This window comes from Stegostoma tigrinum, chromosome 4, assembly GCF_030684315.1.
Source record: "Stegostoma tigrinum isolate sSteTig4 chromosome 4, sSteTig4.hap1, whole genome shotgun sequence".
Classification (NCBI taxonomy): domain Eukaryota; kingdom Metazoa; phylum Chordata; class Chondrichthyes; order Orectolobiformes; family Stegostomatidae; genus Stegostoma; species Stegostoma tigrinum.
Window position 1 is genome coordinate 99,993,113 of NC_081357.1, and position 144,179 is coordinate 100,137,291.

The following is a 144,179-nucleotide window of genomic DNA, read 5'->3' on the forward strand; positions in this document are numbered from 1 at the left end:
CCTAACCGGTTCTTCCTCTCACCCATCCCTTACTCCCACCCCAAGCCGCACCCCCATTTACCTACTAACCTCATCCCACCTCCTTGACCTGTCCGTCTTCCCTGGACTGACCTATCCCCTCCCTACCTCCCCACATATACTCTCCTCTCCACCTATCTTCTTTTCTCTCTATCTTTGTTCCGCCTCCCCCTCTCTCCCTATTTATTCCAGTTCCCTCTCCCCATCCCCCTCTCTGATGAGGGGTCTAGGCCCGAAACGTCAGCTTTTGTGCTCCTGAGATGCTGCTTGGCCTGCTGTGTTCATCCAGCCTCACATTTCGTTGTCTCAGATATGAGAGGCAACAACTTTAGGATTTTCAGGGGGAGAGGGAGGTAGAACGTGGGAGATTAATTTAGGCAAACACAGAATAATGAAAAAAAGTACAGTGGAGAAATGTCATTCTCTACCAGTAGGACGTCATTTTAATTATTTTATTTGCAAGTCCAAAAATAGTTACCCATTGCAAGACAAATTGCTTTTGCTCCTAAAGCTTACAGCAGCAACATTTTACGGGAAATAATAAAGGTCAGACCAACATTGAGATGAATGCTGCAAATTTGTCACTGACACCAGACGTTGTTCGCAGTAAAGTTACCGGTCTGTGATGAGGTTACATTTGTAAGTGCTATATGCTCTGATGTTTTGGAAACATTATCAAAGTGGCAGATCTGTGTGGTGAATGACTTGCGGCTTTCTGTGCTCAGCCGGGCTCTATTCAGATGTTCATCATTCCGACGGTCCACCCGGAAACAAGAGAAAGCGGTTTTGAACTCTTCCCGGAATTTGCCTTGGAGAAAAGCAAGAATATTTCAATTGCTTTGGACCTCTGTTGAGCTAGCTGACATTATTGTTGCCAATTGGGCCAGAAGAAAAGATGATCGGATTTGGAATTTCTACAGAGATTTTCAAAAAAGGAGATTAAAAAAGTCCAACTGCTTGAGTGAATAACTAAATAAATTAAGTATGATCCTCATTGAGCACATTCATTTTGCTCTTGTTTCTTGTTATCTGTTAAAATCCCTCCATGCAAATTTGAATGTTGTTTCAATGAGAAAAATTAAGTTTCAAACCAATTAATACCAAAAGAAAAAGAGGTGGAGTTGCTCTAAAACTGCCCATTATTCAATAAAAGAGTTTGAGCTACAGGAAAAGGCTGAACAGCATGGGGCTATATTCCCTGGAGCATCAGAAACTGAGGGGTAACCTTATAGAGGTTTATTAAATCATGAGGGTCATGGATAGTGTGAATAGTTAAGGTATTTTTCCCAGGGTAGGGAATCCAAAACTAGAGGGTGTAGGTTTAAGATGAAAGGAGAAAGATAGAAAAGGGACCGAAGGAGGACTATTTTCATGCAGAAGATGGTGTGTGTATGGAATGAGTTGCCAAAGGAAGTGATGGAGGCTGGTAAAATTATAAAATTTAACAGGCATCTGGATGGGCACATGCGTAGGAAGAGTTTAGAGAAATATGGGCTGATTGCTGGCAATGGGACTGGATTAATGTAGGATATCTGGTCAGGGCAGATGAGTTGGACAGAAGGGTCTGTTTCTGTGTTGTACATCTCTTTAATGTTCTGACTAATAAAATTATTGCTGATAGTCTGCCTTCATTTCACTGCTTACTGTATGCCCAGACCCCTTCATTTCCTCAGAATTTTGAATTATGTTTTGTCCTCAGCTGAAGATCCAACTGGACAAGTCAGATCACAAAATGAGACCTGGCCTGCTGCATCATATTTTTATTTCTTTTTTGTTCAGTTAGTTATCATTATACTTAGTTACTGAAGCATTTTATATGAGGCAAAAGAAGCTTACATCAAGGAAGAATTAAAATAAAGCAAGCCAATCTACGTATAGAAGACGGTGAGCAGATCTATACACACAAAGCAACAACAAAGTTGCAACCTGATACTATCCATTGCAGAGTCTCAAGCCCAAGGTAATTATACCCCTCCCTTTGGGGTTCTAATTAACTGATTCCTTACAGTTTTCTTGCTGTTGACTGTGAAGACAATTCAATGAGTCCTTTCTATGTCTGACTCCATGAGTTTTTCCTGAACCTGAGTACCTAAACTTTCTCAGTTCTACTGACCTTCTGGTTTCTGTCCAAACTCTCCTGCTTGATATTTTCACAAGTTACACCTATCTGCTGAGTTTACTTGTTCCTGGATTGCTTTGTACTCCTTCCAGCAAATAAACTAAACTTATCTTCTGGTCAGTGGTAATTGTCTTCTGAACAGAATTGAAACTTATTCACTCCTGGATTCTTCTGAACTGAAAATAAAGTAAATGATCTTCAAGGGTAGCCATTCATAAACCAAGCATTATAAACAGCTTTCCATTAAAACACAGGGGGTTTGTAGTCATTTGACAATTGCTAGATCTAGTCACTGTGCTGGAACGATTCTCTGAGGCTCTGTTTTTCTTTTTAAAAGAAAACTCTTCATAAAAGTAATCAAAAACTCATATGCCTCTATTTTGAAACCTAAATTCCAAAAATGATATTAAATTATATAAATGATGCATTTTTCATCACAATTAGCGACAGTAATTTCTGCTGTCTGTGTCAGCAGCATTTGTCTATCTACATCAGCAGTTTAAACAACATCCACCACAATGAGGCATTCAGGCAGAATGGATTGGGAGAAGCTATTCCCACGCAGAAAAGGGTCAAGAAGCCATTTCAAGCTGACTTGCCAAAAGATGCAACAGCAACACATGTAGAATCTTTTTAATGCAGTGAGTGGTTTAGATCTGGATTGTGCTTCTTCATAGTGTGCGGAGACAGATTTTCTCATGGCTCTCAAACAGAACTGAATAACTATCTGAAGAGAATATTTTTCAGAACCAAGGGAAAAGGCAATGACTAGGTGAGTTACTCTTGTAGAGAGCTGGTATATGCACAACGGGCCCCAGAGTCTGTGATTCTACAATCATTAATAAAACCGCTGACATAAAAACTGACATTGGCGCTACAGCAACATTAGTGACCAACAAAAGAGTGCAGAAAAGTATATGTTCTCTGCCTGTTGAGCTCTAAGGTGAAACTCTGAAGACCCTTTGCTATTTGCAAGTACAATGAATCCTATTAGTGCTACCATAATTAGTGCTTGACAGGGATGTGGAGATTCAGTTAATCAACATGATACTTTCTGCATGCCTCAAGGTACATTTTAGTTGCTCAAATGAGACAAGCAACACAGCCAAAATGCACACATCATTACAGTTCCTGGAAATTTTTTTCTAATTCACTCGGGGAAATGAGCATCACTGGTTAGTTCAGCATTTATTTATTATCCTTGAGAACGTGGTGGTGAGCTGCTTTCTTAAACCGCTGTATCCAAGTGTTGCGGGTAGATCCACAATGCTGTCTGGGAGGGATTTCTAGGATTTTGTCCGAATAACAGTGAAGGAATAGCAATATACTTCCGAGTCCGGATGGCCAGGAATTTGCAGGTGATGTTCCCATGTTTCTGCCGTCCATGTCCTTCCTCATGGGTTTGTAAGGTGTTGTCCAAGGATCTTTGGTGAATTTCTGCAGTGTATCCATTTACAATACCCACTATTGTTACTGAGCATTGGTGATTAAGGTAATGGAGGTTTGTAGATGTGATATCAATCAGGTTGGTAACTTTGTCTTGGATGGTGTCAAGCTTCTTGTTGGTTGAGCTGCAGTCATCCAGGCAAATGGGGAGTATTCCATCACACTCCTGACTTGTGCCTGGCAAATGATGGACAGGCTTTGGGAAGTCAGGATGTGAGTTACTTCCTGCTGTATTCCTAGTCTCTGATGTGCTCTTATAAGCACTATATACAGCACATCCAGTTCATTTCCTGGTCAATTGTAAACTCCAGAATGTTGAATTGGGGGATTCAGTGATGGTAATACCATTGAACATCAAGGGGCAGTGTTTAAATCTTCTCTTATTGAAGATGGTCATTGCCTGGCAATTGTGTGACATTGAGTATTACTTGCCAATTTCCAGCTGAAGCCTCTGATTTTCTAGATCTTGTCAAATTTGAATATGGCCTGCTTCAGTATCTGAGGAGTTGCGATTGGTACTGAATATTTTGCAATCATTGGCAAACATCCCTACTTCTGACTTTAAGTTCGAGGGAAGATGAGTGATGAAGCAGCTGAAGATGGTTGGGCCAAGGGCACTACTCTGAGGAACTCCTGCAGGGATGTCCTGGAGCTGAGATGACTGATGTCTAATATCCACGACCATCTTCCTATGTGCCTGACATGACTTAGAGAATTGTGGCTAGAAGCTAAATTGTACCAAGCAATGTTCACCAGGGAGCAGAATATACTGTATCTATCTGTTAATGTTATCTTAGGGAGCATGGAGCAATTGTGCTCTGTGGTCATTGTAACAAATGAAGCATGCAGTCACACCACTGCTGTTTGTTGACTATGTGTCTATGTAGGATCTGTGATCCCCTCATAGGCTCCCAGTGTACTTCTTAAAGTGGAAATGCACACTCGGCATTGCAGATAAAGGGAGCCATGTATGGGAACAAATAGATACTAATCCTAAAGTTAGTGCTGAAGTTTCTCTCTTGCCATGGAGATCCCAGACAAGGCAGAGAACAAGAGGAAGGAAATACTCTTCCCTCAAAGGAGACAGAAAACCCTCCACCAACACCAGTGTGAAGGCATTGCAGAGGAGGTGAATGGCTGCCACTACATGGTTGCAATGCTCAAATATATTCAACAATTTCCTCTATTCATGCCTCTGCCATAGTCAGTCTCCCCATTCACGTTGATCCTATCTTGTCTTCCCTTCACTTTTTCATAATTGTTTCATTCCACCTCCTTTTCCCTATGCACTGACTGCCATGCACTCTCACACAGCTCACATCTGGTACAAATGTTTAAGGGATACAGTGATCCTGATAGTCTCAGGCACTGCTGTCCATTGTAAGGTCTGCAACCGAAATTCTGGTGGAGCAGGTGATCTACATCAGAGCCAACTTCATTTGGCAATTGAAGGTTGTTTGTACATTGATCCTCGTTGAAATTCACTGAAGCATAACCTCTCAATATACACAGGGACTATCACCTTCTGAACAGGTCCTCACCCTTCTCCACCTCTGTATCTTTTCCCCCTTATCCTTCAGCCCCAAAAATAATCCTGCTGGATCTCCCATGGCTGCAAACTGCTCGAAAAGCTGTCAAATATGCTTCTCAGTAGTTAGTAGAGGCATTTGTAAAAAAATGTCCAGAAATAGCCAGCAAACTGAAAGATCAAATCGCCCACTAACTTGTAGTTTTAGCTACACTATCCCATGACTTCACGCTGCTAAATGACATGCTGTGTTTATCAGCATGGATTTTGAGACCAGTTCCTCACATGGTAAGTTGGGCCATTTCAATATCACATTACAATCCTTTAACAATCACAAGGGTATAATTTAAATACATGAGCCACCAAATAGCTTTGGTGTTAGTCTACAGAACAACCTGATACAGCACGGCATGGCTGCCAGTCTAGATATTACCCTCCTTTACAGACCTGACAGTAGACTACAAATGAAGCTCAGCTACCTTACTATCTCTTGAGTGCTATGGGGAACAGAACAGAAGGGCAGTGAAGTCATAGGCCATCAATTTGCTGCCCATGCTTGTGTTATCAGGTAGCTAATATTTCCTTCGCAAAACTAAATGATAATATTCATTGCAGATCAGGAACAGCAGTAAGGACGGGGCTGGAAAATGTCAAATATTCTTGAAGCCTGAATAATTACACCCACTTTTGATTAATTGACTCTCTGCTCATATCCCTGCTACATACATAAATGGCAAAAGATTGTACTTTTTCATTGTGCAGCTGATCTGTGATCATTAGTTAAAAGTCAGAGAGGCCAATATTGAGCGAACCTGGCTACATTCACAATAAATAGAACAGAAGGGCTGTATTGAGCTCAGCACACAGTACTGCAGTCATGAACGAAATCTGAGTGCTGATACAAGGAGCTCTGATGCTGACAAACTCAGTAAATTGTATTTGTGTAGCATATTTAATGGACCTAATGTTGCAATATTCTTCATGCAAGTATTATAAAAAAAACTTAGCAAGACACAAAAAGCAAATATTGGGGCAAGTGGCCACGATCAGAGTCAGAGAACAATATGGATGGATGGATAGATAGATAGATAGATAGATAGAGCTGTACAGTATGGAGACAGACCCTTCAGTCCAACTTGTCCATGCTGATCAGATATCCTAAATTTATTTGTCCCATTTGCCAGCATTGGGCCCACATCCCTCTAAACGCTTCTTATTCATGTACCCATCCAGATGTCTTTTAAATGTTGTAACTAAACCAGCCTCCACTTCCTCTGGCAGCTCATTCCATAAATGCACCAACCTCTGCATGAAAAGTTGTCCCTTAGGTCAGTTTTAAATCTTTTCCCCCTCACCTTAAACTTATGCCCTCTGGTTTAAACTCCCCTAATCTAGGCAAAAGGCCTTGGCTATTCACCCTATCCATGTCCCTCATGAGTTTATAACCTCTACAAGGTCACTCGTCAGCCTCAAAATGACCCAGGGCCTCATCACCTCAGGTGACCTCCTACCCACAGCTTCCAACCTCATTGTTCCCCAAACCCGCACTTCCCGCTTCTACCTCCCTCCCAAAATCCACAAACCCACGTGCCCTGGTCAACCTATTTTCTCCGCCTGTTCCTGCCTCACTGAATGCATCTCCAGCTATCTGGACTCCATTTTCTCCCCCTTGGTCCAGGAACTCCCTACCAACGTCCATGACACCACCCATGCCTTCCACCTCCTCGAGAACTTCCAATTCCCTGGTCCCCAACACCTCATTTTCACCATGGACGTCCAGTCCCTATACACCGGCATTCCCCATGCAGATGGCCTAAAGGCCCTCTGCTTCTTCCTGTCCTGCAGGTCCGACCAGTCCCCCTCCACCGACAGCCTCATCCGCCTAGTCGAGCTCGTCCTCACCCTCAACAAATTCTCTTTCGATTCCTCCCACTTCCTACAGACAAAGGGGGTGGCCATGGGTTCCCGCATGGGCCCTAGCTATGCCTGCCTCTTTGTAGGTGATGTGGAGCAGTCCCTCTTCCATAGCTACACTAGCCCTAAACCCCACCTCTTCCTCAGTTACATTGATGGCTATATCGGCACCTCATGCTCCCAAGAGGAGCTCAAACACTTCATCCACTTCACCCACACCTTCCACCCCAACCTCAAGTTCATCTGGACTATCTCTAACACCTCCCTCACCTTCCTGGACCTCTCTGTCTCCATCTCTGGCAACGACCGAGAAACCGATGTCCATTTCAAGCCACTCCCACAGCTACCTAGAATACATCTCCTCCCACCCACCTTCCTGCAAAAATTCCATCCCCTATTCCCAATTCCTGTGCCTCGGCCACATCTGCTCCCAGGATGAAGCATTCCACCCCTGCACATCCCAGATGTCCTCATTCTTCAAGGACCGCAAATTCTCCCTCACAGTAGTCGAGAACGCCCTTGACTGTGTCTCTCGCATTTCCCACACCTCATCCCTCACACCCCACCCCCACAATAACTGCCCTAAGAGAATCCCCCTAGTCCTCACATACCACCCCACCAACCTCCGGATACAACGCATCATCCTCCGACACTTCCGCCATCTACAATCTGACCCCACCACCAAAGACATTTTTCCATCCCCACCTTTGTCTGCCTTTCGGAGAGACCACTCTCTCCAGGATTCCCTTGTCCGCTCCACACTCCCCTCCAACCCCACCACACCCGGCACTTGCCCCTGCAACCGCAGGAAGAGCTACACTTGCCCCCACACCTCCTCCCTCACCCACATCCCAGGCCCCAAGATGACTTTCCTATTCAAGCAGATGTTCACCTGCACATCTGCCAATGTGGTATACTGTATCCACTGTACCCGTTGTGGTTTCCTCTACATTGGGGAAACCAAGTGGAGGCTTGGGGACCGCTTTGCAGAACACCTCCACTCGGTTCGCAACAAACAACTGCACCTCCAAGTTGTGAACCATTTCAACACCCCCTCCCATTCCTTCGGTGACATGTCCACCTGGGCCTCCTGCAGTGCCACAATGATGCCACCTGAAGGTCGCAGGAACAGTAATCATATTCCGCTTGGGATCCCTGCAGCCCAATGGTATCAATGTGGATTTCATAAGCTTCAAAATGTCCCCTCCCCCCACTGCATCCCAAAACCAGCCCAGCTCATCCCCGCCTCCCCAACCTGTTCTTCGTCCCACCTATCCTCTCCTCCCACCTCAATTTCTTACCTACTAACCTCATCCCGCCCCCTTGACTTGTCCGTCCTCCCCGGACTGAGCTATCCCCGGCCTACCTCCCCTTCTACACTCACCTCTACAGGCTCCATCCCCACCCCTTTAACTTGTCTGTCTCCGCTCCACCTATCTTCTCCTCTATTCATCTTCGGTCCGCCTCCCCCTCTCTCCATATTTATTTCAGAACCTTCTCCCCATCCCCCTTTTCTGATGAAGGGTCTAGGCCCGAAACATCAGCTTTTGTGCTCCAAAGATGCTGCTTGGCCTGCTGTGTTCATCCAGCTCCACACTTTGTTGTCTCGGATTTTACAGCATCTGCAGTTCCCATTATCTCTGAAGAAAAGAACCTAATCTATTCAAACTCTCCCTATAGCTCAAACCCTCGAACCATGGCAACATCCTTGTAAATCATTTCTGTACCCTTTCAAGTTTAACATCTTTTGTACAGCAGGGAGACCAGAACTACACACACTATTCCAAAAAATCGACAGATTGACAAAGAAGAGAAGAGTTTTAGGGACGGAATTCCGAACTTAAGGGCTAAGACAGCTGAAGGCCAAAAGGTGCAACAATTAAAAGTCAGGGATGCTTACAAGTCCAGATTAAATTAGTGCATTGCTCAAGGGAATCATCAACTACATTCTCAGTGCAATATGTGCAACAAATGTTTAAATAATTATATATCACATTGTGAGACATTCAAATAGCCCCAGCCAGATTAATTAAAATGTACGCCCTTTAAACTTTGCTGATCAGTTACAATATCTAACCTATTATTTCCTATCTGTCATTCTCTTGTGGTAGAAGTTAATGTTTTCTGTTTCACTGACACTGAGGTTCTCAGCCTCATTAAGCTGTACATTGTATAAATTTCCATGTGGATCCTCTCTGCCTAGGGCTCTCTGAGTTGTCTACCTCCTACATCCTTTTGGGTAAGTGTTTCTATGTGAGAAACAAGATGGCCATTAGTACCACATAATATGAGAGTCCTGTTACTGAATGTTGACAGCGAGCATCAGTTCTTTTAGATTTGATAGCGCAGGAAAGGAGGAAATGTTTCCACTTGCAGAGGAAGAATAAGCAGAAAAGAGAGATTTATAAAATTATCATCTGTAGAACCAGAGCAAAGTTTTTTTTCATTTTCCTTGCTGCCTACCATTATAGTCTGCAATACTGTCTCAAAAGGGGATAGATTCAATAATAATTTTACAGAAGGCATTCAATGTGTACTTGCAAAGGAATCACTTGTGAGAAGTAATTGAATACCTGTTTCAGAAATCTAGCATAGGCTGAATGAATGGCTTTTTTGCTTGACCATTGAACATCTGTAAAGTCCTTTAGACGATGAACTGTGACAATAGCATACAGCTACACAGTTTCAGGATGCTACAAATTGAGGATGCAGGTTTCCTTCTTCAAGATCTTTTTAAATATCAGTTGCTGTGCAAACTAAATGCCATGTGCACTGCTTCATTGTAACTTTAGTATGTTTCCTAAGTGGCCCATACAAACAAAGCCATTCCATGCTTTATGAGTTGAGGTGGAATTGCATCCTGGGATTAACCAATCACTTAACGTCTCCCACGTTTCAAGGTTAAGTTGTTAAGGACGAATTTGTTTGCAATTTATGTTTTTGGCTTGTACTTGGTTGTGTAGATTGTGAAGTTTCAGCACCCTCTTTCTAACACTTTTCCAGCTCTCGTGGTTCTAAGATACTCCATCTCCCTGTAACCCATCTGTTTCCATATCTACTACACACTCCTCCTGGTACTGAAAGGGAAGCGACATTGGGAAGAATTTAAATTCCTCCCTGCCTGGAAAAAACAGGCAGAGTCAGAATTAAAATCAAAGTGACGTGTTACCATTGGTAGTCTATCCTTGTGGTTCAATTGCATTGACCTATGCAGACCAGGTTATGAGGTCTTTTTCTAGCCTCTCTAGAGTATATTCCTTGATTGTGATCATTATAAGAGAAAGACGTGGCTGTACTGAAACACAGAAACCAAGCTTGACAAGGGCCATGTGCAAAGGATGTTTCCTCTTGTGGGAGAATCTAGACTTCGGGATCCCTGTTTAATAACAAGGGACAAAAACCATTTAAGGCAGAGATGAGCAGACTTTGTTTTTCTCATGGAGAGTCATGATTCTTTACAACTTCTTCCTTAGGAGGCAATAGAAGCAGATTCAGTGATTTTTGATAAGCAAAGGATGCAAGGTTATTGGGAATGGGGGAGCAATATAAAATAATCGTGAGCTTATCAAACGGTAGAACCCACTTGAGGGATGAGTGGTTTATTCCTGATCCTAATCCCTAGAACTAGATGTAGTATATGTTCCAGGCAAAGCACAGCAGTGGGTAAGAGATAACAAAGTGTGGAGCTGGATGAACACAGCAGGCCACGCAGCGTCTTAGGAGCACAAAAGCTGATGTTTTGGGCCTAGACCCTTCATCAGAAAAAGATCAGAAGTGGAATCTTATTCTAAGGGAATGGCCAACAAATTATCAGCAATTGAGGGAAAACTAAGACAAATTGTGCAGCTCCATAAGTTGACAAGAATGACTCAGTTCGCGAGGATGGTTGAAATATAGTCCAGCAGACCAATGCTGAAAAGATAGAATGAGCAGAAACAATGCTTGAAAATGGTGGAAGATTTATTGGCGGACAACCATAGAATGGTTATACACCGTCAAAGCTTCAAGAAATCTGACAAACTCTTCGGGGGTCAGTGAGCTGCCATGAAATGCTGAGCAAAAGCACAACAATCAATGTGGTAGCTATACATTTTGAAAAATCATAGAGGATTATGTTTTGTCCATGTCAAAAAAAGTGTTCAAAAAAGACTCACAGCAATGTTGCTAGGGTTAGAACCATAGAACCCTTACGGTGTGGAAACAGGCCCTTCAGTTCAGCAAGTCCACACTAACCCGCACATCATCCCACTCAGACCCATCACCCTGTAACCCAATTAATCTACACATCCCTGGACACTATGGGCAATTTAACACAACCAATCCACCTAACCTGCGCAGCTTTGGGCCGTGAGGAAGCTGCAGCACCCAAAGGAAACCCACTCAGATACAGGGAGAATGTGCAAACTTCACACAGATAATCGTGCGTGGGTGGAATCGAACCTGGGCTGCTGGCACTGAGACAGCAGTGCCAACCACTGAATCACCATGCTGCCCTAAGATAGCAGATTTCCAGGTTGGAGGGCTAGAGAGTGGGAGGCTGAATAGGCAGGGACTACATTCCCTGGAGTTTTAGAGGCTGAGGGGTGACCTTATAGAGGTTTATAAAATCATGAGGGGTATAGATAAGGTGAATACCCAAGGTCCTCTGCCTAGGTTAGGGGAGTCCAAACTAAAGGGCATAGGTTTAGGGTGAGAGGAGAATGATTTAAAATGGACCGAACGGACAACTATTTTACACAGAGGGCGGTGTGTGCATGGAATGGGCTGCCAGAGGAAGTGATGGAGGCTGGTACAATTACAACATTTAAAAGGCGTCTGGAAGGGTAAATGATGGAAAGGTTTAGAAGGATATGGGCCAAATGCTGGCAAATAGGACTAGATTAGTTTAGGATATCTGGTCAGCAAGGACAAGTCTTTTTTTCCTTTATTCATCATGGGGTGAGGGCATCACTGGCTAGGCAGCATTTATTACCCAACGATAATACCACAAGGCCGTCACCTCTCCATTGTTGGACTGTTGGACTGAAGGAGCTGTTGTCATTGCTGTACATCTCTATGACTCTATGTGCCATATGCAAGTCTGTGCCTATAGAGACAATAGTTTCATGGAGATTTCCAGGAAGACAATGGATATGATTATTAACAGATTCATTTAATTTTGAAGAGAAAATGTATTTGGTCCTGGTTGACCAAGATTTGAGGCAGATTGAAGTGGAAAGTCTCCATTCAACCACAGTAGACTCAGGGATCAGAGCACAGAAGAGGGTCCTTGTGATACACAGTGTCCCATGACATTTGGACCTCCATCTGTGAATGAGGGTTGGAGGTTTGGAGGCAGGCACCAAACAGCTGACAAGTTTTCCCCTCCACTGACAGTCAAGCAGAGAGTGGAAAGAGCAGTGAAAACTGTGAAGTCACTCATGCATATGAATCCAGACTGGAAATGCACTTGATATAGTTACAGCAACTGTAAATGGAGAGAAGATTGAAAATGGGCATATAGGTTTTAGAATATAACTTCAAGTCAAATGTAAGTTCTCAATGTTGCAAGAGGGATAAAGAACTGCCATGTTAAGAAGCCAGAAGTCATACAACACCAGGTTATAGTTCAACAGGTTTATTTGAAATCACAAGCTATTGGAGCACTGCTCCTTTATCAAGTGTAACTCCATCTGATGAAGGCTCATGATTTTAAATATACCTGTTGGATTATACCCTGGTGTCATGTGGCTTCTGACCTTGTCCACCCCAGTCCAACACTGGCACCTCCACGTTATGTTAAAATGCAGTAGAGATAGTGCAATTATAGACAGAAGGTAAAAACTCTTGTCTATCTTAAAGCCAGGATGGAAAATCTGGTTAAGGCACAGGATATCTGAAGTTACAGTCACCAGACACAGATCAAACAGGATGGCATACTGTCAGAACTGACAGGGCACTGAGGAGCAACAGCAAGGCATTTAATAGTATTTGAGCCAAGTCTGTGTATGATGATCATAGGTTATAGAAAAGCCATTGCTATACTACAGACATTGTAGAGAGTGATACAACTATTCCCTAGTACAACATCATTACCCTAGTGTTGAACACAAGTAAAATGACATTAGAATGGCCAGTCAAAATTCCAGATTATCTCGTCTCGACCTAGGAGACTCACATTTTGGGGACTGAAGGGAACATGCTGGTAATGGTGATAACATTGATAACAGTAGTAATGATGATAATGGTGCTAATGATTACAAAGGCTATGTAAGTAAGTAAAAATAATTACTGAAATAATGTAGACCAAGCAGAGAGAAATAAAATGTGAGGCTGGATGAACACAGCAGGCCAAGCAGCATCTCAGGAGCACAAAAGCTGACGTTTCAGGCCTAGACCCTTCAGCAGAGTTCCCTCTCTCCATCCCCGTCTCTGATGAAGGGTCTAGGCCCGAAACGTCAGCTTTTGTGCTCCTGAGATGCTGCTTGGCCTGCTGTGTTCATCCAGCCTCACATTTTATTATTTTGGAATTCTCCAGCATCTGCAGTTCCCATTATCTCAAGCAGAGAGAAACCTGGGTGGAGATGTGATACAATGAGATTTATTAATTGATGATATGGCATAGATGACAAGATAATAAAATGTGAGACTGGATGAACACAGCAGGCTCAGCAGCATCTCAGGAGCACAAAAGCTGACGTTTTGGGCCTAGACCCTTCATCAGAGAGCATAGATAATAGTTGGGAGACAGGACAGACAGAGAGAGAAGCTGTAGGCACTACATTAAAGAACTGTTTTTCATATCCTGCAATTTACAGATGTAAATAAGGACTGATGTAGTAGTGTAGTGTAAGAATCTTATGTCGAGATAGAGAGCAAGTTGCCTCTAGTACAATGTGTGTGCAGAATCCCTCAACCTGAGATTCCACAGGCAGATTGAAGTGGAAAGTCTCCATTCAACCACAATAGACTCAGTGATCAGAGTTATCATAATGAACTGGCAGCAGTATTGGTTTAAAGCACAAGATAAAGCAACTAAAATTGATTGTCGAAAAGACCCAGCTCATCCACTCACATCCTCCAGGGGAGGAAATCTGCCATCCTTATCCAGTCTGGCCTACATGACACCTGGCCCATATCGATGTGGTTGACTTTTAATTGAAATAATCAAATAAGTTCAATGGCTAGTAATGACACACATATGGGAGAATTTCAAAAATGTGCTGGGTCATCACTTTTAGCAGAAGATTGGAGGGCTGAAGACATTTTCAAATCGTTATTGTATTATAGGGGGATGGTAGCCCTATGGCTACCAATAGGTAAGCACCATACAGAAATAACATTTGAAAAAATCAATACATTTTTGATGAAATGATGTCTTATATACAAATAGCTAATGCAAGATCACCTGTATTAATGAATAAAATAATATCAGTATGTGGTATATCACAGTTTGACAAACAGCAAAATGAATACAATATATAATATTAAATAACACTGTTTCCTGCACATTTTGCAAAATATTCTACAATATTTATTTCAAAGCATTTAGCAGACGAGAAACGGTAACACCAATAAATTGCACTCGCTTTATTCTATCACCATCAACTGTGTATTCTACTTTATGGTTTGGTGAGTCATGGACAGAACAAAAACATGATCTCCTTTATAATCTAATCACAACTTTCCTGGGGGATGAAACAGCTCCATCTACCAGTGCAATATTAAACTCAGAAGAACACTTGCCAATCAGCCAGCTGAAGAATTGACTTTGTGACCAGTGGAAATTGCTGACTCAAAATTAATAATTTACTGGTACTCTTTTGTTACAGTTACAGGTTGCAAATTAATAAATTTAGAAAAATATTAAAACAGATTTTGCTGTTTCAGGACATACAGTAAAGTTTGCTGTTGCCTAATCTTACTTCTCACCTCAAAAACAATTATGCCTACTTTTGTATGATAGATCCTCACCACTGCCTAGCTTGGTCTAAGATCCATCTACTGGAATTGCTACCACCATCCTCTTTCCTGGTAGGGATCTAAAAACCTGTTTGATGGAGTGTGGTCTAGGAAAACTACTGACAGTCTGATGATAAGGAATTCTTGTCTTAAATAAGATGTATTTTATGACATAATGGCAATTCTTCATTGTGTAGTTAGAAGTCCATTATATATTTGGTTTCAAGACAAACTGGGAAACAAGTCGGCAAAGTCAAGGACAGTCTTCAGGTTTGGACTTCTAAGTAACACTCCCTATTACACCATCATATTAAATACCACAATATATGATAGTCATAGATATACCAGGCTCTGGCTTACAAGTGCATTTGGCAAGGACAAATTTAATATGTCTATGTGCTCTGTATCTCTTCCAAAGAGACTCAATCTAGCAGCACAATTTCTCGACTGATCCTTTAAGTGTGTTCAAACTCCACCCTCACTAATGATCAGGGCTACGTAGCTCTGTGACATATTGTATGGTTTCTCCAGGGTCCTGAAGCCTTTACAAAATTAGGTACAAGTTATATTGGAATAGAATCCAATTTTATTAAGATTACAAAGGAGACTTAAAGGTCAGAGCTTACTTCTTCAAGATCCAAAACTGTTACCCTTTCCTCGTCCATGTGACATCATCAAACTGAGTGATGCTTAATGCAATTCTCAAAAATAACTCAGACCCTCGCAAACTCATGCAATTTTTATTAAGATGTTACAAGTCTGAATTGAAAACAGTGCATCTGAGGCCTCAGGGAACATGGTAAAGAACAGGATCTCAACACCCAATAAGAATTGGAAATTAAACCATGGCAATACAGAGAAGATGGGTGGATTAGCATGACTAAATTGAAATAAAAAGTGTTGGGAGAAATGTAAAACCGAAGAGTCAGAAAGGAGAGAAAGAAAGAAATGAAAAATAAGTTTAACAGTTAAAATTTGATATATTGTATAATTCTCCTTAGAAGTCCTGAGAAATGAAGCTCCACAATTAAAAGTTACTTCTCAGTCCTAGAGAGGTTTTCTGCCGATTGTGAGCATTTATTACATCATGAACAGGGCAATTACCATTATCTTAACCAGATTTAATTATGTGTAACAAGTTTAGTGGGCAACTTATGGGCAAATACAACAAGTTCCATGAAGAAAATGGGCAAACTAAAGGTCACTTGCATTTTCACAGGGCAAAAGGCGGCATGGCGCAGACAGTAACTTTTGGATATTCTCTTTTAAAAGTGTATCTGCTTCTCGCCTGGATTTGCTGTACCATCCAATTATAAATTCTAAAAGAAAAAGTTCCATTCGCCCTGTTATAACTGTGAGAGCCATCTCTGGTTCATTAAGTGATATATTAGTTTTGAAAAGATTGGTGATTCACAGAATATACCTATATGCCTATCAGTTTGTAATTTTATATTTGTATCTGGTTGCACCAACACATTCAATTTAGCAGATCCTGGTAATCAAATCATCAGTTGTATAGGTGATGCTCATTTTGCATAAGGTGCACTTTTGAGAAATGGCAAATGAGAAGCAAGTACAAGATATTAATTAGGTATAAAACCATTAATTTAACTCAATCACTTCTCAATCATCATGGGGACTTTTTGAATGTATTAAATTGGTAATCAATGTAATTTTAAACAACTGTGAAAGGCCTTTCTTGGCATAACATAAGGTAAAATATCAACCGTGTCAATGCATCGATAATTTAATGAGAGTGAATGTTGCAAAGTGGCTGAATGAAAAGCGGCTTGTTGATTGACTCATGGGGTGCTATCAAGTCATGGAAGCCTTTTCTAAAAATTTAAGTGATGCTTGTGAAATGTTTGGTCTATAAGTTGTTGTTGTAAGTAGGTCTGGCTATCCTCTACCTATACTGCACCAGAAGGAAAATGCAGGAATGTATTATGTGATTCAGACTTAGGGTCAGATGTTCTGAGAGTCAGCTTGACTTGGCCATCCTTTCAGGGCTCCTGACCCATTCCTAGAGTTCTTCATTTTCATCACAGTCCTATTAAGGGTACAAACTGGTTCAGGTCATGAGCCCATACTGTAGACTCCCAACCTGGCTGCCTCCATTGTTGAGATAAGCATGACCTACACCTCCATGATTTTCATGAAGTCAGGCAGGTTTTTAAAGGATTGTGGCTCGTGGTACCACAGGAGTGTTGTGAATAATAGTCTGCATAATGAAACCTTTTGAATGATAAATTCAAAAAGTCCTTCTCATGCTCCCCATTGCCAAGGTATCCCCCAAACAGCCTCCAGCGGCCATTATGCCCCCATATCAAGGTTCAACACTACTATGTTCATCCAGCCACTGAACACAATATATGGAAGCAATGAACTGCATGCTGGCACTATAGCTAGAAGTGTTCAAAAAGCTATTGAAAAAAGATTAATTTATAATTTCTCACAGTTAGCATCAGCATGTTTAAAAAGAAACCTCCATTCACTGCTGCCCAATAAAATTGTTAATGATCCAAATCATTTGAAGTTCCAACACCTGAAAGGGCAAGGCATTTAAAATCATTTAAGCTTGTGTTAATGAACATTGTGAAATTTAAACCAGAGATCAGGCATCTAAAGCTGTCAGCCCAGTAAGGTCTGAGGTGCTGCAGCTCTCTAATGGTTACCTGAGTTCTCAGCAAAGTATTCTTGGCTTCAGCTGGCACCCAGCACAATAAAGATCCTGCCTTTGAAGTCTTGCTTCCTAAGGCAGGTGCAGAAATGGGGGAATTTTTCTAACTCCTGCTATCTGCCATTGCGCAGGGGAAATCGTGTCTCACAAACTCAACTGAGTTTTTTGAGGTCATATCCAAAATGACAGATGAGGGCGGAGAGGTAGACATTGTCTACAAGGACATGAGTAAAGCTTTTGACAAGATTCTGCATGATAGGCTAATTAAAAAGTTACATCACATAAAAGTCAGGGAGAGCTTGCCAATTAGATGCAAAATTGGCTTCATGGTTGGAGACAGAGGGTGATGTGGAGGGTTATTTTTCGGACTGGAAGCTACGGCTGGTGGTTTTCCACAGAAATCAGTGCTGAGTCACTTTTGCTTGGAATGATTTGGATGAGAATTTAGGAGGCATGGTTAGTAAGTTTATAGATTACACCGAAAATTGGTGTTATCATTGACAGTGAAGAAGGTTGTCTAAGATTACAAAGGGATCTTGATCAATTGGGACAATGGGCTGATGAGTGGCAGATGGAGCTTATTTTGGATAAATGAGGGGTATTGCATTTTGGTAAAATAAACAAGGGCAGGACTTATAAGGTTAATGGTAGGTCCCTGGATAGTTTGTCGAACAGTGAAATCAACTGTGCAGGTACATAGTTCTTTGAAAATCAGATCATAATACACATTTGCCTTCATCGCTCAGATCATTGTGTACAAGAGTTAGGACATCATGTTGAGGTTGTACGGGACATTTGTGAGACCACTTTTGGAGTACTGTGGACAGTTCTTGTCGCCATGCTATAGAAAGGATATTATTAAACAGGAGAGGTTTCTGAAAAGATTTACCAGGTTGTTGCCAGGACTGAAGATTTTGAGTTATAAGGACAGGCTGGACAGGCTGGCACTTTGTTCACTGGAGCTGAGGGGGGCTGAGGGGTAACCTTATCGAGGTTTGTAAAATAATGGGAGCATAGATAATGTGAATCGCAAAGGCCCTTTCTCTGGAGTAGGATGTTTCAAAACAAGGGGGCATATTTTTAAGGTGAGAGGAGAAATATTTAAAAAGGACCTGAGGGGCAATTTTTCACATAAAGGGTGGTTCATATGTGGAATAATCTGTCGGAGGATGTGGTAGATGCAAGTACAGTTACAATATTTAAAAGAAATTTGGATGGATACATGATTAGGAAAGGCTTAGAGTGATGTGGGCCAAATGCAGGCATGCAGGACTAGTTTATTATGGGAAACTTGGTTGCCATGGACGAGTTGGACCGAGGGGTCTGTTTCTGTGCTGTACATCTCTATGACTCCATCTGGCTCTTGGTCTCAGGATTTTGTTCTGAGGAAGATATTGATTTGGATATATGTAAAATTTCTCCAATTAATACTGCTCCCAACTTCTCTATTACTTAATAAATAAAGCCATGTTTACTTTTGTTATCCAATCCCTTAAGCATTGTTGGTAGTTGGATGTTTATACATAAACAAAAAGGAGAAGAAAAATATTAGTGGTGAGAATTACATATCAGAAGGAATATTTTGTCAGACATTTCAAGGTAGATTTTGCAAATAAAATACTGAGTATAATACACTTGGAAAACAAATTAGGCTATCAGGCATTGTACTCATATTATACTGCAGTCATGCGAATTTAGCATGTAATTTGTGAGAGCACTGTTCTCGTGAATCTGGCTGTTGCAAATCTTTGGCAGCATTACATTCTCCAGCGAGTTTACTGCCTACTCCCCATTGTATGGACTCTTCTCATGAAAAGTTTAAATAATATTGAGACGAAGCATTGACCTGAAGAGTATGACAACTCTAAAATGTGATTTCAAAATGCACAAAAATGTGATGGCCTTTGTTTAGTTGACAGTTCTTCTGTCAACATCCTTTTGTCACCATTGATAGAATCTTAATTGGACAAGCCATATAAAACTTGGGGCTGCAAAAGCAGGTCAGAGGCTGGGAATTCCATGGTAACTCACTCCCTGCCTCTCCAAAGCATATCTACTGTCAACAAGGCAGATTCAGGAATGTGACAGACTACTCTCCAACGTATCTAGATGTTTGCCTCCAACAACAATCTAGAGGCTCAACATCGTTGAGGAAAAATCAGCCCTCATGGTTAGCACACCATCCACAGCCTTAAAAATTGGCTCCTTCTAACGGCAGCCCATGGTGGGAGCAGTGTACACCGCCTACAAGGTGCACTGCAGCATCTTACCAAGGCTCCTTCGACAGCATGTTTCAGATCCACAACCTTTACCATCTTGAGGAATGAGGGTAGCAGATGCAATGGGAATAGCACAATCTGCATGTTTCCTTCCAAGTCCCACACCATCCTGATTTCGGAATATCGTAGAAATCATAGAATCCCCACAGTTTGGAAGCAGGCCACTCAGCCCATCAAGTCCACACTAACGCACTTAGGAGATGATCCCACACAGATCCACACACTAACTTATATCTGTAATCCAGTATTTCCCATGGTAAATCCACCTAATTATGGGCATTATATCACCATCCCTTCAGGAATTTCTTTCTATAGCATGGATGGTGTACCTACAGTAGATAGACTGCAGTAGTTTGTGAAGAGAGCTCACCATCACCCATAGAGGCCAACTGGGGACAGGTAACAAATTCTGGGTCTACTAGCAATGCTAACCTCCCAGTTTACAGATAACTGGCAGCATTTCAGAGAGTCAACTGTCGGCTTCCAATCCAGTGAATGGGCAAAAATAAAACGCAGGACACGTGGTCTACTGCAGCATTTAAGAAATCTGCAGGAGGTGAGCATGATTTATTTAAAATAAAACCAGTGGATATATTGAGCTGGTAAGTAACAGTTCTGTAGCAATGACAGCTTGTCATCCTTTCAGTTATTATAAAGAGGGAGATTGAATGGACTCAAAATGCCACAGGATTTTACTTTTATAAATGCTACCCTACTTCCTCATGTAACAGTGTAAAGTAAAGAAGTTTGTTGATTTGCCACTCCATAATACATGAAATGGCTTATTGATCCATCTCTCAGAAAATTATAGAATGTTCCATGAAACCACATGCAAGATTAAGCCACAAACAGCTTAATTGTTATTGTTACTTGGTTCATGCCTTCACATGAATAGATATTGTAGCCAAGGTGGGCTGCATTCAGGAAAGCCAAATATTGATATTAACTGGTACCAATAACTTGAATTCTATTTAGCTGTAATTTCTTCTCACCTCATCACCCAAATAATGTCGCTTCTCATTCAACTGTACCATCACTCTGGTGACTTGGCTCCTCCATGCTTCCAATTACCCAACTGACTAACCTGGAAGCCAGGCAGCACCAGAGGAGCAGGAATGTTGACATTTTGGGTCGGGACCATTCTTCAGAAATGGGGAAGGGTGAAGGGGAGCTCAGAAATAAATAGAGAAAAGAGGGGTGGGCTTGGGAAGATAGGTGGGATGGTGATAGGTGAGTTCAGGCAGGCAGTAGTGGGGATTGGTCAGTGAGGTGAGAGGAGCAGATAGGTAGGAGAGAAGATGGACAGGTTGTGTCAGGTCAAGGAGGCGGGGATGAGAGACAGGGCTGGTCATGGGATGAGGCTGGGGGTGGGGAGATTGTCCCGAAATGCCAACTTTCCTGGACCTTTGATGCTGCTTGGCCCATGGTATGCCCCCAGCTCCACTCTGTGTTATCTCTGACTCCTGCATTGGCAGTTCTTACTACCTCTTACTAAACTGGAAGCCAGTAGAGTGCCAACAGTTGCCTGACGTTCAGTCAATCCATGTCAGGTATGATGCTCATGCCTTTCACTTGATTAAAATGAGACCCAAAACCCAATATTTGGGGTATCTTCAGCTTCACCAAAGCTTTAGGGATTGCTTCCTACAGCTGGGCCAATGCATGTCCAAGTTAGGTGTTGCTGAATTTCTGCACCTTAACCCCAGCAAACTTACATTGATCAGGCCAATTTTGGAATACTGCATCTAATTCTGGTCTCCCTGCTATGGGAAAGATGTTGTGAAACTTGAACTGGCTCAGAAAACATTTGCAAGGATGTTGCCATGATTGGAAGGCTTGGGCTGTAGGGAGAGGCTGTTGTTATGGACCAGACCAGAACTCCTCAAAATATTTTAAGAAAGTAGCCTAGACCCTAACTTTTTTACTTTAAAGGTAAATGTTAAGTGCATGTTCCAGACGGGATGCAACTGGTCAAACTACTCAACATCTACCAAAACATAATTTATTCAAACACTATAGCTAAAGTACAAACAAAAAAAGAGGAATGTAGAGTATCTTAATTATTGTAAAACCTAACGAATGTCAGATACAGTACCTATTACTAATTAACTGTTCCTATATAGTAACATCCCATAAATACATTCCTTGGCAAAAAGGAAAATTCAGGCAGATTCTTACAGTCAATTTTCCAAAATAAAGGAAACAACATCAAGAGAGATTTCAGAGAATGTAGCAGCTAGGAATCATTTTATTGAATCTCCAACTCCTCTGGGACCCAAACAGCTTCTGACTGCTATAGTCACAAAACAAAACTAGAAAGGCTGGTCTGTGAGAACTGGACACTCCCCTTCCTTTGTACAACTGTTTTAAAGAAAACTGAAAGCCTCACAAGCTATTGACTTAGGCGGTCGACAGCAGCCACTTCAGCGCCTCTGCCTTTACAACCTGTCTTCAAAAAAACTCAGGCAAAACAACCTTTTTAAAGTGACAGCATTGTCACACTGAATAGGCTGGGGCTTTTTTCCCTGGAGCATCAGAGGCCGAGGGGTGACCTTATCGGGCTTTGGACTATTGTGGAGGGCATGGATAGGGCCAATAGCCAAGGTCTTTTCACCAGGATAGGGGATTCAAAACTATAGGGTTTAAGGTGACAGATTTAAAAGGGACCTAAGGGGCAACTTTTTCACCAGAGGGTGGTGCGTGTATGGAATGAGTTGTCAGAGGGGGTAGAGGAAGCTGGTACAACTACAACATTTGAAAGGCGTCTGGATGTGTACATGAATTGGAAGGGTTTAGAGGGATGTGGGCTAAATGCTAACAAATGGGACTAGATTTATTTAAGATATCTGGTCAGCATGGACGGGTTGAACCAAAGAGTCGGTTTCCATGTTTTTCATCTCTATGACTCTATGATTCTATAACTGACCTGTAAGTGACTCTGAAGTTGCTTTCTCTAGGTTTGACAATAAGTAATACATTATGAAAGAGTCAGACAAATGATACAGTACAGAAGGAAGTCATTCAGTCCAACTGTGTCTGCTGCTTTCCAGTTCCTGGTCATTTATGGGGTAGATGCAGGAAGGATATTTCAATTGGCTGAGAAGGGCAGAGTGGTGCATAGTCTCAGAATAAGGGACAGACCATTGAGAACAGAGGTGACATAGAATTTCTTCATTCAGAGAATGGTGAACTTTTGGAATTCTTTGTCACAGAGGGCTTTGGAGATTCAATTATTGAGTACATTCAAGACAGAGATAAATAGTCATTCAAATCATCAAGGGACACAGGAATAGTGCAGGAAATTGTGTTGAAGTAGAAGATTTTATTGAAAAGCAGAGCATGCTCAAGGTGCTGGGAGGTCTATTTATTGTTTTTTTTACATCCATTCTTAATAGAATGTTGAAACATAATTTTATTTCCTTCATTCCCCTCAGGATCTTTGCTTGTATACTGTCAGGTCAAGCATTTTGCAATCGTGAAGCAAAAATAACTCTGGTAACATTTGTCTTTCTGTATCGATTGAAAACAAGGCAACTTACCACTTAGAAAGTTATAAATAATGGGATTTGCAGCACTATTGGCATACACTAACCAATGTGAGAAGGTAAACCACGCATAGAGTGTTGCTCTATTGTTAACATTGTCAAAGATTCCAAACACCCTGAAGAAATGAACAAGAAAAATTATATCAGTCCCTATGGCCATTTTACAGAATTATACCACAACTGTAAATATACTCTTAATCATCTCATAATTGTATTTACAGTGTGACCTGTGTTAAAGGGCAGAATCTATGTTGGGGGATTTTAAATCCTCTGTTGCTTGTTCTGAAAATTCAAGGCTCTGCTTCACTGTAGTGGCTGTTAGAGAGGAAGACATAGCAGAGAGGATCCCATGTGGGAGCCCACACAATTTTGGCATTTGTTGTTAAAGGAACAGGAAAAAAAAATGTCAGGAAGTGTTGCTGCAACTGCACAATGTAATAGTGAGATCACATCTAGAATTTTGGTCTCGTTATTTGAGAAGGGATATAGTTGAATGGAGGCAGCACAGAGGAGATTCACTACATTAATTCTAGAGATGAAGTATTTGTCTTATGAAGAGCGATTGAGCTGTTTAGGCCTATTCTCTCTCGATTTACAAAGAATGAAAGGATATCAATTTGATAATGAAGGTGCTAGATGGGATTGACAAATTGGACACTGAGAGGCTGTTTTCTCTTGTGAGGCAATCTGGAATGAGAGGTCATTGTTTTAGGAAAAGAGGTTGCAGATTAAAACAGAGATGAGGAGAAATTACTTTTCTCAAAGAATCTGTGGAACCTGGGGTACGGCGGGTACCTGAACACTGTATAAATTTAAGGAGAAAACAGACATATTTTTAATTAGAAATGGGTTGAAGGGCTATGAAGAGTGAGCAGGAAAATAAAGTTGAAGCCAAGATGAGATTAGCCATATTTGTAGTGAATGATAGAGTAGGCTCAAGGGATTGATTTGCCTACTCCTGCATCTGGTTCTTTTATTTTTTATGTAAAATGTGATCTTGGTCACTGGTGTGTAATCCTGTTTAACTCATTTTCATCCATGTCATGAGTACCTGGGCAATAACAACTGCACCGATAAGAGAACACTATTCACGTCTGATGCAGTGTGCAATAACATGGTATAACTTTAATAGCATTTTGAATACAAAATTTGGGCAAGTTTAATTCTGAGGTGCCTTTCTGTTTCAGGGATGAATTCTTAGATTTTACACACAGTCACATTGTCTAACCATGATATCACTGGCCCGATAAATCTAAAATGGCGCTCACCTGCAATGTGGATTTTGAGGATACATGGCAAGGAAGAGATAAATAGATTCACTTCAAACCTTGCACAGCCATTTTTTTCAAAACTATGGACACATTATATTGTGGGTATTTTACAATACATAAGAAAAATGGAAAATGATTGAGATACTTAGAATGCAACCCTCAAGACAGAAACAGAATTACAAGCAAGACAATGACCATCCATCATGATTGAAAAAATTTCAAGATGCAACGGGTTTTAAAGTCAGTACAACAGCAGGAAAAAGGAAGAAAGGAAAGATCAGAAGCAGAATTTAAATTAACTGCAAAAAATGAAGGAACACAATAATTTGGGAGTGACTCAGATTCCCTTACTGCAAAAGTTATGATAGATATGTTCATTGTTGCGATTTTGAATTTCTTCAAAAAAACAGTAAAGATTACAACACAGTTGAAAACAACTGGGTTCAAAGACTAAAATGGCTTTTGGAAAGAACTATCCAGTCTCATTCTCATATTGTTCCTTTGGAGCCCCAGAAATGAATTTTAAAATTGTAAACAACTTTGGATACATGGTACTTTCTGGATTTTCTTCAAAAAGATATAAAGATCAATAAATGAATACAAATGGATGGATACAGAAAGGTAACTGAATAAAAAATGTATTCCAATTTCATGAATAGAGAAGTCATAAGATGGCACGCTTACCCCATACCCAATTAGGGAGACAATGCTAACAACTTCTTATTAATGAGGCTTATGAATGTTGCAGATACTGTGTACATTTAACTCAATGACAGTATCTGGAAATAGCTGACTCACCTTTTCAGAATATTCAGAACACTAATTGGAAGGTAGCAAAGTGTGAAAAAAATGAAAACCACCAGAAGCATCCGTGCTGTTTTCCGTCTTGTTTGAATCTGTTTGATTTCTGCAGCGACAGCATTTGTTTGTGACTTGACCTGTCTTCTGCCAGCCTTCTGAGATGAACACTGCAGGGCAAGAGGCTTCCAATTTCTTTGGACTACTGAGGAAGTCCCTGGTATCTGTAATATAAATGTAAAACCAAGTATATGGCAACCTACATGAAGGTAATAATAATCTTTCCATGGAAGGTGTTGGCACACACTTACCTGTTGACACCAAAGTTTCCGAAATATTTGAAAGTAGGCCAAAATCATTAGGCACAAAGGGGCCATATATGTAACAATGAAAAAGCAAATATGATAGATCTTGGGGTAAATGTCATCTGAAATGAACAAAAGGCAATTAGAAATGAAATTGTATGTTGAAATTCAATAAAATTTAAATGATTAATTCCAATCAGGTAATTGTAATTGAACATAATGCTGACCCACTGCTTGGTTTAAATTTCAATGTTACATTCCTCCAGTTGCTATTAATGGGGACTGGAAAGTTGAAGATGGGCCTAGATATTCCAATGGCCAGGTAGTTTTGGAGCAGCTCAGGCTGGAATTGTACATCAGGTCCACGCAGAAACCATGCAGTAGCTGACTCCAAGGGCATTATCAACAAAATTGAAACTTCCAATTGGCAATTTGCCTGCAATTGGAACCGTCTAAAGTAGACTCTCAAGGTTTGAGAATTCAGACAGTTTTGACTCAGTTAGCTTAATAGAAACAAAAACTGGAGGATTAAAAACCTAATCTAGTTCCTGGGTAACTATTAAATAGACGCTCTAACACACTCCCCACCAACACCCCCACTGACCAGGATCCCTTTACTGGATACCAGTATGATGACCTCACATGCATAAACTGCGACAGTTTAAGAAGACAACTTGCCATCACCTTTTTAAAGACAACTAGACATGGGCAAAAATTGCTGCTTAGCCAGTGATGCCAACATTTTCTGAATAAATATCAAAAAAGGTCCTGAAATACTAGAACCTCAGGATTAGATTACTGAGTTTCAAGAGGATCCCGCAGTATTGATCTGGTTATAGTGACAAGTTATAACTAAATGTACAGCCGTGGCTAACAACTGGGGTTGGAATTATTTTAAGTGCGTTGTTTGATGATATTACTTCCTCAGATTCATCCAAACTTGTTCAATCTGCTCGTATGCATTCTGTTGACTGGCTGCTTAGATATTTAAGCATAATAGCCTAGAAAAACGCATCCATAAATGAACAGCCAGAGGGAGCAGAAATGATCCCGGTTTCTCAAAGGATGGTTCAATGCACACTAATATTGAGCCTTCTTCTTTTCGAGGTGTAACATGTGGATGCCTAATTGCCACCTGGGAAGACAGTCGGAGATACAGGGAAATCATGAATACTGCATATCAGCCGTGGCTAATGGAAATGGGTCAAGAATGCAATGATGGGACAAAATTGGCCAGGAGCAGCCTGTGGGATTCGAGTGGGAAGAGCATTCCTCTTTGTCATAGTTCAACAATCAAGAGTCTAGGCCCGAAACGTCAGCTTTTGTGCTCCTGAGATGCTGCTTGGCCTGCTGTGTTCATCCAGCTTCACACTTTATTATTTTGGATTCTCCAGCATCTGCAGTTCCCATTATCACTGTGTTTAGTGGATTCCCTTGAAGAACTGCAGCCGTGTACAGGTCGTTTTTCTTCTCCCCAGCATGCAGTCAACCCATCACTGGCTGTGTTCAAAACAAACCAACCATATTCATTGCTATTGCACAGCGGAAATTAATGATAAGTCCTCAATTATAATCGTAAGAAAATTTCATTTCTCTGGATTATTGAAAATGTCTTGTGCTTTCTAGAGTTGTATCAGGCTTGGCTGAACAATGTTAATAAAGTCACTGCTATGAAAGCAGAGAGGCAGATGTTTATATAAGTTATGTAATTTGTTCTACAAAAAGCAAACCAAAAAAAGCATAGTGCTGTCTAATGACTTGGTTCCATGGAACTTGTAATAAGCATTGGAAGATAAGAAAGATGAGCAGGAGCAGGCCATTCTACCCCTTGAACCTGCTTTGCCATTCAATTAGATCATGGCTGCATTGCTTCAATACTACTTTCCCCATATCCCTGGATGGCTTCAATATATGAAATGTATCAATCTTTGAGTTGAATGTGCTCAATGGCTGGGACTTCACAGCCTCCTGCAGTACAGAGTTCTAAAGATTCATCATGCTCCAGTGAAGAAATTCTTCCCCATCAAGAGTCCCATGGTGGCTCAGTGGTTAGCACTGCTACCTCACAGTGCTAGGCACCCGGGTTCAATTCTCTGTTTGGGTGACTGTCTGTGTGTAGTTTGCACATTTTCCCCATGTCTGTGTGGATTTGTTCCGGTTTCCTCCCAAATTCCAAAGATGTGCAGGGTAGGTGGATTGGCTATGCTAAATTGCCCATAGTGCTCAGGAATGTTTGGGTTATACGTGGGAAATGCAGGGATTGGGGAAATGGGTCTAGGAGGGGTGGTGTGGACTTGTTGGGCCCAATGGCCTGTTTCCACACTGTAGGGATTCTATGATTCATCCTAACTGGCCTACCTCATTCTAAGACTGTGTCCCCTCGTAACAGACCCTCTAGCCTGGGGAAATGTTCTTGTGCATCTCCCCTGTTGAGTCCTTTATAAACTTCATACGTTTCAGCAACATTGCCTCTTATTCTTCTAAACTTCAGAGAGTATAGGTTCAGCCTGCACAGTTTCTATCGGCATGATCATCAGTGCTTAGTAAAGTGCAGGCAGTCTGGATTTTTGTGGTTTCGTTTTTGTTTAAAATTTTAAGATGTTCAAAAATATAAAATTGTCTTTACCTCCCCAATGTTCATCACAGACGGTGAATAAAAGTGTTTTGTTTGCCAAATCAGGCACCATGATGTTGCATTCCATTACAATTGCCTGGGGAATCATTATTACACAGGAGACAATCCATATCATAATTATACTGTTTCGTGCTCGTCTGGCTGTACTTTTGAACATAAGTGGATGGCATATCGCATACCAGCGATCCAGTGCTATGCAGCTCAGTGTCAGTACAGATACAGACACTGCAACAGTCTGAAAGAAAGAGGAAACATTTATTAAACTTCATTTCTAGAACAAAATGTTAGTTAATCATACAAAGAGGACAAACTGATTGGTAGTGAACTTTCTTGGGACAACTCCTGTTGCTCTGCCTAAATCTGTTTCCCTGTTCAGGTTGATCTTGCATTCCAAACAATTTCTGCTGACATGACTGGGCTAAGGAGTGATTTTAATATTTTTGGCTTTGTGAAGTCAGAGCCTAAACCTCTTTTGAAACTGCTTAAGCAAGTTGTGAGCATCAAAACATCTAATCTAAAAGGGCCAATCAATGTGGGAAATTAGGGAAGTGTCATTGCATATTCCCTGTATGGATATGCATTAGGCATTTGTTGAGAAAATGTAAAGTCAATTAGATCCAAGAAATCAGCATATCTTATTAATGGGGAGAGACTTGAAGCTGTGGAGGGCCAAATAGATTTGTGTATCCTTGTACACTCATCATTAAAAATTTTTGCACGTATGCAAAGTAATGGAAAATCATCAAGAAAGAAATAGAGGTGGAATAAAAACATGGAACAAGTCATACTTTATTGTACAGAGCCTTGGTCAAACTGCATGCAGCAAATTCAATTCTCAGCATTGAACCTTGGGAATGATATTATCTTTGGAGGCTATACAAATTTGTTCAACAGAATGATATTGGGCCCAAGATGTTAATTTATGAATTTCAGGTTCTAATGAAAGATCATCAACCTGAAATATAACTCTGCTTCTCTGTTCACTGATGCTTTCTGACCTGCTCAGTCTTTCCAGCATTAGCAGTATTCAGTTTTTGTGTTAAGTTTTGATGTCTGCATTCACTACCTTTTGAGCATAGAAGTTGGAGGGTGGAATGAATCAAGGCCCATAAGGTTCTGAAACAATTTGGTAGAATTCAGAAGTCATTCTCTCTGTGGGTTAGCTATGGCTCAGTAGCAGCAATCTTACCCTCTCAAACTACAAGATCCCAGTTCAAATTCCATTCCAAGACTTGAACAAAAAAGTCAAGGCTGACATTCCATGTCACCCTCAGAGATGCTGTTTTTTTTTGCATTAGACATTAAAACTGAAGCACATGCCGCTATCAAGTTGAACAAACAAGGCACACTATGGCATTATTTCAAACAACAAAAAAGCTGATATCCTGGCTAATATTTCTAATTCAACAGCACCAAAACAGAAATTTGGTCATTATCACCTTGCTGTCTGTAAATTAGTTGCTGCATTTTCCATCCTATATCAACAACTACAATTCAAAGTACTTCATTGGTTGGAAAGCACCATAAGGCATCCAGTGACCATGAAATAACACAGACTTCCTGTCTTTTCAATAGGGATATGCAAATGAGGCTCAAGCAGCTGAATGGCTCACTGTCACCCCCTTGTTTATTGAAGAACCTAAATTTGCATCTTGGCAGGGGCCTCTCGGCTGAAACTGACCATCAATCAGCCAGTAAAAACCAAAAGAACTGCACATGCCATAAACCAGGAACTGAAACAGAGGTTGCTGGTAAAGCTCAGTAGGTCTGGCAGCATCTGTGAAGAAAAAAAATCTGAGTTAATGTTATGGGTCCAGTTCTGCAGAAGGACAACAAAAGTTAACTCTGGCTGTTTTCTTCACAGATGCTGCCAGACCAACTGAGCTTTTCCAGCAATCTCTGTTTCTTATCAATCAGCCAGTGGTAAGCACTATTTAATTATAGTGGAGTGCTCTTGCGGTCCAATGATTGCATAGGATGGGCTGAAGGCTTAAACTTGTGGATGATATTTGACAGTTGCATGACATTGAATGAATCCTGTGAACATTCCTGCACTTGCTGAAGCCAGCACAATCAATGTGTTTCTCCTGTAGTTGCTTTTCTGTGCCTTGCTGTTTCTGAATTTCTGAAGAAGGGTCCTGACCTGAAACGTCAACTTTCCTGCTCCTCTGATGCTGCCTGGCCTGCTGTGCTCCTCCAGCACCACACTGTGATATCTCTGATTCCAGCATCTACAGTTCTTGCTATCTCATATAAGAGAGAGATTTGTTTCAAGTCGCTGGACCGGGATCACAAATGGTACCAAGAACAACCTGAGTCTCCAGACCAGCCATTAATTGAGGGGTCCCTGATGGAAAGGAAGTTGTGAGGCTTGTTGCTTTTCCTTTCTTTTTAAGTCTTTTTATTTACTTAATAAACTTTACTTTTCCGTTTTTTTATTTTCAATAACTGTTCATATTTCAGCAAATTTATGTTGTTGAGTCTTCTCCTAACTGTATTTAACAGAATCTTGCAAGAAATACTTGGATATACCCTGTGATCCAAAACAATTGCATTGTCCCTACCTCTGGACTAGAGAATCCAGGGTCATGCCCAAACTGCTCCAGAGGGTCTATCATAATGTGTCTGTGCAGGTTGATTAAATAATTATTAATTTCAGTGAGGTAATTACCCAATTATTGGATAAATGCAATAACAGAACCCATTTTGATGCAATTACCAATTTCAGTGAATTAAAATGAATATTTGGAGTGGGGCAAGCCATGAGGAAACTTCATTTTGAAATTACACTTCAACTTTGAACACAATGTCACAAGCAATTGCCTTACATGGGCTGTAAAAATATAGGAATGCTAAATTTCTCAGTGGGCTTATGCAAGTTTTAACCTCCACGGGTAAGATTAGTTGCACATCTTAAAAAGCAGTACATTTCCAATTACATGGGTCTGAAATATGGAAACATACATTATTTAACACTGGCATCTCTTAGTCTTAGCACTTGAAGCTTCCTGTTATTAAAAGAGATTATGTCCTTTTTCGGTTTTCTGGGTAGAAAGCCATCCACGGATCGCTGTGTGTGCAGTATAGAAATCTAGGCTTCATTTTCTGGAATTACAAACAAAAATGTGTAATAGATCTATTTTGGACCCTTTGCTAAGTTACATTTAACTTGGACTTTGAAAATAATCCCCGATAAATAGCCTTCTTCAATCATATCCAAACTTATGGAGGCTTCACATGTTGAAATGAAAGTTCTGGTATCAGCAAGTAGCTAAGATAATAAATGAATTCTGAGTGAGAACATTTGAGGAACAAACAATGTAGACAAGAGAAAAATGTTCCTTGCGTTATTGATCCAAATGATTGGTTGAAAATCAGAATGCATTTGATTAGTAGCATAATTAAATATGGACTCAAGGTGACAGCTCTGTTTTTATCCATTTGCCCACCAAATGTAATCTTACCTTGTTCACCACCATCTCCATGTTCAATGATCCACATTAGCTCAGAGTCTCGCAAACCTCAAATTTAAAATTCTAATGCTCGTTTTCAAATTTCCCTGTAGTCACACACCTTCCCCTATCTCTGGAATCTCCTCAAGCCTGAGGACCATCTCAGATCTCCACTTTCCTCCAAATCTGGTGCTTGAGCATTCCTAACTTTAACTGCTTCACTGATAATGGGACCTGCAGATGCTGGAGAATCCAAGATAATGAAATGTGAGGCTGGATGAACACAGCAGGCCCAGCAGCATCTCAGGAGCACAAAAGCTGACATTTCGGGCCTAGACTGATGAAGGGTCTGTGTTCATCCAGCCTCACATTTTATTATCGTTAACTGCTTCACCATTGGTGGTTGTGGCTACTAGCTGGGGCTGGCTCCTAAGTTAGGAAATTTCCTTCCTAAACTCTCCACTCTTTCTTCTTCTTCAAGGGATTCTGAAAAGCTCATTCTTTCATTAAGCTTGTGCTCACGTAACCTAGTCTACCTTATATGAACCCAACTGATTTTCATCCTGTCAATTTGATTAGGAATAAAACAAAATGGATTTTAAGATTCACTGACCAGCAGGGTTTGAAATAACACCAATAACTCAGAATTACCAATTTAAAAGCCATGGTGAATTGAAGTCATAATTGCTTCTGCTAAATTACATAGGATGGTAAACATAACAATATGTCATGCAGAGTGAAGTTGTTGCTCATGAAACTGAAATTAAGTGGAGTAAAGTTCAGGAGATGAAGGACTGGGTGAGTTTACATTAAAAATGTATAAGAACCTCAAGGCACTGATGCAATCAAAATGCCAAGATTTGTCCCCACCACCTTGCAGATGCCCCTAGTGTGACTGAATGAAGTGTATTTCATACTAAATGTTGGTTTTTTCTTAAACAGTGGTTTTTTTGTTACCCTGAAACACAGTTAAAGAAGAGGAGTGCACTAAGTTACTATTGAAATGTTCCTCTGTTCCTTTATAGGCACTGGTTTATGTGGAGGATCCTTTTTTTTTGAACTAGGTGCTCTACCTACTCCACCAAGTGTCCACTGTGTCTGACAATGGATCAAAATCGAAATCCCAAAGTACTATGGACATTCAATTCCAGGCATGCTTTCGATAAAAGAATTATGACCGACTCAAAATGAGAGTCAATGTAACTTGAGCGTTGTCTGTGTCGGATGCATGGAATGTGTCACTCATAACGTGTCAGCAAAACGTCAAGCAGAGCGGATGAGAGAGAGAAATGCAACAGAAAGAGATAATGAGGGATATGACCAACTTTCCCCTCTTAACAGGAAGCCACATCTTGCAAGTATGTTTTCTTTTCCTGTACAGGAATATATGAGAAAAAAGGCATCCCAAATTGTGTGTGTGTGTGTGTGTGTGTATACGCGCTAGCATAAGAAGGTGAAATGAGTTCCCTGTGTACTAGTTACAGTTCAAGTGCTTGTGAGCTGCAAAGTCAAAGATTTATCTAGTTTTACCTGTGTACTGGTAAAGTGAAGTGAACTATACTTCAAGCCAGTCAAATAGCAATGCAATGAGAAGAATTCTCTTGCTCTGAGTGTTAGCAACTTACTAAAGAAACATAACAAGAGGATTTGATCTAACCTCCAAAAGCCAAGAATTGCAAAATCAGCTGTTCAACTACCACAGTTCTACTATCTACTTTCACCCAGGACTTTGGGAAACCGTTCCATATATCTTTTAACTTCTGGACACACACTTAATCTGAATCTGTGTGCTTGTGTTTTTGCAATATTATTTGTTTTCATGCTTAATAACTAAAGAACTCACTCTTGTTAACTCAAGAATGCTGGGATAAATGGCCTGCTTTTAAAACACAAATTCATTTGATGTGCAAGAACGGCAGTTACAACTGATTATATACTTCTTTAACCTTGCTGTGATCAACTGAGGGGACAGGTGGATGGGGAACGAGTGCCAGCTCAACCCTGCTCACCCAGGAGATGTCCGTCTGGTCACAGCATAGAACATTACCCAGATTCCAGTCATAGCAACAGTTTGATGGTAAGTCAAGACACTAAGTTGTCATTAGGCTCCTTGACTGTACAATGGAACGGAAGAATAATGCTACCTTCAACTGGTATCCACACATTCCCACCTTTTAGTACAGTCATCAGACACTAACTAGGAACAGGAATGTTGCCTCATCCTTCCCCATCCTCCCTGAAAGAGATGCTGCATTACTATCCAATGTGGTGCATAGCAATTTCTGTACTGGCCGAGATTAACAAACTCAGAATTGAATGTAAAAGCCTTTCTGGTCTATATGTATCAGATCTAAAATAGATACATGCAGCACATTTCCAACTATGTGATCAAAGCAATTGACAGTGAATCAAGCAGGAAAATTTATCAGTGCCTTTCTACTATTATTAGACAGTAAGCTTTTCTCTGTGTACTGCACGAAGTCCAGTTAGAAATCTGCTTCTTATAAATAGATTGAATGCTCTGCTGCACATCACAGGAAAAGGAAACCTCAATGTTAGCCCTTCTCCTTGGTTGAATCATCCTTAATCGAAACAATTTTTTAGATTACATTGAATTATTTTAATTCATCAGAACTGTAATTCTTTAGCTATCAACAATTAGTATAATTTTCTTAAATTCTCTTCTTTAAAATTTCTTTTTAAATGTTATTATTGTAGAAGGACTGTTATTTTGAACTTTTCTTATTTTCCCTTTTTCTAATTTAGTACAATGATTTGGAAGTCTGTAATGTTGCACGTTGTAATTTCTTTACTTTTCTAATTTTTTTTTCCAAAGAATTTTTACACAAGAATCTGTGCCTAGATGCCTTTGTATCTAAGAAGGTGCTGTAAGTGGCAACTTATAAGCTTTTCACTGTACTCATGTGAGTACGTAACAATAAAACTAATTCAATTCAATACTTCCAGTCATTTTCTGTTTCCATTTGTAAAATTTGCAACATACTTTTGCTCTTGAAACTTTAAGCTTGCATTGCATAATTTTATTTTATTTGAAAGCTGTTTTGAGGCATCCAAAGTTTGCAAATGGCACTCTATAAATGCAAATTATTTTTATGAACCCTGTCGTAGACTTCTCATTTATAGTCATTGAAATCTCAGAATTGATAAGGTACTTACTTGTAAGTAAGGGATTATTTTACAGAAAATGGGTCCAAAAAACCATGACTCAGTTATATCAACAAGTAGGCTGGTAGGAAGACAAATAATTGTAACAAGGATGTCGGCAAATGATAAATTAACTATGAAATAGTTTGTGACTGTCCGCATGTGATGATTCTTCCAAACTGCAACGCAAACTGAAAGAGAAAGAACAAATTAGAAAGAGTAGAGATAAAATCCAGTCTCTTCACAGCTTGTACATTCTTTAGTCATTTCTGAGTTAGGCTTTAGCTGCTTGTTTGGAAACCAGGCTGATGGATTGTAAGTGGGCAGGAAGGAGGGAATGTGAGAGACAAATGTCTCATACTCCTACAAGTATCTGTGGAAAGCAAAGGATTATTTTAATCAATGAGCTTGCTTTACATCCTGCCTGCCAGCTGCACACTTGAAATTATGAAGAAAGGCTGCTTGTCTTGGCCAGGCAGACAACAAGGGCCCCTAGGCTGCATGAAGGTTAGTTGGTCATTTTATGATTAGTGTTGGTGGGGGAGACTGTGACCCAATTTTTTTCCCTCTGTGCCACAAAGGAGTTCTTGTTCACCTCCCCTTAAAGATTTCTTGACTTAACTTTTCAAGAGCCTCCTCTTCTTTCCCATGAACTGCCAAAGTGCAGCACTCAGCGGGCTATTGTAATTTCAGTAAACTCTGAATTCCATTAGAGGAAGCCAATTAGCGTATAGCCATGTGATATCCAGCAGCTGGCTGCTGCAAGAGCGTCAATCACTATATGATGGTCAGTGAAGGTGGAACCAGAGTTGGGTGCTGTTTAACTCATTTTGACTGTCTACTCACTGAATCCAGTTTTTGCTTAAAAGATGCAACATTCTGTGTTTTAACTACCCCTTGCAGTGAAGCATTCCACTTCCCAATGACTTGCTGTATAAAGGAATTAGTCCACTCCCTCAGCAGCAATTTTAAACGACTGACAGTCACACCTTTGTTTTTAATCAGATCACTGAGATGAGGTAACAGATCCACAATGTCCTTAGTCATATTGAACAGGATAGGGAATGTTGGATCACTGGTACATCACGCCCACCCTCTATCTCAGTGGCTTTAGAATGTGGGTTTTTTAATTATGTAAGTTCACATTGTTTTAAAGAAGAATGATTGAACTGCACATCAAGTCAGTCTCTGTTCTTTCCAAGAATATTCCATTTAAATTCATCCTTTTGCTCTAACCCCATATTCCTAAAACAAAATTCTCCTTCAAATACTTATCCAATTACCTTTAGTAGGCTCCAATTGAAATATATTCTCCAACTGACTACCATTCAGTGGAAGTCTTCTTTTCAAATATCAAAAGGCTCCAATTTCCTTTTCAATATCCTAACTTTCTCCTCTCTTGAATCTTACGTCATTCCACATTGTAATTTCCCCTCCTTGTTTTCATCTTGAAGAAGCTAAACTGTTTGGTTTATGGTCATTTGTCGTAGGTATCAAAAACTGCACAAATGCTCTGAATGCAGCTTATTGTTCTGTATAAATTTCTTGTAACTTTATTACATCAAGACATTGCCTTTATTTATAAAACCCTTGATCATTTTATATTGTTATCCACTTGTACTCATGCTTTCAGGAGATTAAGTATGCCAAGTCCTTTATCTGTCCATGTGTTCACATAATTCAGTGTTTAACATTGAGTTTTTGTGTCCCATTACCATTACCAGGGTGTGCCCTGTCAAGTCCCTCAGTGCAGCAGGGCTGGTCACTCCCAAAAGAATTCATAGGATCTTGCCCACAGCTAGATGATTTAACAACCCACCTTTTGCTTGTGCAGTTGCATTACCCGTAAAATTAACAATATCTTGTGATATTGAAATTAACATCATGTTATCCCTTTGTCCAATCTTTCAGTGGGAGGATTAAGAAATAATTCAATGCAACAAATCTCAATAGTAACGAATTGTTAAGCTTCTTTAATTTAGACACAGAAAATGCATGTGTAAGAAAGGCTGTCAACAATCCTGATCATCTGCAAATCATTTCAATTCTCTCTTTGATAAATGAATAGAATAATAAATCACACTTTTAGCTGAAAAACAACCCTTCTGTTTCATATTTTCAGTCTCCTGTTCATTTATGACGCTATACTTTCTTCAATTACACAAAATTAATGGTCATCACCTTCTGCATTCAATGATTTGTGAGCTGACCCATCAACTGAATTGACTATGCCCATGCCCAAGTTTATATTGTCAGGAGATAATTTGTACATTAATAGAACCACCACCATCGTACGTATTAATTAAACCATCTGAGAAGAAATAAAACGCTCTCAGTTACATTGAATAGAATGGGGATGCTTGGATCATTAGCATGTCACACTCACTCTTTATCTTTGTGACTGCGGCATATAGCTTGCAAAATGATGTCAGTTCACCTTATTTCAAAGAATCTAGCCCGTCCCTGTGCTTTCAAAGATCAATCCAGTTGGTCCTGCATCTTGTCTTAACTGCAGATCATCGCAAATGGGTGACACAGTGGCTCAGTGGTTAGCACTGCAACCTCACAGGGCCAGGGACCCAGGGTCAATTCCAGCCTCGGGCAGCTGTCTCTGTGGAGTTTGCACATTCTCCCCGTGTCTGCGTGGGTTTCCTCCAGGTGCCCCGGTTTCCTCCCACAGTCCAAAGATGTGCAGATTAGGTGGATTGGCCATGGTAAATTGCCTGCAGTGTTCAGGGGTGTGTGGGTTATAGGGGGATGGGTCTCGGTGGTATGCTGCAAAGGGCGGTGTGGGCTTGTTGGGCCAAAGGGCCTGTTTCCACACTGTAGGGAATCTAATCTAAAAATATTCAGCACCGTTTTGTAGGCTGCTATTGAAATCATATCTTTCAACCTCTCAAGCAATCCATTCCAAATCTTAACCACTAATTGCATAATAACACTGCATTCATGTAATCATTGTGTAAATACTATTCACAATGAGTTCCAGCAACTTGCCTTAAAAAGTACACCAAATCCTTCCACAGTCCTTGGTTTCAAACAGCCCATTTAACATTAACATAGTCGAAAGTAATGGAAAATAAAAAGATGTGGTCTTTATGGACTTAAATAATATTTTCTATTGTATTTGAGAGGCAATGGGCTAGTGGTATTAATATTGGATTGTTAGTCCAGAAACTCAGCTAATGTTCTTGGTACCTGGGTTCAAATCTTGCTATGATAGATAGTGGAATTTGAATTCAATAGACAATCGGCCTTCTGATGACCATGACGCTATTGTCGATTGTCGGAATAGCCCATATGGTTCACAAAAGTCCTTTAGGGAAGGAGATCTTCTATCCTTACCTGGTCTAGCCTACATGTGACTCCAGACTCACTGATTCTTAACTGCCCTCTGGGCAATTAAGACTGCCCTAGCCAGTGACACCTACATCCCATTAATGAATGAAAAATTAAACTATCTGGGTTTTGAACTTCACACATATAATGAAAAACAGAGATCTCATGCACTTTATTATTCTGATGTGACACCTTCATAGATCTGTGTACAAGTAACCCAGGGCTCTCTGCTACTGCACCCTCTTTAAAACTGTACCATTCAGTGTGTGTTATTTCCCCTCATTCTTTCTGCCAAATTTCTTCCAAATTATGACCGGTGTTTGTGGAGAAGTTTCTTTTTCTCTTTCCTGCCAGTTCTGGTTCTTTTGTCAAATAATTTAAATTAAGTCACATTTGGGCCATGTGCTTATCATTCCTTCAGCCATTGGAAACAATTTCTGTTTTCTTAAGGGCTAATTAATAGTTTTCAGAGGCTATGTTTTGGTTTTTGGTGTGCCCTTTTTAATCCTCACTACACGTGTTTTAAGTAAGGCAGTCATTTAGTAACAATATCTTTTGTATTTGAGTGGGTTTATGGAGTATTTCAACACACAGAGAAGCAAAATTAGACAAATTCATCGATATCCTCAACTATCAACCCTCCATTAAACTTCAATCCACAACACATAAGGAAAGCATTAACTTTCTAGACAGACAGTATTTAAATTGGCATAATCAGTAGGCGTGAGTTACCAATCAAAGTTATTTTCAAAATAAGTGACAGACGCTTGTTCACAAACAAAGCCATCTCCCTTCTGTAAATTGGTGAGGTGTGATTTCATTGCAGTTACACAGGTCTAGAACAGATTAACCAGGTAGTCACTAGCCTGTTTATGGTATCACAGATCTTAATCACAGATTTAAATTTAACAGTTGACTGTCTTAGTTTCAAGATATCTGTTACATGTCTGCACAGTTGTTACCCCTTTCAAAGAATATATAACCTGTGTGATTTTGATTTTTCCTGGCCACTGAGTAATTAAATGTCCCTTCTTTAAATGTTTGAAATTGTTCTCTCTCCTTTGTAGTCTCCTCTTCAACCTGCCTGTCTCCAGCCACCTTCTCCAACTGCCTTGTTACAGCCCTTTCCCTTTCCATCTTTCAGCATTTTACGTCTCGTCCACACTCATTCCAGCCTTCCGATTATCCCTCCCTACCCCTTGAATCGCCTCTACCCACACCCTTCAGTGTCTTCAATCCTGGACTCCAATCCTTGCAGCTTCCTCTGTCAGCCCCTCAGCCAAATCTTCTTCAAGCAACATTTCCCAGGCCTGACCAGCAAAAATATTCAAGGCCCAGAATAATGGTGGGCAGCCCTCAAAACCTGGAGCTTGGCAACCTGAGGAGCAGAGTGAACTCAGCTAGCCCCAAGTGTTTGGAGAAATTTTTAAAAGCATCCCAAGGCCCAGAGTTATGGTTAGCAGTTTCCAAGACCAGGTGCCAAGGACAGAAATGAAACAAATAAATATGACTTGATGGCTATTATCGAGATATAGTCACAGGGTGACCAGGAGTCAAATTTCAACATCTACAGGTATGTTATTCAAGATTTTGGAAGAACTGGGGCAGCTTTGTTAAAAAATGGAGGTATCAGTGTGCTGGAGTGTAATGATCGAGGTGCAATAGATCACAATATAGAATCAGTTTGTGCGGAAATAAGGAATAACAAGAGAAAGAAATCACAAATGGGAGTTATCTATGGACACCTGAAGAGTTGCTTCAGTGAAGCACAAAATATAAATCAGAAAATAATGGAGACATGTAAGAATTAATCATAACTGTCGTGGGTGATTTTAATCTGCATATTGAAGGGACGCATCAGATGGGCGTGGGTAACAAGGATTTCTGGCGTGCATCAGAGATTTTTTAGGGCAGTATGCTGCAGAATCTAGGAATATGTAATGAGGTGTGATTAATAAGAGATCTTATTGTTAAGGATCCTGTAGGAGCATTGATCGCAACATGTAGAATTTCAAATTCAGTTTGAGGGACAACAACCTGGGTGTCATTACAGTATTCTCGACCTAAATAAGAGCAATGCTGAAATATGAAGAATGAATTGTCTAAAGTGGGCTGGGGAAATAGATTAAGGGGAGCATCGGTAGATGAGCAAGGACAGCAGTTTAAGCAGATTTTTCTGAAGAAGGGTCTAGGCCTGAAACGTCAGCTTTCCTGCTCCTATGATGCTGCTTGGCCTGCTGTGTTGATCCAGCTCTACACCTTGTTATCTCAGATTTTTAAGCAGATATCCTGTAATACTCAGTGAAAATTTATTCCAATCAAAATGAAAGGCGCAATGAGAAGGATCAACTATTCATGGTTATCTAAGGCTGTGATGGAGAGTATCCAAACGCATAAAAAGCAGCAAAAACTAAGACACTGCGGTGCAACTGTGTTGGCTGTTAAAGCAGGAAACGAGGACTACGGGATATCCTTTCCCATTGACAACCACTTTGGACTTCTATACAACTGGCAATGATGGTGACGGTGATCTCTCAGGGGATATGTAGTGTCACCCCATATTAGTTTTGTTTTATGCTCTCATGGTTTGAGGTACAGCCAGTTATTACCCTGGGTACACTAGTTTCGCATTAGAGACCTCACGAAGTGTTACAGAAATGCTTTCAGTCAAAATTATCAAATTATTAAAACTTTCAATGTATTCACATCTTTAACAGAATTTTCAGAGCCCGCAAAAAGCTACTGGAAGCTGCAGATAAAGAATGAAAAAGCAAGCCACAACTGAAAGTACTAAGTGAGTCACACAATATATAACTTTCCTATGTCAGTCCCCATCAGAAAGAAATATGTGACATGAAAGAGAAATTGCAGCTTTTCCAATTGTAACGGCAAAATGACAAAATAACAAAACTACAACGGATTTAACTGACAAGCTAGGGCAGCTGCCAGTTACCGCACATGTATCTAAAAAATATTTGATTACAACTATTTCTGTAACACTTCTTGAGGCCTCTAATACAAAACTGGTGTACCCAGAGATGACGGCTGACTGGACCTCAGCTATGGCAGCATAATACAAAACCAAGATCAATGGGATAAGTTTCTAATATACAGTAATATCATAGGAGTGTGATAAAAATGTGGAACAACACTGTTGGGAGACACTATCACAAAATGTATTCCAACCGAAATCTCTCTGAAGAATACAAAAAGGACAGCAGAGATTTTCAAAGCATTTTAACACCAACACCAACACCATTCACGACCTCATCACCTCAGGGGACCTCCCACCCACAGCCTCCAACCTCATTGTTCCCCAACCCCGCACGGCACGTTTCTATCTCCTTCCCAAAATCCACAAACCTGCCTGCCCTGGTCGACCCATCGTCAGCCTGCTCCTGGTTTAGGGATGCAGTAGGGGAAGGGGAGATTTTGAAACTGGTGAAGTCCACATTGATACCATTAGGCTGCAGGGTTCCCAGGCGGAATATGAGTTGCTGTTCCTGCAACCTTCGGGTGGCATCATTGTGGCAGTGCAGGAGGCCCATGATGGACATGTCATCTAGAGAATGGGAGGGGGAGTGGAAATGGTTTGCGACTGGGAGGTGCAGTTGTTTGTTGCGAACTGAGCGGAGGTGTTCTGCAAAGCGGTCACCAAGCCTCCGCTTGGTTTCCCCAATGTAGAGGAAGCCGCACCGGGTACAATGGATGCAGTATACCACATTGGCAGATGTGCAGGTGAACCTCTGCTTAATGTGGAATGTCATCTTGGGGCCTGGGATAGGGGTGAGGGAGGAGGTGTGGGGGCAAGTGTAACATTTCCTGCGGTAGCAGGGGAAGGTGCCGGGTGTGGTGGGGTTGGAGGGCAGTGTGGAGCGAACAAGGGAGTCACGGAGAGAGTGGTCTCTCCGGAAAGCAGACAGGGGTGGGGATGGAAAAATGTCTTGGGTGGTGGGGTCGGATTGTAAATGGCGAAAGTGTCTCCCCCACAGAACGGGCAGCCCTCCGCTCCAACCCCAACCTCACCATCAAACCCGCAGACAAGGGTGGTGCAGTGGTAGTATGGTGCACTGACCTCTACATCGCTGAGGCCAGACGCCAACTCTCCGACACCACCTCCTACCGCCCCCTCGATCATGACCCCACACCCGAGCACCAAACCATCATCTCCAACACCATTCACGACCTCATCACCTCAGGGGGCCTCCCACCCACAGCCTCCAACCTCATTGTTCCCCAACCCCGCATAGCCCGTTTCTATCTCCTTCCCAAAATCCACAAACCTGCCTGCCCTAGTCGACCCATCGTCTCAGCCTGCTCCTGCCCCACCGAACTCATCTCCACCTATCTGGACTCCATTTTCTCCCCTTTGGTCCAGGAACTCCCCACCTACGTCCGTGACACCAGCCACGCCCTCCACCTCCTCCAGGACTTCCAATTCCCTGGCCCCCAACACCTCATATTCACCATGGACGTCCAGTCCCTATACACCTGCATTCCTCATGCAGATGGCCTCAAGGCCCTCCGCTTCTTCCTGTCCCGCAGACCCGACCAGTCCCCCTCCACCGACACTCTCATCAGCCTAGCTGAACTCGTCCTCACCCTCAACAACTTCTCTTTTGACTCCTCCCACTTCCTACAGACTAAGGGGGTGGCCATGGGCACCCGCAAGGGCCCCAGCTATGCCTGCCTCTTTGTAGGTTACGTGGAACAGTCCCTCTTCCGCACCTACACAGGGCCCAAACCCCACCTCTTCCTCCGGTACATCGATGACTGTATCGGCGCCGCCACTTGCTCCCCAGAGGAGATCGAACAGTTCATCCACTTCACCAACACCTTCCACCCCAACCTTCAGTTCACCTGGGCCATCTCCAGCACATCCCTCACCTTCCTGGACCTCTCAGTCTCCATCTCGGGCAACCATCTTGTAACTGATGTCCATTTCAAGCCCACCGACTCCCACAGCTACCTAGAATACACCTCCTCCCACCCACCCTCCTGCAAAAATTCCATCCCCTATTCCCAATTCCTCCACCTCCGCCGTATCTGCTCCCACGATAAGACATTCCACTCCTGCACATCCCAGATGTCCAAGTTCTTTAAGGACCGCAACTTTCCCCCCACAGTGATCGAGAACGCCCTTGACCGCGTCTCCCGTATTTCCCGCAACACATCCCTCACACCCCGCCCCCGCCACAACTGCCCAAAGAGGATCCCCCTCGTTCTCACACACCACCCTACCAACCTCCGGATACAACGCATTATCCTCCGACACTTTCGCCATTTACAATCCGACCCCACCACCCAAGACATTTTTCCATCCCCACCCCTGTCTGCTTTCCGGAGAGACCACTCTCTCCGTGACTCACTTGTTCGCTCCACACTGCCCTCCAACCCCACCACACCCGGCACCTTCCCCTGCAACCGCAGGAAATGTTACACTTGCCCCCACACCTCCTCCCTCACCCCTATCCCAGGCCCCAAGATGACATTCCACATTAAGCAGAGGTTCACCTGCACATCTGCCAATGTGGTATACTGCATCCACTGTACCCGGTGTGGCTTCCTCTACATTGGGGAAACCAAGCGGAGGCTTGGTGACCGCTTTGCAGAACACCTCCGCTCAGTTCGCAACAAACAACTGTACCTCCCAGTCGCAAACCATTTCCACTCCCCCTCCCATTCTCTAGATGACATGTCCATCATGGGCCTCCTGCACTGCCACAATGATGCCACCCGAAGGTTGCAGGAACAGCAACTCATATTCCGCCTGGGAACCCTGCAGCCTAATGGTATCAATGTGGACTTCACCAGTTTCAAAATCTCCCCTTCCCCTACTGCATCCCTAAACCAGCCCAGTTCGTCCCCTCCCTCCACTGCACCACACAACCAGCCCAGCTCTTCCCCCGCACCCACTGCATCCCAAAACCAGTCCAACCTGTCTCTGCCTCCCTAACCGGTTCTTCCTCTCACCCATCCCTTCCTCCCACCCCAAGCCGCACCCCCATCTACCTACTAACCTCATCCCACCTCCTTGACCTGTCCGTCTTCCCTGGACTGACCTATCCCCTCCCTACCTCCCCACCTATACTCTCTCCACCTATCTTCTTTACTCTCCATCTTCGGTCCGCCTCCCCCTCTCTCCCTATTTATTCCAGTTCCCTCTCCCCATCCCCCTCTCTGATGAAGGGTCCAGGCCCGAAACGTCAGCTTTTGTGCTCCTGAGATGCTGCTTGGCCTGCTGTGTTCATCCAGCCTCACATTTTATTATCTTGGAATTCTCCAGCATCTGCAGTTCCCATTATCTCAGGTGAAAAAGAACCTTTTGTTGAATACATCACTGCATTAACAGAGCTTCCTGTGAATTCAGTCACTTTACAATGTTCTAATTATAGATGGATTTATATTTGGCATGAAAGAACCTATGACGGCAGCAGGATGCTAAGAGAAGAGAATCTGAGTCTTGAGTACGTTAAACATGTGCAGAGACTCTGAGATTGTCAACCAATAGCTAGAGCACATACATGGGAGAACAGGTGGAGAACCAACCCACAGCTATGCATTATGTTGATAGGGAGCTCAGATCTGTCCACGCTGTTGAAAAGCAGTCTGGACAGTTCAAGCACAACAAGGTGGAGGAAATCAACAAGTATCCACAGAAAAGCCAGCAAAAACAATTAAGACCCAAAGACAAGCTCTAAATATAGTGGCAGCCTTCACGTAAAACCAAGGAAAGCACGTGCAGTGATTTAATTGCAAGAGACAAAGCCTTTTTGCATGCAAACCTTTAACCTGAAAGAAGACAAATAAGCCTACAAAGACCAGAAAGGTATTGCCACAGCCATCTCAGATGAGGATTCTATTCAATCCACTGTTGCAAATGAAAGATGCTCGATGAAGATTCGGATGATTCAATCTACACCATCAAACCAAAAGGAGAAAAGTTGTTTGCAATTACTACAATAAAGACTAATAAAAGCCATATAGACAACGCAAATTTCCATAAGAGTTTCTTGCACCTACGTAAAGTTACACCTGATGGTGATCCAAAAGTGGGATCCTCAATGGTAAATTTGAAGGTCTGTGACAGAACATCCCTCAGAAGATAGAATGCTCTGAGAGCCCAAGGCTTTGGCAAGACTGAAGGCTTGAAATTCCAGTGAAGAAGGGTCAATGGCGGGGGGGGGGGGGCAAACTGGAAATTTAAGAATGAATTTAAAGGGAAAGTGAGAGTAAGAGAGGTTAAGAAGGACAACAGAATCAACGGAGCAGAAAACTCAAGATGGGATCATACAGTATGGCCAAGTGAAATAGGGTTTGATAGGAAGGGTGAGGGGAGAAACAAATTAAAAATATTATATATGAATGCACGAAGCAGAAGAAATAAGGTGGATGAGCTTGAGGCTCAGTTGGAAGTTGGCAAGTATGATGTTGTGGGGATAACTGAGACGTGGCTTCAAGTGGACAGGGCCTGGGAAATGAATATTCAAGACTATACGTGCTACCAAACAGACTGACTGATGGGCAGAGAGGGTGGGGTAGTCCTGTTGGTGAGGAATGATATTCAGTCCCTTGCAAGGGGGGACATAGAATCAGGAGATGTAGAGTCAGTATGGATAGAGCTGAAAAATTCTAAGGGTAGAAAGACCCTAAAGGGAGTTATCTACAGGACCCCAAACAGTAGTCTGGATGCAGGATGTAAGTTGAATCAAGAGTTGAAATTGGCCTGTCGCAAAGGTATCACTACAGTTGTTATGGGAGATTTCAACATGCGGGTAGACTGGGAGAATCAGGATGGTACTGGACCCCAAGAAAAGGAGTTTGTGGAGTGCCTCCAAGATGGATTCTTAGAACAGCTTGTACTGGAGCCGAACAGGGAGGAGGCAATTCTGGATCTGGTGTTGTGCAATGAACCGGATTTGATCAGGGACCTCAAAGTAAAGGAGCCATTAGGAAGTAGTGACCATAACATGATAAGTTTTAATCTGCACTTTGAGAGGGAGAAGGGAGAATCGGAAGCGTCAGTATTGCAGTTGAACAAAGGGAACTATGGAGCTATGAGGGAGGAGCTGGCCAAAGTTCAAAGGTACAATTCCCGAGCAGGGATGGCAGTGGAACAACAATGGCGGGTATTTCTGGATATAATGCAGAAGGTGCAGGGTCAGTTCATTCCAAAGAGGAAGAAAGATCCTAAGGGGAGGCAGGGGCAGCCGTGGCTGATGAGGGAAGTTAAGGACTGTATAAAGATAAAAGAGAAGAAGTACAACATAGCAAAGATGAGCGGGAAGCCGGAGGACTGGGAAGCTTTTAAAGAGCAACAGCGAGTAACTAAAAAGGCAATACACAGAGAAAAAATGAGCTATGAAGGCAAACTGGCCAAAAATATAAACGAGGATAGTAAAAGATTTTTAGGTGTGCGAAAAGAAAAAAAAAATGGTTAAGACTAATATTGGGCCCTTCAAGTCAGAAACAGGTGAATTTATTATGGGGAACAAGGCAATGGCAGAAGTGTTAAATAGGTACTTTGGATCTGTCTTCACGAGGGGAGACACAAGCAATCTCCCAGATGCAGTAGTGGCTGAAGGGCCTAAGGGAATGGGTGAACTGAAGGGTATTTATATTAGGCAGGAAAGTGTTGGATAGACTGTTAGGACTGAAGGCCGATAAGTCCCCAGGACCCGATGATCTGCATCCCAGGATACTTAAGGAGGTTGCTCTAGAAATTGTGGACACGTTGGTAATCATTTTCCAATGTTCTATAGATTCATGATCAGTTCCTGTGGATTGGAGGGTGGCTAATGTTGTCCCACTTTTCAAGAAAGGAGGGAGAGAGAAAACAGGAAATTATAGACCGGTTAGCCTGACGTCAGTAGTGGGAAAGATGCTGGAGTCAATTATAAAAGATGAAATTACGACTCATTTGGATAGCAGTAACAGGATAGGTCAGAGTCAGCATGGATTTATGAAGGGGAAATCGTGCTTGACTAATCTTCTGGAATTTTTTGAGGATGTATCTATGGAGATGGACAAGGGAAAACCAGTGGATGTAGTGTACCTGGGCTTTCAGAAAGCCTTTGATAAAGTCCCACAGAGGAGATTGGTGAGCAAAATTAGGGCACATGGTATTGGGGGAAAAATACTGAGTTGGATTGAAAATTGGCTGGCTGACAGGAAGCAAAGAGTAGTGATAAACAGGTCCCTTTCGGAATGGTAGGCGGTGACCAGTGGGGTACCACAAGGCTCGGTGCTGGGACCGCAGCTGTTTACGATATATATTAATGATATAGACGAAGGCATTAAAAGTAATATTAGCAAATTTGCTGATGACACAAAGCTGGGTGGCAGTGTGAAATGTGAGGAGGATGTTATGACAATACAAGGTGACTTGGACAGGCTAGGTGAGTGGGCGGATGCATGGGAGATGCAGTTTAATGTAGATATATGTGTGGTTATCCACTTTGGTGGCAAGAACAGGAAGGCAGATTACTATTTAAATGGAGTCAAGTTAGGTAAAGGGGAAGTACAACGAGATCTGTACATCAGTCAATGAAAGCAAGCATGCAGGGACAGCAGGCAGTGAAGAAAGCTAATGACATGCTGGCCTTCACAACAAGAGGAATTTAGTATAGGAGCAAAGAGGTCCTTCTGCAGCTGTACAGGGCCCTGGTGAAACCACACCTGGAGCATTGTGTGCAGTTTTGGTCTCCAAACTTGAGGAAGGACATTCTTGCTGTTGAGGAAGTGCAGCATAGGCTCATGAGGTCAATTCCTGGAATGGCGTGACTATCATATGTTGAAAGATTGGAGCGACTGGGCTTGTATACACTTGAGTTTAGAAGGATGAGAGGGGATCTGATTGAGACGTATACGATTATTAAGGGATTGGACACTCTGGAGGCAGGAAGCATGTTTCCGCTGATGGGTGAGTCCAGAACCAGAGGACACAGTTTAAAAATAAGGGGTAGGCCATTTAGAACAGAGTTGAGGAAAAACTTCTTCACCCAGAGAGTGGTGGATATATGGAATGCTCTGCCCCAGAAGGCAGTGGAGGCCAACTGTCTGGATACTTTCAAGAAAGAGATGGATAGACCTCTTAAAGACAGTGGATTCAAGGGTTATGGGGATAAGGCAGGAACAGGATACTGATTGTGGATGATCAGCCATGATCATAATGAATGGTGGTGCTGGCTCGAAGGGCCGAATGGCCTACTTCTGCACCTATTGTCTACTGTCTATTGGACCCAAAGCATTAACTCTGATTTCTCTTAACAGATGTTGCTGTCATTGCTGAGTTTTTGAATTACTTTCTGGTTTGTTTGTGTTTGAAGCTCCAGATACCAGACATGAAGTGAAACCACTTGGCTCAACATGAAACAAATCAAAAACTCATACAAGTAATCCTGCAAGTGCTATAAGAGTGTTTCACCCATCACATTTATTGATGAACAGGACAAGCAAACAGTGTGAGTCAGGGATGGCCTGACTACAAGATCACAAAGTAAAGCTGATGACAAAATTAAAAATAAAAATAAATTGTCATGATAATGAAAGATGTGTTGAAGTCAACAATGGAAATCAGCAGAGTCAACTGAGATGATTTCTGAACCAGAGCACATCATTCAAACAGCACTCCAAAGTGCCCCTTCCTCATAAGGATACAGGGTAGTACCAAAGGGCACTCAGCCGGAAGAGGAAGCAGATACAGCCCCCTCTGGGGTCTCCACTCAGGATACTCCTGAGGTAGCCAGGATCTTCACCTCCACCTGGCCAGCTCCTTTCTGATTCTTGAAAGCTTACACTGTGAAGTATCAACTGCATGTGGCAGAAGACCCTCAGCATATCTGGCTCATGCAGACGTGACTGCACCCCCAAATCACCTGAACAAACCTCCAGGGCCAATAGTATCCACTAATGAACAGGCTCCGTCCATTCCCAACAGTAGAACTAGGAAGTATATTAAAACATTGTTGAAGGAAGAAAAAATTGTATTGAGAGCACTTTGGTTCTCAGGTGACGGTGCACTTCATGTTCTTTTTGCACTTTTTTGTAAATGGTAATACTTCCAACTTACATTTGCCTGTTTGTCTCTTTGTGTAGCCCCAAATGTCATTGTTCCAGCCACAACCCAAGTACCATGGGTGGATATCTGTGGTGAGAGCCTGTTACAGCAACTGGGTGCAAGAGGAACATGGTATGAGCAGACACCTTTGACCCTCCTTCTACAACATCCCTATGCTTTCCCAACCACTTTGTGCAAAACTTGTTCTTGTGATTGAGTTGTTCAGTGATGTCTATGGTAGAGAGGTGCAATACGCAGAGAGGTAATGCAGTAGAATAGTCAGTGGATTGGGGACGCCATGGCTTTAGGTTCTGCACAGAACATGGGTGTGCCTGTTTTGTTCATTCTCTTTAAAATCCCTAACATCTGTGGCATCTGCACCAGCCTTCGTCCACCGGCCGAGTCACTTACCCATCCACTCTGAACATGGTCACTGCCAATACATATTTTTGATTTCTAGCTCCCCCTCAGTAACAGGCTTACAGCTTCCATGTCACTTGTGCAACTCCCGTAACTCACAGCCTAAATGATCATGTCTGCAATCATTCCTTTTTTATTCTCTGAAAGGAGGGATTTCTAAAATAGAAATGTATCTCCTGGGCTGCTATATGATCTCCATCATGAAGCACTCAGTGCAGTCGCACAGCTTACAGCTGGTTCATTAAAGAAACAGTGCAAATAAGGCTGTTGACCAGTGAGCTTGAAACACGGTATTAGTGTGTTGCTTACAGAAGCAAGCCAGCAGTCACTATGACCGCCTGAGGTTTTCCATCTCCCTCTGTTTCTACGCATAACCCAGGAAGCAGTGTTCCAGAAACCACGTGTCAAGTTGGGAGGCTGGTTGGGAGGAGAGGAAACAACATAAGCAAGTAGGCAGAAAAATGTTTAGAACAGGAGGATCAACAACTGTTGAGTTGAGCACTGAAGCCAGGAGGGCAAAAGTATAAGTGAGTGCATTCAGCTCCCACACTGCTTTTGCCAAACAGTCAGAATTCAGCGCTATCATCAGGCACAGAATCATTGTACAGCCGGGCAGTAGAAAAGATTTGGAATGTGGAAAACAAATGGTGAATTTTTGCAGCCCTGAATGATGTAGGCAATGATGACTGAATTGGGAAAATATGGTGAGATCAGAACAGCCAGGCTCTTGATGTCAAAACAATATCCAATTCCAAAGTTTTAATGGCGAGATGAGAATATCTTTAGTGAGAAGCAAGGGACCAGTTTTCACGCAATAACATCTCACTATTATCTACTTTTGCTTTATTTATACATGAGTTGCTATTTTCCCATTCAGTAGAGAGAAAGTAGACAGCAATATTCCCTGGCTGAGTCTATGAGAAAGACTGAACAAGTACCTATCAGTTGCAGTCCACTGGCATCTGCTCTGAACTTCCAGGGTGGCCAGCACCCTCAACATCACGGGACATGTGCCATAGCCCTACCCCGCTCCACAGAGATCAGAATTGGACAAACGCCATGTCATCAAGGCATATCATGGACTTAAAATGCAGTTCATCACTTTAACACTGCACTTTGGAGTTCACCGGTACCTTACATTGTAATGCTGCTGCCAGGTCACTTTACACACAAGGTCAGGACTCTATCTCCTGCATTAGAACAAGGCTCTTAGTTTGCTCTTTCAGCCCCCACTTATTTGCACCTACATGCCTTTCCTGCCTCATTGAGAACTTACAGGCTCCATGCTGCCTCGCCTTACCTCTCAGACACAAAAACAATGATTATTCAAGGGAGCAGACCTGTCACTACATGGGACGGTGCGATGTCAATGCCACACATCACCAACAACTTATGTAGCAAACATACTGCAAGCCCTTCAACTAAATGGACATGTCTCAAAGTCTAATGGGTTAGTCAGATCAAGGAGTCTGTCATTAGTCAGGGAGTGTCAGCACACTCAGTCAAAGGCATTGCTCAGTTTCAACTCAGGGGCTTGGACACGGTTAGTCGACTGCTTTTGGCATGCAGAGTCAGGGTTTCTGTATAATTACAGTCTGTGGAATGGCCATGGTCAGTGCTACAGGACAAGTGCAACCAGTCTGGAGGTTAGTGGTAAGTTAGCCAGAGACTGTGCAGTTTACTAATGAAGGGTCATCTGTCAGGGCTGTCATTCCAGGTCACCTGGAAGGGTAGGCCATGGTCAGAGGTGTATTCAATGAAAATCAAATTGAATTATCAGGGGCTGTGATGAGCAAGTTGAGGTTGTCAGTTTGTGGAGCTTGGAGGTAGCATACTGGGATGCAGAGGTAACAATAATTGTGAAGGGGGATACTCAACATTTAAGAGTGGGATATGGAGGTGGAGAAATGGAGGCCATTGATTATGATGTGAGAGTCTATTATTGATGTTCACCACTTTCCTAAATACAGCGGAAGTATGGTGCATTACAATATTTGGCATTGTATAATGACTACTATTTTATGACTTGCGGACAGAACAAAAAGGAAATGATGCACAGTAAACTAAGTGGAAGAAGACGCTGCAGATTTAAAAATGAGTTGCTGGAACTCATTGTCAATTGTATCTATAATGTTGAGCTATTTGAGCAGTTGGGGTGACATTACTAGACACATTAGGTGCTTGTTTGCTTATGTGTATGTTCAGGAAAGATTGGCCTAGAAACAGACTTTTGATTGTTTTTTCAGTCAATTAGTGCGCGGGTTCTAGCTACTCAGTATAGTAACTGCCACTTGACTAGTTGCTAGGCAAGTGACTACGGCCCTCTTTGTGTATCTGTTTATAATCTTTTACAAAGTGGTTATAAGTTAGCAACTCAAGTTTTTTCTTGCCATTAGTTAAAAATTATTTGATTATGTTCTTGTTCATGGAAAACTGGTGTGTGCATCCTTTTAGCTAAAGATAGACAATTCAGCAAAATTAGACAATTCAGTAGATGTAAAAGTTTTCACTTTTCTGACAGTACAAAGAAGGCTTTTTTTATATGCACAAAACACTACCCAATGAGTTGTGATTCTAACTACACTGCGTCGGGAGAGGCATTTGGGAGTGGGGAGGGCACGGTTGGAGGCTTCTGAAGAGAAGTGTTAGTATGAATGTATGGAATATCATACCTGATGGAGAGGCAGGAACTGCAAGGCAGAGACAAACATGGAAGTTTGCGACCTGTGGAGGTGGGTGGCCATCCCATCCCATTGGCCAACAAGGTGAGAGCTGTTTTAAACTCTTACGAGATTGGATATTTCCAAGGCGCCACTGGAGAACTCTCAATCTGGGATCTCTCAATCCTTAAACCACAAATGTGTTAAACTGATACTGATGCTATTTGAAACAGATCATACCACTTCAACTCAATTCCTCATGCTGAGGTCAGGGCTGCAGCCCAGACAGTGGGCTCTGCATCATCACTAATTTCACCATGGTGCTACAGATTATACAGGTTGTGTTGAGAATGTCAAAAAGTGGCAAACTTCATCAAAATTTCAGTCAAGGTACAAATCATTTGTGATTGTTTGTACCACATCTTTGAAGTTACGGCTAATTACTCCATTATGTAATCCCTGGCTGGAATCCAGTGCAGTCAAACCTTCCACTTATTGTGGAGCAGATGATCGGCCTCCTGAAGATGAGGTTCTGATGCTTTGATCATTCTGGGAAAGGGGAGGTGGGATCCTGCAGTACACTCCAAACAAGGTAGTTGTTGCTATAATGACAGTTCGTGAGACAGGTGATGATTTGACATGCTAATATATTTACAAATGGGATACTCTATTCAGAATGTCACCAATGCTACCTATTTGGCTTTTCAATCTTTTCTTCCTTGTTTCCCATCCATTATATGTACTATGAAGGGCTCTTACTGGCTGGCTGTGTTTGATTTGGTACAGTCAATCTTTAAATATAGCATTGACAGTGGAAAGCCCCAAGTTCCTGGCAGCAGTATAGCACTTCTGAGACGGCACATGATAAAGTGAGTGTAATGCCGTTGAGGCCTGGAGCATTACAAAATGATGTAAGCAGGGAAGAACTGTATGAGATGAGTCAACTGAGCTCACAGAGAGACACGGTCGATCAAACTCCCTGAATTTGACATCTCGCTGATTCTTCAGAAAGTTCAGCTGAACATTAGAGAACAACTTAGGGCTGGGCTAGACCCCTTAAGTGTGACCAGGTGTAACTCTGGGTAACACAATAGAAATTCAGCAGGGTCAGAGAGTTAGCATTGAAGGTAGCGACTTACAGTAACTGACATAGACAATAATCAGGAAGAGTCACTCAGCTGCAGATAAAGGCCACAAAACCCAATGTAAACATTTCAACATCCAAACAAGCATTGCAAATGTATCTCCAGCTCCTTTTCATCCTTTTCTCACCCCAATTTAGTTCTAAAAGGTTTAATTTTTATGGACTTTTTGTTTGTCTATTTGGTTGGTATATTAACATTTGCAAGGGATTTCAGTATCTAACTGATGAATGATGCCCTGAAATGGAGGGAGTGTGATTCCTTTGTAAAGTTGAATATGAGCAAGAACATGCCAAATGTACACCAAAAATAAAGCTTCACTGATGTGTTTTGTGGTGTTTGTAGGGAGTGTCTGTTGGAAAATTAGCAGCTTTGTAGCATCTCATTGAAATTAATGGATAAGAAAAACTGCAACTGCACCTTTCTGTAAAGTGCAGTCATGATTGGGATTCCAGATTTGAGAGCTCCCTATAGGGACTAGCAAATTTATGGACAGTACTGGATGTCAGTACTGGCACATACATACAAACAACCAGAGGATGCCTACATGATCATCTATTATAATAAACAAATTACTGCACAATGCTGATTCTCATTTCAACGCATTTTTAGTTTTATGTCATAAAAGCTGATGTCTGCAATGCTGAAATTTCCTGAGACTGATAGTTTTATTTGCACCTGCTAACACAAGTTGATGTTGTCCAATAACCTGAAAGTTTTGTGCTGCATCATACATGTCACTTCCCTTCAAAACGTCTCAATGTCTCCTTCTTCTAGACAAGGATTAACTATCTATGACTGCAAGTCATAGAATCAGAGAACTGTACAGCATGGAAACAGACCCTTTGGTCCAAGTTCTTTAAGGACCGCAACTTCCCCCCCACGGTGATTGAGAACGCCCTTGACCGCGTCTCCCGCATTTCCCGCGACACATCCCTCACACCCCGCCCCCGCCACAACCGCCCCAAGAGGATCCCCCTCGTTCTCACACACCACCCTACCAACCTCCGGATACAACGCATTATCCTCCGACACTTCCGCCATTTACAATCCGACCCCACCACCCAAGACATTTTTCCATCCCCTCCCCTGTCTGCTTTCCAGAGAGACCACTCTCTCCGTGACTCCCTTGTTCGCTCCACACTGCCCTCCAACCCCACCATACCCGGCACCTTCCCCTGCAACCGCAGGAAATGCTACACTTGTCCCCACACCTCCTCCCTCACCCCCATCCCAGGCCCCAAGATGACATTCCACATTAAGCAGAGGTTCACCTGCACATCTGCCAATGTGGTATACTGCATCCACTGTACCCGGTGCGGCTTTCTCTACATTGGGGAAACCAAGCGGAGGCTTGGGGACCGCTTTGCAGAACACCTCCGCTCAGTTCGCAACAAACAACTGCACCTCCCAGTCGCAAACCATTTCCACTCCCCCTCCCATTCTCTTGATGACATGTCCATCATGGGCCTCCTGCACTGCCACAATGATGCCACCCGAAGGTTGCAGGAACAGCAACTCATATTCCGCCTGGGAACCCTGCAGCCATATGGTATCAATGTGGACTTCACCAGTTTCAAAATCTCCCCTTCCCCCACTGCATCCCTAAACCAGCCCAGTTCATCCCCTCCCCCCACTGCACCACACAACCAGCCCAGCTCTTCCCCCCCACCCACTGCATCCCAAAACCAGTCCAACCTGTCTCTGCCTCCCTAACCGGTTCTTCCTCTCACCCATCCCTTCCTCCCACCCCCAGCCGCACCCCCAGCTACCTACTAACCTCATCCCACCTCCTTGACCTGTCCGTCTTCCCTGGACTGACCTATCCCCTCCCTACCTCCCCACCTACACCCTTTCCACCTATCTTCTTTGCTCTCCATCTTCGGTCCGCCTCCCCCTCTCTCCCTATTTATTCCAGTTCCCTCCCCCCATCCCCCTCTCTGATGAAGGGTCTAGGCCCGAAACGTCAGCTTTTGTGCTCCTGAGATGCTGCTTGGCCTGCTGTGTTCATCCAGCCTCACATTTTATTATCTTGGAATCTCCAGCATCTGCAGTTCCCATTATCTTTGGTCCAACCCATCCATGTTGACCAGATATCATAAATAAATCCAGCCCCATTTGCCAGCATTCAGCCCATATCCCTCTCAACCTTCATACACCCATCCTGATGCCATTTAAGCTTTGTAATTGGACTAGCCTCCAACACTCCCTCTGGCAGCTCATTCCATACACACACCACCCTCTGTGTGAAAAAGTTGCCCCTTACGTCCCTTTTGAATTTTTCCCCTCTAACTTTAAACCTATGCCTTCTAGTTTTTGACCCACCCACCCCAGAGAAAAGACCTTGGCTATTCAAGCCCCTCATGATGTTATAAACCTCTGTAAGGTCACCCCTCAGCCTTTGACACTACAGGGAAAACTGTCCAACCCTGGCAAAATCCTTGTAAATCTTTTCTGAAGTCTTTCAAGTTTCACAACATCCTTCTTATAGCACGGAGACCAGAATTGGATGCAATTTTCCAAAAGTGGCCTAGTCAATGTCCTGCACAGCCGCAACATGACCTCTCAACTCCTATACTCAATGGACTGACCATTTTGTTTAAAAATGAATATTTCACTCAATTGGAACACACTGAATTACTGTCAATCTTATTTGCAAAATATTGAGTCATCAATGTTACGTACATTGACTGATCTTCAGCTACATTTCAATTTCTCTGAATAACTTAGGCTTCCAGTTTCCTTTCACATTCTTCACATTTAATATTCTAGTGGGAGCAGGATTCTATTGCCATGTTAACATTCCAGTTAGAAATAGCTGAAACCAGAGAAATGACTTTCAATGTTTTACTGCTGCATAATTGGGAGAGATGGGATTAACATGTTTATTGATCGATAATCTCTTCAGAATATTACGTGACATTTACAACATTAGAGTTATTTAGTCCCACTCAGTGAGTCATCCAGTACAATCTCAGCTTGCTGTGCATGTATATTACTCAGAGTAATCATGGTAGCTGGGAGCATCATGAGACAAATGGGACTGATTCATTCAGCAGATGTTTTGAAGTACCACTTCACTAAAAAGATTGTGGGGACTGAGTACTCAGAGCACATTGGCAAATCAGTAGGTGCACAAGCAACAAAATCTCACAATGCAAGGACAAACCTAATTCATCAGCACAAGTGGGGTGACACAGGTTGATGATGTGATAGCCCCAGCACCAGAGCAGCTAGTAAAGCACGAAGTAACATTATTCCATTTGACAAAAATTGAGCAGTTCTCTTGATTGAATATATATATATAATCCTGCCATTGGACACTGGAATGAGCCTTTTCCTTTGACTTCCAGCATTTTGATCTTAAGGTAGAAAATAGATGACAGGTTCAGACAAAGGATCTCGATCGGTGCAGGCTAGGAGGGCCGAAGGGCCTGTTCCTGTGCTGTAATTTTCTTTGTTCTTGGTATGTGACATGGAAACTATTCCCGAATGGCTGTACACTTTATTCTGGGCTGGCATTAAGCGCACAAACAGGAGGCTGGAAGAAAACAGCAAGCCAGACATGATCTTGAGGAAATGAGAAGTCAACATTTTGGGTATTACCCTTCTTCAGGACTGGATGTGGGGGTAGACGGTAGTGGAATGGTGGTAATAGGTGGACAATGGTATGACTGATTGGTCAATGGGAGGGATGAATCTGGTTGGTGGCTGGACGGGAGAGTCAGCAGGTGGAATGGAACAGAGGAGGTGGAGCTGGAAAGGGAACTGAGTGGTGGGTGGGAAGGTTATTTGAAATTAGAGAAATTAGGGTCTCCTTGAGAACCCCCAAAACCCCACCTTGAACCTTGCCGCATATTCGCCAACACCCCTGACCTTAAATTATCTGAGGCCAAATGGTCTGTCCTCAGTAAAGGGTTCAAGTTCAGGCCCCTCTGACCCCACCACAACAAGTTCCATACCCGCCACAACATGGAATTCTTCTTCCGCTGCCTTTTCCTCCATGCCTTCTTCTTCGATAAAGACTCCCAAACACCCTCTGAGGACCCCTTCTCCCACCTCCGACCTTCCTCCTCCTCTTGGACACACCTGCCAGCCAATTACCTGCCCTGGGCCTCTTCTTTGCTAACTACCAATGTGACGTCGATCGCCTCAATTTCTCCAACCCCTCACCAACTCCAGCCTCTTGCCCTCCAAATGCTCAGTGCTCCATTTTCTCCACACCAATCCTCATTTCACTACCAAACCCTGAAAAACAAGTGGTGGTGGGAATCTGGAAGATGGACCTCTACGTCACAGAGATCAAACGCCAACTCTCCAACACCACGTCCTATCCCCACCCTTTCTTGACCACAACCCTACCATGTTCTATCAACCCACCATCTCCCACACTGTCCATGACTCCTCCGGTGACCTCCCTTCCACCGCCTCCAGCCTTAGAGTCCCCCATCTCCCTCACCTCCATTCAGGGCCCTAAACAGTTCTTCCAAGTGAGACACAGTTTCACCTGCACCTCCCTCAACCTAGCCTATTGCATCCAGTACTCCTAATGTGGTTTTCTCTACATCAGTGAGGCCAAATGTAGACTAGGTGACCATCTCGCCGAGCATCTTAGCCTGGCCTACAATGACCAGTCTAACCTCTAAATTACAGCCCATTTCAGCTCCACCTCCAACATGTCCATCCTCGGCTTCCTCCAGTGTCGTAGTGACCTGGAACGCAAATTTGAGGAACAACACCTCAGCATCCACCTGGCACCCTACAGCACGGAAGACTCAACATTGAGTTCTCTAATTGAAATTAACTTTCTCACCTATCCCTGGCTCCTCTTCCAACCCCACCTCATCCCTTCCATTCCACCAACTGACCCTGCCTTCTTGCTACCAACCAGATTCATCCCTCCCATGAACCAACTAGATTGTGATTACTCCCGGTGTCCGACTATCACCACCATTCTGCCATCCTCTGCTCCCATCTTTATCTGCACCTCCCCCTACCTCCACATCAGTCCTGAAGAAGGGTAATACCCCAAATGTTGACTTCTTTCTTCCTCCAGATGCTGCATGGCCTGCTGTGTTCTTCCAGCCTCCTGTGTGTCTACGTTGGATTCCAGCATCTGCAGTTTTTTTTGTCTCTGAGATTAAGTAGAACACTTTGGTTTAGTGGAAGTGATTTTTATTACCATTAAAGGTATAAATTGTGGAAGGCCTCAAGTGGTGCAAGAGCCAATTCTTACTGCTGTAAGAATTCTATGCAATTTTCTGATTTCTCTGGCTTTGCATCTGATTTGAATGTGTAACCATCCCAACCAGCTTTTCTGATCTGTGTTTTTTTTTCCTCAATTAAGGGATCCTGTCCAATGTGACCTGATAGGGCCTAGTACTGTGCTTGTCCATTTCCCACATTTCTGCTTTCAACCCTTCCCCCATTCCCAGAACCATGAAAGGATTCCTCTTGCCTCCGCATCCCTCTAACTTCCCCATTTAATGGATTTTCTTGACCACTTCCATCGCCTCCAACATTGTGGTCCACTAAACACTGCTTATCTACTTCACTCCCTCCAGCGTTCCAAGGGACCATTCCTTCTCTTACACCTGATCCACTCTCAATCCATCCCAAAATCCTATCCCACTTACCACTGCATCTTTCCATCCAAGTGCAGGAGATGTTGTAACTGTTCTCTCATCTCTTCCCTCCCCACCATCCAATGCCTGCAACAACTCCTCAAAGCTGAAGTTGTACATTTATATGCCTTAGAATCGAATGTTCTTTACTGGTAACGCAATTTCCTCTAGTTTAGTAGATCAAAGACAGACTGGGGATAATTTTTACAGAACATGCCTGCTCAATTTGTAAGCATGACTTGAAGCTTATGTTTGCCTGTCATTTATATATTCAGCTTCACTCCTAATTTTGTTATTATCTTCCTATCTTGTTTTCAGAAAGCTCCACAAATCCATGAGGAATTATCTTTAGATTACCTGCTTTGGAATTTTTTTCACTGGAGCATAGAAGGTTGAATGGTGACCTGACAAAGGTTTATAAAAACATTAGGGGTATAACTAAGGTGATTGGCAGGTATCTTTTCCCTAGCATGAGGAATTTCAAGATTAGAGGGCATACTTTTAAGGTGAGAGAAGGAAGGTTTTAAAAAGGCATGAGGGGCAACTTTGTTACACAGGGAATAGTCCGCAGATGGAATGAACTTTCAGAGGAAGTGGCGGATGCAGATACAGTTACCATGTTTAAAGACTTTTAGATAAGTACATGAATAAGAAATGCTTGGAAGGATATGGGTCAAACACAGGCAAGATGGGACTAGTTTAGTTTGGGATTATGGTAGGCATGGACTGATTGGACCAAAGGGTCTGTTTCCACGCTGTATAATAATTATATAATTTCAGTTCATAACCATTGCTCCCATTTTTGGTGAGAAACTGTTATCAATGATGCTGTGGTTGCCATTTAAACCTCATAATATTTGTTTTTTTTATTTGTTCCAGCACAACCCTCTTTCTCACCTAGCACTTGCCTCCTTAGTCATTTAATCTCTCCTAGCTTCTACCCAATTATAATCCTTTTCTTTCATTCATTCCAGCAATTCCTATTTCACTATCTCTACACCTGCTTAAAACCAAATATACCTTTAAATTTTTCCAATTCTGGTAAAGAACTATCAACATTAACTTTTCTCTGTCTCCACTGATGGTGCCTGATATGCTAAGGGTTTTCAATATTCTAAGGACTTTCAACATTTGTTGCTGATATTCCAGGTTTCCAACATCTACCTGGGGTTTCTTGTTCGTGATACTGGTTTGCAATGTTCCAATTGTGTGAAAATGCCCATCTTATAGTGTCAAAAAATAGGTGATCATTATGAGAGGCTTCTTCCATTCTAGGTGTGGAAAGGTCCAGCATATCTGTCATGGATAATGGTATGACGAAAGGAACAATTTCAATGTTCGGCATGTCTGCACCAAAGATGGTAACAGGGATGTTGAGTTAAAGATTGAGGAACAATGTAGCATTCCATTATGTCATCAAAGGAATAGTTAGTGTTTTTGGAGTTATGGCAAAAGCAGCATTCTCTTTATTTGAAGCTGCAAAGGTGATATTTGAATGTCTCAGTCTTGCTGATTTATAATCACATCACCACACCCTTCCTAACTTAACCTGACATAATCTTGTGATTTCATCTCTAAGGTAATGGCTAATTTCCCCTCACTATGAGTATCTCTCGTGTTTTATTTTAATAATGTCTTTGATACTGGAGGGTATTTTGGCCCGCTGACTATGGGACTCTGTTTAGCCTCCTATAAGCAACCTGTCAAGAGAAAAGGCCATCAGCAGTTCCTATGCCATTCCAGTCTGACATCATGGGTTACTGACAGTGCACAGATTCCTGACCTTGTCCATCCCAGTCCACATCATGGCTATCATCGACAATGCACAAGACCGGGATTTTGGGGATAGTAATGAGGATATCATCTTTAAACCATGCGAGAACATGAACTATCTAGGATAGTGATTCATATCTATGGTGCTCACAGTCACTGCCTCTTCCAGTCTGAGATCTTGCAAATTATATAATCCACACGCAACTACTCAAATGTTGGTCAGGTTACAGACCTACGAAAGTCAACTTCCAGTCACCTGCCTTCTATTGTGTGTTGCGATGATTCACCTGGAAAAGGAGGAATGATCAAGCATTGGAGCAGCAATGACACCACATCATGGGTCCTGTATGATAGCAAGGTAATGTGACTATTGACAACTACTATTTTGCTTTAGTCTAGGGGATGGTGGCAGCAGCCAGGTTCATGGCACTGTGGCTGGCTCCATGCACAGGGGGGCAGGAAAAAGAGGAGCAGAACTATAGTGACAGCAGATTCAATAGTAAGGGGAATAAATAGGCGTTTCTGGGGCTGCAAACGAGATTCCAGGATGGTATGTTGCCTCCCTTGTGCAAGGGTCAAGGATGTATCAGAGGCAGCAGAACATTCTGCACGGTAGGAGGATGAATAGCCAGCTGTCATGGTGCATAGAGGCACAACTGGAGCCAATTCCAAGGGGGAGAGTCTGCTGGTGTTGGAGTGGAAGGTTTAAACTAATATGGCAGGGGAACAGGAACCAACGCAGGAAGTCGGAAGGAAATAAATTAGGGACAGAAACTAAAGACTGTAAAGGGAAAAGTGAAAGTAGAAGGTAGAGAAACCAAAGACAAAAATCAAAAGATAACAAAGTGTGGGGCTGGATGAACGCAGCAGGCCAAGTAGCATCTTAGGAGCATGCTGCTTTGTTATCTTGGATTCTCCAGCATCTGCAGTTACCATTATCTCTGATCACAAAAATCAAGAGGGCCATATTTCACAATGAATATAAAAGGGCAATAAACGTCAAAAAATGAGGCTGAAAGCTCTGTGCTTCAACGCAAGGAGCAGTCGTAATATGGTGGATGAATTAACTATGCAAACAGATATTAACAGAGATGACAAAGTGTGAAGCTAGATGAACACAGCAGGCCAAGCTGCATCTCAGGAGCACAAAAGCTGACGTTTTGGGCCTAGACCCTTCACACTTTGTTATCTTGGATTCTCCAGCATCTGCAGTTCCCATTATCTCTGATTAACAGAGATGAAGTAATTGGGATCACAGACACCTTGTTCCAGGCTGACCAAGGATGGGAACTCAATATCCAGGGTTATTCAATTTTCAGGAAGGACAGATAGAAAGGAAAGGAAGGTGGGAATGCATTGCTGGTTAAGGAGGAGATTAAAACAATATTAAGGGAGGACATTAGCCTGGGCAATGTGGAATCTGTATGGATGGAGCTGAAGAACACCAAAAGGAAAAAGTCGTTAGTGGGTGTTGTGTATAGGCCACCAAACAGTAGTTGTGATGCTGGGGACCGTATAAAACAGGAAATCAGAGATGCTTGCAGTAAGGTACAGCAGTTATTATGGATGACTTCAATCTACATATTGATTGGACTAATTGAACTGGTAGCAATGCAATGGAGGAGGATTTCCTGGAATGTATGAGGAATGATTTCCTCAAGAAATATGTCAAGGAACGAAGTAAAGAGCAAGCCATCCTAGACTGGATAACCATGTAACGAGAAAGGATTAATTAGCAACATTGTAATGCGAGATCCTTTAGGGAAGAGTGACCATAATATGGTAGAATTCTTCATTAAGATGGAGAGTGACACAATTAAATCTGAAACCAGGGTTCTGAACTTAAAGGAAGCTAACTTTGGTGGCATGTATTGGTTAGGATAAGCTGGCCAGATATACTTAAGGGGTTGAAGGTGGATAGGCAATGGCAAACATTTAAAGAACACATCGATGAACTTCAACTATTGCACATCCCTGTGTGGCATTTGAATCCATAGAATCTCTACAGTGTGGAAGCAGGCCATTCAGCCCACCAAGTCCACACCAACCCTCCAAGAAGTATTCCAACCAGTCCTACCCCCAACCATATCCCTGCATTTCTCACCCTAGACATTACGGGCAATTTAGCATGGCCAATCCACCTAACCTGCACATCTTTAGACTGTGCAAGGAAACTGGAAGACCCGAAGGAAACCCATACAGACACGAGGAGAATGTGCAAACTCCACACAGACAGTCACCCAAAGCTGGTATCAAACCCAGGTCCCTGACGCTGTAAGGCAACAGTGCTAACCACTGAGCCACTGTGCTAGTTTATCCTATCCAATGCATGCCTCACACATTAAAGTTAGCTTTCTTTAAGGTCAGGACCCTGGTTTCAGATTCAATTGTGTCACTCTCCATTTCAATGAAGAGTAAAGCAGGGAAGGTGTCTCACCCATGGCTAATAGGGGAAATCATGAACAGTGTGAAAGCCAAAAGGGAGGTACATAAATTGGCTCGGAAAAGCAGCAAACCCGAGGACAGGGAAAAAAGGTTAAAACTCAGCAGAGAAGGGCAAAATGTTTAATTTGGAAAGGGAAAGTAGAATATGAAAGTAAGCTTGTGGAAATCAAGAAAAAAAGTAACTGCAAACGCTTCTATAGATAAGTTAAGAGAAAAATACTGAAGAAGACAAATGTAGGTCCCTTGCAGTAGAATCAGGTGAATTCATAATGGACAACAAAAAGATGACAGACCAATTGAACAAATACTTTAGATCTGTCTTCACTAACGAGGACACAAACACTCTTCAGGAAATGCTAGGGTACAGAGGGTCACGTATGAAGGTGGAGCTGAAGGAAATTCTTATTAGTCAGGAAATGGCATTGGGGAAATCGATGGGATCAAAACCAAAGAAGTCCCCAGGGGCTGATGCTCTGCATCCCAGAGTACTTAAGTAGTGGCCCGAGAAATAGAGGATGCATTGGTGGTCAATTTCCAGCATTCTGTAGACTCTGGGAGAGTTCCAATGGTCTGGAGAGTAGCTAGCATAATTCCACTCTTAAAAAAAGGAGGAAGAGAAAATGGGGAATTTTACAGGCTGGTTAGACTTACATCAGTGGTAGGGAAAATGCTGGAGGCAATCATTAAAGATGTAATAACTGAGCATTTGGAAAGCGGTGACAGAATTAGTCCTAGTCAGCGTGGATTCACTAAAGGGAAATCATGCTTGACAAATCTTCTGGGCTTTTTTATGAGTATGTGACCAGTATCTGGGTTATGTATCTGGGCTTCCAAAAAGCTTTTGACAAGATTCCACACAAGAGATTAGTAAGGAAAATTAAAGCTCATGGTATTGGAGGTAACGTACCAACAGGGGGAGAGAACTGGTTGGTGGACAGGAAGCAGAGATTTGGAATAATTGGGTCCTTTTTAGACTGGCGGGCAGTGATGAGTGGGATGCCGCAGGGTTCAGTGCTGGGACCTCAGCTATTCACAGTATACATTAACGATTCGGACAAAGGAATTGAATGCAATATCTCCAATTTGCAGATGACACTAAACTGGGTGGCAGTATGTGCTGTGAGGAGGATGCTAATAGATTGCACGGTGACTTGGACAGACTGGCTGAGTGGGAAAATATTTGACAAATGCAATATAATGTGGATAAATGTGACATTATCCACTTTGGTCACAAAAACAGGGAGGCAGATTATTATCTGAATGGTAGCAGTAAAGGTGAGGAGCAATGAGACCTGAGTGTCATGGTAGAACTGTCACTGAAGGCTGGTGGAGCAGGTGGTGAGGAAAGCTAATGGCATGCTGGCCTTCATAGCGAGAGGATTTGAGTATCAGACTAAGAATGTCTTGCTGCACTTATACAGAGCCTTGGTAAGGCTACACCTTGAGCATTGTATGCAGTTTTTGTCTCCTAGTCTGAGGAAGGGCATTCTGGCTATTGAGGGTGTCCAGCAAAGGTTCGCTAGACTGGTTCCAGGGATAGCAGGACTGACATATGAGTAAAGACTAGATCGACTGGGTTCGTATTCTATGGAATTTAGAAGAATGAGGGGGGATCTCATAGAAACATATAAAGTCCCGATGGGTAGATGCAGGAAGAATGTTCCCAGTGTGGGAGAAACCCAAATCAAGAGGTCACAATCTAGGAATAAGGAGTAAGCCATTCAGGACTGAGATGAGGAAGAATTTCTTCATGCAGAGAGTTCTTGTGGAATTCTCTCCCATGGGAAGTGTTGGGGCCAGTTCACTGGATATATTCAAGAGGGAGCTGGATGAGTCCCTTGCGGATAAAGGAATTAAAGGGTATGGGGAGAGGGTGGGAATGGTATATCGGGATTGCACGATCAGCCATGATAATATTGAATGGTGGTGCAGGCTGAAAGGGCTGAGTGGCCCACTCATGCACCTATTTTCTATGTTTCCATGTTTATTCATTCATGTTGTGTGAGCATTGCTGGCTGAACCAGCAATTTTTGCTCATCCCTTGAAGCATTTGAGAAGATGGTCATTGCTTCTTGAACTGCTATAATCCATTTTGTACAGGAAGACCCACAATGCTGTTAGGGAGGTGCAGCAGGATTTTAACCAAGAGACACTGAAGAAACAGTGACATATTTCCAAGTCAGGATGTTGTTTGACTGGGAGGGGAGCTTGGAGGTGGTGGTGTTCCCAAGTAGCTGCTGCCCTTGTCCTTCTAGATTGTAGTGGCCATGGGTTTGGATGGTATTAGAACATAGAACGCAGAACATAGAACATAGAAGACAGAATGGTACAGCACAGCACTGGCCCTTCAGCCCACGATGTTGTGCCAACCTATTATCCTACACTAAGATCAAACTACCCTGCATACCCTACATTTTACTATCATCCATGTGCCTATCCAAGAGTCTCGTAAATGTCCCTCATGTATCTGACTCCACTGCCACCACCAGCAGTGCATTCCATGCACCCACCACTCTCTGTGTAAAGAACCTACCTCTGACATCTCCCTTATGTCTTCCTCCAAACACCTTAAAATTATGTCCCCTCGCAATAGTAATTGTCTAAGGAATCTTGGTGAAATTTTGCAATGCATTCTGCAGATGGTACAAACGGTGCATCAGTGATGGAGAGTGCGCATGTTTGGGAATGATGGAATAACCTAATGTCTATCATGTCCAAAGTCATTCAGAGCAACAAAAATTAAAACTGCACACAGCAGTCAAGATGATAGAGTCATAGATGAGTACCCTAAGCCCCAATGATATCATAAAATATTGGGTAGAATTAAACCTTCCAGCCCAAAGTGGTTGCCTGTGATATTGCCATTCCACATGATCCTCCTCCCACTTTACTCAATGTAACCCTATCACCATAAATGTTAAAGTCTACAAAACTAATCCTACTGACTCCATCTATTCTTCAGGATGATCTCCTAACACTATAATTGTCTCTAAGGTTTTGGAGTGGATTTGCAGCTCGGGTTGTGGGTGGTTGGCTCGCCGAGTGATTTGTTGTTCTGAAGACGTTTCATTACTCTGCTGGTAACATCATCAGTGTGACCTCCAATAAAGAGCTGTCGTGTTTTTTTGCCTGGTTTTTAAACTCTGGAGTCTGTTGAGCTGGATTACCTCATTTCCTGTTTTCCTTCATAGTGGAGTGAACACAGGGTCGAGTTCTATGTGTTTGTTAATGGCTTTCTTCATGGAGTACCAGGCTTCTAGGAATTCCCATGCTCGTCTCTGCTTTGCTTGAGAAGTGGACAACAAATTTCCAATTCCCAAATCTGTCTTCCTTCCTGGACTGCATCTTGCAATCTAGCTTTCTCTGTAAATGTCTTTGAGTTCTCCAGGCCCCTTGGGAGAATTCCGTATACAAAGTGATCATCTGTACTGCAGCAAGATCTAAAGCCTTAAAGGTTAGGGAGAATTGAAGTTCATTTTTCATATTCCAATGACAGCACATGTCAAAGACCATACCCTGCAAGCAGCATCTGCATGGGGATTAGTTTTATATCTATTAATTTAAATGTAATACTGATTCTAAAATCCTGCAGGATTGGACTAAATGAAGTTAGCAGCATCATTTAATAGTGTCTTTTTAATAGTTCCAATGAGATCATGGATCATATTGAAGTATTTGCTTGTACAGTTTAAGCCAGGCGAATTTGTTCAGCTAATAGGCTAACACTATGATTTTATGTCATATTGCGTTTGACAAGGTTAAAAAAACAGATTTACCATCGGTTTAACCATTGCCACTGATAAAATCATTTCAAATGTATTTCTCAGGTGAACCATACATGTTCCAGTTTTATGAAGAAATCTGCATTTTTTGAAAGGTGGTTACAAGGAAATCTAGCCATGGGTCCAGATTTTCCAATGGCCCCCTAATCGTAGATGGGAATTAATGGGTTCCTGCTATATCCCCTTAGACTCTGAGGATGCTGCCTGGAAAACTGAAATTTCCAATCAGCAATTCAGCTACTCCTGTTTTGGGTGTGCAATGTAGCAGTATGTTCAACTCAAAGACTTTACTGAAACAAAGACAAGTTAGCTGCCGACAGGGGGTGTGGTTCTACAGAGTTCCCTGGTTGGTCATATGATTATCGTAAGTTAGGCTGGATGTTTGTATATATGGGCAGGAAAACTGACATTTCGGGTCAGGTACCTTCTTCAGAAATGGCCCGAGCCGAAGCATCAGCTTTCCTGCTCCTCTGATGCTGCCTGACCTGATGTGTTCCTCCAGCTCCACACTGTGTTATCTCTGACTCCAGCATCGGCAGTTCTTACTATCTCTCAGAGATTTATAACCCCACTGCAAAGCCTCTTCCAGGGATCCCTACCTTAAAGAAGGTATCCTCCTCCCTCTGGAAAGACCTCAGTGGATCTCTCCACCACAGCAACCCTGTGGAAATCTCTTCAGCCCTGAAGCTGCTCGACCACATACTGTAGCTAACCAGGTACTATAGCTACATCACCTTTCTCAGCACCTGCCTACAGAACAGGATCATCCCAAATGCACTGTAATCTACATTCAGGGCATCCCAATTTGGCCCGGGCCAGCCCATTTCAGAAGAAGGGTCCTGACCTAAAACATCAGCTTTCCTGTTCCTCTGATGCTGGCTGGCCTGCTGTGTTCCTCCAGCTCCAAACTGTGTTATCGCTGACTCCAGCATCAGCAGTTCTTACTAGCTCTGGATGTTTGTATATGTTGCTTTTTATACAAATTAAAGAAAGTACATTGCACTCTTTATCGTGTACATTTAAGTTATCCAAGTAACCAATGGGAATGACCAGAATGTTCTGGTGATCGAGTTTGCATCCCACCATGGAAGTTGGTGCCATTTGAATTTAATAAAAATCTAGAATTAGAAGTCCTAATGATGGTTATGAATCCATTGCTGACTGTGGGAAAAATCCAACCAGTTCACTAACGTCCTTTAGAGAAGAAAACGGCCGTCCTTACCTGGCCAGGCCTACAGCAGTATGGCTGAATCTTAACTGCCCTCTGGGCAATTAGGGATGGGCAATAAATGCAGGCCTAGCCAATGATGCCCTGATCCTGCAAATGAATATATAAACTAAATCACATATACAACTGTTCTTATTAGCCACTATTTGTTATTTCAGTTAGTCCCACTTTTGTTTGTTTATTTACATGTCGAGTACCCATGGACTTTGAAATGCTTGTGTCTTATGATGAAACATGTGTAGATTGTTGGCTTTTTTGCCAACATCTGCCGGTTGCAATAGAGTGCTCTCTGATTTGTTTTTAAAATCTTCCCGGCTGACTCGGCTGATTTACGCTGTTGCCTTAGATACATTTTTCCTTCAGTCACATTAATTGTGTCTGAAAATCCAGAAGGGAAAGGCAATAAAAAAGAAAGCATTAATATTAGAAAATGAACACAGTGGTCTTACTAATCCTCCATTTTGAAGGATATAAGACAGGTTGGACAAGTATTTCTCATTTACCACTCTAAGTCTTCTTTCTCCTTTTGGGAAAGCAATTTTTTATTTCTGCGACTTCAGCATCAAAATTCTTTTTGAGTTCCTGCAGTCGGACCCTCTGTGTCTTGCACTGTTTGTTTCTCTGCTTGCTGATGTAAGAATCTCTTCAGGATTGTTTAAGATTAGCTCTTGACTTGTTTCTGCTGAGGTGAGTGCCTTAGCATTGCGACTTCCAGATCCTCAGATCTGGCACAGCTTTGGGTCTCAGGTTAATTTGTCCCCTCAGAGTGAGCAACGTTCTAACACAGAACCTCTACCATCAATTTACTTTTGGATTGCCGTCGGCCACTCTGCAAAAGGCAGCAGGGTCTATCTAACACTTAGTGTGGATATAATTCTCCTATTCTGCTGTCTTCACTGCAATTGTTAAAAGCTATTTTTCTCATTTTGTTTCAACATTCCTAACCTGCTTTCATATGTAGATTAAATCACCCAAATCTTCATCTGACATGCCTCGGAGCCACTTTGGTTGGTTTGTATCATTGTCTGACATCTTTGTAGCAATCGCCTTTCTCAGCTTGTTTACGTGATTTCCCATTGAACACTTTTGTACAAAGTCGTTTAGCTGTGTGCAGTTAAAACACTGTTTTGGCACACACAATGAGCATGCTTTCTTTTGTTTTATAAGACGACTTCCACAATATTTCCAAATTGTCCTTCAAGCTTGACCTTTTTGTTGGTTTGGTGGTTTTTTCCACATTGTTGCATGTGTAAAATGTCAGCTGATTATCAACATTAGTACACAAGTCTGGGCTAACTATTAACATTAGCACACAAATCTGGGTTGATTATCAACATAGCATATAAGTCTAACTTGCTTCTCCACATTGCGGATAAACTTACATGTTCTCCCGTGTTTGCGCTGTGGCTGTTGATTTACAAGCTCGGAGATTCTGTACATGTTTACTCATCCATCAAGAGTCAGATTCTCCTCTCTTAGTAGTCACACTGTCATGATATGAATTCATAGCCCTAAGATTATTCTATCTTTAATTTAGCTCATCTTTTAGTTCCACAAATTCAGAGATACCAAAGATAAGAGTGAATGATACTACATACTGATTAATGGGCTCTATTTCTCTGTTGGTCCCTAATAGTGAACGCGAACCAGAACATTATCTTGGAACGTAAAGTGCGCCTTCAAAAATTTTCAAAGCTCCTTGCATGTGCTATTTCTGTTCAGAAAAAAATTAGGGTTAAATATATTTTGAAAGTTTCTTCTCAAAGTGATACAAGTGTAACATTTGTACCTAAAGTGATAAAGTCATACAGTAATACATCATTGAAACAGACCAGGTCCAACTCATCCGTGCCGATCAGACATCCCAATCTGACCTAGTCCCATTTGTCAGCATTTGGCCCATATGCCTCTAAACCCTTCCTATTTATGTGCCCATACAGATGCCTTTTAAATGTTGTAACTGCATTTGTCTCCACCAGCTCCTCTGGCAGTTCATTCCATACACGCACCACCCTCTATGGAGAAAAGTTGCCCCTCTGGTCACCTTTTAAATCTTTCCCTTCTCACTTTAAACATATGCCCTCTAGTTTTGGACTTCCCTACCCTGGGGAAAAAAGCACTTTTGCTAAGCAGCCTATTTGTGCCCCATATCATTTTATAAACACTTACAAGGTCACCCCTCAGCCTCTGACACTCCAGGGAAAATTGTCAACAAGTCCATAACTATTGCATAGTTCTTCCCCTGTGCATGCAAGACGTTCCAAATTTATTTCATATTCTCTATGATTTCAACTGGATCTGGTTGGAGAAAAACTGCAGCCATTGTCTTTTAACCAGTGTTTCAGGTATGTGATGTAAAGTATGTGATGCATCAATATTTTAATATCATTTCTTTTAGATTTTTGTATTTTGAACAAACAACATGTGAGTTTTCTCTGAGTGTGAAGAGGTTCAGTGATTAACTTCCAAGTATTTTTACAGCCATAATGAAATTTTTGTAAAACCAAACAGTATTGAGATGGAATAGTTCTTAGAGGCTAACAGGAATTTTTTACATTTGGGTATTTTCACAAGCATAAAGAAGGCAGCAATATTCATCAGATTCAGGTAGAAGATTCTAGAAATATGGGGGTGGAGTGGTGACATTTAGCTTAGGGGATACACCAATAGCTTGGAAAAGCTTTTTAGTTTAGTTTGATAATTTATAGAAGTCTTTGCTGAAGCTGGATGTGTAAAACAGTTCTCCTGAAGAGGGGAGATAATTTAGAACTGTTAAGAAACAGATTACCTCAGCGTAAGGAGTTAGTTTTAAAGTTCCAGACCAGAAGCGCTCGGTTAATGCTGGAGCATTGTTTGAAACTGAGAAAGTCTAAGTTGGTTGTATGAAGACTCAAAGCAGAGGTTATCATATTCTCAAGGCTGAAACTTGCAGCCACAGTTAAATTAATTTCTGTATAAGGAATAGAGAAAGGAATTCTCTGTGGTGTAAATAAGAGTGTTTTTTTTTCAGATTAATATAAGTAAATTTATCAAGAATTTCAAAATCTTTAAATGTGTTTAATGTCATTAGTTTAGTTTATTCTTTTTTTCATTATTTCTTTTAAATATTAACATCTATTTTATTATTCAAATCAAATCTGCAGCATTATGTGGCTATGTTTCGGTGAAAGGTGCCTTGAGAGAAACAAAAGGAAAAGAAAACAAGGTCCAACAAGAGAGATTTCAGCCTGGGATCTGATTTGTCCAATAGTTACATCAACTGCAACCATAACAACTATGACATACTTTGTTGAATTTCACTTCTTGAAATCTACAGTTTGCTCATTATCTGTATGTACCTGTGTCTCTCAGTCAGTGGCTGCGTATTTTTTACAGCTTTGCAACACTCATCTCAGGGTCTCTTCTAACGTCATGTTTTGAGCGGACAGAGCTGCAGTGTGTTCAAAACATGCACTTTATTGAAGTAAAGCCAAGTTGTCTGTCGACAGGAGCTACGTGACTAATCAAATTGTAAAGAGCATTTGTACATGATGCATTTCTATCCAAATGGTATTAACTTAAATTTAAAAATTCACAGGCTTCAGCTGAAGTTAAGCAAATAGTTAGCAAAGAAAAATGAGACAATTGTTGTCTAACTTTAAGGCAATTCTACAGCTTACTACATATCCCCTCAACCACACTTCCCCCAGACCTCTTACACCCTCAGATCCTGACCAGGCATTCCCACCTCCCAGAACCCAACAACCTCCACTGCCAAATCTCACACTACCCCACTTCCTCTCACCCTGGGACTGGACTCTGTTTCAAACACCTAGAGTCCTGATATTCCACTTTCTTCCTGAGACCTGGCACCCAACAACATTCTTCCACCACTGTCAGATCTGACAACCCCTTTTTCCATCCAGGATCCTACACTTACACCTCCCCTGTACCCAGAACCTGACGCAAACCCCACCCCCACTCCACTTACCAATGTCACTTGACCAGACACGTCTTCCCCAACCACCCCTACCCAAAGCTGGGACCCAATGCTTACCACATTCCCCAGGACTCTACATCTCTTTCCCCACTTTCAGACCCCATACCATCCACCTCACCTGTTTGCCTCCCCCCTGACTGTACAGTGAACCTGTACAGCTCCATATTTCTGAAATAACTTCAAACAGAATCTCATGCCCGATGTATGGATATCTTGCTAACTGGGGAAAAAAAGAGTGGTAATCTGAGTGCGATTGACACTCCTCGAAAAATCCACCCGTGTAACTGCAAGTTACCCCAGTGACAGCTTCACTCAGCTCCAATTCCAGCGGTGACGGTACTAAATTAAAATTTGGGTCCTTGCACTTGACTTGGATGATGAGGTTGGAACATTTGGTCCTGGTGTCTGAATGCCATTTTGTCTTAGTACGATGGAAACCATCCACCCCACCACTGCTACCCCACCCCACCCCACAACCTCCCCACCCTCCCAAGATTCTAAAAGGAAACAAATGTCAAGCTAGAAACATTCAACTGAAATGGTGCATGGGTAAAATATTCTCTCAAATTGTTAATACGCTAAAATAACTTAATCTGTGCCCACATATTGCAATTTCTTATCTTCATGTTTATAAGGTAAATAATCCATTACAAACTTCTTTCTCCCATTAAAGATGCTGTATTCCCATTGAATAGAAAGAATAGAAATTGAACAGAAATAGAATTGCTGAGCAAGTTTATTGTATTGTAAATCAGGGAATAGAAATAAGGACAAAATGTCAGACTACAGGAGCTAATAATCTCTAGTCCACTTACAGAATCACAGGGAAATGAAATGCATGAGTCCCACCGCACCATCCCTCAGAAAGTTATTTTCTGCAATGCGGACATCACTGGGTTTGACCAGCTCTTATGGCCCAGCCCAAGCTGCCATTGAGACTGTGCAGATAAACTGCCTTCTTGGACTGCTGCAATCAAATGTATTTATTAGCTCCAACTTATAGTCCACTAATAATAATGCATGGTCTAAGTAATTATTCACATTTACCTGGGTAAATTACTTGCTTCATTACAAACCTCTACGAACTCATGTCTTAATGAACATCTCAACTCTCTTCAGTCCTCCCTTACAATTCAGACATCCAACACCGACACATTCAGACATCATCGTTCTAGCTCTTTCTGTGTTGCCTCCAACATTTGAATGCCTTTGCATTGTTTTGCTGTTGACTGACAGATACAATTAACAGTTGAACCGGTCTGTCATTTCCTCTAAAATTACCTCGAACATTGCTTGCCCTTTTTCGTCTGTTCTTCTCAGCATTTCTCCCGATGCAAGAGACATTCTGTAACTCCAACTTCTTTAAATTTACCAGAGCACTGTTCATCATACCCCTCCAAAGGTCACAGAAACACTCTCCTACTTACATGTGCCATTCCTCCAATCAATCTCAGTCACCCTCCTCACCAAAATGGACTTATACTAATTCATCACAAATGCCCAATCATCATACAGAGAGATGTCTTTGGAGGTGATCCCACCCTTTTCAACACAATTTGATTCAGATTCTAACATGATACATACAAATGAGGGAGACATTTTGGCCCATTATGTGTACCGTTTGTCTAAAGACAAAGTGACCACACCAGACAGGAGCTGCAACCCGTACCAGCAGCAACAGGAAGTTAGACACTGAAGAAGTGCTGTTGCTAAGCACTCTGATTCCTTGCAGCAGTGAACCAGCAGCAACATTGCAACTGCTGCCCATTTAAATAAGAAGCACACACCATTATGTATATATACAATGCCTAAAATGATGAAGAATCAAAGCTTAACAATTTTATACGCCAGTGGCTGCTGTAACACAATTGTAGTGTCAAATTAATCGTATTTGTAGAATGGGGAATTAGGAAGATACGCTGGTAGATCTACCTCACTGCATATTATATAGAATTCAGTGGGAGTTCTTCAATGTCCTCGCTTGTCCTTTGTCAGGGATGAGTGTGAGTAACGATCTGAAAAGAGCTTTCAGTCTACAGAGGAATTTCAACTACTGAAAGATTGAATGTGTGGACAGTCATGTCATTCAGCTCAGTATGTGGTGTAGAGTAATGCTAACAGGACAAGTTCAACATCCATACTTCTGAGGTAGTTCTTAGAGCTCACCCCATCACAATACCCCATCATTCTTATAGTCACCATCTCTCAGTGTCTACACAGGCTTGCGAGATTTTGTCATGGCTCTCCATCTACGTGAATGGATCGATTTTCAAGTCACAGATCATTGGACATATGAGGAAGGAAATTCTGTGAGGAGAAGGGATTTGGAGTGCAGGGTTTTTTTTTAACTTGTCTTTCCCTCCATGCTATCACTTTCCTCATCATTAGGATGATGTGATTCGTAAGTGTGATACAGCTTGATGGACAAATTGTTATCGTTTTCAATGATTCACAGCAAGCTTCTCCCAGTCATTTCTGGTAATGCTGTCACATGTAAAAGAGAGCTTTGGAGTGTCTTTGGAGAATTTTCTTTGTCTTCCCTGGAATGTTGCCTATTTCAGTGTTAGAAAGGAAAGGGGCCTTGCAGGGAAGCTAATTTTTGACCACTGGGTCGCAGAATCCAATCCATTAATTGTGCATGAGTCTTTGCCTGAATCTTAGAAGTCCTCGTCTCAAAATAGACAGAGGTGTTTGATCGTCTTCCAAAATGCAGCAGAGGTATTCCTGATGTAATTTCTCCTTTGCTCTCATGTATGACTGACTGATGCATAGTCCAGGTCTCACTGCAAGGCACTCATCAATATAACAAGGTATAGAGCTGGATGAACACAGCAGGCCAAGCAGCATCAGAGGAGCAGGAAAGCTGACGTTTTGAGTCTAGACCCTTCTTCAGAAAAATCAAGGCTATTAAAGAGAGATGGCTGCCAACATGTGGGAAGTGCCTAATGCAATCCAAAGCCTCTCCTCGACATGTATGAGAGTGGAATATTTAGCTGACCAGATGCGCGTTGACTGAAGGATTTTGTTTTGGCAGCAGTCAATGACAAGCTCAGTTTCCTCTTTGCAAAACTGAAGAGATTGAGAGCTGCTTGCAAATTTTGTGCAAAACATTGCAGTCATTCGTCATTTAGATTTGACTTGGAGACAAGAGAATTTTAAATGTTTTTTGACATAGGCAGTCTTTAATGTTACAATCCAGTTAGAGATCTGTGATGAAAGTGGTATATGGTTACGACCAAGATTTAATGTCACGAGACTTGCAGTGATACTAGAGGGGTGTTCTGGCAGTATGTTCAAGGTCCAATTCCAATTGGCAAAGCCAACTCTTATGAAAATGACAATCACTGTCAGCCTGTCTGTTCCATTAGTAGGTGTATTTCCCTACTTGTTTATTCGCTGCTTTTCCTGAGGGAGGCAGATCTCACTGAAGGTGGCAATGTTAATTTTGAGTCTCGAATGCTCACGGGATACAATTGCATGTATTTTTTTCTGGGGCTGTCAGTCTTGAGATTATTCAAATTGCAAGTTGGAAAATTTGGAGTTTTCTTTCTTTAATCACAAGACTCTTGATTTCTCAAGGTGTGATTCCCTAACCAGAAGTATGTGGGGCACTTTATCTTTAATGCACGTTTTCTAGCCCCTCCGGAATTCACAGTGAGGAGACACTATCCAGAAGAGATTACTCAGTCAAAAATGCTGCTGTTCAAAGACACAACTGTTACAACAGAAGTGCCTCATGACCTTCATACATCTGTGACCTATGCGCAGCTTCTTCACAAGGGACTCCGAGATTCACAGCCCTGTCCCTATCAGCAAATTTCCCATTGGTATAGGGGTTGGCAAATAGGCTCTTGTAGAAGCCTATACATGGCTTTGTTGAACGTAGGGTCTTCAAGGTGCTGTCTTTGTCAACATAGTCTTTAAGAGCTGGTAGTCTGGGTGCTGTGCTGACTGACAATGACCAGGCCCCACCTGAAACAATGAGGAATCAAAGTAGTGCTTCACAGAGGGCTCATACTGTAGTGGTACCCTGGTGTAAGCTGTCATTAGTCATCCTCAGTGGAGTGCAACAGAGGGTCAAAACAATGAAACACCCTGTACAGTCATCCACTGCAGTTTCCAAGTGATGCAAATTGGCCCTTTTGACTCTGGGATTATATTAAAGCAGCCAAGAGAGTGGGGGAAGCAGCAGATGCATCCCTCCACTGTAATCAAATTCTTTCTTTTGGTCTAGCTGTGAAAAGTATGACATTTGAAATTATTTACAAGTTGGACATACTTAAAGAATAAGGAGACTCTCAATACCAAAAGATTTAACAAAATAAAAAATAAAAACATTACACTGCTGTGAATTCTTATACCTGTTGTAAACCTTATAATTCAATACACAACAATTTCCTCAAACTATTTTGATTGCAGGTGTCTCTTTGCTTTTGTGGATTTGATCATTGCACTTCCTGGCCTACCTTTAATGTTTTAACAGAGTGGGCGGCAAGATTTACTTTCTCAGCACAAAATTAAAAAATCAATTCGTGACCATTTCAGCATGTACAATGCACCATTCGGGAGCTTATAAAATGGGATTTTTTCCCACAATGCTGGATGCTATGTTCTCTATTGGAGAAGATCTCACATCTCTCAATGAAGTCTTTTTGGTTCGGCATCATGAAGTGAATTGGTTTTATAGCCTATCCAATTCATTATTCCACTAAACCTGCATTTTCCCTGGCAACACATCTGAATACCTGCTGAATTAATTGACAGCTTGATGTCAATCCAAGTCCCAAGTTAGACCCTTATGCGAAGGGCCAGAGTGGGAGGTGAATAACATTCCAAGTACGGGGACTGAGGCCTTCAGGGAATTTCTTGCTGAATGAATAGGAAAGGCACACAAGAAGTCTGGTTGCTTTATGGAGGGCTGAAAAATGGGTTTGATTCTGCTCTGATAGAAACTGCAAATGTTGGGAAATTTCAGCACATCTGGTGGCATCTGTGCAGAGACAGTGAGAGATCAAAACTAGTGTTGATCATGGGCTTCACAGATGCTACCTGGCCTGCTGAGTATTTCAAACATCTTCTGTTTGCATTTCAAATGTCTAGTATCTGCAGGACTTTGTTCTCCTATTATATCCTCTAAGCTGAGCATTTAAAAATGTAGCTTCAATTTAAAACAGGAAGATTTTTATCTGTTAATGCAGTCTGCATTCTTTTTCTGTTTTCAAAGTCCTCTTGTGAGAATGGAAATTGCATGTGATGTTTCACGGTATGGGTTGGAGCTAACTGATTGGAACATTTTGAGATAGCAAGAACTGCAGATGCTGGAGTTGGAGCTAACACAGAGTGGAGCTGGAGAAGCACAGCAGGCCAGGCAGCATCAGAGGAGCAGGAAAGTTGACGTTTCGGGTTGGGACCCTTCTTCAGAAAAGAGGGTGGGGGGTTGCAGTGAGAAGGGAGGTCAGAAATAAATAGAGAGAGAACAGGTGGGGCTGGGGAAGGTCAGTAGGATGGTGATAGGTGAGTGCAGGTAGGGAGTGGTGGGAATTGGTGGGAGAAGCGCATAGGTGGGAGAGAAGATGGATAGGCTGTGTCAGTTCAAGGATAAGGGGATAAGAGAGAGGGTTGGTCATGGGATGAGGGTGGGGGTGGGGAGATTTTGAAACTGCACATTTAGGCCATTTGGCTGTAGCCTCCTGAGGCAGAATATGAGGTGCTGCTCCTCCAGTTTGCAGGTGGTGTCATTGTGGCACTGGAGGAGGCCCAGGATGGACATGTCACCTAGGAAGCGGGAGAGGGAGTTAAAGTGCTTGGAGACCAGAGGTGTTGTCATTTCTTGCAAACAGAGAGCAGATACTCTACAAAGCTGTCTCCGAGCCTTCGCTTGGTCTTACCAATGTACAGTAGGCCACATCAGCAGTAGCAGATGCAGTAAACCACATTGATGGATGTGCAGGTGAACCTCTGTCTAACGTGGAAATGTCTCCCTCACGCCTCCCATCCCCATTTCTGAAGAAGGGTCCCAACCCAAAATGTCAATTTTCCTGCTCCTCTGATGTTGTCTGACTGGAAAATTTATCTACTTTTTAACTTGGAAGTGAAACTAGGACAAATGTCAACGGAGTATGTCACTGTTCATTCAACATATTCTCCACTGTGCATAGGATTGTTGTTTCCAGGTTCAAGTCTTTAGGATATTGCTGTCCTGATATTGCATAGGTTCAAGAAGTGGAGACGGATGCATAATATCAACAATTGTACATAATTGTCTGTCAAAGTTATGGTGAGAAAATGTATGACACTGAAACCTATGCTCAAGGACTTTACAAATATAGGAACAGAAAACATAAGACAATTTCCTCAACCTGTAACTACATTCTCAACTGTGGGCACTGGAAGAATATGAGGGCGAGATTGAGCAGTTTGAGGTAAGGGATCTGGATTCATGAAGGTATCGGATCTCATGATTTCACTCCCTGGCCTTGCCCAATGCCTCTGTTCTACGAAGGCACATCAGTCTGATGTCCATAACGTGGCCGTATAGTATGTTGTAATGAGAGTGACCCCAAGTTTCAGAATCCGCTATTTATTATGGTGTTTTGTTTTACTCCTCGAACATGTCCTTAAACTTACTTTAGAAGGGCGGGGAAATAACGTTGAAAAGCATGCAGCCAGAATGGCTCCAGGAAACACAGGCGGATTAAGGCACCTACCTAACAAGAGCAAAGAGAGCGCCAGCTACTCCTGCAGGGTGGACTGGACAGTCTCTAACTAGCGAAGCCACCCGGTACGACCCAGCTTATTGAAGGCATTTAACACCCAAAGACAATTATACAGTTCACCTTTCGCGTCAGTGACCTTTCCTGTGAAATCTGGGATCTGGAACGTTACTTCTTGTTCACAGACACCCAGAACATACCCAAGCTGCTTTCAGTTCAGATTTCCAGCATCCGCGGGAATTTGCCGGTGCGTTGCACTTTCGGCTAGTTTGGATTTCTGTTAGTTTGATAATCGCTGCTAACGTTTCTGCATTCTTGAGGAAACAAGACTTCCGTACATCGTCTCACATTACACCGAAGGCATTGGAAAACTGGGTAATAAAAAGGGTGCACCATTACTATTGCAACGGGACGAAACGGAAAGCAAAGTGCTTTTACAATTAATTTCGGACGGTTCTTCCTAAAAGTGACTGGCGACTTATTGCAATCGTTGCGTGTTCCTAAGTGAACAGAAGCAGGAAGGGAGAGAGGTATCAGAGCAAGTTAAGAGGTTAAACATTGGAGCAATTGCAGGAAGCCCGGAGCGCAGCGCCTGCGTTGGAACAACGGGCAGCAAAGTGTTACTTACCCAGTATGTTTCCGACCAGGGCGACAATGAACACTATAATATAAGCGACGATGAGCACCCACTCGTACAGCTCAGGGTACAAATATTCCTGCCACAAGTAGCGAATAAACTCATCGTCGTAATCGTCTCCGGACAGGAGGGCGCCGCTGCTGTTGCTCTCATTGGGTGCATTGAGCTGCTCAGTCTGGTCCTTCTCCATCTCCTTCATTGCAGAGTCTGCTCACAGACTGCCCACTCCCCCAGATCGCTCCATTCCCCGGCACAGAGCTACCCCAGAGATTACCGTGACCGCGACTGGCGAGGGAGGAGGTACCGCTCAAACCGGCTGACGTTCTGCCAGTGCCCACTCCTCACCAACTTCACGCTCCCGCGGTCCCTCCAATGGGAATTGGCATGAGTGGATCGCTCCAACTGCCCCTCAGCCCCACCCCCAGCCTGGGAGACACCCAACTCTCATCCCCTACCCTCAATACTGGGAGAATCCCACCCCCACCCCACCCAGCCTGGGAGATTCCCCCCCCCCATCCTGGTAGACACTCAAAATTCATCCCCCACCCCTCAGACTGCGAGATGCACCCCCCACCCCGATAGCCTGGGAGGCACGCCATCCTCATCTCCCAAACCCCAGCCTTTAAGGCACCCAACCTCATCTCCCAATCCTCCTGTCTGGGAGACCCCCCAGCCTGGGAGACATGCCACCATCATTCCCCACCCTCCTGATTGGGAAATTCCTCCACCCCCTAGCCTGAGAGACACGACTCACCCTCATTCCTCCCACATGCAAGAGGCTTGTACTTCCAGTATATACTGAAGTGAACATGTACCTACATACTCAAGGAGCATGTACCTTTACACACAAAGTGCATGCATTCTTATACATGTACCCAAGGGCATGTATGTTTGCACATTTACAGGATGTTCGCTTACACATTTACCCAAATAGAGTGCATCTTTACATATATACCTGTAAGTACCCCTGTATATGGACCAAAGGGGCATATGTGCATTATTCCAAGGGGCAAGTATTCCTTCATGTAATCAAAGAGGGGGATCCACACTTTCACAAATACACCTTTCACATGTACCTGAGGGTCATGGACTCTTCCAAACGTGCTGAATGGAATGTTTTCTTTTACACATGTTCTTACACAGTATACTTCCACATGTGCCTGAAGAGCACGTTTTCTTAAAGATGTATCTGAGTGGCATTCTCTCTTACACTTATACCCAAAGAAATGTACATGCACACATTTAACCAAAGAGCATGTACTCACACACATGTAACCAAAGACTATGCATATATGTGCATATTTCTGATGGAGACATACTCATGCACATGTAACTAAGAGGAGTGCACTGTTACACATGCCCATGATATATGTAGTCTTAGCATGTACCCAAGAGGCATGTGCTCTCACACATGCAAGGGAGAGTGTGTAGTGATAGCCATATACATGGGGGCAATTGTGTTCTTACACAGAACTGGGGAAAGAGCAACATGAAGAGGGTTATTAAAAAGGAAGTGAGAATGCAGTATTGTTTAAAGCTACAATCAAAGTTATGAGGAGGAATGACACTATCAAAGGAGAACAATTAAGAGACAATCACACAGTGGGAGTGTACGATTAGATGAAGTTAGAAGAACAAATCTATAGACAAATTTCTGAGAAGTGCATAAAAAATAAGGCAGTGATACTGGAAGATTCCAAGCACCCTGATACTAACTGGGAATGAAATTAGTGTGAAATACACCAAGGCAGCAGAATTTTAAAACGCTTTCAGGAGAACCTTCATAGCTGATCATAATGGGGTTGATTCTGGCCTGGGTTTTTGGGGATTAAAGCTGGGCAAGTGGGAAGACTCTCAATTAGAGACCATGTTGGCAGAACTGATCATAATTCAATGAGATTTAGAATGGTAATGTGATAGGGTGAGACTAGATCGGGGATAAAAACCTCTCAACTGGGGATCAATTAATTTTTACAGGATGAAATATGATGTCAATAAATTTGGCTGTAAACAATGCTTGTAAGTTAATTAGTGCCAGATCAATAGAAGGCAATCAAGGAAGAAATGCTGAGGATGCAGAACAAGTTGTCCTGCTATAAAAAGGGAGATAATGGGAACTGCAGATGCTGGAGAATCCGAGATAACAAAGTGTGGAGCTGGATGAAGGGTGTAAGCCCGAAATGTCAGCTTTTGTGCTCCTAAAATGCTGCTTGGCCTGCTGTGTTCATCCAGCTCCACACTTTGTTATCTCTGCTATAAAAGGGGATGGGCAAACAAATCCACTGTACTCTCCACTACCCCTCCTCTACCCCAGAATGTCAAGGAGGTGAAGGAGAAAGAGCAAAAGGTGAAAGTGACATTTGGGAAGGTTATCAAAGGCTCAATACGGCAAAAAATCTCAAGGACAAAAAACAAATAGGATGAAATTACAAAGGAAATTGGAAACTAGAGAGAGGGCATGAAAAGCTATTCAATTCTGAATTGGGTTCTGAAGAAGGTTCACTGGATTTGAAATGTTAACTCTGCTTGCTGTCCACAGCTGCAACCAGATCTGCTTTGTTTTGCCAGCAATTTCTGTTTTTTTGTATTTGTTTCTGTTTCCAGCATCTGTAATTCATTTTTTTTTGTTATGGCAAGCTAGTAACAAGTAAATTGAAGAAAAACTTAAAGATGTTTTCCCAATATGTAAAGACAAAGAGGCTAACTAAGGAAAGTGTATTCAGGAACTTAAAGGTAGCATGTGTGTAGAGATGGAGGGCAGTGGTGACATTTTAAAGAAATGTTTTTACAGAGTAGAGGGATGACAAGCGCATGTCAAACAGAGAGGCAAAGTGTGAAATGCTAAATGAAATTAATATAGTGAGACAATAAATGTCAAAGGGCTGGAAATCAGATGAAAACCGAGAGCCAGATCAAATATACCCATACAATGCACTACAATATACTCTTATTGCCACATGTGCCGCATTGTAGTAGTACAATGAAAAGCATTTACAAAGTCTCCCTTCTTACAGCGACATCCTAGGTACAAATACCTAGGTACAATTCTTGGATACAGCACACAGATAAAAGTAGTTGCTTAATTATGTAGTTGAAAATAAGTTAAAGATAGAAATATATTAAGGGGGTTAACATTACAGTGTATTAAGGTAAGAAATGTCTCCTCAAAACAGTCCCTGTCCAGGACTCACTGTGTAAGCTGCTCCAGGAGCACCTTCCCATGTGCAGCTCCAGAGCTCGCTGCTCGCAGTGTTCTAGGGCTCATGAGTGCACCTGCAGGCACCTGAGCACACGGCCATGCTTCTTGCTCCTGTCCCCCACGAGCCTCGGACCGCACTCGGTCCAGTCCCCCTCGAGCCTCAGCCAGCGCTCTCTCCGCTCCCCCTCAAGTCTTGGCCCGCACTCGCTCCGGTCCCCTGCGAGTCTCGGCCTGCGCTCACTCCAGTCCTCAACAACTCGGGGGATGGAGGAGAAAGAGAAAAAAAGAAAAAAGGCGAAATGGGGTAAAGGACCTGGCAAGCAGAGGAGCTCTGACTGGAGCGTCCTATTGTGCCACCATCTTGGAATCAGAGGCTATGGCTTGAAGAAGAGAAGAAATAGCAGGAACTCTGGCCGTCATTTCCAAACCTCTTACTGTTGGCATATCCCAGAAGACTGGATAACATTGTTCCAGCTTTTTGAAAAGAGAGAAAGGCATAATCTGAGTAATTACAGGCAAGTGAGCTTCATCTCGGTGATGGGAAATTTACTGGAAAATACTCTAAAAGACAATAGATGTTCATTTAGAAAGATATGATTTAGTCACTGTTAATTATCACACACTTGTTAAGGGAATGTCATGTCTGATCAACTTTAATGTGGAGGGAGCAAGGAGGGTAGATAAGGGAAATGTATGTGATGCAGTCTCTATGGATTTCAGCAAGGCATTTGATAAGGTTCCACATGATTGACTGTTCATGCAAGTAAAATTCCATAGAATTCAAGGCAAAGTGGCAAATTGAATCTAAAATTAGCTCAGCGGCAAAAAGCAAAAGGTGTTTATGCTTGGAATGCTACCTCCAGAGGGATTTCAAAATGATTAGTAAGGAGTTCCTTGTTTTTGCCAATTCATACATCAGTGATCTAGATTTTATAGCACTGTGTATGATTAAGAAGATTGCAGATGATTAAACAACTGATTCTGTGGCTTGTAATGAAGAAGGAGGCTAAAGAAACCATGGGAAGATATCAGTAAATTAGTCATGTGTATAGAATTCTAGCAAATCGATTTGAATCTGGAGAAGTATGAGTTAATATATTTAGGGAACGCAAAAAAGGAAAGGAAATACACAATAAATATATGGATTGATAGGCACACTTTCCACCTTCAACATTCATTGTCTCCACCAATGCACAGTGGCAGCAACATATACCATCTACAAGATGTACTGCAGTAAATCACAAAAGCTCATTCTTTAATACCTTCCAAAGCCTGTAACATTTAGAAGGACAAGGGCAGCACAGGCATAGGGACACTGCCATCTACAAATTCCCTTCCAAGACACTCACCATCCTGACTTGAAACTATATTGCTATCTCTTTCACAGTCACTGGGTGAAAATCCTAGAACTCCCTCCCTAACAGCATTGAGGGGGTACCTACCCCAAATGGGCTGTAGCATATCAAGAAGCAGCTCACTGCCACTTTCTCAAGGGAAATTAATTATGGGCCTTAAATGTTGATTTAGCCAGTGATACTTACATCCCATGAATGAATAAACAGAACATAAGAACAGAGGAATGGAGGAATCTTAAAGTGCATGCCCATTCCTGGATAGAATGATAACATGGTCAAAAACTCATATATGACCCTTGACTTTATTGGTCAAGGAAAAGAATACAGAAACTGAGAATTTATGGTGAACGGTGTAAAACACAAAATGGTCCACAGTATTGCATGTAATTCTGGTCACCACTCAATAGGATTATACTTATGTGGTTGCACGAGAAGGGGTGTAGAAGACAACATATTGATTCACCTGAAAAATGTTAGTTATAATGAAACATTGATAGACTAATACTCCAAGATGTACTTTCACACTCCTCAATATTAACCCTTCCAGATCCTTACAGTGTTACACAATAACCAGCTTTGTTTATTTTGACACTAAGAATGCCGACTAAAGGCCTAAGTGAGGTGTATGAAATAATTGAGGACGCAGATAGAGCACATGCAAAGTTATTATTATCCTTGGTTGAGGGGTTGGAATTGATGGGGCATAGATTTATTGTCAGGTAAGTGGTTTAAAGGGGAATGTGTACATTCAGAGTATGGTATGAGTTTAGAATTCTGACCGAGAATACCCTTTTATATGAAACCAAAGATATATACTGTTGCACATGTATTCAAGGCACACGTACTCATACACATGTACTGAGAAACATGTACCTTTATACACGTAGCTCAGGTTACATACTTTTTTATGTATATAAGTAAACTTGAGGCATGACTACTTGCGTGTGACATATAGAGGTGACACTGAGTATGTTTTTTTTTCACAAGTCACTATGCAGTAATTACTCCAACATGTGGATTTGTGCTCTCTTTGGTACCTTTCATTTACCTCATTTTTGATGCATAACTGCATAGAGATTTATTGCAGGTGACATTTTGCTTGAAGAACATTCTATTTCTATTGTTAGTTCAAAAATTAGAAATTGTTATCTTCTCTGAAGAAGGGTCTAGGCCCAAAACGTCAGCCTTCCTGCTCCTCTGATGCTGCTTGGCCTGCTGTGTTCATCCAGCTCTACACCTTGTTATCGCATCTTCTCAATAGAATTTTGTTTGGCATTATCTGTGGGCTTCCCCTTATTTACAATTTAGTGGGAAGCTATGATTTTCTTTTCTTGAACCATATATTTTGCGTCCCAGACTTATGATTTGTATAGTTGGTTTGAAGCAATTGCACAGATTATCCTTTTAATGTGCTTTTTTCAGTGAGTCTTACAAGTGGGATGGGTTGTAAATGACACACCACTATCCAAACAAATAACAGAAGAATAAAACTGGTGATTACAGACCAAGCAGTCTAACACTAGTTACAAGGAAACTTTAAGAGACAGTAAAGAGACAGTCTGTGAAAAAAAATCAAATGTCATTTGAAAAGAGTATGGCTTCATAAATGACATTCAGCATGGATTACACGGGTAAGAGCATGGAGGGCAAGACAAATAGTGCTGGATGAAGAGATAATGGGAACTGCAGATGCTGGAGAATTCCAAGATAACAAAGTGTGGAGCTGGATGAACACAGCAGGCCCAGCAGCATCTCAGGAGCACAAAAGCTGACGTTTCGGGCCTAGACCCTTCATCAGAGAGGGGGATGGGGAGAGGGTTCTGGAATAAATAGGGAGAGAGGGGGAGGCGGACCGAAGATGGAGAGAAAAGAAGATAGGTGGAGAGGAGAGTATAGGTGGGGAGGTGGGGAGGAGATAGGTCAGTCCAGGGAGGACGGACAGGTCAAGGAGGTGGGATGAGGTTAGTAGGTGGGAAATGGAGGTGCGGCTTGAGGTGGGAGGAGGGGATAGGTGAGAGGAAGAACAGGTTAGGGAGGCGGGTCAAGCTGGGCTGGTTTTGGGATGCAGTGGGGGGAAGGGACGAGCTGGGCTGGTTTTGGGATGCAGTGGGCGAAGGGGAGATTTTGAAACTGGTGAAGTCCACATTGATACCATTGGGCTGCAGGGTTCCCAAGCGGAATATGAGTTGCTGTTCCTGCAACCATCAGGTGGCATCATTGTGGCACTGCAGGAGGCCCATGATGGACATGTCATCTAAGGAATGGGAGGGGCAGTTAAAATGGTTTGTAACTGGGAGGTGCAGTTGTTTATTGCGAACTGAGTGGAGGTGTTCTGCAAAGCAGTCCCCAAGCCTCCGCTTGGTTTCCCCAATGTACAGGAATTCACACCGGGTACAGTGGATGCAGTATACCACATTGGCAGATGTGCAGGTGAACCTCTGCTTAATGTGGAAAGTCATCTTGGGGCCTGGGATGGGGGTGAGGGAGGAGGTGGGGGGCAAGTGTAGCATTTCCTGTGGTTGCAGGGGAAGGTGCCGGGTGTGGTGGGGTTGGAGGGGAGTGTGGAGCGGACAAGGGAGTCACGGAGAGAGCGGTCTCTCTGGAAGGCAGACAAGGGTGGGGATGGAAAAATGTCTTTGGTGGTGGGGTCGGATTGTAGATGGCAGAAGTGTCGAGGATGATGCGTTGTATCCGGAGGTTGGTGGGGTGGTTTAACATGGTTGAGTGTTTCAATGTTGTAGTGGAAATGGTTGATGAAGACAGTGCAGTTGATTATATTTTGGTTTTCAAAAGTCCTTTGGTAATATGCTACCTAATTGATTCTGACCAAAATTGATATTTATGGGATTAGATGAATATTGACATCTGAAGAAACTGGCTAAAGGACAGCAGCTGAGAGCAATGGTGATTCGTTTTGGAGTCATTGAGTCATACAGCACAGAAACAGGCCCTTCGATCCAACCAGTCCATACCTACAACAATCTCAAACTTATCCAGTCTCACCTGCCTGCACTTGGCCCATATTCTTCCAAACATTTCTTGTTCATGTACTTATCTAAATGCCTTTTAAAGGTTGTATCTGTGTCTCATCCACCACTTCCTCTGGAAGTTCAGTCCACATGCGAACTACTCTCTGTGTAAAACAAAATCACCGCTCACATCTTTTTTAAAATCTTTCTCCTCTCACCCTAAAAATGTGCTCGGAGGCCTTGAAATCCCCCACTTTTTGCCTTTCAGACTGGAAGGCAATATTGAGAGGTGATATGACTGGTAATAGAGCTACTCCCAAGAGGCATAGTGTGAATATTTGCAGATGGAACAGAAGTCAGAAATATAATAAACAGGAGAAAGGAAACAACATCAGGAGGATAACAAAGTGTGGAGCTGGATGAACACAGCAGGCCAAGCAGCATCTCCTTCATCAGGAGGACCTGGGCAGGCTGTGGATTGGACAAGCATGTGACAGTTGCAATTGAACACATGTGGAATGATGTATTTTGTTGGGAAGTTTGAGGAGGGGCAATGTCAGCGAAGCACCATCATCCGAAAGTAAGTGCTGGAACAAAGAGACCTAGGTTTATGTGAAAAATAATCTATGAAGATACAGAAGAAAATAGGAAGATTGTGGGGAAATCATGTGGCTCCTTGGCTTTGTAAACAAAAACAACAAAAGTTCAACAGCAAAGGAGTTAAGTTTAACATTTGTAAAACACCTGTTAGGTCTCAGTTGTAGTATTGTGTTCAGTTCTGGGTACAGCATTTTAAAAAGGATTTCATGAAAGGGGGTGCAAGCAAAATTTATGAGAAGGTGTTAAATTCAAGAGTTGATTATGATGATTTGTAATGTTGCTTTTGCCTCAGGTTGCGTTTGACATCAACCTTAGATTTGGAATCTTGAACATGCTGACACTGAAAGAGTTAGCATCTGTTGTTATACATTCTGGCTGTGAAATCAAATCAATTTATTTTCACTTTCAGGAGCCCATGATGTTTGCGTGAGCCTATTGGATTTGTTCAAGAATTTGTCATTTAAATCTGACATTTAAATAGACTGGTTAATTTTTATTCATATTTAAAGGCACATTCTATTAAGCAGAAATATGTCTTCCCCATATCATATGCCAATGCATGTTAATTTATGATTGCATATTATAATGTCTGAACATTTCTTCTGTGCATAAGTGCATGACTTATCGACCAACAACATTATAATTTTTAAAGCGATTTGAATATTCTTGCATTGTGATTTTAGGTGGAATGTGTGGTGTAAGATAGAGGAGTCTGATATATCGTGACAGCAGATCTCTGTTGTAGGTGTAGGCAGCAGCAACAAAATCTTGGTTAAATGGAGACTCATTATAGAATTGGCATCTATTTGGAGATCTCCAACTTGAAAAATGGAGCATCGTACAGATGATTTAGGTTGTAGAATATCTCTCTCCTTTAAAAGCACTTTTGCCAAATAACATTATTGTTTACTCTGTTTTCAAGTATGCGTTGAAGGGAGTCAAGAAAATTAGAATCCGATTTGCACCTTCTTCCCAGGTGTTTTATTTCTTCAACATTAAGAAATTTGCTGAAGTAATCACTTATTGTTCATGCAAGCTCTTTGTTTTGTTAAGGGTTGTGACAGGAGTGATGTAAGGAGTTATCAGTTATTGGCTGTGACTTTAATGTAGTAATGGGTTATTTTATATCAATTTTGATTGCATTTACATAATGGGTCATCTGTTATTAACTGTGACAGTAATGACACATGGTTGTGTATATTTTCATTAATAAGTAAGTTAGTTGCACTGTTCCTCTTGTTCCTTGGCTTTCAGCATGCTCTACCAATGTCATTTTCATGTCTAGATAATTTATGTTACTTCTTATTAAACTAATCCATTTATGTTGACAGGAAAAAAAAATTAGACTGACTAAAAACACAATCCTCCAGCCTGAAACATTCAATTGTAGCTAGTGATAAACCATCTTGCAGGGGCAACTAGGAAGACACTAAGGCCTTTTGATAAAGGTAATGCATGTATGGACTTCAGTTGTGCAATCATTTGTCAAATGTTTAGGTGGTGACTGGGGTCTGAACAAGTCAGCTACTTTGTCCCGGACATGTAAAAAGTTTCCTGAACACTGTTAGTGCTGCAGTCATCCAGGTAAGTGGTGCATATTTGCTTATATTTATGACCTGTGGCTTTCAAATGCTGGAAGGATTTGGGGAGTCAGAAACTGAGCTGCTTACAACAGAATTCCTTGTATGTAACCTGCTCACATATCTACAGGAGAGGCACTATTAGCTAAATGCTATCATTCCAGAGGGAGTGCTGAAACAGAGATGATGGTGTAGTGGTATTGTTGCTGGGCTAGCAATTTAAAGACCCGGGTGATGCTCTGTGGACCTGGGTTTGAACCCAGCATGTGTAGAATTTGAATTGTTAAAAGGCTGGAAATGAAAAGCTAAATTTCAGCCACAGGAGAGGCGATGGGGCAGCCATGAAGGTAAGGTTCGGAAATAAAAAACTTGCCTTGTGAGTCAGTGGCAGAAGGAATAGGGTTGGTGTCATTCGTGACTTCAGCTCCCTAATACAGCCTGGAACCTTCTGGGTGCAAATAGCTTGGATGGAGCATATTTTGTTAGGTGTGTCCAGGAAGGATTTCTGACTCAATATGTAGATAGGCTGACTAGAGGGGAAACCATATTGGATTTGGTTCTTGGAGAACTCAGTTCTCTCAGTGGGAGAACATTTCCGTGATAGTGAGCACAACTCCCTGTCCTTTACTATAGTCTTGGAGAGGAATAGGAGCAGACGGTATGGGAAAGTATTTAATTGGGGGAGGGGGAATTACAATGGTATTAGGCAAGAACTGTGGAGCTTATATTAAGAACAGATGTTCTCCAGGAAATGCATGACAGAAATGTGGAGGTTGTTTAGGGAGCACTTGCTACGAGTATGGAAAGGTTTGTCCCACTGAGGCAAGGAAGGGATGGTGAGGTCAAGGGGCCTTGGATGACAAGACATGTGGATCATCCAGTCAAGAGGAAGGGGTCTTACTTAAGGTTGAGGAAGTAAGGATTGGACAGGGCTCTAGAGGGCTTCAGGGTAGCCAAGACGGAACTGAAGAATGGATTTAGGAGAGCTAGAAGGGGGCATGAGAAAGCCTTGGTGGGCAGGATTAAGGAAAACCCCAAGGCATTCTATACTTATGTGAGGAACAAGAGGATTTCCAGAGTGAGGGTAGGGTCAATCAGGGATAGAGGAGGGACCTTGACATTTGTGAGGACAATGTGAAACAGGCAGATATGCTCGAACAGATTGATGTTAGGAAGGAGGATGTGCTAGACATTTTGAAAAACATGAGGATAGATACGTCCCTGGGGCCAGATGATACATACCCAAGGTTACTATGGGAAGCAAGGGAAGAGATTGCTGCACCTTTGACAATGATCTGTGCATCCTCACTGCCCACTGGAGTAGTACCGGATGATTGGAAGGTGGCAAATGTTATTCCCTTGTTCAAAACAGGGTTTAGTGATGATCCTGGGAATTACAGATCAGTCAATCTTACTTCTGTCGCGGGAAATTATTGGAGAGGATTCTGAGAGAGAGTATTTATGATTATTTTGAAAAGCACAGTTTGATTAGAAATAGCCAGCGAGGTTTTGTGAGGGGCAGGTCATGCCTCACAAGTCTTATTGAATTCTTTGAGGATGTGACAAAACACATTGATGAAGGTAGAGCAGTGGATGAGGTGTACATAGATTTTAGCAGGGAATTTGAGGTTCCCCATGGTAGGCTTATTCAGAAATTAAGGACTCATGGGATTCAGGGAAATTTGGCCCTCTGGATACAGAATTGTCTATCCAATGGTAGTAGATGGAAAGTATTCAGCCTGGAGCTCGGTGACCAGTGGTGTTCCACAGGGATCTGTTCTGGGACCTCTGGTCTTTGTGATCTTTATAAATGACTTGGCTGAGGAAGTGAAAGGGTGGATTAGTAAGTTTACCGATGACACAAAGGTTGGTGGAGTTGTGGACAACATGGAGGGCTGTTGTACATTGCAATGGGACATTGACTGGATGCAGATGGACAAAGAAGTAGCAGAAGGAATTCAACCCAGAAAAGTGTGAAGTGATTAATTTTGGAAGGTTGAATTTGAATGCAGAAGAAAGAGTTAATGGCAGGATTTTTGGCAGTGTGGAGGATCAGAGGGATCTTAGGGTCCATGTCGATAGATCCCTCAAAGTTGCGACCCAAATTGATAGGGTTCTTAAGAAGACATACGGTGTGTTGGCTTTCATTAGCAAGGGGATTGAGCTTAAGAGACATGAGGTTATGCTGCAGCTCTCTAAAAACCTGGAATATTGTGTTCAGTTCCAGTCGCCTCATTATAGGAAGGATGTGGAAGCTTTAGAGAGGGTGCGAAGGATATTTACCAGGATTCTGCCTAGCCTGGAGGCCAGGCCTTATGAGGAAAGGTTGAGGGAGCTAGGGCTTTTCTCATTGATGCGAAGAAGGATGAGAGGTGACTTGATTAGAGGAGCACAAAATGATGAGAACATAGATAGAGTGGATAACCAGAGACTTTTTCCCAGGACAGAAATTACTATTACGAGGGGGTGTAATTTTAAGGTGATTGGAGGAAAGTGTAGGGGAGATGTCAGAGGTAGCTTCTTCACACAGAGAGTGGTGGGTGCATGGAATGCGCAGCTGACTGTGGTAGTGGAGTCAGATACATTAGGGACATTTAAGCAACTATTGGATAGGCACACAGATGATAGTAAAATGTAAGGTATGCAGGGTAGTTTGATCTGAGAGTAGGATAATAGGTCAGCACAATATTGTGGGCCAAAGGGCAGGTACTGTGCTGTACTGTTCCATGTTCTACGAAAGTTGAATGATAATTGTGAAACCACTGTTGATTTTAATAAAAACTCATCTGGTTCACATATACACTTTACAGAAGAAAACTTGTCTTGCATACGTGGTGTATCCTACATCTTACTGCAGAGTCATAGCAATGTTTTTAACTCTAAACTGCCCTCTCAAATGACCTAACAGGCCTCTCAGCTGTATCAAGTTGCTAAAAAGGCATAAATGGGTGGGACTTGATGCAAAAACGACCCCACTGACACTGTAAACCCCTCCTTTCTAACATGGGAGCCAGAGTCAAACTTGTCAAACTCACAAACTTGTACTTTACATATAATATTCCAGCCACCATCATAGCCACCCTTGGATACTTCTCGTTCCACCATGAAGACAGACCCAGCAGAAGTGGTGGCGCAGTGGTATAAAGTTGGGAGGCAGTTACCTTGGGAGTGTTCAGTAATGATTCTGGACTGCTTGAGGCAGTGTGGCATCAGTTCAAACCTGAGCAAGGAAATCACCTGCTCCCCCAGAACTACGACCACACTGACGTTTACCTGGCAACATGGAAAGTTGCCAGGTCTGTGATGTACACAGACAAAGGACCTACCCAACCCAGCCATTCACTGCCCACCAGTCTACTCTTGATCATTAGTAATGTGATGGAAGGTATCAACAACAGTGCAGTCACGCAGTACTTGCTCAGCAATAACCTGCTCACAATCATTTAGTCTTGGTTTTACTGGGGCCATTAAGTTCCTGACCTTAGTATAGCCTTGGAACTGAATTTCAGAGGTAGTTGTGTCTCAATTATCTTGACATCATGGTCACATTTGACTTAATGTTGTATCAAGAAGCCCTTAGAAAACTGGAGTCATTATGGATTGGGAATGGCCTGGGGGTATCTCTCTGCTGGCTGGAGTCATACCTGACATAAAGGAAGATGGTTGTGGGTTATTGGAGATCAGTCATCTCAGCTCCAGGACATCTCTGTAGAGGTTTCCGAAGGTAGTGCCCGAAACCCAACCATCTTCAGCTGCCCCATCAATGTCCTACCCTCCCATCATTAGGCCAGAAGTGGGGATGTTCACTGGTGACTGCACAATGTTCAGCACCATTCACGACTCCTCAGATACCTAAGCAGTCTACATCCCAATGCTATAGGACCTGATGATATCCAGTCCTGGGCTCATAAGCAACAAGTGACATACACACTACATAACAGTCTGCAACCACCATATCCAACCTACACCATTTGACATTCAGTGTCATTACCATATACCCTAGAATCAACATTCTCGAAGTTACCATTGCCCAGAAACTGAATTGCACTAGCTATATAAATGAACCTGTAGTGACTAACTTAACCTTCTTATTCCTCAAAGCCTGTTCATCACTTACAAGGCTCAAGTCAGAGAGTGTTAGACTACTCCCCACTGGCCTGGATGAGTACAGCTCCAAGAATACCCAAGAAGCTTGACACCACCAAGGACAAAGCAGCCCATTTGATTGGTACCATATTGACAACATTTACTTTGTTCGCCAGTAATGTTTAGTAGCGGCAGTATGTCCCATCTACAAGATGCACAGTTGAAATTCACCAAGGGTCCTTAGACGATACCTTCCAAATGTATGACCACTACCATCCTGATACACAAGGACAGCAGATATTATTCTTCACATTCTTCTAAACTCCAATGAGTACAAACCCAACAACTCAATCTTTCCTCATTACAAAATCTTTCAAACCCAGAATCAACTTAGTAAACCTTCTCTGAACAGCTTCCTGTTGGCATGGTAACTCAGTGGTTGGCACTGCTGTTTCGCAGTGCCAGCAACCTGGGTTCAGTGCCAGCCTTGGGCGACTGCCTGTGTGGAGTTTGTGCATTCTCTCTGTGTTTGCTTGGGTTTCCTCTGGGTGCTCCACTTTCCTTCCACAGTCCAAAGATGTGCAGGTTAGGTGAATTGGCCATGTTAAATTGCCCATAGTGCCCAGAGATGAGTAGATTAGGTGGATGTATAAATCTCGAGCCCCACTGGGGTCTCTCAATTTTGAGCTCAGTCAATAAACACTCGCAGTCGGTCTGGCTGTTTAAGACTTTACTCTTTATTTCTTCAATCAGCCGGGTACAGATCATCCGGAAAACACAAAAGTTGAGCACTTCCGTATTCCTCAGAGGAGCTGCACACACAACTTAATACAAAGACAAAGACATTTTTATACTTTTCTTAAAGCCTGATACATGGTGTGGTTGTATAGTATATTCAAACAATTACCAATCAATGCATGATATTGCTTCATTGACAGTTACAAAATCCAATAGTATTAACTGGTAAACAACTTATGTCACAATGTTTAGGATACTTCTTGTCTCACCATAACATTTGCTACTGAAGGTCAGCTAGAATGGTTAGTGCTGCATTATCTTATTACTGCGTTATTTACGCAGCTCTAGCAAAACTCAGAGTTCCCAGGCTAGAAGAGCAGCTCTAGCAGAAATTACAGTTCCCAGCCTAGAAGCCATTTTGTAGCGAACTTGCACCGAGAAGCCATCTTGTGCCTGTATCCAAGTTTCAGATTCTCAGATGGGTCTGGGTGAGTTGCTCTGAGGGTCAGTGTGGACTTGTTGGGCCGAGGGTCCTGTTTCCACATTGTAGGGATTCTATGATATCTCATGACATCGGGAAATCAAAAGAGTTCACACTATTCCAGTGGTAATGGGAACTGCAGATGCTATTCCAGGCTTGGTTTGACTAGTACCTTGAATAGATTTAGCAAGATCTTATTTTTATTCCCTTTGAAATAAAGACCAAACAGTCCATTTTTCTTGACAATTGTTCTGCAGTTTCTGCAGCATTTCTCTGTTTAAATAATATTCCACTTTGCTATTCCTCCTGCCAAACAGCATAACCTCTACCCCCTTATTAATACTACTTTAGATATATTGGAACAAAATTATTAGTTTAAACTACTTAAGTATATTCAAACAAATGAATCTCACATCCTTTCACCTGTCAAGGACCCCTCAACAAAGCCTGCCACTTTGAGCTTGATTGCAATTTCCACAACATTGGTTACAAACCCAATCCAATGGTGAAGTCCACTGAACTGTGAACAGTCCCTAGTGTTGGATTTGATGTTACATGCTGAATTTCTCCTTCAGATACTTCCCTCAAGCATTCCCTCTGTGTTGGTGATCAAAAACAAGTCCAGATATCACTGCAAAACAAACTGTGTTCACCCCAATCCATCTTCTAGCAAAATAGCCTGTTCTCACATACTTTACCACTCTCTGTCACTTGCTTATTGCTGTGGCCAATTAATCCTCAATGATTTGGTTTGGAATTGTAATTTTTGATGCTATACGTTACATTACATCCTTGATATCTCCAAAGTAGGTGATTAAAGTTACTTAAACACACATGTTGTTTGATAGCTGCAAGCTGATTATACATGTGATAATGTTTACAAGCCATTAAACAGGCACATACAAACATTTAGAAAACAGTTAGCAATAACAATAATTGGATGCCATAAGAGCAAGAGTACTGCTGAATGACCACCCCTTAAATATATACCACTAATGATGCACAATTAGGCTCCCTAAATTATCCACTATATGAAATAATTAACTGTGGTTTTCAGTCACTTTCTAGCTGATAGAAGCCATAGTGTACCACTGCCAAATGCAAGCCACCCTGTTTATGCTGTGCAAGGAAAGTGTAGTTTTTCAAATGACACATACTGAGGTACCCCATTGAATTGGCTAGTAGTATTTAACAAGGTTATATCCTACATGTCTTTAATTTTATTTAGGCTATATGTTTAACTGAATAAGAGATAATATAAATTTTGTACTGACATAAGTTCATGGATGGTTCCTCTCTCTTATCATTTAAGATTGACAGTATGAGCACAAATAACTCACATGGTTTAGGCCAACTTTGTGAATTGTTGTATCACTCAATGGTAACTTTCTGCACATTCAAGTACCCCTGCTAGGTTGCAATGTACATAGGTTCAAAGGTAGGGTTGTGGAAGGGACATACCAGGCCTTCTAGCTATTGTTCACAATCATGCTGTTGGTGGGTTTAGTTGTCATCTAGCCATTTGCCATAAAACACAAGTGTTTGTAACATGATGAAGGTGGGTAATAAATTGGCACCATATTTCCCACTGGGAGCTGATTAAAATCAAAAAAGTAGCATTGCACAATGTGTTATTGTAATTAGTTAATAATAAATCAGACTTAGTGCAATTAAGTTAGCACATATGAGATTAATTAACTGTATCTAAGACAGCAGATGCCTGGATTGCAATGAAGTGGTTAGTTCATGTCATTGTGTCAAACCACAGTTCCAACAAACTACAGTGTTTTTAATTAGTTTCAGCACTAAGATACATCTGGGTGTGATATTTTCGCAGGCAATGCTATTAGAAAACTCACAGGTCATGTTGTTTTAAAATCAATTTGCAAAATCTTTATGTACTAATAGTTTGATCCATACAGCTGGTAATTGAGTAGGGTCCCTAGTTGGTTGTCCAACTTTAGCAAGCGTTTTGTAGGGTTTCAATATCCATTGAATTTAAAGCACCAATCCCAGTCTCTACTCCACCCAGAATGGTGGTGTCTACATTCTCTCCTACCTTGTCTCTGTAATATTAATGGTGTATGTAGATGTCAACAATATGAGGGTAAGTTATTTCAACTGTTGTGGTTAACCTGATGTTTGGGTTTAAACACCAAGGTACATGTAAGATACAATCACTGAAGATGGGGTAACTCTACGGTCTTTGATAGACCTTGATGTGTAGGCCAACATAGTATTACCCTTGGCCCATGACCCATTACCTCTGTAACATTTCAATAGAGTAGCCATTCAATACTTTGTAATTCTACATTAGACCTCTCTGTGTATGAGGGGCTATGGGCCAAAGGAGATTGTGTACCCTACTTCAAAACGGTCATATTCCAGCTAGCACTGTTGGTCTCATTTAATTTACTGCAATGAATTAAAGGCTATATAATGTTCCACTTGATTATGTGTAGGGTAAGTTGGGTGTCTGCCGTGTACAATAGCCAGGTTAAATTACCCAGTCCCACAAAGAGGTTAATGTGTTGTTGCATATACGTCACAAGGAGTAATCTGCAGTTTGCATTTGGTGGACAATTAAAATGGTCTTGAGTTCTGTTTCTAGTACTAGGACTCTATCTTCCAAATTCCCTTGCAATGTGATGGTGTACAGGTAATGGCAGATTTTGTTTCACCAAGGCAGGAGGAAACAGAAGTATCCAAAGCAGTCACCACATCACCAGTTTGTTAGAACAAATGCAATTTGTCATTAATTTAATATCTAATATTTTCCACCATTTTCACATTTTTCCAGAACACTTGCTGTTTTTTTTTCAGGGCTTTCCCCATCTAGACACACTGTGGATATTAGAGTCTCCCTATCCATGGGCTAACACCTCCCCAGGAGTGATTGGCTGTTTTGGCGAGTGGATCCATACCTCATCCCCATTACAGAGACACAACTCTGTCGTCCCCTTGTGGTCACTTGATAACCATCCATTTTCAAGTGCCTCCTTCACTGTACTGATAGCGCTGCAAAATTTAAGCCATTATTAGCTTGCATTTCCATTGACTCCACATATCATGAAACAAGGGTTTGTAACCCTTTTATTGTAGTGGCTTGGGTTGTTTTAGAGGCATAAGCAACTAGTCCCAACATAAAATTGGCCGAACAGTTACTGAAAGCAAATACCTGATATAATGCGGAGAGGCCAGGCCACCACAGATCAAAAACCAAAAAGGACTGCTCAGATTGCATTACATATTGAACTGAGGTGATCAGCCTTCACAATGGGAGAGCCATTATGATGTGTGTGGGATGTGTTCAAAGAACCAAATGGCCGGGATCATTGAGTGGCAAAAATAACTGCTTTATTGTACATTCAAAGCAGCACGATGTGAGGCGAAAATAGAATCCCAAAATCATAGCTCAAAAATAGCCTCTTTTATCCATAGCCTATGTATGTGTCAATATTCTAACACTTGAGTGCTAAGTAATGGCTATTGTACAGAAAACTGTCCTGCAGGAAATCAGAGATAGTTTAAACACTTGCTAAGTGTTAGCGGTTATTCTAATAATATTAGCGTGTCTGTCTGGTTTGTCCTTACATAATTCAAAATGTGTTAGTCCTGTTATATACAAAGTTAGAATGTTGGTAAAAATGTGTCTATCAGTCATGGCTGTCTGTGACTGTAGTTTACTATTGCCTATTCATTCTGTTTCACAGTCTCATCTATCTGTGAGTTCTGTTTACTATCGCTCATTCATTTATTCAGTTTCCCAATCACATCTGTAATAGTAGTGCTGTCAGTTTCATTCATATATTCATTCATTCAAAGTCATGTGGTTCTGGACATAGCGCTGTTAATTTTATTAATAGGTTAAGATTGCTTGTATACATGACATTGAGTAAAAACTTGAGGCAAGGTAAATCCTGTCACCTACAAATCATAACATGTTTAATCTAATACAAGAAAGTCTGCAAGGAAGTGGCATTTCACTTTTAAAGAAGAGGGCTAATCCAATTGTTAGCTTTGAATGATTCGTGGAGCAATGCTGGCTGGAAAGGAGCTTAGAGTAAAAGTTGGCAATTGAACCTATTCAAGGCTAGGTTTTAATATGAAAAGCACTACTTTTGGTATGGAAGTGTAAAAATGTGATATTTATGTGGCTTTAAGTGGAGTGCATTATGCATGATTGCACCTTTTTAAGCGGAATGTAACCTGATATGGTGATGCACTTCTGAGTCAGTCTGAATGGGGTGGTCAGTGCACAAAGTCTGTAGCTAATATTACATGCCATCATGAACAGTGATGCAATTATGAATAATTATTAATGGACATGAATTATGATATGCCAAATAAAATTGGCACTCAGCTAGAACAACAGGGAGAGATATTTTGTGTACCCCCCAGTTTTGACCAGACCCTTGGTGTAGTCATAAACAGGGAGCTTCGGTGTACCCTCCTTTAACTGGGGAGCAGCATCAAAGTCACAACTTCTTTTTCTTGCACCATGGGCAAGGCTGGTAGCCTCTTCAATCCCACAGCAAGAGCAAAATGCTTCCTCCAGAGCAAACAAGTAACAGTAGTGGCTCTATATCTATTTTAGACTTATCTATCCCTACTGCCAATACAGCACGTAATATCTAATTTTGCTTCCCACATTTTCCCAGATTTCCCTGAACTCCACACTCCTTCTCCACCTGAGATTCAGCTCCACATTCCTCTTCACCCACTGTCCAACAACTTCACGTGCTGACCTTCCTGTATTGACCTCAACAGTGCCAATAGTTGAGCCAGTCCACTGCAGAGGGTTCGACTCCTCATTCCAGCATGAATTGTTACTGTACCATCCAACTACCAAAGCTCACTCTTTCAATTGGACAGTTCCCACCGATAAGGTCTGCCATGAGGCAATGTTCTGCTCTCAACTCACAGCATCCAGATAGTTTTGTCTCACAGCCAAACTTATCCATGTGGACAGTGTTCCAAGGGGTGGTAATGTCCTAGTGGTATTATTTCCAAATTATTAATCCAGACGCCCAGGTAATGGTCTGAGGACTTGCGTTTGAATCCTGCTGTGACAGATGATGGAACGTGGATTCAATTTTTTTCTTCTAAACCTGGAATTAAGTGTCTTATGATAGCCATGAAACCAATGTCGATAGTCAGGAAAAATAAAAACCCATGTGGTTCACTAATGTTCTTTAGGGAAGGAACCTGTCATCCTTACCTGGTCTGGCCTACATGTGACTCCAGACCTGAAACAACATGGTTGACTCTTAACAGCTCTCTGGGTAATTAGGGATGGGCATTAAATGTTGGTCTAGGCAATGATGCCCCATTCCATGAAGGAATTTTTTTTAAAAAAGCCCATTGGCCTCATCGAGAGCATGTTCATAGCTGTCGACAAGGCTGTCATTCCTCAGAGCTCCTCACAGTGAGGGAAACATTGGATGCTCCCTAATCCCATAGCTGGATTAATCAAAATTCCTAATGTCTCCCCAGGCCATCTGACAGGCATCATTCTCACATCCTGAAATGCCATTACAGTGTCGTCCCGCAGAAGCTAGGTATATCATGTAGCCTGTTGGCCATGCCCCTTTTGCCTTATTAGTTATTTATGGGCACGCAAGTATACTTCTTCCCCCATCAGTCCACTCATATTTGAACACCAAATGTCTGTGGTCCCGTTGATCTGGGTCTCAATCAGCTGAAGCTAATAAAGAGCACACTTTCATCAGATTTACCTTCAAAATTCGATCTGCCCACTTTCTAATGCTGACAGGTGGCTAATTTGCAGGTAATACCAGTCTGCTTTTCCTCAGCTTTATCCATCCTCTCCTGGGCAGTCCAAACTGCCTCCACTTCTCTGTTCTACTACAGCATCAGCCAATTTATTATTCACCTCCTTTTAATATGTGCACCTCACAGGATAACATACAGAGGTTGATCATTATCCTGAATCGACTCCATCTGGGTGACACCCTTGGTGTGCATGGGGAAACGTGCTTTCTCCAGACAGTGCTTCATGGCCTGGAGTTGACTCTTGGAACATTGCTCCAAATCCCTGTCATAAAATTGTCGAGTCCTTAACTCGGCCATCTGGATCACCAGCACCCTAAACGAAGACTATTCCAGGAATAGTCTTCCAGAATGTGTATCCTTCCCAAAGGTTTCTTTTTCCTTCATGAAATTTCCCTCCGATCCTATTAATTATGCCAAATATAACTGTATTATGTAAGTGCCTTAACTGGTTCTTTCAGATCAGATCAAAATGGCATGTTTACTTTGATATAATGTAAACTTATTCATTTAAATCACGTTATGTAGGAAGTAATTATCAGATTACACTACTTTAGATATATTGAAACAAAATGAAAACTTATACTACATAGGTATATTCAAACAAGTGAGTCTCATGTTCTCTCATCTGTCAAGGGCCCCTCGATGATAGCACAGCACTGGTCACAAATGCAATCTGATGGAGAGGTCCACCAAACTGTGAAAAGTCTGAAATATTAATAGTGTACTGGATTTGATGTTATGTGCTGAATTCCCCCTTTGAGTACTTTGCGCAAGCATTCTTCTGTGCTAAGTGATCAAAAACAAGTCAGGTATTACTGCTGTTCTCATGCATTTTTCCACTCTCCATCAACTGCTTGTTGCTACGTTTAACTAATCTGGTTTGGAGATGTCATTTTTGGCATCATATGCTACAATAGAAAAAATTGCGGGAAGGTGGAGATAAGCATTCTCAGATTAACCGTGGTCTTATTGAATGGTGGATCAATGAGCTGAATGGGTTAGTTCTGCTCCTGTGTCTTAGATCTGATGGATTTAAAATTGGTGAACTCAACATTGGCTCTCGAAGGGTGTTGACTCTAGACTCTGGGTGGCATGATGGCTCAGTGGTTAGCACTACTGCCTCATAGTGCCAGGGACACTGGTTCGTTTCCACCCTTGGGCAGCTGTCTGTGTTGAGTTTGCACATGCTCTCTGTGTCTGCGTGGGTTTCCTCTGGGTGCTCCGTATTCCTCCCGCAGCCCAAAGGCTAGTTGGATCGGCAATGCTAAATTGCCAATAGTGTTTAGGGATGTGGAGCTTAAGTGGGTTATAGGGGATGGGTTGGTATGCAATTGTTGGGCTGAAGGGCCTGTTTCCACACTGTAGGGATTCTATTCTATGACTAAGACTGTAAATGTTGAGGTGCAATCCCTCAAGGTCAGGCTAAAGCTCTTTGGAACACTATTACAGGGAAAGGGCAGAAACTTCAGAGCAACATGGACAAGTTAAATGGCAATCAACAGCAAGCCCAGAGTCATGATTGTAGACTGGAAGCACCAATTTGCATCTAGTTTCCCTAAAACCAAGGACACAGCATTGTGAATGAAAAATATGTTAAATGAGATTGAGAGAAGCACAATTAAATCATTATTTCACTTTAAAAGTATTTCTGGAACAGAGGATAGTGATAATGGAGGAAGTAAATGGGCAGTGTAGCATCTCCCATACTACAGGAACAGAAGAGGGTGTAGGAGATGACTGAGAATTGTGTTCCAGCATCTCAGAGGGAACAGCTGATAGAAAATGCTGACAGGGGAGGATGTTTTTGATGGTGGCATCATGGAGATGAGAAGTTGGGGGAACACAGCAGTTGGAAGAAGAAGACAAGAAGAACCCTGTAATTGTTTTGGGAGGGAGGAAGGGATTAGAGCAAAAGAACAAGATCTAGATGGACACACAGCAATGTTGTAGAGTATTCCTTGTGTGAGGATTCAGATCACATCTAAAATTCAGCTCTTTGGTCTATAATTGACTCATGATTGTAATAAGATCTAGAGTTCAGTAGTCCTAGCAGAACTCAATCAGCCAGTTAACAGTCAGTAAGTGCTGCTTGGTAACACTGACAATGGCACTTTCTGAGGGATTGCTCAGAAAAAAAGTTCTTCTATAATTTGTTACTTTGGTGTTCTAGCTGTGGGACCCGGGTTTAAATCCCACCATGTGAGATGGTAGAATTTATATTAAATTTTTTTAAAAAACCTGGAATTAAAAATCATGGTGACCATGAAACCAGTGTCAATTGTTGAACAATGTGCTTCATTAATGTCCTTCAGTAAGGAAATCTGCATTCCTCATCCAATCTGGCTAATGTGTGATTCCAGACCCACAGCAATGCACTTGACCCTGAAATAGCCTCGCAGGCTACTCAGTTGTATCAATCAGTATGAAGTCTCATCAAGCAAATAAATTGGACAGACCGTCCAGCATCTACCTGAAAACAAGAAAAGACAACAGCAAACACAGCCCTCTTAATCCTGCAAAGTCCTCTTACAAACATCTGGGGGGTAGTGCCAAAATTGGGAGATCTGTCTCACAGAGTTGTCAAGCAAAAGCCTCACACAGTCATATACACAGAATCATACCTTACAGACAATGGATCAGATAACACTCTCATCATCCTTGAATATGTCCTGCCCTTACCAGCAAGTCACATCCAGCAAAGGTAGCAGTACAATGATATACAGTTGGGAGGAAGTTGCCCTGGGAGTCTCAACAATGAGTCTGAATGTCATGAAGTCTTATGGACAAGGAAACCTCTTGCTGATGACCACATACCGTGGTCCCTCGGTTGATGAAATCTGGACTTCTCCATGTTGAACAACATTTGGAACAAGCATTGAGGGTGGTAAAAGTGCAAAATGTACTTGGGAGGGGAGTGGAATTCCAATGTCTGCCATCAAGCTGATCAAGTTGGTTGAGTCCTAAAGACCATAGCTGCTTGCCTAGCTCTGCTGCCTATGGGTGAGGGAACCAACAAGAGGGAAAACAAAAACATACTTGACTTCATCCTTACCTATCTGCCAGCTGCAGTTGCATCTATCCATGACAGTTTCGGTACAAGTGACAATTGCACAGTCCTTGTGGAGCCGAAGTCCCACCTTCACCTTGAGAGTAACTTCCATTGTGTTGTGTGGCACTATCACCATGCTAAATGGGACAGACTTTGCACAGATCTAACAATTCAAGACTGGGCATCCATAAGGTACTATGGACCATCAATAGCAGCAGAATCATACTCCAATACAATCTGTAATCTCATGGCCTGGCATATCCCCCACTCAACTATTACCATCAAGCCAGGGGATCAACCCTGGTTCAAGGGAAAGTGCAGGAGGGCATGCCAAGAGCAGCACCAGGCATACCTGAAGATAAGGAGTTAACCTCGTGAAGCCCCCAAACAGGACTACTTGCACACCAGATAGTATAAGCACCAAGTGACACACAGCTAAGCAATCCCACAACCACTGGAGCATATCTACATTCCTGCCACATTCAATCATGAATCGTGTGGATAATTAAACAATGCACTAGAGAAGGAAGTTCCACAAATATCCCCATCTTCAAAGATTGAAGAGCCCAGCACATTAGTGCAAATGATAAGGCTGAAGAATTCATGGCAATCTTTAGATGAGAGCACCAAGCTGATAGCTTTCTCTTGGTGATGTTTGTGTCCTGACCTTCTCTTTTAAGAAAGATTGAATTGGCGATGAAGCCACTATCCGAGTATCAGAACCATATGTGTACAGGCAAGTAAGACCTCATAGATCATTTGATAAGATTGTGTGGGAGTCAGAATGTGACATGGCCTTAGGACACCGATGTAAGTGTGCAAATGTGGAAGTTACCTCGGCAGTAACAAATATGAAACAGTACAAAAAACATACACTGAAGAACAGGTGTCAGATATGTAAACCCACTTGACAACAGGATCAGTGTGGCTTGGAAGAGCATAAAAACCTATCTTAAATGATAAGACTCTGACACAAAATCCTTAGAGAAACTGACTTTAAAGTCAATGTAAATATTGTTACTGCATCTGCCCTTGATTTGCCCACTCACCCAACCTGTCTAGATCATGCTTAAGGATCTCTGCATCCTCGTCATGGGTCATCGTCCCACCCAACTTGGTATCATCTGCAATCTTTAAGATGTTACGTTTTGTTCCCTCTTCCAACATATTAATATATATTGTGAATAACTGGGGTCCCAGCATCGATCCCTTTGGCACCCCCCAAGTTACTGCCTGCCAATTTGGAAAGGACCTGTTAGGACTCTTTGTTTCTTCTCTGCCAGCCAGTTTTGTATCCACCTCAATATACTTCCTGCAATCCCATGCGCTTTAATCTGAAACAATAATCTCTCATGCAGGACTTTGTCAAACGCTTTCTGAAAGTCCAAATACATCACTTCAACAGGCTGTCACTTGTCAAGTCTGCTAGTTACATCTTCATAGAATTCCAACAGATTTGTCAAGCACGATTTCCACTTCACAAATCCATTCTGACTCTGTCTGATCTTGCCACTGTTTTCCAAATGCTCCACTTTAAAGTCCTTGATAATGGATTAGAGAATTTTACCCACTACCGATGTTAGGCTTCCTGGTCTATAATTCCCTGTTTTCTCTCAACTCCCTTTTTGAATATTGGAGTGACATTAGCCATCCTCCAATCTGCAGGGACTGTTCCACAATCTATAGAATCCTGGAAGATGACCTCCCAATGCAGCCACTATAAATGGAGCCACTTCCTTAAGTACCCTGGGATGTAGATTAACAGGCCCTGCGGATTTATCTGCCTTCAATTCCATCAATTTTCCCAATAGCAATTCTCTACTAATACTGATCTCCCTCAATTCTTCACTCTCACTAAATCTTGCATTCTGTAACATTTCTGATTAGGGTCATTGACAGGCATTTCTATGGCTGCGTCTAAGAGTCCCTGGTGCCAAGGTCAAGTATGTCGCCGAGCGGCTGCACGGAATTCTTAAGGCGGGGGGTGGGGGGGAAGCAGCCAGAGGTTGTTCTGCCCATTAGTACCAATGACATGGATAGAAAGAGGGATGAGGTCCTGTGAGTGCAGGGAGTTAGGAAGAGGCTGAAAGGCAGGATCTCGAGATTAGTAATCTCTGGGTTACTACCGGTGCCACGTGCTAGTAAGGCAAGGAATAGAAAAATAGGTCAGATGAATGCGTGGATAAGGAGCTGGTGCAAGGGACAGGGCTTCAGGTTCTTGGATCATTGGTTCCTGTCCTGGAACAACAGCAACCTGTACAAGAGGATGGGTCACCCCTAAACTGGAGGGGAACCAATATCCTCGCAAGGAGATTCATTAGCGTTACTTGGGAGGCTTTAAACGAGAGTGGCAGGGGTTTAGGAACCAGAACAGCACGTCAGCAAGTGGAGAGATTGCAGAGAAGGTAGATGTTAGGACCAGTAAATCAGAAAGAAAGCACAGGCAGAGACACATAAATGAACATGATAATACTAATTTTAGTTATAACAAAACCACTCATGATACACAGCAACACAAATCGATTACAAGGAAACATTCAACAAAACCTTTCCTAGAAAAATGTGGCAAGTGAAGATTAGAGGTTTTGTGCTTTTACATTCTGTATTGTTCATTATTGAAAGCCTTATTTTTTAGTGTTGGCATGATGGCTCAGTGGTTAGCACTGCAGCCTCACAGCACCAGGGACCTGGGTTCGATTCCACCCTCAGGCAACTGTGTGGAGTTTGCACATTCTCCCTGTGTCTGTGTGGGTTTCCTCCAGGTACTCTGGTTTCCTCCCACAGTCTAAAGATGTGCAGGCTGGGTGGATTGGCCATGCTAAATTGCCCATAGTGTTCTGGGATATGTAGCTTAGGTGGGTTATAGGGAGATGGGTCTGGTTGGGATGCTCCAAGGGTCAGTGTGGGCTTGCTGGGCCAAAGGACCTGTTTCCACACTGTAGGGACTCTATGATTAATGGGCTGAAACGTGTTTATTTCAATTCAAGAAGTATTAAAGGTAAGACAGATTAGCTTAGAGCCTGTATCAGTACAGAGGGCTGTGATGTTATGGCTATTACATAGACTTGGTCAAGAGAGGGTCAGGGCTGGCTGCTCAACATTCCAGGGTTTCATTGTTTTAGAAGAGAGACGAAGGTAAAAGATGTGAAGGAGTTGCAATACTATTCAGGGAGAATGTTACATCCGCTCTCAGAGGGCATGCTGAAGGGAGGCAATGAGTCAATATGGGTAGATCTCAAAAATAAGATGGTACAATCACTCTGATAGGATTATAATTTAGGCCTCCCAACAGTCACTAAGAGGTTGAGGAAAAATACGTAGGTAGATTATGAAAAGGTGCAATAAAAACAGTTGTCATAATGGGTGACATTAACTTCCTCAGTATTGACTGGGACTCCCTTTAGAGCAAAGGGTTTCGATGGGGCAGGATTTATTAAGTGCATCCAAGAAGGCTTCTTGAAACAGTATGTGGATAGTCCAACTACAAGAGGGGCCATACTGGGAGGGAGCAAGAATGGCAGAAGCTGCAAGTCAGTCGATATAGTGTGGAGCTGGAGGAACATACCAGGTCAAGCAGCATCACAGAAGCACGAGAGCTGATGTTTCAGCTTGGGACACGTCATCAGCCCTGACAGAGCCCTGAGCCAAAATGTCAACTTTCCTGCTCCTCTGATGCTGCCTGACCTGTTATGTTCCTCGAGCTCCACACCTGTATCGAGGGGACATTCTGGACCTTGTATTGACTAATGAGCCTGGCCAAGTGACTGGCCTTTCAGTGAGAGACCATTTTTGTAACAAGGATCACATGTCCTTAAGTTTCAAGATAGCTATGAACAAGGATGAGTCAAGACCTTGTGGGAAAGTAATAAACTGGGGGAGGACAAATTATATCAGTATTAGGCAGGAGCTAGGGAATGTTAGTTGGGAGGATCTGTTATCAGGCAAATCCACATTTGACATGTGGGAAGTGTTTAAAGACCTGCTGGCGGGAGTTCAAGACTGGAATGTTACAATAAGGAGAAAGGATAAGGATGGTAAGGTAAGGAGGGAGGTTGTGAATTTAGTCAAAAGGTAAAAAGAAACACGTGTGATGTTTAGGAAGCTAAAATTGGACAGGGCCTGTGAGGAATTTAAGGAAAACAAGAGAGTACTTAAACAGGTAAGTAGGAGACAAAGAAGGGACCATAAAATGACCTTGGCAGTTAGGGTCAAAGAGAATCCAAAGGCATTCTATAGATACATTACAAACAAAAGGATACATAGGGAGAAGATAAGATCACTCAAAGATAAAGCAGGGAACTTTTGCTTGGAGGTAGAGAATGTGGGTTAGAATCTAAATGAGTACTTTACATTGGTATTCACCCATGAAAAGGATTTGGAAGATAATGAGATTTGTATGGAACATGCTAATATGCTAGGGCATTTTGAGATCAAGAAAGAAGTGGTGTTGGATCTCTTGAAGAGCATTAATGTGGATAAGTCCCCAGGGCCTGATGGTTTCTACCTCAGGTTATTGAGAGAGGCAAGACAGGAAGTTGCTGGGCCTTGACCAAGATCTTTGTATCTTTGCTAGCCACTGGATAGGTCCCACAGGACTGGGGAGTAGCTAATGTTGTTCCTCTGTTCAAGAAGGGAAATAGCGATAATCCAAGAAATTACAAACCAGTGAGTCTCACATTGGTGGTTGGGAAGCTATTGGAGAGAATGCTTAAGAATAGGATTTAGACACATTTGATAAAGCATGGCCTAATTAGGGACAGTCAGCATTGCTTTGTGCAAGGCAGGTCATGTCTTACTGACTTAATCAAATTTTTTGAGGAGTTAACAAATATGGATGAGGGTAGAGCAGTGGATGTTGTTTACATGGATTTTAGTAAGGCTTTTGACAAAGTCCCTTGTGGTTGGCTCATCAGAAGTTTAAGTTGCATGGGATGCATGGTGACTTGGCCGACATTATAAAGATCAGTGGAGTTGTGGATACTGTGGAAGGTTGTCAAAGGATACAGCGGGATATAGATCAATTGCAGATATGGGCAGAGGAACAGCAGATGGAGTTTAATCCAGTTAAGTGTGAGTTGCTGCACTTTGGGAGATCAAATGTCAAGGATATGTACACAGTTAATGGCATTACTGTGAACAGCAGGATCATGGGGTTCAAGTCCAAAGTTACCTGAAAGCAGCCACACAAGTAGATAAAGGTGGTAAAGAAGGTGTATGGCATACTTGCCTTTATTAGTCAGGGAACCGAGTACAAGAGTCAACGTCATGTTGCAGCTTTACAAGGCGTTGGCTGGGCCACATTTAGAGTATTGCATTCAGCTCTGGTCACTGCATTACAGGAAGGATGTGGAGGCTTTGGAGAGGATGCAAAAGAAGTTTACCAGGCTGTTGCCTGGATTGGAAGGCATGCACTATCAGGAAAGGCTACAAAAACTTGGGTTATTTTCTCTTGAGTGGCACAGGCTGAGTGGAGACTTGATAGAAGTCTACAAATTTATGAGATGTATGGATAGAATTGATAGTCATAATCTTTGATCCCTAGAATTGAAATGTCTAATACTAGGGAGGCATGCATTTAAGGTTAGAGGGTGAAAGTTCAAAGGAGACAAGAGGGGCACATTTTTTACACAGTGGTAGTAGTCTGGAACTGGCGAGCGTGGTGGTGGAGGCAGATACGATAGGGGCATTTAAGGGACTTTTAGGTAAGTACACAAAATATGCAAAGGATGGAGGGATATGGACCAATGGCAGGTGGAAGGGATTAGTTTAACCCTGTTCCTGTACACTCGTACAGCCCGTTCCTATGCTGTACAGGTCCATACTCTATGTTGTTCTAAATGGGAACTCAGATTATTGCTAATCGATGGGGATGTTTTCCCCAATAGATGTACGGAAGTGGGATGTTTGGCTACAGGCCCTGAGAAAGAGCTAGAAATTGGGCAAAAATGCGTTGGAGTCGTTCTATACTAAATTAGAAAAGGGTTAAAGTGCATGGCTATGTGTTTATCTGAGGACAACCCCAGGACTACAAAAAGGATTGATTTTAAAACGCATGGGCAAAACCCTATATGACAACATCCATGACAAATTGGCACAAGTGGTGTTAGACATATCCAGAATCCAGGTGGCACCCTTTCTATTCTCAGAAATTATTCATCTATTTGACCGATTGGCTGTTAGGATGGAGAAACAAGATTGACAGAGGGGAAGTCAGCAGGGCATAGTATAAGTGACATTTTGAATGATCAGCAATAGTTTATGGGGCAGGAGGGTCCACAGTCAATACCCTTGATTTGGTTAATTTGGATAATGAGCTTAGATGTTTAACCCAGAAAATTCAACAGACCTTGGACAAAATTATCCTGGACAATCACCAAGATTAAATGAGGCAATGAAAGGAAATCAGGCAGACCATCAACTATTAACAGTGCTAGAAAGGCATATCTGGGCTATCAATTAGATATCTGGAGAAATATAAATGATGACAGTAGACAGTAGAATAGGACCCTGTACAGCATCTATGGCCAGTGGATGATCAAACAGTTGAGGGAGAACCTCAAGCAGGTTACACAAGGACAGATCCTGTCTTGCATCAGTGATGAGCATGTAGAGCACTTCTTCTGTGGGAAGAGACACCCAACATTGCAAAATGTCAATTACGGCAACTGACCAGGTTCTGGTTTAATGACAATTGTTAGGGACCCCCAGGAAAGGTCTTGGGGATGGTACTGGGAATCTTGATCGTAATGCCAAATCAAAATGGGTTACAAGTCTTTGAAGTAGAAAATGTCAGCATTATCTGAGAGAGAGAGTATGGCTATAACAGCAGCCTTCTACATGCTATTGAAAAAGGAGGAAGGTTCATAGCTTTCATTTATCTAGAATGGTACCTATCAAAAGAAGTAATTGTGTGCCCTACTCCCTATATTCAAATGAACATCCCTTGTGTGGTTTTTGGACAAATACCCATTCTAAATTGGACTGTAGAAATCCAGATCCTGAACATAGACATCACCAGGCTAGCATAAAGGGCAAGGGAGAATACTGCATCATTAATTCCCTAAAACACCACTAGTATGGGATCTTCACATGTAACATACAACACATTATCTTTTGTATTAGACCACTCACACCAGCCAGAGTAGGCCTAATTGAATTCACACACTGATACATTGTGGGTATGCCTCCTATCACACCTAGATTTGTTGTTCATCCTGTTTACTTTGATCTTCCTCTCTACCCTCACAGTCACATCATCTGCTGGAAGAAGGATCTCATTCAGGAATTAACTGGCGGGAAAGGTGTACTAAAGAGGAAAATCAGGAGGGGAAAAAGGGGACATGCAATAGCTTTGACAAATAAGGTTAAGGAGAATCTGAAAAGATTCGACAAATACATTAGGGACAAAAGAGTAACTGGGGGGACAATAGGCACCCTTAAAGATCAACAAGGCCATCTTTGTGTGGAACTGCAGGAGTTGGGCGAAATAATAAACAAGTATTTCACATCTGTATTTACTGTGGAAAAGGATGTGGAAGCTAGAGAACTCGGAGAAATAAATAGTGATATCTTTAAAAGTATCCATATTACAGAGAAGGAGATTTTGTCGTAAAATGCATAAAGGTAGATTAATGGGGGAGATGATGGCCCAGTAGTATTATTGCTGAACTGTTAATCTGTGAGACCCAGAAAATGTTCTGGGGATCCAGGTTTGAATCCCACCATGGCAGATTATGGAATTTGAATTCAATAAATATCTGAAATTGAGAATCTAATGACGACCGTCCATTGTCAATTGTCAGAAAAAAAAACATCTGGTTCACTAATGTCCACTAAGGAAGGAAACTGCCATCCTTACCTGGCCTGACCAATGTGTAGCTCCAGAGCCACAGAAATATGGTTGACTCTTAACTGCCCTCTGGGCAATTAGGAATAGGTAATAAATGCTCTCTAGCCAGTGACACCCTCATCCCATGAGTGACCAAAAAAAAAATCCCTGGGATCTGATCAAGTGTATCTCAGAACATTGTGGAAAACTAGGGGAGTGATTGCTGGGCCCTTTGCTGAGATTTTTGTATCATCGATAACCATGGGTGTGCCGCCTGAATATGGGAGGTTGGCTAAAATGGTTCCATTATTTAAGAAAGAGGGTAAGGAAAAGCCAGGAAACCATAGACTGGTGAGCCTGACGTCAGTGGTGGGTAAGCTGTTGGATGGGTTTCTGAGGGACAGGATTCACATGTATCAGAGAGACAAGGACTGACTAACGTTAGTCAATTTTGTGTGTGGGAAATCACGTCTCACTAATTTGATTGAGTTTTTGAAAGAGGTGACAAAGGCAGAGTAGTGGACATTGTCTATACGGACTTCAGTAAAGCATTTGACAAGTCTCCATATGGTAGACTGGTTAGCAAGGTCACATCACATGGAATCCAGAGAGACCTAGCCATTTGGATGCAAAACTAAAGTTGCTGGAAAAGCTCTGCATCTGTGAAGGAAAAAAACAGAGTTAACATTTCGTGTCCGGTGACCCTTCCTTAGAAATTTAGAAGGAAGGGTGTTTTGAGGAAGGGTCGCTGGGCCTGAAAAATTAACTCTGATTTTTTCCTTCACAGATGCTGCCAGAACTGCTGAGCTTTTCCAGCAACATTGGTTTTTATCCTGATTTACAGCATCCACAGTTCTTTCGGTTTTTATTTGGATAGAAAAAAATTAGCTTGAAGGTAGAAGACAAAAGGTGGGGCTGGAGCGTTTATTTTGGACTGGAGCCCTGTGACCAGCAATGTGCCAGAAGGATTGGTTCTGGGTCCATCGCTTTTTATCATTTATATAAATAGTTTGGAGGTGAATATGGGAGGTATGGTTAGTAAGTTAGCAGATGACACCAAAATTGGTGGTGTAGTGGACAGTAATCCAGGTTAGCTCAGAGTACAACTGGACATTGATCAGATGGGCAGATGGGCTAATGGGCCAATGGCAGATGGAGATAATTTAGATAGACGTGAGGCAATTTGGAAAGGCAATTCAGGGCAGAAGTTATACACTTGGTAGTAGGGCCCTGGGGAGTGTTGCCAAACAATGTGACCTTGGGGTGCAGGTGCATAGTTCCTTTAAAAGTGGAGTCACCGGTAGACAGGATAGTGAAGGAGTTAGGTATGTTTGCCTTTATTGGTCAGTGCATTGAGAATAGGAGTTGCGATGTCATGATGGCTGAATAGGACATTGGTTAGGCCACTTTTGGAATACTGCATTCAACTCTGGTCTCCCTGCCATCGGAAAGATATTGTGAAACTTGAAAGGGTTCAGAAAAGATTTACAAGGATAATGGGTTTGTGCTGAAATGAGAGACTGAAGAGGCTGGGGCTATTTTCCCTGGAGCATTGGAGGTGAGAGGTGGCCTCATAGAGATTTGTAAAATCATGAGAGATATAGATTGGGTGAGCAGCCAAGGCATTTTTCCCAGAGTAAGGAAGTCCAAAATTCGAGGGCATCAGTTTAAGGTAAGATGGAACAGTATTTATAAAAAGGACCTAAGAGGCAAAATTTTCATGCAGATGATGGCAAATAAGCTGCCAGAAGAAGTAATAGAGGCTGGCATGGTTACATTTAAAAGGCATCTGAATTGATACATGAATAGGATGGGTTTAGAGGGATATGGGCCAAATGCTGGCAACTGGAACTGGGCTAATTTAGGATGTTTGTTCAGCATGGATGAGTTGGACTGAAGGGTCTGTTTCTGTTCTTTACATATCTATGATTGTGTGACTCTGTATCTACAGTACAAGCCAAAAAATTAATTAACCCAGGCTGTGTCATAAAAGAGCTGTATAAATTGCTGCATGGTATTAATTTTACTCTTTGATGATGAGCATCACTCAATAGAGGTTTTAAAGGAGCCAGTGTATGTAAATACTAGCTAAATCCCAATTTATGTATTCTGTTACTTGTATTTGGTACTGTTAAGCTTACTGATGTGAGTAAGGAAGGTCATTTATGTCTAGGCTATTATATCTTTGCACAGTGGAAAACCCAGATATTCAGGGAATTAGGCTATCCACCTAATACATACCTACATGAGAGCATGTTCTGAGCCTGTGATCCCATTTCCACCATACACTTCAAGGGAATCAACAGGAGGGACTGTGGTCAAGGGACCATGCGTCCAAAATTAAACATTCTAAATCGACCCACAGCTGGAGAAACCAGGTTGGACAGAAAATTGGCCAAACTAAATTAAACTGCAGCCAGCAGAACACCAAGATCAAAGAGGTTACAAAGGTTCAAGGAGAACCAGTTACAATAAGCTGAAGGGTTGTATTCGGAGAAATGTCGATCAAGTGTTCTGGCATCTTAACAGCCTGAGGATGTGCACTTTATACTTCCCCATCATGCCAACAGTGAAAGGTATTGGTATAACCCTGCTGGATGATTTGAACACAGCGCATTGCCCCATTGGCCAAAGGCCACAGAATAAACTGAAAACGCAGGGGTGAAGGGGAAATAAGAACACACACCTAGATGTCACCCCTTCAGTAAAAATGAGTGAAAGCTCAATGAAGACTTAGTGAAAATTTGCAGGGAAGATTCATAGCAGAAGACTATGCGACAACCCAAGAAAACTCAGGAGATTTGCTCTGACCTGCATGGCCCACCTTGTTGCAGAGAGCCAGCCCTACTTCAAGAGAGAATGGAGATTCCAAGGGCTCAGCTCAAACATGTGGATTGTTGCAGGTAATATCCTTTTTCCAATAGATAGAGCTGGATTGACAGTAAGTATTGTGGAAACTTAATAAAATCCTGTTAAACCGCAAGCCAAATTGTGTTTCCTTTGCCTACCTCACTGACAAAAATCTACCATATAAAACATAGTGCTCCAATTATTTTGTTTATTTCTTCAGTAGCTTGGAATCAAGTGTGGCTCAGTCTGCCCATTGAAAACAATTTTGATAAGAGTATTGATAAGAGTAATATTAACCAAAGTGCAGACTGCGAATCTATTTCTTCTCTTACATTTCTGTTGGAGAAATAACATTACTCAAATTCTGACTGTGCACACGTTAGATGGAGCAGAGTAGGACGATCAGATAATATTAATATCTAATTATTTCTCTTTGAAATCTCAAGCAGCGTTTATTAATACTTACTTCCCTGATAGTCAGGGACAATAGCAAAAATATGTAAACAAAAATTGACAGCATCTTCAAAGATCATTAATTAAAGATCCACCAATCCCCTGGATTGTCCTTTTTAGTCTCTAAATAATTTTGAGTGCCAATATTAATCATCCTTATTCTTTTTGGTTCTAAAGAGAACAGCTGCTTGATACATCTTCACATAACCAAGTAAACTCACCTTTGGTGCAAATCCAGAAAATCTCTTCTGCACTCTCCCCAAAATTTTCACATCCTTCAAAATCTGTAATATGTAGAGCTGGATGCAATAAATTACTGTAAGTCTAGTCAGTCATTCATAAAGATACATCATATCGTTCTTATTTTTAAATTCAACACAGCAGCCAAGAATCTTTGGTGTTTTTTCTATAATTTTATCAACTTGTCCTGATACCTTCAAATAGTTGCATGCATATATCCGAAATCTTCCTCCTCCTATACTTACTTTTGAATTGTGCATATTACTTATACTACATTCACTCATTTTTTTTTCCTCCAAAATATACTTTATATTTAGCTACATTAAATCTCATCCGTACTTCCCACCAAACCATCTCGATTACCTTAATGTCTGATACTATTCATATCACCATTTATTACATTGCTGCATTTTGTATCATCTCTTGAGCTTGAAATTATTCTGAAGCCCAGCTTATTGATGTACATCAAACAAAGAAATATTCCTGATGCTTGAGGGAGAGCGCTGTAGTTCCCTTCTATCTGTAAAGCTATTGTACGCTATTGACTAGATATTCCCATTTGCAGTTGAAGTGTGACGGTGAGTAAGTTTCATGATGTCCAGTCAACCATGAGCCAGTGTGAATTTTCTCCTGCAATTTTGTGCTTTCCACCTCATGCTACTGTGCTGCCGGGCACATTTCTCAGGGAATTGTATAACCAGAGAGGTAGAAATGCTTGTGGTGCAACAGACACATGCCGGCAATATACTTAAACACCAGCTGCATCATGCTTCAGGCGCTGCAAGCCAGGAAATTCACCTCATATGTTGGTGTTCAAGCCAATTCACTGAAGACATAACTCCAAAGAAAGGCAAGCGATGGCCTAGCGGTATTATTGCCGGTCTGTTAATCCAGAGACCCAGATAATATTCTGGGACCTGGGTTCGAATCCTGACCACAGCAGATGGTGGAATTTGAATTCAATAAAATATCTGAAATTGAGAGACTAATAATGACCATGAATCTATTATTGATTGTTGGAAAAACCCACCTGGTTCACTAATGTCCATTATGGAAGGAAACTGCCATCCTTACCTGGTCTGGCCTACATGTGACTCCAGACCCACAGTAATGTGGTTGCCTCTTAACTGCCTTCTGGACAACTAGGGATGGACAATAATACTGCCTGGCCAGTGACGCTTTCATCCTGTGAATGAATAAGAAAATTGCTGGAGGTGCCGGTGGTTGGATGTTGAACAGCAGCATAGATCTTTCGCCACAGGAAGATGTGCTAGCACACGCAGCCAGACTGGCACGGACTGCAGCCCACATCAGTGCTATTGCTTGGATGAAGTAACAGGCCCAGAAGTACAGAAAGTCAATTGTCTCCTCCATTCTGCAAAAGTGCCACTATGTTCTCTCTGTGAGCTCACACCTCACTCTAATTCTGATTGTGCCCGTACCTCTCAATATTATGGGCATTATGTCCCCTCATCAACTCCCCATCTTATCCTCCCAAACTACAAACACTGCCTGCCCTCTGCAGTTCCTACTGACTCACTGGGCACCTCACCATCTCTCCTGCTCCTGTATCACCAACTATTCTTGCAGCCACTTACATCACCTTTTGTCTCACTGCCGAAAAATTTTCCCAGAACCAGGCTGACAGTGCCATGATTGGGGCTGGGGAAGGAGGGAGTGGAGGGGCTGGGTGAGATTGGTGTAAGGAGTTGCCAGACATCATTGTCTTTGCTCTCTGAGGACAAAATTCTGGATTTGGCTAGAGATGTCTGCTAAGACAGGAAGTAGCTAACTAACTCAATAAACCGTATTACGCTATCCTGTGCTACACTCCCATTATCACCAATATCATCTGCGTAATTGGCACTGACTTTTATAACCCTAACCCTAGCATTTCTTGTCTTCCACAAACACTGGCAGTACCCAATGAATCTCCACAAAAAGGCCAATTCCAGACACTCCTCAGCTCTGCCTCCACCTCATCATTGAGAGGATGCGCCATCACGATGATGTCTCATGTTACCTTTCATACAGTGTAGCGCGGAAGCTTCCCAAAGACGTTATTATCGCCCCTGCATTTTCAGTTTATTCTGTGGCCTTTGGCCAATGGGGCAATGCGCTGTGTTCAAATCATCCAGCAGGTTATACCAATACCTGTAAGGAGCTCTGAGGTAGATGACATCATCCAATTATATGGTACACAATCAAAGTTTCCATGCTACATTGGGATTACCATTTGACAAGTAAGCTGCTATGATAATATTGATTCCACTTCTCAAAAGAAAAGGACACTCCACGTACTTATAGATCTGTATGCAAAACTATCAGTGTGGTCTTCCAGTGCTTGCAATGGAATGTGGTTCTGAAATTCAAGTCTGCAACTAAGTGTCATGTTCTCATTACATTTATTTATCTACCATGACAAGGAGGCAATTAGTGTGCACAATTTAATGCTTATGCGTTCTCGAGACCAGCATTTTAAATTTGCATTGTTGGACCTTCTGATAAAGTTCCAATTGATCCCAGATGGTGGCAGTAATAAATCAGTGGAGGTATGATCACAATTGTTCCTGAAGGACCTCCCATTCCAAGGTTTTAGTTGCATCCCCCTGAAGATAAAGTCAGTAGCTTACACTGCCCATTTTTGCTTATGATGCCAGCCATGTTGTTTATTGCCATACAATTGACATTCAAACCAAAATGGCAAGGTTGCCATAATTCAAAAACCTGAGATCAGCAGTAAAAGCAGAAACTCAGCAAACCTGGCAACATCTGTGGAGAAACAGAGTTACATTCTGTGTCTGAAATGACTCTACTTCAGTTCCAAAGGTGTTCCCTAAATGCTACCTACGGAGTTTCTCCAGCACTTTCTGTCTTTATAGCTAAATTCCAACATTTTCTCAGTGTGAGTGACTTGCAGGCTCTGCCTGTGACCCAAACATTTCTCCTCATCCTTCATATTTTCTTTTAAATTGCCGACCTCAGTGCCCTTTTAACCTTTCTACCTCTGCATTTCAGTCAACTCCTTTCAAATAACTATGAATGTAGCCACTTTACCTCGAGTGCATGAGTTTGGAAATTCTATGTCTTTGGCCCAACACCATTGCCATCAACTGGCCAGATATACTGTTACACTTTGAACACCCCTTTACAGAGCTTCCGGTCTCCTCAGATTCAAAATGAAATTGTGCCATCAAGATATGGTGTCTGGGATTAGTTTTTTTATAAATAGCCACTGCTATTATCCAGCTATGTTGAGTCCTCTTAATCTCTTGTAGATACAGTGATGGGCTTTTTACTTTCAGCAGAGTATTCATACCCGATGAGGGGTTACATATGTTGATTCCCATAACCAAAGAATGAGATATGGATGACAAAATACTGAAGGATTTAACAATCCTATTATAGTTCCTGTTATCCATACTTTTTTTTTCTTCGTGTGTGGAATGTGGGCATCACTGGCAGGCCAGCATTTATTGCCTGTCCCTTGTTGCCCTTGATAAAGTGGTGGTGAGCTGCAGTCCGCCTACAACCACAGGCACTGGTCTGTCTTGTCTAAAGCAATGCAATCTGAACTTAAACTGCTTCCCTCAGCATGTCATGCTGCTGTAGCACTCAGTAGGATGGAGACTGACATCAGGTCACATATTACATGTTGTGATGAAAACATGAGTATGTGTCCCTGAAAGGTATATTTCATACTGGCTGTGAGTCATAATGTAACATGTAAAATCTGCAGTTGCCCCTGTCACTGCCAGCTTTTTCATAGTACTATATTACAATGATGTCCTTCCCAGACTTGAGTCGCTCAATCTCCCCAGGACTCTATGGATAGTCCACTGTTTTCAGTCCTTGATTATCACCAACCAAAGTCCCAGGTCTGACCTTCATGTAATCTCTGGTCTTGTTGCATTTCATCTGCAGAGCTGACTGTGACCTAAGCCCCAAAGTCCAAGAGCACAAATTCGCAGACTCTGGATGGACCAAGCTCCTGACTAACCATGACCAACATTCTAGATTACAAACAGATTAGCCCCTTGACACACTATGGTGAAATACCCAGACTGACTGTGAGTCTTCTTCAACCTTCCAAAGGCTGTTATCCCTGGGCTTTCACATTTGCTTGAAGCACATGCAGTATATTTGCCAAGTAAACAACTGGCACGCACTGCAGGTCTGACATTGATGTAGTATGAGGCTGCACAATGATTTAGCCATTCCATAACTGACTAACAGATTGACTGTTCAGTACTCCTCATCACTAAAATCTACCTGTTTCTCCACTGGTCCAAAAAAAGCAATGCAAACCATAGGAGGCTGGCAGCCTGTAACTGCGCAGTAATGACCTAATGCACCAGGATAACATTGTGAGGCTCACACAGTCTGTAAATCATTGTTGAAGTAACTCAGTATGTGGCAAGAAAACTGAGAAGTAGAGAGAGGAAATTGTTGCCAGCAAGTTATTCAATGAGTTATTACTAAGAAAGCAAGCTGAGAGCCCTAAAAAGGTAAAGTTGCCACTGTTCTACTGGACTACAGGGCTGTTCTTTCATTAGAGAGCAATGACTGGTGGTGGTATAAGGTAAGAATCACCATACCTCAGGCAGGGGGAGAGGTTGAGAAGGAGAATCTTTCCTGGCAACCTCAGCCAGAGCAGGAAATAAACCAATGCTTTCGGCAGCACTCTGCACTACAAACCAACGCTCCAAGCTAACCATTAACCCCACCCCACCAATACGATGATATATATTGATATCAACATAAAAGCATCCTGTGTAGATGCATGATGTACATATCCGTCCCTGAATGCAAAGCAACTTGGCAGAAGTGTGCAAGTCATGGAAATCCTTAATTCCTAAAATAGAGTGTTGACGGCTGAAGTGGTAGCTCAGTCAGTCAAAAGGCTGGCATGATGATGCTGGTTAGCCAGTGCTGAGATGTGTTGATGATGAGTTGAGGAGGATGGTGTCTATGGAGCATGCAGTGATGCTGTACTGAGGAATCAGCTGGATAACTGCCGGGACAAGCATTCAGCAAATTACAACCACAAGATCTCCACTCTAATTTATCTGTCAGCATTTGCAGCATCTAGTTCCTCAGTTGAGGAGAGCTTGAATTAGAAGTGGGATATAACTAGAACAAGTTGGATCTTTAATACGATGCTAATGCATGGAAATAACACCATCACCACTCAATGGGCAGATTGTGAAGTCACTGTTAAAGGGCTTGAGGGCAAAAATGTAAAATGTTTCTCAATGTCGAGAATCAGGTTTTCTTTTGCTCTCATTACACTTTAATACCTTTCTCAGCATTACTCATACCACACTGACGTCGGAAGTGTTCTGCCCCTATTTAACTGTCTGCTTTCTGTCCCTTCACCAGGTTTGTATCCACACTGTCAGTGTCCCTTTAGTCCAACAATTATTAATTCTGCTCACAACTGTGAGGGAAAGAATGTCTTAATCAGCCCTAAAATTTCTCTTCACTACTTTTACCTTATTAGCCTTTGCTCTCGTGACAATGTATTTGAATTTACATTTCCATTCTTGTCTTTTAAGTCTCCAAATATTCATCACTCAAAATTCTTCTTTATAGAATGAAAAGCCTAAGTTATATATTATCTTAATTGCAAATATGTATTTGTTTAATGTAGTAGTGAATTGATTTGCTATTGCAAAGGCTCTATTGGAGTAAGTGTCTATACATTGACAGTAATCTAACTGTTTAAATCCCTTTCTGTTCCACTCACCATGTCGCTAGCTCCTCCATGTTTGTAAGTTTTCCAGGCCCACTGACAACTTTAGCTAAATAAGCCAGTGTGTTCCAAACTGGGCTGGTTGTGGGGGTGGGGGAAGGTATTCAGAGTCTGAAGGGGTGATGGGTGAAATTTTGCAGTTGCTACCTCTGAGACGTCAATGGTCGCTATGGAAGAGCTATGCTTGAGCACCCCCCCTCCTCCACTGGCTCTCACAGGGTCTCTAACTCTCTCCCAGTGCATTACACAATCCCCAGCCACTGCCGAGGGTCTCTCCCTGCAGCAACCCCCCACGCCTCCTTACTCAGTGTCATGCACATTTTCGATGGGGTTACAGACAGTGGAATAAGTTTGAGAAGCACCAACTTAAATCCCACACTCTGGAATTTCCTCCATAAACCTCCATCCTTCACCACCTTTGCCTTGGACATTTCTTTTCCCTTAAAATGCACCAATTCAAACTAGCTCTTAGCCACTATTCCTTATATCTCGTTCTCTGGCTCAATAGTCCATTCTTTTATGGATGCATCTCTGCAATTTTTGTCATCATAGATATTACATAAAATTGTTGCTGATGATATGTTTTATTGCCACAGTTCAGCGATCTTGATATAAATATGACTATAATTAATTGGGCCAACTGAAAGCTCCATGGCCTTATGCTGCCATTATGAGTCACTGGGTAGCAGACAGTAGATGCATGAATCATTCAGGTCAAATTTAATAAATTAGGAAGAAAACAAGTCTGAGAGAGCAAGACAAATTGTTCTGCATGTAGAGCATCTGGTGGGGGTGATTTGTACTTAACCCACATAGACAGTTAATTGTGCATTGTAAAGATATTTTGTATGGATTATACACATGCATTCAGCATTGGACAAAGCATTGCAAATACTATGGAAGCTTTCCAAACTAGCAAATGTTAATGCTAACCCATTCAATTGCCAACTTATTGTGAACATTTCCAAATAATGCATGACTAACTTTGCTAAAATTGGTTGCAAAGTATATTGAAAGTAGATGTCTATTGCTGAAAAATAATCAATTCCACTTATCAGCAAAACAAGTGGAACTAAAATTTAACTTTGAACTCCCAAGGAAAGTTTAATTGCTTCGACAAATCACAGCACATTTTTTCCTGTATGGTTCTTTTGTGTTGTCACATGGAAGCCAGGCTACATTCAATTGTGGTAACATTTGCAGATACACAGATAGAGATTGATACTGGCTGCTCTTGTCTAGGCATGTCAGCTGATGACACCATATGAACTGTTCATGATGAAGGTTGCCGGCCTAACCCCTTTAAGTGAAGGAAACCAAGTCCTCCACCAGACTATGCTTGGTCTAGTCTGGTGGAGGAAAACTACTATTTAACTACCCATTTCAAACTAGAAGAGTCCCATCTAGTTAGCAAGATATCATTTTAAGTCATAGTGTCATAGAGTAATAGAGCATGGAAACAGACCCTTTGGCCAAAACTGGCCCATGCTGACCATGGTGACCTCTCAGCTAGTTCCAATTGCCTGCATTTGGTTCATATTCCTCTAAACCTTTCCCATCCATGTACCTATCCAAACGTTTTTTAAAATATTGTTATTGTACCTGCCTCAACCATTTCTCTGGTGGCCCATTTGATATAGACACCACTCTGCATGAAGAGCTATCCTTCAGGTCCTTCTTAAATCTATCCACTCTCACCTTAAACCTATGCCCTCTAGTTTTGAATTCCCCATCTCTGTAAAAGAGACTATATGCATTTATCCTATCTATACCCCTAATTTTTATACTCCTCGATAAGGTCACCCCTCATTTTTCTACATTCCAAGCAATAAAGTCCTATCCTGGCCATCCTTTCCCGATAACTCAGGCCAACTGGTCCTAGCAACATCCTGGTAAATCTTCTTTGCTCACTTTCCAGTTTAGCTATGTCTTTCCTATAACCGGGTGATCAAAACTGGACACAATACCCCAAGTGCGGCCTCACCAACAACTTATACAACTGCAACGTAACATCCCAACTCCTATACTCAATGCCTCAAGCAATGAAGGCCAGCATGCTGAATGCCTTCACTACCCTGTCCATCTGTGACACCACTTTCAATGAACTATGCACATGTATTCCTAGGTCCCTCTGTTCCATAACACACCTCAGTACCTTACCATTTACTTTATAAGTCCTACTGTGGTTTGGCTTTCCAAAGTGCAACACCTTAGAATAATCTGTATTGAATTACACTTTCCAATTCTCAGCCCACTTCTCCATCTGATTAAGATCCCTGTACAATTTTTGATAATCTTGCTCACTATAAATAATAACTCCCAATGTTGTAGCATCTGCAAACTTACTAATCATGCCTTGTACATTCACATCATTTATGTGAATAACAAATAACAGAGGCCCCAGCACCAACTCCTGTGGCAAACCACTAGTCACAGGCCCCCAGCCTGAGGAACAATCTTTAACTATCACCCTCTGCTTCCTTCCATCGAGCTAATTTTGAATCCAATTAGCTAGCTCTCCCTGGATTCCACGCAACCTAAACTTTCATGACTAACCTGCCATTTGAGACCTTGTCAAAGGCCTTACTAAAGTCCATATTAACAACATCCACTGCCCTACCCTCATCCATCCTCTTGGTTTCCTCTTCAAACAACACTAAAAGATTTGTCAGATGTGACTTCCCACACAAATCCATGCTGACTATCACTAATCATACCTTGATTATCCAAATGTTGGTTGATCCTGTCCCTCCGTATCCTCTCCAATAACTTGCCTAACACTACTGTCAGGCTCACTGGCCTGTAGTTCCCTGGCTTGTCTTTGTTACTGTTCTTAAACAGTGGAATAACATTAGCCACCCTCTAGTCTTGCAGAATTGCACTAGTGGCTAAAGATGAATCAAAAATCTTTGCAAGGGCCTCTGCAATTTGTTCCTTAGCCTCCTATTACATCCGAGAGTGGACTTGATCAAGCCCAGGGGATTTATTCACCTCAATGCACTTTAAGGCTGCAAACATCTCTCTAGTAATATGTATGTGGTCCAAAACATCCCCACTTGTTTCCCTTGTTTTCTAAGCATCCATAATTCTCTCCTCAGTAAACAGTGAGGAGAAATATTCATTAAAAATCTCCTCCGTCGCATGTGGCTCCACACATCGGCAGCTATGTTTATCTTTAAGGGGACCTCATCTCTCCCTAGTCATTCTCTTACTCTTACATAAGTTATAAAACCTCTTGGGATTATCCTTAGCCTTATCTGCTAGATCCATCTCATATCCTTATTTTGCTGTTCTGATTTCCCTCTTAAGTGTGTTCCTACACTTTTTATAGTCATCTAAAGATTCATTTGAGCATGATAGCTTAAACTCAATGTATGCCTTCTTCTTTTTCCTGACCAGAGCCTCAATATCCCTCGACAGACAGGGATCCCTAAATCTGCCAGCTTTTCCCTTCACGCTAACAAGGACAGACTGTCACTGGGCTCTTGATATCACACTTTTATAAGCCTCCCAGTTGCCAGTCATTTCTTTTCCTTCAAATAAACTTACCCAATCGACCTCTGCTAGATCCTGCCTAATGGCTTCAACATTGATCCTGCTCCAGCTTAGCACCTTAACCTACCTTTTCCCATAGCTATGTTAAAAGTAAGTGAGTTATAGTCACTGGGCCCTAAGTGCTCTCCAACTGACACTTCAGTCACTTGCCTGACATTGTTTCCTGAGAGGATGTCCAGTGTTGCACCCTCCCGGGTAGGACCCTCTACATATTGATTTTGGAAACCTTCTTGGACACATTCAACAAATTCCACCCCATCCGACTCTTTCACACTTTGGGTGACTCAGTCAAAATAGGAGAAATTAAAATCTCCAACCAGTATTACTCTATTATTCCTGCAGGTATCTGCAATCTCTCTACACATCTGCTCCTCTGACACCCGCTGGCTATATGGGGGTCCAAATAGACTGGTCATTCCCTTTCTTGTTTCTAAGTTCGAACTATATGGCATGATTTGATGACCCCTTAAGAATAAGGGGTCAATGAGCATTGTTGTCATGTCCCCCCATCACAAGGGAAACTCCCCCTCCTCGCTCACTTGTACTTTTGTCATGCCTGTAAATTCTGTATCCTGGAACGTACAGTTGCCAGTCCTGCCCTTCTCTCAGCCAAGATTCTATAATGGCTATAATATCTCAGGTCCCAGAGCTAATCCATACTCTGAGTTCATGTGCCTTACCAGTCAGGCCTCATGCATTGTAATAAATGCAGTTTAAGCCAGGAGTCTTTTCCCTCCTTTTAGAGTGCCCCTGGCTATCCTGAATAGCGAATTTGCTCTCGATGGTTCATGAATTTTCCCCTGACTTCTCGTTGGCTCCTGTCTTATGCAGAGTCCCACCCCCTGCCAAACTAGAATAAACCCTTCCGGGTAACACTAGCTGATCGCCCCGCGAGGATACTGGGCCCTTCCGGTTAAAGTGAAACCCGTCCCTCTTGTACATGTCACCTCTACCCCAGAAGATATCCCAATAATCCAAGAACGGAAAACCCTGCTTCCTATACCAGCTCCTCAGCCATGCATTCATCTGGCCAGCCTTTCTAATTCTATCCTCACTGGCCAATGGCACTGGGAGTAACCCAGAGATCACTGCCTTGAGGTCCTGCTTTTTAACTTCTTACCTAACTCCCTATACTCATTTTGCAGGATCCCATCCCTTTATCTTTCTTTGTCATTTGTACTCATGTGCACAATGACCTCTGACTGTTCACCCTCACATTTCAGAGTCATCCTTGACCCTGGCACCGAGGAGGCAACACACCATTCTGGTGTTCCTTCTGTGGTCACAGAATCTCCAGTCTGCCCCCCTCACAATTGAGTCTCATATCAGTAGCTCTCCATCTAACTGCACCCTTTCCCTCTGAGCCTCAGAGCCTGCCATAATGCCACTGTCCTGACTGCTGCTGCGAGTACCTGAAAGGTCATCCCCTCCTTACAGTATCCAAAGCGGTAAACCTGTTATTGAGGGGGATAGCCACAGGGGAATCCTGCACTATCTGTCTCCCCCCCCCCCCCCCCCCCCACCCTACCTCTTCTGCTGGTCACTCAGCTACCTACAGCCTGCACCTTAGGAGTGATCACTTCACTACAGCTCTTTCCAATGATGTTCTCTACGCCCCAGATCCTGAGCACATCCAGCTCCAGCTCCTGTTACCTAAAGTGGTCTGTCAGGAGCTGTAGCCGGGTGCATTTCTCACAGGGGTAGTCACCAGGAACACTGGAAGCCTCCCTGATCTCCCATATCCTGCAAGAGGAGCATGCCACTGCTCTAACTGCCATCCCTACTGCTTATAGTCCAGATAGAATGGAATTAGAGTTAAAGAGCCCTTACGTGTACCCTGCTTAGTCTCCCCACGCTAAAAGGCCTCAGCAATGCCTCTTTAGCACTGGCCCATTCTCTTAACGGCTGCTCCCACGTACACCTTTGCCTTGCCAGTCATTTTCCTCACACAGTCTTTTTTTTTGTTGGTCAGAGGAGGAGGGAGGGTGGAAAGCACCAATGTTGTGTTTCAGGTTTAACCACACTTTGACACCAGGTTCTCTCAGACCAGCTGTACACTCATGATGACTGTGGTAATGTCTCCCAGAATTCTGCTGCGATGTTTCTCAACCGCATTCTGAAGTAGCAGCTGGTTGTGTAAAGATGGATTGAAAGTGGGAAAAGATATTGCTTTAAAGCAGCGTAAAAAAGGTGTTTGCAGTTTTAAAAACAGGTTACTGCACAGAAGTGGAAGAATATCTCTAGCAGCTTGCTGTTCTTTCTTAATTTCTTCTGTGAACTGCTCTCTCTACAAATTTCTTATTGAAAGGAACAGGGGGAAACCACCTTCAGGGTCACTTATAGCGCCAATCCTCAACCAGTGAATGAAAGACTGAGAACTGGTATATCCATAATCTCATGCCATCAGCAAAATGTTCAAAGGAATTGAAAGAAATGACTGGTTGATGTGTGTAATCCAAACTGATATGATGAACTGTATTTCCCTGATCTTTCTTCTTGTCCACTCATTGCATTCATGTCTTGTTTATCTTTATTTGTCTGTCTACATGGAAATTTATAACAGGGATAAAGTTTGTGGTATAGTTATAAGTTAGCAATTCAACTTGATCACTTATTACCATTAAAACCGTTTGATTGCAATAAATAGTTATTTTCTTGTTATTGGAAAAAATACCTGGTATGCATATCCTTCTAACCTAAATTAGGTAGTCAGGTAAAATTAGGGAACTTTGGAGATTTTCCCTGATGATTCCAATAATAATTGGCTTGAAATCCAGCACAGTACCCCAGTGAGTCGTGATAATTGATTTGACAGACGATATTACCATTCAAGGCTCAGTAATTCCACAAGCAACAGACCAGTTCTAAGCTCTGCAAACCCAAGACACACAGACAATGAAATAACTCATTTGTGAAGGAGAAAGCTCCACAAATATTTCCATCATCATGCTGAGAGAGCCCAGCACATCAGTATAAAAGATAAGGCTGATCCACCTGGTCCTCCTCCATAAGACTGCGGCATGACTGATCCTGTCTTAGCCAACTGAATTCACTGCACATCAGAGCAAGAAATGGCTGAAGACAATGGCTATGAGCTCTAACAATATTCCCAGAAGACCATTGAAGACCTGTGCTCCAAAATTAGCTTCATCCTAGCCAAACTGTTCAGGTACAGCCACCTTGTCCACAACAGCAGGACTGACCTTGTTGTATGAGGTAATAATACTGAAAGTGTTAATTTTCATTATACATTGGTGCCACCCTTTTACTGATGTGACACAGCAATCTGTGGCTGGAGACAGGGAGTTCTCCTTTAGCTTTCACAGGAAGCATGTGGGCCTGTGTCAGTTATGTGAAGACTTCACAATCATACTTGCCAAATGACATTGTAGTTATTGCTGTCATCAATTAACCTACTGATTATCTAAAAACAGCACCTCTTCTGCAGGTGCTCTATTCTCTACCACTCACCTATAGATACACTCAGTTCTGCTATAATGTGATAGTTGTGTTCCTGTGCAACATCAGATTATAGAAAATCACACTATAGAAATAACAGGGCCTATGGGAAAAGCAGGGTTAGCAACAGACCATCAAAAAGAAATCGCTCAAAAATCTTTCAGAAGCCTAATGCAAAGGATAGCACAGTTTGAATAAATGTTTAATTCAAATCTAATTATGAAATAAAAATAAATTTAACATCTTACTTTGAAAAAATTTCAAGATGACGATGGGGAGGAGGTTTTGAGGTTATTCTGTTGTTAATGCAGAAGTTGAGTGTCATTTTTGTTATCATCAACACCGTCAGGTGCAGTTGTTGTTGCAGGATTAGAGCAAAGAATAGTTAATCCAGAAGGGGATGGCTGTGGTTCATTGTTTTCTGACTATTTCTTGGGGGTTGGCTTAAAAAAGACACCCAGTTTTTATAGCCATGCCCTTTCTCTTCTTTCACGAAAAAACTATTCCTATGGTGCCAAATAAGATCCGATTCCACAAACTGCTACCCTGCTACATTCTGCATTGTAATAGTAGTCCTCTAAGATCCGCAACTGCTTCTCAGTTTCCCTAAAGATAGAAGACAAAACGGAAGAGGAAAGCTCTTGTTGACTGCATCTTCTTCATCTCCAGCTTCCACTTTCCCCTCAGTGACAAATTGTTGTAGATCAGCTGTAGAGAGTTCTTCACAATGGGACTTGTGGGGAGTGCTACCTGGTTTATTGTTCACCAACTCCCTGGTTCTGACACTGGGTTCATGTAGTGAAATGTTGTCTGATAGGAAACAGAAGGAGGCAGATGCTTCAAAGGCAAAGAAAACTCTGATTTTATTGAACAAACAAAATGTAATATATTTACAAAAAAACAAGAAAGTGATTATCAAAATTAAAAACCTGCTTATCTCTGACTGAGATAATGGGAACTGCAGATGCTGGAGATTCCAAGATAATAAAATGTGAGGCTGGATGAACACAGCAGGCCAAGCAGCATCTCAGGAGCACAAAAGCTGACGTTTCGGGCCTAGACCCTTCATCAGAGAGGGGGATGGGGGGAGGGAACTGGAATAAATAGGGAGAGAGGGGGAGGCGGACCGAAGATGGAGAGTAAAGAAGATAGGTGGAGAGGGTGTAGGTGGGGAGGTAGGGAGGGGATAGGTCAGTCCAGGGAAGACGGACAGGTCAAGGAGGTGGGATGAGGTTAGTAGGTAGCTGGGGGTGCGGCTTGGGGTGGGAGGAAGGGATGGGTGAGAGGAAGAACCGGTTAGGGAGGCAGAGACAGGTTGGACTGGTTTTGGGATGCAGTGGGTGGGGGGGAAGAGCTGGGCTGGTTGTGTGGTGCAGTGGGGGGAGGGGATGAACTGGGCTGGTTTAGGGATGCAGTGGGGGAAGGGGAGATTTTGAAACTGGTGAAGTCCACATTGATACCATATGGCTGCAGGGTTCCCAGGCGGAATATGAGTTGCTGTTCCTGCAACCTTCGGGTGGCATCATTGTGGCAGTGCAGGAGGCCCATGATGGACATGTCATCAAGAGAATGGGAGGGGGAGTGGAAATGGTTGGCAACTGGGAGGTGCAGTTGTTTGTTACGAACTGAGCGGAGGTGTTCTGCAAAGCGGTCCCCAAGCCTCCGCTTGGTTTCCCCAATGTAGAGGAAGCCGCACCGGGTACAGTGGATGCAGTATACCACATTGGCAGATGTGCAGGTGAACCTCTGCTTAATGTGGAATGTCATCTTGGGGCCTGGGATGGGGGTGAGGGAGGAGGTGTGGGGACAAGTGTAGCATTTCCTGCGGTTGCAGGGGAAGGTGCCGGGTATGGTGGGGTTGGAGGGCAGTGTGGAGCGAACAAGGGAGTCACGGAGAGAGTGGTCTCTCCGGAAAGCAGACAGGGGAGGGGATGGAAAAATGTCTTGGGTGGTGGGGTCGGATTGTAAATGGCGGAAGTGTCGGAGGATAATGCGTTGTATCCGGAGGTTGGTAGGGTGGTGTGTGAGAACGAGGGGGATCCTCTTGGGGCGGTTGTGGCGGGGGCGGGGTGTGAGGGATGTGTCGCGGGAGATGCGGGAGACGCGGTCAAGGGCGTTCTCAATCACCGTGGGGGGAAAGTTGCGGTCCTTAAAGAACTTGGACATCTGGGATGTGCGGGAGTGGAATGTCTTATCGTGGGAGCAGATGCGGCGGAGGCGGAGGAATTGGGAATAGGGGATGGAATTTTTGCAGGAGGGTGGGTGGGAGGAGGTGTATTCTAGGTAGCTGTGGGAGTCGGTGGGCTTGAAATGGACATCAGTTACAAGCTGGTTGCCTGAGATGGAGACTGAGAGGTCCAGGAAGGTGAGGGATGTGCTGGAGATGGCCCAGGTGAACTGAAGGTTGGGGTGGAAGGTGTTGGTGAAGTGGATGAACTGTTCGAGCTCCTCTGGGGAGCAAGAGGCGGCGCCGATACAGTCATCAATGTACCGGAGGAAGAGGTGGGGTTTGGGGCCTGACTGAGACCTGTCTCCCAGTTAACTTGAGCCCCAGTTAAGCCTTGCAGCCAAGACTTGATACAGTGAGCATATAGATACAGTGGGTGGCTGTTACTTATGCTAATAAGGGGGGGGTGACAGCAAGAGCAAGGGAGAGCGAACCTGCTGACCTGGAGTGCTATTCCACTTCCCTTCCTGAGAGGCGCCCTACACTGTTAGCCCTCCCAAACCCCACCTTCCCCTGTCTAAGTCTTGCCAAGCTGGGTTAGAGGGTCTCGATGACCTTAGGCTCAGCCCTGGTGCGAAAACGCAATTTTGACTGGCTCTTGTCTGTAGTCTCTTGCCGTAGCTGGGCCTCAGCGAAGGGCGGCAAGTACCGGTTACAGTCAGTCTAGTGGTGTCTGATGATGTGGTTAGACATGTGGGACCAGACCGGCGAGTACCTCGGGTTTTCTTTCTTTTCTGGTGGTCCTTGCAAGCTGGTGTTGCTTTGGATGGTGGTGGATGTTGCTGATGTTGCTCTACACTGCTGGAGTCATACCGAGCACAAAGCAAGATGGTTATCATTGTTGAAGGTCAATCATCTCAGCTCCAAAATCTCTGCAGAATTTCGTCAGGGTCGTGTTCGAAGCCAAACCATGTTCAGCTGCTTCACCAATGATTTTTCCTCTATCAAGAGTCAGAAGTGGGGAGGTTTTCTGATGATTGCATAATTTTCAACATCATTTGTGACTCGTCAGATACTGAAGCAGTATATGCCTCAATGCAGCAAAGCCTGGACAATATTCAACTTCGGTTGAAAGTGGCAAGTAACATTTGCTCCACAAGTGCCAGATGATGTGTCTCCAAAAAGATACAATTTAACCGTATCCCATTGACATTCAATGGCATTACCATTGCTGAAAACACCTTCTATCAACCTCTTGGGTTATACCATTGGCCAGCAACTGAACTGGGCTAGCCATATAAATACTATAGCTGCAACATCAGATCAGAGGTTAGGAATTCTGTAGTGAGTAACTCACCTCTTATATCCTCAGTGCCTATCTGCCAGCTACAAAGCACAAGTTAGGAATGTGATGGACTACACTTGACCTGCCTGGATAGGTGCCACCTCAACAACACTCAAGAAGCTTGACACCATTCAGGACAGAGCAGATCGCTTTATTGGCAACCCATTTAGCATCTTCAAAACTCAGTTTCTTCAGCATCAATGCACAATGTGCACCATTGACAAGACAATACTGCAGCAACTCATGCAGGCTGCTTTAACAGCACCTTGCAAGTACTAACACCTAGAAGGACAAGGGCAGCAGATGCATGGGAACACTACCACATGCAAATTTTTCTCCAATGCACATGCAGTCCTGACATTGAAATATATTACCATTCTTTCACTGTTTGAATTAAAATCCAGGAACTCCCTTCCTAACAGCGCTGAGAGTTACCTACACTGCAAACACTGTGGCAGTTCAAGAAGGCAACTCTTCACCTCATTCACAAAAGTAGTTTGGAGCAGCACTATGCGTTGAACTAGCCAGTGACACTCATATCCCATGAATGAATACTAAAAAGTGCAAAGTCGTGAAGGGATTTGGATATGAAAAGAAGAATTTGAAATTGAATACACAGTTACCAGCAAGCAATTCAGGACACCAAAGACAGAGATGAATGGACTATTGTATGGATTAATATATCAGGGAGGAGGTTCTAAATAAGCTGATGTCTCTAGAGAGTGGGAAACTGGAGGCTACCTGGCAGGAGATCACTGAAGTATTCAACTATGGGTGATATAAAGGCATAAGTAGGGATGTCAGCAGCACAATCCACATTTTTTAATTATTGAAGCTGTATTCAGTGGCAAGGCCTTGACAATCAAAAAGTTAGTAACATTTAGAATAGCATAAATAATAGAACCAGTATTGGTTAGAACATAGAACATTACAGCACAGTACAGGCTGTTCGGCCCTCGATGTTGTGCCGACCTGTCATACCGATCTGAGGCCCATCTAACCTGCACTATTCCATGTACATCCATATGCTTATCCAATGATGACTTAAATGTACCTAAAGTTGGTGAATCTACTACCGTTGCAGGCAAAGCGTTCCATTCCCTTACTACTCTCTGAGTAAAGAAACCACCTCTGACATCTGTCCTATATCTTTCACCCCTCAATTTAAAGCTATGCCCCCTCGTGCTCACCGTCACCATCCTGGGAAAAAGCTTTCCCTATCCACCCTATCTAACCCTCTGATTATTTTATATGTTTCAATTAAGTCACCTCTCAACCTTCTTGTCTCTAACGAAAACAGCCTCAAGTCCCTCAGCTTTTCCTCGTAAGACCTGCCCTCCATACCAAGCAACATCCTAGTAAATCTCCTCTGCACCCTTTCCAAAGCTTCCACATTCTTCTTATAATGCGGTGATCAGAACTGTACACAATACTCCAAGTGCCGCCGCACCAGAGTTTTGTACAGCTGCAGCATAACCTCTTGGTTCCGGAACTCGATCCTTCTATTCATAAAAGCTAAAACACTGTATGCCTTCTTAACAGCCCTGTCAACCTGGGTGGCAACTTTCAAGGATCTGTGTACATGGACACCGAGATCTCTCTGCTCATCTACACAACCAGGAATCTTACCATTAGCCCAGTACTTTGCCTTCCAGTTACTCCTACCAAAGTGCATCACCTCACACTTGTCTGCATTAAACTCCATTTGCCACCTCTCAGCCCAGCTCTGCAGCTTATCTATGTCTCTCTGCAACCTACAGCATCCTTCGTCACTATCCACAACTCCACCAACCTTAGTGTTGTCTGCAAATTTACTAAGCCATCCTTCTACGCCCTCATCCAGGTCATTTATAAAAATGACAAACAACAGTGGACCCAACACCGACCCTTGCGGTACACCACTAGTAACTGATCTCCAGGATGAACATTTCCCATCAACTACCACCCTCTGTCTTCTTTCAGCAAGCCAATTTTCAATCCAAACTGCTATATCTCCCACAATTCCATTCCTCTGCATTTTGCACAATAGCCTACTGTGGGGAACCTTATCGAAAGCCTTGCTGAAATCCATATACACCATATCAACCGGTTTACTCTCATCTACCTGTTTGGTCACCTTCTCAAAGAACTCAATAAGGTTTGTGAGGCACGACCTTCCCTTCACAAAACTGTGCTGACTATCCCTAATCAATTTATTCTTTTCTAGATGATTATAAATCCTATCCCTTATAACCTTTTCCAACACTTTACCAACAACTGAGGTAAGGCTCACTGGTCTATAATTACCAGGGTTGTCTCTACTCCCCTTCTTGAACAGGGGAACCACATTTGCTATCCTCCAGTTGTCTGGCACTATTCCTGTAGACAATGACGAGTTAAAGATCAATGCCAAAGCCTCCGCAATCTCCTCCCTGACTTCCCAGAGATCCTAGGATAAATCCCATCCGGCCCAGGGGACTTATCTATCTTCACCCTCTGTAGGATTTCTAACACTTCTTCCTTGTGAACCTCAATCCCACCTAGTCTAATAGCCTGTATCTCAGTATTCTCCTCGACAACATTGTTGTTTTCTAGAGTGAATACTGTTGAAAAATATTCGTTTAGTGCTTCCCCTATCTCCTCTGACTCCACACACAACTTACCACTACTATCCTTGATTGGCCCTAATCTTACTCTCATCATTCTTTTATTCCTTAAATACCTATAGAAAGCCTTAGGGTTTCCCCTGATCTTATCCGCCAACAACTTCTCATGTCTCCTCCTGGCTCTTCTGAGCTCTCTCTTTAGGTCTTTCCTGGCTACCTCGTAGCTCTCAAGCGCCCTAACTGAGCCTTCACATCTCATCCTAACATAAGCCTTCTTCTTCCTCTTGACCAGAGATTCCACCTCCTTCGTAAACCACGGCTCCCGCGCTCTACAGCTTCCTCCCTGCCTGACAGGTACATACTTATCTAGGACACACATGAGCTTTTCCTTGAATAAGCTCCACATTTCTAATGTGCCCATCCCCTGCAGTTTCCTTCCCCATCCTATACTCCCTAAATCTTGCCTAATCTCATTGTAATTGTCTTTCCCCCAGCTATAACTCTTGCCCAGTGGTATACACCTATCCCTTTCCATCACTGAAGTAAACATAACAGAATTGTGATCGCTATCACCAAAGTGCTCACCTACTTCCAAATCTAACACCTGGCCGGGCTCATTACCCAGTACCAAATCTAATGTGGCTTCACCCCTTGTGGGCCTATCTACATACTATGCCAGGAAGCCCTCCTGCGCACACTGGACAAAAACTGACCTCTCTCTAGTACTCAAAATATAGTGTTCCCAGTCAATATTTGGAAAGTTGAAGTCCCCTATGACAACTACCCTGTCTCTCTCACTCCCATCGAGAATCATCTTTGCTATCCTTTCCTCTACATCTCTGGAACTATTCGGAGGCCTATAGAAAACTCCCAACAGGGTGACCTCTCCGTTCCTGTTTCTAACCTCAGCCCATACTACCTCAGTTGACGAGTCCCCACGCATCCTTTCTGCAACTGTAATACTGTCCTTGACAACAATGCCACACCTCTCTCCCTTTTACCATCTTCTCTGTTGTGGACTTCTGCATGGTCAGCACTGTTTATTTATTATTAGGGCTTTATCTCTGCAGCAAGTCTGTAAAGAGTAAATGTGGCAATAAAAGTTGAAGATACTTCAGTCAGATATGAATTCAGCCAAGGAGGTAGATACCACGTTACATAGCGCCTTCACCACCTTCACAACTGCACAACCTGAGCTCAAGCACGAATGAGAATCTAGCATTGTATAAGAAATACATTTCAACCAATCATGAATGTGCAACCTGTGACTTTCTGACAATTTATTTTAGTAAACAAAAACATCAAAGTGCATGCTTTCCTGATTTTGTGTTGTGCAACATCCCTGGATTTCCAGGGTCAACAGTCACACCTGAAGCATTAGCCTCTGTCAATCATGTGTTCCAACACGCAAACATCCTGGAAGGTCTTTTTATCGTCTGTTAAGTTGTAGTCTTACGAATAATATCTTACACTGGCCACAGGAAGACTCATGTATTCTGGTTAACTTCACGTTTGTGCAAATAACTTCCATGAAAATAGCTGTCTGGCCAAACAAAATTCTGTGTGTAACTTGGTCTGGCTCTGCCCAGCTCTGTCCCACTCCGGATAATCTCTGTTAGATCTCATCTCTTTCTGATGCGTCTAAGAAACTATCAACCTTTTATACGCTGCAATTACATGCACAGGCATTGTCTACATTTCATTCTTGGACAATAAACAGCAATCTTACATTCGAGGTCTGCATCTCTGTTCTACAGGAATCAGAGGTTAATACTGTCTGGTCTACGTCCAAGGACTTAGGGTGTGCAAGATTTCTCTTCTGTCATTTCTGCTAATGTTCAAGGTTCACCCTACGAAAATATGCCTTTTAGTATTAATTCTCAAGTGTTATCTTACACCTGTTGTGACACATTTTTCAAAATCCTTTTCAATTCGCACTTCAACAGATAGCCAACAAAAAGGCTATAGGCCACAAGTTGCTGTTTTAGTACTTGCCACCTGCTAGAAAGCTGCTCTTTTTGAATGTTCAGCTTGTGCTGCACTCTGCTCTATGTTTTACTCTCGCTGCAATGACAGTAATTCATTATGGTGTACTTACTTCTGAGAAGTATTTCTTACATTTTTCATATTTTCTGTGGAATACTGTACTTATTATAAATGGCAGAAATATTGTGATTCTGTCCTTTATATTGTGAAAGACTTCTTCAGCCAGACGTCACTCTGGATAGTGTGTTCGGTGACAAATTGAATCATAGAGTCCCTACAGTGTGGAAACAGGCCATTCGGCCCGTCGAGGCCTCACCAACTCCCCGAAGAGCATTTCACCCTGACCCACACCCCGCCTGATGCCTGTATTCCTGCATTTCCCATGGCTAATCCACCTATCCTGCACATCCCTGGGCACTATGAGGCAATTTAGCTTGGCCAATCTACCAAAACTGCACATCTTTGGACTACAATAATCATTGTATTATTGCTGCTCTGTAATGACATAACTACTGATAGCAAAAATATTTGAAGCCAGAAACATTTCATTTGTAGCAACAATAGGACCAAACAATCAATGTTTTACATTGAAAGTACAATGAATTTGCCACAAATGTTTTGCCTGACTTTCTGACAATCATGCATATATTTCAGAGAGACATTGCTGATGGCAGTATGCTGTGAACACTGATCTATGTAAAATGGGTGATATCTGTTGGTGCAGACAGGTGACTGTGAATATTAGCACAGCAGACAATCAATGGCTGGAGTATGGAGGTGAGGCAGTGGAGGCAGAAGATCATGAGAAGGAATGTGTCGAATCATTAACCCTCTGCATTTATGGCATGCTCATGACTATGAAATGTGGAAAAAGGCATCTTTTCTTTTCCATTTTACATGCAGTTCACAGGAGTGAATCACTGGACAATGCCTGGCCTGCTGTGTTTCTCCCGCTCCATACTGTGTTACTGTTGACTCTAGCATTGGCAGTTCTTATTATCTCAGACTACATGTGGTGTTCAATTGCTCAATTTTTTGACGTTTGATTATAAGACCATAAGACATAGGAGTGGAAGTAAGGCCATTCGGCCCATCAAGTCCACTCCGCCATTTAAATCGTGGCTGATGGGCATTTCAATTCCACTTCCCTGTACTCTCCCCGTAGCCCTTGATTCCTTGTGAGATCAAGAATTTGTCGATCTCTACCTTGAAGGCATCTAACGTCCCGGCCTCCACTGCACTCCATGGCAATGAATTCCACAAGCCCACCACGCTCTGGCTGAAGAAATGTCATCTTATTTCCATTTTAAATTTACCCCCTCTAATTTTAAGGCTGTGCCCATGGGTCCTAGTCTCCCCGCCTAACGGAAACAACTTCCTAGCGTCCACCCCTTCTAAGCCATACATTATCTTGTAAGTTTCTATTAGATCTCCCCTCAACCATCTAAACTCTAATGCGTACAATCCCTATGATTATATGCCTGTTGACTGTTTCCTGTGTATGATGTGTTAAGTCTGTTGTGTCTCACCATCAGTATGTCAGTATACCTTTAAAAGATGCACTCATTCTGTCATCACTGTATCTTAGCATTTCACCTGTGGCTAGAAATATCTCATACTCCACCTTGTCTGTGATCACTTAATGCATGACACTCTACTGGAAGCATGCTGCTGTTTGAACTGTACAAATTTAATGTTAGCCCAGACCTTTATGTCTGTGAATGTAAAATTTGTACAGAATACTTAGCGGTAATAAATGGATTATTTAACACCACATTGTGTAAAAAAAACCTTGTTGGAAGAAAATTCATACAAAGTTAACCTTGCATTATGAGCATGGAACAGAAGATATTTTAAAAGCATTGAATTAAAACCCGGTTCGAGATATAGAAGCTGGTATAAGGACATAAGAAATAGGAGCAGGAATTAGTAATGTAATTGAAGAGGTTACTTGAATAAAGGTTAAAGATTTAGCCAAACAGTCAGTAATAAGGAAACAAGCAAAATGCATGAGAACTAACAATGAAAGATATCCACACTGCCAAGGTTAATAGCTAGAAAAAACTCGAGGTAGCAAAAAATAATGCCTACAAAGACTTGGGAAACAGGCATAACGTGGATGTTGAAGGGTAAGAATTACAATTGTGATTATAATTTATACACTGTATATGAAATCTATATAAAACTTGGTGAAATTCTATAATTTTCGACAGACCAAACTTTGACTCCCTGTGTTAAAGCTTTTCTCCATGCATGCATGAAATAAATGATTGTTACAAGTATAGAGTACTCTATTAGTTTGTCACATACACCCACAACATTAACTTTTAAAGACCAATCTGCCATTCAATGAGTCTACGGATTAGCTTCTGTACGAAAAGCATTTTCCAACGCTATCACCAGACCCTTTGATGTGTTTAATATGTAGAAGACTATCAAGTTCAATTTTCAACATATCAAAGACTGACCCTCCAGAGTCCTCTGGGGCAGAGAATTCCAAAAATTCATCATCATCTGAATGCAAAAGTTTCTCTTCTTCTCTAAGATTGTGTCCTTTAGTTCTAGACTGTTCAGTCCAGAGAAATATCTTACCCTCTTGAACTCCTGTAAAAGTTTTGTCTGTTTGTATGAGGTCACCTCTTGTCCTCCTAAACTCTGAAGAATATAGGCACAGTCTATTTAACCTTTGGCAATTCTCCAAGTGAGGGATGAGTCTGGTGAATCTTCATTGCATTCCTCAATGGTAAGCATATATTTCCTTAGGTAAGGAGACCAAAACTCTCTCAGTACTCCAACAAGGTGTATAGCTGGAAGAACACAGCAGGCCAAGCAGCATCAGAGGGGCAGGAAGACTGATGTTGCAGGCCTAGACCCTTCTTCCTTGACCTGTCCATCCTCCCTGGACTGACTTATCTCGTCCCTACCTCCCCACCTATACTCACCTTTACTGGCTCCATCCCCACCTCTTTGACCTGTCTGTCACCTCTCCACCTATCTTCTCCTCTATCCATCTTCTATCCGCCTCCCCCTCTCTCCCTATTTATTTCAGAACCCCCTTCCCCTCTCCCATTTCTGAAGAAGGGTCTAGGCCTGAAATGTCTTACTATGTTTGAAACAATTTTAACTCCAAGTATGGTTTCAGCAAGGCTGTATACAATTGCTGTAAGACAACTTTGCTCCTCAACTCAAACTGTCTTGCGAAAAGGGTTGAAGTGTCATTTGCCTTCTGAATTGCCTGTTAATGCTAAGTGACCCGTGAACAAGGGTGCATGATTCTCTTTGAGGTTCAACAGTCCCCAGCACCTTACCATTTAAGAAATATTGTGTTTCCTGCCAATATGAACAACCCCTCATTTCTGCACATTGGATTCTATCCGCCAATCTTTTGCCCGTTCTCTTAACCTCTACAAATCCCCATGAAGTATCATTGCAGCCTCTGACAGCTCCCATTCTCACTGCATATTGTGTCACCAACACACCTTGAAACATTTCATTTAATCCCACAGTTGAATCATTGATTTCAGTACCCCACTGGTCACAACTTCCCAAGTCTTGTAAGCATTATTTTTTGCTAACTACTTACCTTGACCGTGTTGATGTCTTTCATTGTATTCTCACATATTTTGCCTGTTGTTCCAACTCTGTTTTCTATTTATTAACCAGTTCTCAAACAATTCCAGTATGTTCTCCTGAATCCCTTCATAAATTCACATTCTCTGCCCAATCATTATCATTGTTAATTACATTTCATACTGTCATATCTTTAATTATAGATTCTAGCATTTTTCCTCTTACAGATATTAGGCCAATAGTTCCATAATTTCCCATTTTCTCTTGGTCTCCTTTCTTGAATAGTCTGATTACAGCTGTCATGGAACCAATCTGCTGGAACTGGAGTCTGCAGAATTTTGAAAATGTCGACAACTTATTGACTATTTCTGCAGCAACCTCTGTTAACATTCTGGGATGTACATTATCGAGTCTAAGGGACTTATTTAAATATGTTCCATTAATTTCTGCACTGCTGCTTTCTTTTTGCTGTTATTAATACCGCAAGGCACTCAAATGGGCACTAGATGATTTTGAATAAAAATAGTGTACAATGGTATGAAGGAAAAACAAGAGATTGGCACCAGCTGATGATGCTCTTTTGCAAAGCTGTTGCAGGCATGATGGGCTGAATGGTCTCCTTCTGCACACTGACAGTTCTGTGATTCTGTGACTGTAGTATCTAGCATGGATGCTAGATACATTGTAGATTCATCATTATTTCTGGGAAGTCTTTAGTATTTTCATCCCCAAGACAGCTAGAAAATATTTGTTTGACTTCTCAGCCATTACATAATTCCCATTGTAAACTCCTGACTCTTTCAGTGTTTTAGTTAATCTGTATATTTTGACATACCTACAAACATAAAATTGCCATAGCCCCAGTGGATCAGCGGGCTCTCTCTCTCTCTCAACAGAAAGACAGGGCTGGTGGTGAGTGATCACACCTGAGGTTGGGGGGGGGTAGTTGCTGAGGCTGAGAAGCAGGACCTTTGTGGTAACCTCAGCCGGTACAAAAATTGAACCTGTGCTGTTGACTGTTGGCATCACAAACCAGCCATTCAGCCAACTGAGCGGCATTAGAACAATCAGACTTGGGAGGCCATTCAGTCCCTCAAGCCTGTTCCAAAATTCAACAGGATCATGTCTGATGATCTCAACTTCACTACCCAACTCAGCTTCTCTACATTTCCTGAGACCTCAAATTCTATCAACATCCATCTGGACTATAGTGAACCATTGATCAACCACAGCTGTCTAGGAGACAGATTTCCAAAGACTCACAGCCTTGAAGTTAAGAGTTATGTAAATATGCAACGGCTGTGACACCTTGATCTTGATTTCTTAACCATGGACATTTCTGATATTTACCCTGTCAAACCTCTTAAGAATTTGCATATTTCAATTAGGTACTCAGCACAAGTCGCAAGTAAGAAAAAGATGTTTAATTATAACTCATTTATATACATAAAGGATTGTTATCTTGTATTATGGAGTGCATAGAAATGTTACGATATTGCAAGAAAAAGTCAGAAATAAAAATATTAAAACTATACATCATGCACTCTTAACCTATCTACATCCAAGTAAACGGGGATAATGGGAACTGCAGATGCTGGAGAATTCCAAGACAACAAAATATGAGGCTGGACGAACACAGCAGGCCAAGCAGCATCTCAGGAGCACAAAAGCTGACGTTTCGGGCCTAGACCCTTCATCAGAGAGGGGGATGGGGTGAGGGTTCTGGAATAAATAGGGAGAGAGGGGGAGGCAGACCGAAGATGGAGAGAAAAGAAGATAGGTGGAGAGAGTATAGGTGGGGAGGTAGGGAGGGGATAGGTCAGTCCAGGGAAGACGGACAGGCCAAGGAGGTGGGATGAGGTTAGTGGGTAGATGGGGGTGCGGCTTGGGGTGGGAGGAAGGGATGGGTGAGAGGAAGAACAGGTTAGGGAGGCAGAGACAGGTTGGACTGGTTTTGGGATGCAGTGGGTGGAGGGGAAGAGCTGGGCTGGTTGTGTGGTGCAGTGGGGGGAGGGGACGAACTGGGCTGGTTTAGGGATGCAGTTGGGGAAGGGGAGATTTTGAAACTGGTGAAGTCCGCATTGATACCATTAGGCTGCAGGGTTCCCAGGCGGAATATGAGTTGCTGTTCCTGCAACCTTCGGGTGGCATCATTGTGGCACTGCAGGAGGCCCATGATGGACATGTCATCTAAAGAATGGGAGGGGGAGTGGAAATGGTTTGCGACTGGGAGGTGCAGTTGTTTGTTGCAAACTGAGCGCAGGTGTTCTGCAAAGCGGTCTCCAAGCCTCCGCTTGGGCATCTGCTCCCACGATAAGACATTCCACTCCCGCACATCCCAGATGTCCAAGGTCTTCAAGGACCGCAACTTTCCCCCCACGGTGATTGAGAACGCCCTTGACTGCGTCTCCCGTATTTCCCGCAACATATCCCTCACACCCCACCCCCGCCACAACCGCCCAAAGAGGATTCCCCTCGTTCTCACACACCACCCTACCAACCTCCGGATACAACGCATCATCCTCCGACACTTTCGCCATTTACAATCTGACCCCACCACCCAAGACATTTTTCCATCCCCACCCCTGTCTGCTTTCCGGAGAGACCACTCTGTCCGTGACTCCCTTGTTCGCTCCAAACTGCCCTCCAGCCCCACCACACCCGGCACCTTCCCCTGCAACCGCAGGAAATGCTACACTTGCCCCCACACCTCCTCCCTCACCCCTATCCCAGGCCCCAAGATGACATTCCACATTAAGCAGAGGTTCACCTGCACATCTGCCAATGTGGTATACTGTTTCCACTGTACCCTGTGTGGCTTCCTCTACATTGGGGAAACCGAGCGGAGGCTTGGAGACCGCTTTGCAGAACGCCTCCACTCAGTTCGCAACAAACAACTGCACCTCCCAGTCGCAAACCATTTCCACTCCCCCTCCCATTCTCTAGATGACATGTCCATCATGGGCCTCCTGCACTGCCACAATGATGCCACCCGAAGGTTACAGGAACAGCAACTCATATTCCGCCTGGGAACCCTGCAGCCTAATGGTATCAATGTGGACTTCACCAGTTTCAAAATCTCCCCTTCCCCTACTGCATCCCTAAACCAGCCCAGTTCTTCCCCTCCCCCCACTGCACCACACAACCAGCCCAGCTCTTCCCCCCAACCCACTGCATCCCAAAACCAGTCCAACCTGTCTCTGCCTCCCTAACCGGTTCTTCCTCTCACCCATCCCTTACTCCCACCCCAAGCCGCACCCCCATCTACCTACTAACCTCATCCCACCTCCTTGACCTGTCCGTCTTCCCTGGACTGACCTATCCCCTCCCTACCTCCCCACCTATACTCTCCTCTCCACCTATCTTCTTTTCTCTCCATCTTCGGTCCGCCTCCCCCTCTCTCCCTATTTATTCCAGAACCCTCACCCCATCCCCCTCTCTGATGAAGGGTCTAGGCCCGAAACGTCAGCTTTTGTGCTCCTGAGATGCTGCTTGGCCTGCTGTGTTCGTCCAGCCTCACATTTTGTTGTCTACATCCAAGTAAACAACAGCTTGATTGAAGAATTCAACAGAGGCCATTAAAGTTGAACGATTGGAATGTATCTGCTATGTGATTTGCCACACCTTTGCAGGTCATTTTGGAAATTAAGTCTACCAGAACAAAATGTAATCACTACAAATGTGAATCTATTTCAGATTAGGGTAAACACTATCTCAATCAACCATATGCCCAGCTCTTTGTTAAAGGTCAAGAAAACAATCCCAGATGGGACTCCATTTGCCTAAATTTTAAATTTTCTCTCTCATTTGGGTCCTTGCTTGACAAATATGAATTATATTCTGTGCTTTATCACTCAGTAACCACAGATTAATTTCTTATGAGTACTGTATTAAATTATATTCTGCCACAGTTACATTGTATAAGAGATTGGGAGATGTTTGGGAAGGATTATTACAGGTGACAGGATGGGCGTATGCAATATAATTGCTTTCAATTGGGAGAAAATTTCAAAGAAAATATGAATCATATCTGTGAATGAATTTTTATCCAAACCCAATAACTGAGCCCTCAAATGCTGTGCTGAGGTCATTTTATCTTTTCTATTCTGACTAGTACTCAAACTGTTTGGCATTGCACAAATAAAAATGATCACAATCTGTCATAATTATAAGACTGAACTATTCATTTAGCTGAAGATCATGTTGAAGAGAAAGTTAATTAATCCACAAATGTCCCACAGCTTTACACAGGATTATCACAGATGTCCAATGATTATGTATGTCTGCTGTTTCTGAAAGGGTTTTATGTTGACTGCTAAATCTATTGTTAAGGTGACTTCAAAGTTAATGGTGCTTCCAGGAAAACAATACAGCTCTTGGTTATTATTGCTCTTTCTTGGCATCCTACTGCTTATTGTAAGTGTACCTCTAGATGGATAATAGTGTCCTTGCATTGCTAGATGCATTTTGATGGAGGAGACTCAAACATGGGAGTATAACCTTGAGGTTAGAGCAAAGGTCATTCAGGGGTGATGGTTAAACACGTTTCTTCACAGAAAGGGCATTTGAAAGCTGTTGTTTCTTCCGAAAAATCTGTTTCCAATCAAATCAGTTTAAAATTTCAAATCAAAGATTT

The 144,179-nt window shown here is 42.5% G+C and overlaps 1 protein-coding gene across 1 annotated transcript; it reads right to left on the bottom strand.

The window, feature by feature from the left end:
- Window positions 1-482: 482 nt before the first annotated feature.
- Window positions 483-80,256, bottom strand: hcrtr2 (hypocretin (orexin) receptor 2). The gene is made up of 7 exons (XM_048531483.2): window positions 79,889-80,256; window positions 35,109-35,287; window positions 28,471-28,714; window positions 25,851-25,966; window positions 25,540-25,763; window positions 23,465-23,586; window positions 483-826 (listed from the first exon to the last, which is right to left on the bottom strand). The coding sequence occupies exons 1-7, from the start codon at window positions 80,094-80,096 to the stop codon at window positions 600-602; spliced, it is 1,320 nt and encodes a 439-aa protein (XP_048387440.1). The 5' UTR covers window positions 80,097-80,256; the 3' UTR covers window positions 483-599.
- Window positions 80,257-144,179: the final 63,923 nt, after the last annotated feature.

Excerpts from the sequence above, each read along its gene's own strand:
- hcrtr2 (XM_048531483.2), bottom strand. The coding sequence starts at position 80,096 with ATGAAGGAGATGGAGAAGGACCAGACTGAGCAGCTCAATGCACCCAAT. Across the intron at positions 28,715-35,108 it reads AAATAATCCCTTACTTACAA|ACTGTTGCAGTGTCTGTATC; the intron begins GTAAGTACCTTA and ends TCTTTCTTTCAG. Across the intron at positions 827-23,464 it reads TATTTATAACTTTCTAAGTG|GCAAATTCCGGGAAGAGTTC; the intron begins GTAAGTTGCCTT and ends CTTTTCTCCAAG.